The sequence below is a fragment of the Vicugna pacos genome, chromosome 20, assembly GCF_048564905.1.
Source record: "Vicugna pacos chromosome 20, VicPac4, whole genome shotgun sequence".
NCBI classification, from domain to species: Eukaryota; Metazoa; Chordata; class Mammalia; order Artiodactyla; family Camelidae; genus Vicugna; species Vicugna pacos.
Genome location: NC_133006.1, coordinates 10,438,602 through 10,582,780, shown reverse-complemented (window position 1 = coordinate 10,582,780; position 144,179 = coordinate 10,438,602). Strand labels below are relative to the sequence as shown.

General features: G+C 39.1%; 1 pseudogene; it reads left to right on the top strand.

Moving 5' to 3' along the window:
• Positions 1 to 129,835: 129,835 nt before the first annotated feature.
• On the top strand, positions 129,836 to 130,635 carry LOC102537960 (alpha-N-acetylgalactosaminide alpha-2,6-sialyltransferase 6 pseudogene; annotated as a pseudogene).
• Positions 130,636 to 144,179: the final 13,544 nt, after the last annotated feature.

Below are 144,179 nucleotides of genomic sequence, written 5' to 3'. Positions count from 1 at the left end.
TGTGTTTATTTCCTCATCTGTCTCATCTTTCTCTCTGAATGGCAGATCCCCGAGAGCAGGTACAGCATGCCTTGTTTTTCTTTAATTCTGCATAAACTTAGAACAATGAGTGATTCGCTATAATACCCAAAAACGGAAGGAATGACTGGGTGCCTGTGTTCGTTTTCCACAGACTCCTTATATGTTCATTTTTATAATGCTGGCTATTATTCCAACACTTTGTCCACTGAGACAGGTGGGGTTGTCCTCCCTTTTCACTGGGTTGGCGAGAGTGGCGGAGTGTGAGGATAAAGAAGAACCGGTTTCTGGGCTCCTCATCCCACTTACTCCCTCTCCAGGGTTGGTGACTCTCCAATCTAAGGACACAATGGCATTTTAAGTCAGGGTTTCCCACAGGAAGCATCATGCCTTCAAGAGAGGAAAGAAAAAATCACCGTGGCATGCCAGGCAGGATGTCACTTACACTCCATTGGCCACCTCATCAAGGTTCATTTCCATTAAGACTTGTGTCAGTTCAGAAACTGTACGCAGGAGGCTGTGCGTAGCAGCCTACCACTGCTGACTGCCCCGGGGCTAGCCCAGGGCCCCAATCTTGTCACTGGTTTCCCGGAATGCCTCTGTGAGAATTAGTTGCATATGCTGGCCAGTCTCACCATTTGAGACAGGACTGTGGTTTGGTCGTATTTCTATAAATCACTCTCTTACGAAACACTGACCGTCTCTGACATATTTAGATAGGGAAGACGTAAGAACAGGAAGGGAGAGAAAACAGTCACACATAATGATAGGTGGGGGAGAGAGAGGTGGATACAGAAGGGATGGTTGGATGACTTCTGACATTAATAATAGAAAACAAATGTGAGAAGGGTATTGCTTTCAATTTCTGTCCAGTGCTTCCAAAATGTGTCATGAAATGTGTGTAAAAGAGATATTCAGACTCTGTTTTTCAGTAGTGACCCTATTCAACTACCTGCATCAAGTTAAAACAATAGAGAGGGGAAAAAAACTTAACCAGATTAGCACTAGATGAAGGGTAACCGAGGGTGTGGAGGGTGAGGGTGAAGGAGGGCTGTGTCCTTTTCTTTTTGGTTGGTATAAACCTAAGGAGCCATACTAATTAAGAGTATAAGAAAGGTAGTTATTATTTATTATAATAATTATATATTATTATTTATTATATATTATAAATATATGTTTATATATAATTTATATATATATATATTTATACACATATATTTTAAAAGAGGAATGATCTAAAGACTAGTTTGAAAGTGGTTTACCATTCACATGATGTTATATGGGAGTATTAAAAATTTCTCCTTGCAAAAACTCTCTTAGCCATGCTAGTTCACACAGTGGCCCATTTTACGCTATTCATGATGGATTCGTTATCATAAAGACTGCCACCAATGAGTTTCATCTTATCATGGGTCATACATTTTATAAAGAGCAGTGCGTTAACTCAATATGGGTCAGTGGTACCATGCTGTCAATCTGTGACAGGAGAAATAATGACCTAACACAGATAAAGTTTTGATAGAAAACTGAGAGAGAATACGGAGATTCTGCATATATTTGGGTGTCTTACCTAGTTTTCATTTTATTTCTTCTTCTGCCTTCTGCAGTTTTAGGTAGGCTGTGCTGTTCGAGTCAACTACAATTTTGTCCACAGTTTGCACAACATCAAGATATGTTTACCACACCAAACGACTAAATGAAATCCAAAGCTAAGCACCAAAACTGCTGAGATTTTTGGACCCCTCACTTGGGAGACAGGATAAGTGCATTTATTGGGTGTTTAAAGATGAGAGATCCATTTGCATCATGGTATGTAGGAGCACTTTTTCATGTTACCACATAAGCAGGATGGAAAACCACAGGAGCAGAATGAACTGGGTAAGTGTTGTCCGCAGTTGATCTGAATACGAAGAGCCTTCCTTTATTATGAAAAAGCCAACACCAGTGAGGTCCAGGCCACATTTCCCATCACGAAAGCTCCAGGGGGACAGACATTCCTTTCCTCCATTCTCAGACGACTAGGACAGCGGTGTGACTAAACCCAGCCCATTCAGTGTTCCCACCAATTCTCTGAATCTCAGGGTAGTCATGGAGAGGCACTGGGTTTGTCAGGAATTACTGGCAGAGACTTGAGCCACCCAGTAGGATGGCGGTGAGCACAAGGTGTTGGTTCTGCCTTCCTTTCTCTTAGCTCCTGTCAGCTGCCTGTGACGTGTTCTCCAGCTGCCCCACCAATCCTAAGATCTACTTCATGTTAATCCAATAAATACCACTCTGCTTAAGTCAGTCAGACATGGTACTTCTTGCTTGCAGCGAGGTACTTAGATACGTAATTAAAAAATATTTTTTCTCTATAGTTCTGGTAACTATTAAATTCAGGAAGAATTTAATCAGCAGTGTTTATGTTCCAGGAAGTTTTCAGGAGAATATCCACTGCTTTTCCTGCATTGCTCTCTTGACTATTCTTTCTTTCTTTTCTATTGCTTATTCAGAGCAGGGAACGAGCTCCTCTGTAACTCCAGTAAGATGTCCTATCATAATTTACAAGGGCAAAAGGCCAGTGCTTAGTGTAGTCACTTCTGTTGACTGCCTGCTGATGTGATTTTAGTTGTGTCCCAGCTGGACATAAATGCCAACATCTCACATCCGTTACTTTGAATCGCGTTATCGTGTTTTTAAAAGAACCTTCACAAATGTAAATCTTGATGGGAAGAGCTACATCTGAATGAGCAGTAAAAGTTCATGCTATCCTAATTTAGCTAAGCGGGAAAAAAAGGAACCAGTTAAGAAGTCAGTGGAGAAGAACTTAACAAATAAAAACTAAAGTGAGATCTGGAGCATGAGAATACTCAACAGTTTGGCGGTATTTCATGAGGCAATGCATTTTCATGGAAGGAGAGAAGAGAAGGATTTTCTAAATGTTGTTGGAAGATGAGGAAAGTCACTAAAGGGGGTGGCAGACATCTAGGGGTAATGTGGAGGCATTTGGGGGTAGTTAGAATTAAGAGGGAAAGCAAGGCACTGGGCACGTTACCTCGTAAGGACCAACACCTTGTAAGGAATGCTTTGTTCTAGGTGATATTACATTGTTACATCATATATATATATTATATTATATATAATAAGATCCATATTTCCAGACTTCCACACATCAGCCAATTTTTTCAAGGAATCTTTTGTAAAAATATATAATTTTGAGGAGCCTTTCATTGGCTACTTTCTTAAGCTGTGGGGTTTGCTGGTTAATATCATTTATATGTTGTTGAGGCCATAGTTGAGAATTATTTTGACATTCAGATGGTCTTATGTATTAAACAGACCTACATGGAAAAACATCTGCGTCCTTTCTGATCATAAAGATACATCCTCTTTATCCCACTCTGACATGACCCCGTGGCATTTATAATTTTTCAAAATTTCCCTTGACCTGTGAATGATAGACATGAAGATGGTGCCAGTGATACCCTTCGGGTTGGTATGCCAAGGAGTATGGCTCTATGTACAAAATTATTAGCATTTGGAATGGGTCCTGTGTGCATTTAGATACTGCAGTGACACACACACACACGCGAGCGCGCACGCACACACACACACTAACAGGATTGGATGAGCATGTCTGAGATAGATCAGCTTCTCTGTTCTCCACATTCTGCCCAGGGAATGAGAGTGGCTACTTCTGCTCTAGGTGGGAAGGCTACTTTCCAACAGAAGCTGTAAAACTGATGAAAACTGCAAGCTCCAACTTCTTTTTTTCAATTACATGGACGAGTTACTCAGCCCCTGTAGTTGAAAACAGTCACTGTTTATGTTACGACTTTGAAGTGTGATCATTTGAGTTGTGCTTAAAAAACGAACCACAAAAATACAAGGTATAATCATTATTTTCTTGTTTCCAATGAAAACTAATAACTCTGGTATATGCTTCCCTGGGGGAGAAAAACCTATGTGTGATTATGTGTAATTGAAAAAGCAAAAAATAAAGAAAACAAACAAAACATTAGTTCAGTTCCAGCATATGTTGACATTAACAAAACTATTTTTGCTGTATTATTGAAACATTTAATAGTCTGATTAAAAAAACCTCTTTGTGTTTTAATTGCACTAGTGTTTTTATGAAAGATTTCCTCTCCCAAATTCTCTAACATCTTGTAGAGCTGAAATCGATCACACACAGTATCCCAGTTCTGGGAGTTTCGGGTTTGTGTTTCTGTGACTATGAAATTGAGGACAGTATTCTCCATCAATGGAGAGCTTTCTTCACCTCACCCATTGTCACCTTCCCAGACTACTTCCTGTTGCCCTAACATCCTTTAAACTAATTCTCATCACCTAGGCTATTACCTTCAGAGTACCTATCTCAGTCTCCAATTCTGATGACCGTTTTTTTCCTCACTTACTGTCACCACCACAGGAAGCTAAACTTCCCGAGAAAGAGTCATCTCTGCTTTGTTTCGTGCTGTAACTGAGTATTTGGCACACAGTGAGTGTTCAAGAAATACTTATGGGAATTAATACTGTCAGAACTGTTTTCTCCAGCCCAGTGTAGGGTGAGGCACTGAGCTACCATTTTTTTGCAGGCTGAGATCCAACCAGTTTCTGAGTTGACCCAGTGTTTACTGCTAATGTTTTTCTCAACATTGATTAGTCTGAAATTAAGTCTTTCAATCATAAGTTCTATATCCAAGAACTGTGTGGTTAGTGAGTTTCCAGTGGTCCACAGCTCCTCTTCCTCCAGCCCTTCTCCACGGCCCTACCCCTCTCTGGTGGTCTGTATGCTTTCTGCTTTACAGCATCTCAGACGCCCTGATGCAATGGAAGCCTGTCTCTGTGTCACTGGCTGGAGGCCTGAAAATATGGTTAGCCTTGGGAATCCCCTCTCTTTGGAGTCTAGTTCTCATCCTCATTCAATAAAAGGATTTGAAAATCAAATGTCTCAGGGGGAGGATATAGCTCCAGTGAAAGGGCACAAGCTTAGCACGCATGAGGTCCTGGGTTCAAACCCCAGTGCCTCCTCCAAATAGAAATAAACAAATAACCCAAATTATCTGCCCCCATAAAACAAACAAATGAAAACCAAAAGAAACAAATAAAACTTTAAAAAAAAGAAAATCAAATGTCTCTATTTTCCTGCAGTTCTGTCGACAAAGGAATAAAGTTAGGGCCTTTAGACCTTCTAATAAGACATACTTTCTGGACCATAAGTTGAACTGAACAGTGAAACAGATTTTAGGCAAAGAACAAGAAACAATCTTTGGTGACTGTTAAGTGTCAAATCTACTTTTTATTTTGGACAACTTAGGTATGCACTTCCCAGATTCTTAGGGGGTGAAGTCAAGTCATCCCATTAGCCTATCCATGAGTCTGAACATTTGAGTCCCCGAGTGATCTATGATCTAGACTGAGTGCTTCTGGAATAATGGTGAAAAATCTTCACTCAGTTAATACTGTGGACACTTATATGCTAAGCTCACTGGAGAATGTGTGGGTTTTCATTTTAAAAATTATAGAAGTTTGTTTAATATTGATGGGAAGGCTTTTTTTCTCATTCATATTTTCCAATGAAAAGCTGATCAAACATGTGGAGACAAGGAAATCCTTGTGTGTTGTTGGTGGGAATGTAGTTTGGTGCAGTATATGGAAACAGTATATGGAATATTACCCGGCCATGAAAAATGAAATAATGCCATTTGCAGCAACACGGACCTAGAGATTAGCAAGTCAGACAGAGAAAGACAAATATTATATGATACCACTTATGTGTGGAATCTAAAACATGATAAACTTATTTACAAAACAGAAACAGACTCAGGGACATAGAAAAAAATCTTATGGTTACCAAAGGGGAAAGAGGGTAGGGGAAGGATAAATTAGGAGTGTAGGATTTGCAGATACAAACTACTATATACAGAATAGATAAACAACAAGGTTCTACTATACAGCACAGGGAACTATACTCAATATCTTATAATAAACTATAATGGAAAAGGACATGAAAAAGAACACATATATATATATGTGTGTATATATATATATGTACAACCAAATCTCTTTGCTGTACACTAGAAACTAACACAACATTATAAATCAACTATATTATAAATTTAAAAAGTCTCATCAAACATGATTTTCCTAATAAGACATTTATTTACATTTCTTGGTGACAGAAGACAGAAGCCTTTTTTTTTTGGTCTACAATCCTGCTTATTATATCCCCAGATTTTACCACCTATACTCAGAAGCTCTGCACCTAGCTATGTGATGACTAATTGGATGATTCAGAGTGTTAATATTGACACTCTGGATTCCCATCCCCCTCTCCCTCTTGGTTGGCTGGGTGACAGAAGAAAGTGTCCAGGAAAGACAAAGCGTGGTTTACTTGTAGCCCTTCCTCTCTTTCACAATAAGGCAGGTCTCAAGCATCACTGCCCTTTTCCTGTTGAGCCTCGGAAATTTCCCAAATATAGCCATCAAGGTACCTACTTGCCATCAATTGGAACTCTTCTATGGGAGGAAAACTGACTCATTTCTGAAATAGTCTAGATTTTGGCTCACCCTGGACTCTCTGCCATCTAGACGTCCTTATCAGAGAATGAAGTTAACAGGACAGAAAGACGTCATTTAATATATTTTTAATATACTTCTGTGCTTTACTATACCTGTATTAATTCAAGGTAACAAGCCAGAGCACAAAAGGAAGGACTGATTTATTTGAAGTTCTATGTTCTCTTTAATCACTCAGACCAGTTGCTCTATCCATCCCTCCCACGGTGTTTTCATTACAGGATAATGGCTGAGCTCTGCGAAGTGTAGCTTAGGTACCACTTAATTTTCCAGCAAGAATGGGCATAAATACATTAAGGAGCTAAGGGGGCATTGAATCCATTGAAACAAAGATTATTAAGATAGACATAGATCTTTAAAAACTGATTCTTTCATGTAGGCTGAAGTTCAGTGGCAAGAGTCGATTTACCAGAGTTGAATGAACATAGAGCAAAATGACAACAGGTGAACACTCATTAAGAAACAGAATGATGCTGACTATGTAAAGTATGAATGACTGATATACACTTACTGACTCCTCACTGGGTTGCAGATATCGTGCTAGAAGCCAGTAACAGGCTTAGTATATTTTCTTAAAAGCAGGAAAGACAGTGGGAATCTAAATTCACGTGCATTACTACAGACACGCACAGGCACAGACACAAACATAAAGCCCAGAACTTCGTAGATAAAAGGGACTTTCACAGTCCTGTCTTTCTTATGAATCTAAGAATCTTGGAATGATCGGGTCTACGGTCACGCATCTCACTTTTGGCAGAGCAGGGCCGTCTCCCACACTGCCAGCTTTTCGTTCCTAGATTTCTGCAACAGAATTTACCTCATTCAGATTTATTTTCAAAGCCATTTTTGAGGAGCCACTATTTGCTTGGCACTGTCGTGATTGTTTTCAAATATTTACAGCCCAGATATGTGTGTGTGTGTGATATATTTAGGCATACACATATATACTTTATATGTAATACCTATAAACATCAAATTGGATACATGCAGCAGACAGTTGACTGATTTTAAGGAATAAATCTAAGTTGAAGATAGAAAATGGGAACTCAGATCATGTGAAGGAATCTTCCCAAAGACAGATAATCAATAAAGAGATGAAATGAAGTTTAAATCCAAGGTATCTGGTCTGAAGGTTCAGGATCCTTCAAAAGAAAAGCTAAATAATATTACCTGCTGTTTCACCCTAAGGAAGAATTTGAAATAACTAAAATCCTATTTTAAAGTAGACATGTGTGTATGGGCATGCAGAGGGTGTGTATGTGTGTGTGTGTGTGTTTCTAATTGTCTTTCTACAAAGGAATTCTTTGCTCAATACTGGAGAAGACGGCACTGCATGAAGGCGTATGTGAAGGTGCTTAGAAAGGATTGTTCCATTTCAGAGAGAAGAATGTATGTACTGAGACATAAAGAAATCCATGTAAGACACTTTCTGAGTCAGCAGGTTGAATCTTAACACAAGTCTCATTTGTCAAATTGTCTCTTTGAAGAATTTTCAACAAGATGATTCCTGAATACCTACCAGTAATGGGGGAAACATTCTTTCCACTTTATTTCTGGAGAGTTCTTACTAATATCTATTTGTCCGTTCATTCATTTACTTTTTCATTTATTTGACATACTTTTACTGGATATCTATCACACATCAGGTTCCAGGCTAGGAGCTAGAAATGAAGTACCGCCCGAGTCACACGCGGTTCCTGTCTTTACGACTTCCAGCTTTTATCAGTGTATACTAACTTATCCCCAAATACAGCGAGTTAAAAACATAAATATGTCTTATCTCATTTTAATTTACATTTTAGTTTTAGTTTTACTGTAGAATGAATAATTTTAAACAACTACAGGTGGTGCCCGACTTCAGATGGTTCACCTCGGAATTTTCTATATTACGATGCCATGAAAGCAATATGCGCTCAGTAGAAACCACCCTTTAAATTTTGATTTGTTTTGTCTTTTCTCGGGCTAGCCACATGTGATAGATGCTCTCTCGTGGTGCTGGGCAGGGGCAGTGAGCTGCAGCTCCTAGTCGGTCACGTGATCGTGAGGGTGACCCTCTGACGCACTCACAGCCCTTCTGTACCCAGACAACCCCCTGTTTTTCACTCTAACTGCAGCATTTAGGCTAAGTTAAGCTATGCTGTTTGGGTAGGTTAAGTGTATTAAATCCATTTTCCACTTCAGATATTCTCAACTTATGATGGGTTTACTGGGACTAACCCCATTGTAAGCCCAGGAAGATCTGTGAATACTTAAATAAAAACAACTAAGCCAATGATAGGCTGGCATGTTCCCCATCCCTATAAATGCCTGTTAAAATAACTCTGTTTCCCAGAGAAGGCAGAACAGTATTCACACATGGAAGATACACTTTATTACTGTGTAGATTTGATGTTAGCAAATGAAACTAAAAAAAGAAAAAAAAATACAGGAACAAAACACCTTTTCAATAACACACACAGAGTACTGCTTCTGTAAAACAAAATGAGGCCAATACAAGGAGGGAACGGGCTAAGATTAGGGAAGCCTATCAGGGATCTTTTTTAATGTTCCACTTAAAAATTGATATTGCCTTGGCTATTGGATTCTTCTGGGATCTGTTTTCTTGTGAAATGTATGGTACGAGGAGTTATAACGTGACTCTTGTATTGCACGTGGAGATGCATTGCTCCCACTTTGAGAAGGGGTATGTTGCCCAGCTCCTGGGCAGACAGCCTCTGGCTGTCCACTCTTCCAGGGCTTCCTCACCTGCAGAGTGGTGCCTTGCCCGAGGACACAGTCTTCTTTCATTCACAAAGCCGGTGGGGGGTTGTAGAGCGTTGTATGGAGCCCGGCCGTTCGAGGAGCCGGCTCTTTCAGGCATTCCCAGGGATGCTCCAGACCTTCCCACGGGGCTGGCCCAGGCTTCGCTGGGCTTGCACGATAATGTGACTTCTTCTTTGGCCTCATCCCATTTCCCACTTCCCACCCTCCTTTTGTTCCCATATCGGCTATTTTTTTCTCCCACAGATACTATTATCTAATAATTATCCTGCACAAGAACTCCGTCTCACCATCTGCTTCCAGGGAACCCCCACTATAATATTTGGTACCAGGAACGTCCAAAAGGAGAAGGTGATATGGTTTGGTTTTTGCAGCTAAATAACCCACCACTCATCTGTCAGTGAAGATGCCTTTACAGGTGACAGGCAGACTACAGAAAGGCCCCACCTCAAGGCGGTGGCCCTATTGTTACAGTGCTCACTGGTGGTAAATGAGGATGATACACCAGCGGAAGGAACACTCTGGCTGCTGTGACATAGCTGATGCTTAAAAAGCATGGACGATGGGAACACGATTGCTAAGCACCATGGAGACCCCAGAAAAAGAGAGTGAAGAGTCCAAGGAAAAGCTCTGTCATCTGCAGTGGGGAGTAAGACGTATCTGAAAACCAGTGTATACCACGCTATGGGCCCTGGCTGAGATGGTGCATCTGACCATGAGACACCAACTGAACATCCTTCTGAGTTCTCTCAGTGCTGCCAAGCCATACAACTGGGCAGAGCTACTGTCAGTCAAATGAAGTGGTAAATCAGAACGAGCATCAGCATGTGTCACAGGCTGAATTAGATGAATTTGTATGTTGGAGTCACAATCCCCAGTACCTCGTTTGACAATGGAAATATACATAGGTCTTTGAAGAAGTAATTAAGGTGACATGAGATCTTATGGGTGAGCCCTCGTCCAATATGACTGCTGTCCTTATAAGAGGAGATTAAGTTCCAGACACACACAGAGGGGAGACCCTGGGAAGACACCTAGAAAAAAGACAGCCGTCTACAAGCCAGGCCAAGGAGAGAGGACTTCAGAAAAAATCAATCCTGCTGACACCTTGATTTGAGAATATAAACTCCTGTTGTTCAGACCTCACATTCTGTGGTATTTTGTTCAGCTCTAGTAGAGTAATTCCTCATGAACAGAGGGTGTAGTAAAGCTGGGAGCAGAGAGCCCCGACCCACATGGTGTCCACTACTGTTTAATAATGGCCCTCCTTTAACTCACCCCCACATTCATACAAAGGACTCTGTACAATACTTACAGAGGGGGAAAACCTGGACAGTTTTGTTTGCCAAAAAGAAGACTTTCACCTCCCTCTTACCAGAGACTTCATTGTCATTCAGGTAATTTGTGTTTATTTGGAGTCATGTAAAATGTCTGACTCATATTTAGCTACAGAATATGGGGGAGAGAATGGTCTTTATAATCACATGGATCCGGGACCAGATTCACATCTAGACCTCGTCACTTACGACTCTGAGGTTCGACTTCTTTATTTGTAGAATTGAGTTAATAAGAGTAATACTCTCAAGTGATCATAAGAATGAAATGAGATAGTGTATATAAACTGCTTTCCAGATCCACTGGACAATAACCATACTATCATTTTATAAATATGTATTATTTCTGTAAATATATAAATGATCATTATTACTATATATGCACATACATATATAATCACTCACACACACACACACACACACACACGAGAAACATGTTTCCCCTACTTTAAATCCCAGAAATGAATTTTGCATTTCGTGACATAAATTTTATCTGGTGAAATGATGAAATTAGGCCCGTTATCCCAGCCTGTCAAGATCTTTTTGACTCCACATTCTGCCATCTAACAAGCTCACAATTTCTCCCAACTTCACGTCAAATCCAAATTTGATAAATGTGTCATCTTGATTCTCAGGAGAATAAATGATTATTTAGTAAGCAGATCTACGGTCATTTCTTTGTCTGTATATTGCATTTTCCAAATATCAATCATTCAATTTTATCAGCAAAAAGTTACTGTTAATGGAAATTAGAGTTTTGATTCCATAAATACATTTTTTTTGGATTCATGTTATTTCTTTTCTCATTTTTTTACTTTTTAAAAATTAAGAGATTTCTCAACTACTATAGACCAAGTTCCAATTTTAGATGCAGGAACATTTTCAGTGAACTGTGAACATTGTTTTCAGCCATGAGATAGACCAACGTTTGTCATTTTCCTATCCAACCTTAGCTTTTAGTCTACCTTTTAAATGCCAGGTGGCAGAACTATTCTGTGAAAAGAGAAGGTAGTAAAATCAACATTTTTTTTAATGCTTAAACCACCCAGGGGAATTTCCTAGTAACACATAGTTCTATGACCAAATCATTATAGAAAATAAATAGTGACATGGGTCAAAAGATTGTCAAGCAGCTTGAAAGCTACCTAAACAGCCCCTTACATCTCAAGGATTTCTGTGCACCTGGTCCCAGTCCTGTCAATCTGCTAAGTTACTGATGCTTTAGTCTATGAGGTCAGAGTTATGATTTTTTCACACAGTAATGCCAAATAGCCCAGAAAAGTCTGCAGCATTTGCATCATAAAACACTCCCAAAACAGAGCTGATGATTCATGTACAGACAAGAGGGAATAAACGGAACCTGCAATGATTAAATATTGAGATATTTTTGAACCACTATCTACAACACAGCAAAACTCATTTTCAAGTCAGAAAAGTCTTAAGGGTCCAAGCAGGCAGGCGATAGTCATGTTAATAGTGTCTGAAGCCTTAATGAACCAAAATCTCATGTTGCTTCTGTCTTTTATGAAGCATTTGGGTCACAGTTATATTCGCTGGAAACAGCAAAGGAGTTCATCAGTTATAGCACAGAAACCGATGGGGGAAATGCTCTCCATATCTGTGGATTTTATAGTACCGTTATCAGATTTTCCTCCAAAGCTTGTGTAGGTTCAAGGAGGTTATAATTTTGCTTTGCATCAGGGTTTTAACCAAAATTGGAACTACTACTAAAAAAAAAAATTGCACTAAAGATTTTAAACAGTTACTTATTAATCGGAGTAAGTGGATTCTGTCTATGTCAAAAGGGTTTATAAATTCATGTATGGTACTCGATCATTGGCTGTTTATTAATTGTATGTTTTAGGCATAAATTGGAGAAGCCCAAATTAAATCAGCTTGGAAAAAAAGGAAATGTCTTGGCAGGAAACTAGAATGGTTCGGGGAATCAAAAAGTGGTTATCAGTAACTGACCAGTGAGGAAGGATACCCAGTTCCGGCCAAGATGATGTAACCCTCTGCCTGAAATCAAACAATGAAACCTACGTACAGAAAATAACATTTTTCAAGGAAATGGATATCAGGCAAAGAAGGACAATGATTTCTGAGAGATGGGAGACAAATGAGGTAAGCCCAGTGGTCGTTCCAGACAACTCCCTTGACGGGGCTTCTAGGCTGTGGTGCAGGCAAGGGGAGCTGAGACAGAGACAGCAAATTCCCTAAAAGGGAACATAGGCAAAACCCTCTCAGACATAAATCATAGCAATTTTATCCTAGGTCAGTCTCCCAAGGTAATAGAAGTAAAAGCCAAAATAAACCAATGGGACCTAATCAAACTTACATGCGTCTGTACAGCAAAGGTAACCATAAATAAAATGGAAAGACAGCCTACGGACTGGGAGAAAATATTGGCAAATGATGTGATCAACCACGGATTCATTTCTAAAATATACTAACAGCTCATATAACTCAACAACAACAATGACAACAACAACAACAAACAAACAAACAACTCAATGCAGAAAACGGGCAGAAGACCTAAATAGACATTTCTTCAAAAAAGACATACAGATGGCCAATTGGCACATGAAAAAAGGCTCGATATTGCTAATTATTAGAGAAATGCAAATCAAAACTACACTGAGATATCAACTCACACCAGTCAGAACGGCCATCACTGAAAAGTCTACAAATAACAAATGCTGGAGAGCGTGTGGAGGACAGGAAACCCTCCTACACTGCTGATGGGAATGCACACTGGCGCAGCCACTGTGGAAAACAGTATGGCGTTTCCTTAAAAGACTGAAAATACCATGAATGACTGAAAAATTGTGCTGAACACTGGAATTTGACACAACACTGTAAAATGATTATGAATCAATAAAAAATGTAAAAAAAAAGACTGAAAATAGAGTTAATACATCTAGGAAGTGAAATTTTATACATCTTCTTTGAAATATGTATGTTAGTAAAATATGTAAATATCACAATCTAACATGAAATGGTCTCATGAAAGAAACATAGTGCATCAGTCAGGTTTAGCAAGGAGAGCAGACTAACTATGAGTTTATGGAAGAAATGATTGCTGATAGGAATTAGACCTTCCCTAATTGTGGAGGGAGCTGGGAACTAAGGTCTAGAATGGGCTCTGTAGGACCATAGAAAAAGTTACTGTAAAGGCGAAGTACATGGAAAGGAAGTCCACGGGGTCCCTCTGTGCATCTAGCTCTGTGGTGGCTACTGGTGGTAGACCTATTTGTGGTTCCAGTTGCTAAGCAGAACCCGGAGTCAGAGAGAAGACACAGACGCAGAGTGGAGGAAGATGAGAACAAACTGGATCCCATAGGCTTCCTTTGAGCATGTCTACCATTGCACCCAACCGTGCAAAGACCTTCAGAGGATAAAAGACACCACTTCGGTTGAGAAGGCATGTTCTTGTTTTGGCCAGTGCTAACAACACAGGGCCATGCAGGGAGAGAGATCCCGAGAAACACATTTCCCAGCTTCACCAAGTTGGCACGGCACAAACCAACACACATGGCGTGTCTACAGCGCTGATACTTTTTTCCAGATGGTCTTGTTGCAGGAGGGAGTGTTTTATTGGTTCCATAAGTCAGGATGATCATTTGCAAACACTCTAGTGTTACAGCAAACAAATCTCAGTACTTCGTTTGGTAGGGAATTTGGAGTTTTGCTAGACCACCAAAAACAAAAACAAAATAACACAAAACAAAAACCAACGTGGAAATGCTAGGTTCCACTCTTCTTTAATGGCTCAGGGAGCTGATTTGAATTGTTTATGTCTCGAGACCAGGACAGTCACCACTCTTCTATTTTTTGAGCAGACTTGTGCAAAGTCCTATATTAACTGACAAACAACATCAGATTCTAATTTCTGTTATTAAAGTGACACAATGATTCCCAGAAATGGAGATGAGAAGGGCCTCCCCTCATCTGTTCTTCCAGTTGATAGAAGACCTGCTCATGTATAAACTACACATCCGACAATGTACCAATCAAATCTACCAAGCTCTTCCTCCAAGCAATTTATTTTTCTAATAAAGGCACACTTACATGCCTCCTTACAATAAAGGTGTAGCCAGGATCTGCTTTCAAAGCAAGCCATAGTAAACAATAATGAACACACCGAAGCGCCTGTAGTTTTGAAGCCTGGACTATATGGACCAGAGAGACAGGGTCAGGAAAAAAGAGCTGAGCATGTGACAATGATGCTGATCCCTGAGTATGGTTCCTGTTGAGTTCATACCTGGAATTAAGCCCAATGTTAGGTGACTTTGAAAATGTTGATATCCCCATAACATGGAATTTTGGTGAAGCTGGACCTAAGGTTCAGACATGTATGGTTAAGCACCCTCTCTCCTCCACCTCTACTTCTCGACCTTCCAAAGAGTTCCCTTCTGAGCTCTGGGTCTCTTTACCTGGGAGTTTTAAGACACCACATTCTTAATTGGCACGATGGGTTGGGAGTTCCTTGGGAAACTTGATGCCAAACTACAATATTTGTTATTGAGACAGATGGAGACAGGCCTGATACGCTGGGTGAACGGGGAGTTGGGGGATTGGAGGCTTAGAATCAAATATTAAGGAGACACAACACCCACTCCTTAACGAGTAAGGAGTCTCCTAGGCAACGTTGGGCTGATGTAGCAAAAGGTCCTGAATATCAGAGAGCCACATTCCACGTACACTGTGATGTTGTATTTGACAATCTCTTGACCTAACATTATCCTTCCTGAGCCTTTATACACCCAAGAAAGGGGAGAATGTCAAAACTATAATAACCAGGGCTTAAGCAACAAATGGTGTGATGGAGAAATTCTGAAAAGACTTTGGCAAAGAAGAAAAAAAAAGACTAGTTAGTACTGGCCAGAAAAAAAGAGAAAAATGAGGGTCAAGGATATTCAGGAAGAAGAGAGAGGAAGTAACACTTGGGAAGTCAGAGGTCAAGCACAGGTGAGCACCCTTCACAGGAAATATGAATAAAGCATCAGCAGCCCCAGAACTGTAGGACATGATCAACAGAGCTGCAAGTCTGTGTCACAGGCCACACACAAAGACCAGTCCTCAGAGGGGACCAGCAAGTGATGCAGGGACCTAGGATGAGCAGAGAACTGGGTGCCAACAGAGTTGCCCATTAGTAAAAGCAGCCAGATGTATAAGGAAATGTTAAGAGCAACAGACAAGGTCCTCTCCACATTTGTACTGCAGTTTTAGTAACTCTGAGCTTTGGCAAGTTGATTTTGGAACAACAGCTGAGACACCGTAAAAAAACAAAACAAACAAAAAAACTCTGCAGCTGACAAGTACATGAAAAGATGCTCAACACCACTAATCATCAGGGAAGTGCAAATAAAAACCACGATGAGTATCACCTCACCCCCCCTGGAATGGCTATCACCAAAAAGGACAACAAGTAGCCAGGGTCGGCAAGGCTGTGCAGAAAAGGGAACTCTGGTGCACTGTTGGTGGTGATGAGAATTGGTGCAGCCACTATGGAAAACAGCACAGAGATTCTTCAAAAGTGAAAAATAGCACTACTGTGTCATCTAGCGATCCTACTTCTGGGTGTATTTTTGAAAACGATAGATTCAACTATCTCAAAGTGATACCTACACTCTCATATTTATTGCAACATTAGTCACAATAGCCACGATATGGAAACAGCCTAAGTATTCATAAACCAATGAATGGGTAAAGAAAATGTGGTATCTATCCACCTCTCCCTCTCTCTATATGTATATATAATAGATACAGATGTAAATAGTTATTATTCAGCCATAAAGAAGAAAGAAATCCTTCCATTTGCAACATGGCTAGACCTTGAGGACATTTTGCTAAGTGAAATAAATCAAAGACAGACAGACAAATACTGTATGACCTCACTTAAAAGTGGAGTCTAAAAAAGCTGAAGTCACTGAAACAGAAGGAATGTTACCAGAGACTGATGGGTGGAGGAAATGAGATACTGATAAACACGTTAAAACCTTTCAGTTACAACATGAATACGTCCTGGTGATCTAATGCAGAGCATGGTGACTGTAGTGGACAATACTGTATTGTATACTTAAAAATTGCTCTATTCTAAGCTTTAATGTTCTCACCATAACAACAACAAAATGGTAATTAAGGTAAAAGATATGTTAAGTATTCTGGCAAACATTTCCCAATATATTCTTGTATCAGGTCATCGCAATGTATATGCTAAACTTTTACAATGTTAGACGTTCGATTATATCTCAATAAAACTGTAAATAAAAAACCCACAACAACCTTTGCACCACCAACAGCTGTGAATTCAGAAGAAGCACCGATAGTGCTAGACAGTGAACTCCAGTGCTCCTGAAATTAATGTCCTCTGACAGGCTTTTTCTAAAGCCCAGTGGAAATAAAACCAGAAAATAAACACAACCCTAGCTGAATGTGGCAATCATGATCTCTTCATCAACATTATTTAAATACTTCTACCCTGAACACTGCTAAAGCTTTCTCAAAAAACAGAGGTAGACTATGTCAGATGATGTCAGATGTAACGAAAGATATAGTATGAAAGTATCTCTCCAGCCCTAAGTACGAGCATGTGTTGGGCTTTCTAGGAGCCTGTATGCTGGACCAGGTAACTCACACATGAACTTCTACTCTGGGGAAGCTATTCAACCCCTGATGGCAATGATGTGGCCCTAAAAATGGAGAAATAATTTGTAAAATGCTGTGTCAGTCCCATAGGGGGAGACCCAGCACCCTAGCTAAAGCATGCCTACGAAATGCAGAAAAGGTTAGATACATACGATGAAATGGTTAACGGAAAGCCTGTGTGACTGTTCTAGAAGTCGTCCATGAACCCTGGGAGGACGGGGCCTCCTTCACTGTGGCAGATTTATGGGAATATTTAAACAGGAATTAAAAAACAGTGGATGAATTCAGAACCACAAAGGCTAAATTTCCTAAGACCTGTCAGAGGGGAAAAAAAAAAAAAAAACCTGCTCCAGAAAGCCTTAGAGAAAAGTGTCACAGCTCAAAAGAAGTCAGGCTAAGCTCACCCTTAATTAAGTACTCTCATTATTTTTAGAAAGCCAAAAAAAAAAAAAAAAAAAAAAAAAAAGCCAGGGTGGTTGGTGGTATTCCAGCGAGAGAACCTAATTCCAGAAGCAGCGGGGCACAAGCTACATTTGAGAACAGGAAGGAGAAACAAAACAGTGGTGAGAGCACTCTGGACGCTGATGCAACGAAGGCGTCTCATTCTCAGTGTTTAACAGGGACCTTCAAGGAGCATTAAGACAAGCAAGAGCACCTCCCGATTTGGGGGCAGCATGTGTCTGCTGCAATCCTTTGAAAATCAGTGAATCCTACCATTTTTGTTACGGTTGAACCCAGTTTTAGGTTTGAAAGGCTAAAAGGTGTGAAAGCTATAATTAGCCTGAAAACTTGCTTGGAAAACACACTGGATGGTTGACCCCCCCACCCCCACCCCCTTTAGTAAACTCTTGTTTTTAGAATTGGGACGGACTCTGGAGTTACTATATATACTGATCCAGGTGGTGGCCGTGAAAGCAGAACCCAAGATAAAAGGACAAGGCAGGGGGAAGGGCAGTCACTTCCATTTGGAAAACTTCCACTTAGCCATCAGAAAATAAAGTAATAATTAAATGTCCCTGACGCCGGGTCCTGTAAAGGCCAAGGTAGAAGTTTCCCTGAAGAATGGGCGTGGACCAGCTCTTCAAATCCTGATTAGAGACCCGAATTGAGGACACAGATACTGATCCACTCAAAGAAATGAACTGTAACCATCTCAGGTCTGCTTTTAAGTGAAAGATATCTGCCTGTCCATCAGTCACGTGAATTCCCAAAAGACCAGGAGGAACTTTGTAATAACAGCGTTGAACAGGTGGGCGATAAGACAGAAGCAACTTTGGAAGCTGAACAGGCACCACAAAAGAAAAAGCATCCAAGCCACTCTAAGTAGAGGATCTTGATGCTGCTTCTGGCATGCCTGATTGGTACTATTTGACCTATGAAACTAAAATCACCAGCCTTGCAAAAGAACCGGGTATCCCAACGAAAAGACTGTATTTCCCTTTCCCTGTAACTACTTAGAATGGTGCAGAACTTTGCAAACAGCTATAAAGCTTCCACAAGAGAAGAATAAAAGTAAGCATATTGGCTGGGCTGGAGTTAGGACTTAGAGATGCTGGCAGATGGAGCAGGTAACACTCCCCACCCACAGAGTCCTGTGTGTGTGCATATGTTAAGTTCACATACAGAATGAGCCAAGCACACTTAAATGTTACAGAAAGCTCTTAGAAAAATTGAAACACACAAAGATCCTTAAATGTTATGGAAAGTTCAAAGAGCTCCTAAGTGTCCAGAAGGTTTGCATATATTACCAGCCATATTCTCTAATTTACATATGAGCCAAGAGGTCCAGAAAAAAAATGATTTCATTCATTCATTCCATAATTCAGTGAAGTCCCTGCTTGCTTTACTTTATCATCCCCCCAACAACCATCAAATTCACATGTTGAAATCCTAACCTACAATATGACTGTATTTGGAGACAAGGCTTTTAGGAGGTAATTAAAGCTAAGTAAGGTCAAAAGGGTGGGGTCCTAGTCTGATAGGGTTGGTGGCTTTCTAAGAAGAGAAAGAGAGAAACATTCCTTTCCCTCTTTCTCCCTCCTTCTCTCTATCCTCCATGCGCTGAGGAGCCATGTGAGCACACAGTAAGAAGGTGGTGTCTGAAAAACAGGAAGAGAGCCCTCACCAACACCGGACCATGCTGGCACCCATAACACTCCTAGAAGAAAACATAGAGGGGCAAACATCAGTTTAAACAATGATTTTTTTTTTGCATTTGACACCAAAAGCAAAGGCCACAAAAGCAAAAAATAAACAAACAGGATTATGTTAAACGAAAAGGGCTCTGTACAGCAAAAGAAACCATCAACAAAATGAAAAGGTAACTTGCAGAATGGGAGAAAATATTTGCAAGTCATATATTGAATAAAGAGTTAGTATACAAAATACATAAAGAACTCATAAAAATCAACAGCAAGAAAACAAAAGACCCAGTTAAACTCTGGGCAGAAAAACTGAATAAACGTTTTTTCTGAAGAAAACGTACAGATGGCCAGCAGGCACGTGAGAAGATGTTCAACATCTCTAACTGTCTGCAAATCAAACCCATGAGATGTCACCACACACCTGTTAGAATGGCTATTATCAAAAAGACATGATACAACAGGTGTTGAGGGGATGAGGAGAAATGGGACCCCTTGTGCACTATTGGTGGGAATGTAAATCGTTGCAGCAACTATGGAAAACAGTGTGAAGGTTCCTCAAAAAATTAAATATGGAACTACCATATGATCCAGCAATTCCACCTCTGGGTATATGCATATCCAAAGGAAACAAAGTCACCATCTTGGAAAGATATCTATACCCCCATGTTCATTACAGCATTATTTACAATGGCCAAGCTATGGAAACTAAGTGTCCATAGACAAATGAATGGATACAAAAAAAGTGGCATATATAGTCAATGGAACATTATTCAGCCATAAAAAAGAAGGGAATCCTTCCATTTGCAACAGTATAGATGGAATTTGAGAGCACTGTGCTAAGTAACATGCCAGGAGAGAAAGACAAATATTGTATGAGCTCACTTATACGTGGAATCTTAAAAAAAAACTTACAGATATGGAGAACAGTGGGTGGCTGCCAAAGTTGGGCAGAGGAGAACAAAATGGGGGAAGGTGGTCAAAAGTTACAAACTTTCAGATATAAATAACTACAGGGGTTGTAATGTGTAGCACGGTGACTATAATTAACAATACTGTATTGCATATTTGAAAGTTGCTGAGAGAGAGCCTATCTTAAAAATTCTCATCATAAGAAAAAAATGATAACTATGTGAGGTGGTAGAGGTTAACAAAACTTATCGTGGTACTCATTTCACAATATATGTGAGTATCAAATCACTATCTTGCAGATGTGAAATAAATACAATCTTAGGTGTCAATTATATCTCAATAAAACTGGATAAAAATTTAAAACATGTTGCATTTCTTTGTGATTTGAGGGTCTAACCTTCAAGACTTGCTCTTGTATCTTGAGTTGCCAAATTCTAGAATTGACAGTGTAAGAAAGGGCTTTTCTCACTGAGTTTTTTAAATAAGGGGGGAGGACCATGTCTGGTTTTATTGGCATCTATGTAAACCTTTTCCCCTGCCACTATCCTTCAGTGCACCACATCTGCAACAAAAAGTCTGAGTAAATTAACTGCCGTCATTCTCATGACACCTACTCTTAAGGCGTTCTTACTTAGCAATTCTTTCAGTTTAGAATCCTAAGATAGTGAAAGAAAATTCCTCCAAAAAAACACTCCCTTGAAAATTTGTGTAGGATTAAATTTGGGGTGATGGGGGGAGAAATAAAAGAGTGAAAATGACTTTTTCTCAAAAAAGGGCATTTAAAAATAGAATCCACAGGTTAGTCATGGCTTTGGAGGGAGACAGCCATGCCTGATGGCAGGGGAGGAACACTCAAGACTTTCCTGGCCTCTCATTCAAGACTGCGGCCTCGTTAGCCCAAATTCACTGAATGGGACTGGGAGAACGCCCCTCAAAAGAATGAGATACAGTCTTCAATCGAAAGTAACGAGGAACAATGTACATTTACAGAATCCTGACTTTCTAACACGGCTCCTGTCAATGGTGAGGAATTAAGGCAAGAAGCTATTCCCTTCCCCAGGTCTGAACAAACAGGAGGAAAATCAGAAACCCCTCTTGGATGCTGAATTTATCACGTGTTCCAGTGCCGACGCTGGGTTGATGCAGAAGTGGCTGTTCATTTTACATGGAAAGAAAAAAGAGACAGAAGCTATAAATCATGTTTGCACTTGCTCAGGCTTTGTTTCAGTGGTTTCTTGGTGAGTTATACGTGTTTTTACATGACTGTGGGCCATAGGCATTCAAAAGCTCATCATAATTTTCATAGTTCAAGGAGCTGCATTACGAGTCATTTGGGGTTTATTCCACGAGGTAGGTAGCATTTTGAAAATGGTGAAACATTAACTAGTCTGAGGTCCTAGCTAACCTGAGAATTTAGCACTAAAGAAATGTGGTTTTATTTTCTACATAATGCTAGATTTCCAATTGGCAAATGGAAATTTCGACCCCATGATGTCAAATATATGTTAAGTTTTGTTTTCTTATTCCAAAAGTTTTCCTCAAAGTTATGTGACCAGCTAAACTCAGTCTTAACATTTACTAGCTTGGTTGGCTTAAACTTATTAAATAATTGAAGATTCCAAAAGCAATTTGAAACTGTCAAAGAAAAAAAAAATCTACAGTTGCTGTTCCTTCATTTGGGGCCACTTAAGTAAAGATCATGGATAATTTAGAAGACAATTTTTTTGTTTAGAACAATTGAAGTTATTGTGTATGGTGGTGAATTTCACGTGTCAACTTGACTGGGCTATCTATCTGGATGCCCAGATGGCTGGTAGAATATTATTTCAGGATGTGTCTATGAAGGCGTCTCCAGAAGAGATTAGCATTGAATCAATAGACTGAGTAAAGTAGGTTGCCCATCCCAAAGCATTGAGCATCCTCTAATCCACTGAGGGCCTGAAAAGCACAAAAAAGTGGAGAAAGGGTGGACTCACTCTCTGCTTGAAGCTAAAGGATCTATCATTTCCTGCCCTTGGGCAAGCTGCTTCTGGTTCTAGGGATTTGGGACTCAGAACAAGACTTAATACCATTGTCCCCCCAGCCACTCCCCATCCCCGGTCCCTTACTCCCAATTCTCAGGCCTTTGGACTTGGACTAAATCACATCCCAGCTTTTCTGGTTCTCCAGCTTGCAGACAGAAGATTGTGTGACTTCCTGGCTTCCAGAGCCATGGGAGCCAATTCTTATATTAAACCTCCTCTTGTATGAAATCTCTGTATCCTGTTGGTTCCGTTTCTCTGGAGAACCTTGTCGAATACACTGCGCATTGCAGAATTAAAATAGAATCAATTCTGGATGGAAGCTTGGACTCATTCAGAAGATTCACTTCCTTGCCTTTAAAAACGTGCATGTCTAAACACTCACTACACAGAGTGGAAGGGAAGCCTAAGCAGAGAAGATAAACACACTTGGATCACATCAATGATCTATCCAATTAAGTGACATAATTGTCAGAATGTAATCATAAATAATAACTCTGATTCCTCTACCACTGACTTAAGAAGAAGGAAGAAGAGAGGGGTCTTTAATAATGTAACATAGGAATTTTCAAGGTGCGGTACCAAGAGAAATATTTTCAGACCATATGCCAAATAGGATGTAACTTTAAAAGTAGTTTAAAACGCCTCTTCCTTTTATCAAAGCAGTTATTTTGAATGTTGGTTTCAGAGAGGAACAGAGAGCTAGTAATAAGAACATGAAAACAAGTCTGGGTGCCCAAGTTAAACAGAGACAAATAGCTACAATGTTAAACACCAAATACGATTATCAAGTAAAACATGCTGCCCGAACTCAATGGAACACATTTTTTAAAAAAATTAAAAAGTGGAATGGGTATGGGTTAAGTGACTTTTCATGGGCAAAGTAAGTACATGTGCCAAAGTTGATAGCCACAAATGCTTCAAAATGATTAAGGGATAACCCACTACAAAATCACATGGGTCGAACTACTTAAGGAGATTGGCAGGACCTTTGAGAAGATTTCAGACAAAGGGATGTGCGCTCTTAGCCATAATGGCCTGTGGTTATTGCCAGTTCTCACAGACGACCTGGAAGTTAAGGCACTGAAACAGTGGATGAGAAGTGGACACCCCACTCCCACCATCACGTCTCCATAGCGCCCAAGCTCTCTGTCTCCTCCTTGTTTAGCAGGAGGTCCTGTCGCTGACCTGCGAGTCAGAGGCTGCGCAGTCTGGGTACAGGTCTTGACCACATGGTTGCAACTTCTGCTGTGCATCAAAATGTCTTCACTTCCCTGGGGCTGATTAGACAGAACCAGCCAGTGAGATTTCTCCCCGACACTTGCTTGTTCTGTGTCAAGATACTATATGACACTTCTATTTTAGAAACATGCGGAATAATTAAACGCTGTCAAGGAACCATTTTAAAATAGCTTCCTCAAGCAGTTCAGCACCTTAAGGAGTCTTTTGCTCCAGCTCACACAGGATCCCTCTGAACATAATTCTGTCATCTGAGTTCGCTATTTGCAGCTCCAGAGAAGGTATTGTAACTCCATGGCTAAGGCCAAGAATAAGCTGATGCAACTAAGCAGACAAATAAATAATTATATTCATATAATTATGAATGATTTGAAAACCAATGACCCACCACAAAATACATGGAATTTGGGGCCTGCTGAACTGGTCATAATTACATTGTTTAGAATACAACAGGTTTGTATTTAATCTAATTTCTCTTCTTTTATGTTTCCTTTTCTTTGTGCTTTAAGGATATGCAGGCCTTCAAGACTCAGGTAAAATGCATTAGACTCTTAACACAGCTCCCAGTGTGACCTCTCATGCAAGTGTTCACACAGAACACACCATGAAGCCTGTGGACTTACGGTCCATTTGATACGTCTTCCCCTTTTCATACCTCTTGTCCTAGTCATTGAGAGAGAACAAATTCTTCATTGAGGGACATATCCCTCAGTCTTTTTCCTTTTTGCCCTAGGTCCGTCTTTCTCTTTTGCCTAACTTCCAACATGAGTCATTAATCACTCATCCTTAGTCCGTTAGTTATTCTGCCTAAAGGACCTCCTGGGTCTCCAGGGTTGACAAGAAGTAGGAGGAATGACTGTTTTTGATCTAATCTCAAAAAACCAATCAACGTGTTCATACTGTAGAAGGCTATTTTCTCTCCAGTCTCCCTTCTATATAATTTTACTAAAAGAGTATCTATCTACTTTTCCATGTTAAATACATTATAAAATGCCCCCTGTCTTCAATAAGTGCAAGACCCAAAGGCAGAGGAGGAAAAAAAAAATCCCAACTTCTCCTTTGCAACATTTCTGGTTGAAACTTTATAATTAACTATTAAATTTAATTATTTAAGTTTATCTATATCAACTCCACCTTACTGTGGCTACTAAGCTTCCTATTGATTGTTACTTAACACTACTAACATTTTATCTTTCAAAGTATCTTACCAAGAAAAGAAGCCACTAGATAAACTCCTTCTATATTTTTTGAAATGCAAGTAGTAATAATGATGGCCAACTTTTAAAAATCACTTTCCATCATCCACCTCTACGAATAGACTCTTGGCTTTTCCTTTATGATTTTTTCAGTGGATTATTCTCCATCCAGTAGTCCAAGAGAGAAAACTGGGGTTTAGCCTTTTCTCTTCCTTCTCCTGCAAGCTGCCAGTCAATAGTTTCTTGAGATTTGCCAATGTTCCTTCCTAAGTAACTCCTGAATATCCCTCTCTTTTGCAGTCCCCGCTATTTCTATCCTGGGACGAGCCATCATCATGCCTTGTCTGAATTATTTAAATAAGGGGTCGGTTCAGATGACTGGATAAAGAAATTGTGGTACATTTATACAATGGAATACTACCTAGCCATAAAAAAGAATAAGATCATGCCATTTGCAGCAACATGGATGGATCTAGAGATAGTCATTCTAAGACAGAAAGAGAAAGAAAAATACCATATGGTATTACTCATATGTGGAATCTTAAAAAAAAAAAAGAAGAAGAAGAAGAAGAAAAGGACACTCTGAACTCATCTACAAAACAGAAAGAGACTTGCAGACATAGTAAATAATCTTATGGTTACCAGGGAAAGTGGGTGGGAAGGGATAAATTTGAGAGTTTGAGATTTACAAATGTTAGGCACTATATATGAAAATGGATTTTAAAAAAGGTTTCTTCTGTATAGCACAGGAAACTATATTCAATATCTTGTAATAACTTTTAATGAAAAAAATATGAAAACAAATATATGTATGTATATGCATGACTGGGACATTGTGCTGTACACCAGAATCTGACACATTAACTGATTGTACTTCAATTAAGAATCAATGAATGAATGAATGAATGAATACATACATACATACATACATACATACATACATACATAAATAAATAAATAAAATCAGAGGTCAGTTGAGTCCATCAGCTCAAGGAGATTCATTTTAATGCAAGATCCAAAGAATACCCAAGGTGTAAAGAATGAATATACATCAATATATAACTTATTCATAGTTTTAGCTATTTATTCATTTAACAAATGCATTTGAGCACCTACTTTGAACAGACATGGTGCTGGGCACTGGGGACTCAGCAGTGACCAAGAGACAATTTCTTGCCCTCAGGGAGTTGAAATCCTATTTGAGAGAGATCCCAGATACACAAATAAAATGATTACACATTGTGATAAGGGCTAATTAGGAAAGAACCCAATGCAACAGTTGAAAGTGGGGATGAGGAGAAAAGATAGAGATAAGAGTAATGGAAGAGTAGGAAACTAAGGAACAAAACGGCTCCCTGGATGCTAAAGCTGCTTGCTGATTCATTCTGACTTCCACTCCTTGCAACTTGTTTTTGTCTTCTCTCTGACAGACCCACATTTCTGCTTCACTTGCTCAATTGCTTTTGTGCTAAACAGCCCCCACCCAACCTTTCCATTACACTCTCTTCACCCAGAATAACTTATTCTTTAACCCAGAAACTGTAGCCTAAAAAGGTGGTCACAAGCTGAGAGCCTCAGAAGAATGAACAGACTCTCTGGAATTTCTCTGTGACATCAAGTGGATGCATCAAGATTAAGATGAAAACAGCACTCCTGAAAATGCCCTGATTGTTGTCGCCTTTCTGTTCCACTCGGTTTTTCTATAAAACTTCAGGACGCCAACCTAAAGAGGGATTCACAGTGTCTAAAGCATTAGCCCGCTGTGACTCCCCTTTGACTGGCAAAGCAATAAGGCTGTCCTTTTCTAATTCTTCCAAAACTCTGCCTCCGAGTCTCAATTCGGCTTTCAGGGTACAGAGGCTGGTTTTTCAGCAACAGTAATCTTCATAAGCAATTTTGGGAAGTAATATGAATTAAGCACTCCCTTCTTCACTGTAGGTTAAGACCCCTCTAGATCCCTCAGGTCTTATACATCATTTTCCCAGCACATTTTGAGGGAGTTCAATATATTCATGCTCTCTTCTGCATATCCAGCCATATGTACCCCCTGGAACCAAAACACCACTGATGTAGATTGCCTTCCTCCATCACAATCTACATACTGTGTGCCTTAGTTTCATTTTGTTTTGCTTAAAAATAAACCAAATTAATTTAGCATGCCTGCATGCAAGCATCCCCATACCCAAATTTAATTTCATAATTATATTCTAAATTTCAAGGTCAAAGGAGCCCTTAGGTACATGTGAGAATAAAAAATTAACTGCTTCAAAGTATAGGGTTTATATCTGTCCTCAGATAATTATCTATTGACCAACCTTTGATCCAGTGTCATAGAACTGCATGTTTGGGCACTAGCTTTTCTGACTAATAAGCAGTATCTGAAATTCTAAACTCATGGGTTCAAAAATAAGTCATTCAAAGGTTTATTACTGAAAAAAGTAGAGATAAGTTTTTATTATCTGTTGTCCACAGAAGTAAGGGAAGAAAAACTAATGTTATCAACTAAAAAGAGCAATAGTGTACTGAAACCTTTTTACTGTCATCTCTTGCTCAAGTTCAGTGTAGATTTGAATTAAAGTGAAGGGTTTTGGAGATTCAACCATATTAAAGATCAAAATGTTTTTCCAAAATGTAATGTATGGGAGTTTAAGAAAAACCACTCTGAGCACTTCCATTGTAACCCTTCCTTCATGTTAAAGGAAAAGGTAATATTTGACCAACCCAAGTTAAAGGGGCAAACTCAACGTTAGAAGAGCTGGCTGATAGAAGTGAATGCCGCTCCCTTTAATGTCTAAGTGACTCTTTAACACTCAGAGATTTACGTGCTGGGTTTAGAAAGAGAAAGGAAAGAACTTTAAAAGGTGTTAACTTCATCTTGTGCCATGAAAGAGGAGATGTTTAATTAAGCCACTGGTAGTTCTTGGGTGGTTTTCAGTTTAGTTTTATACTTTTGAGATGAAAGGGTACATGCAAAATTATGTACAAAGTCCCTTTTTAGAAACTTTGGAAAGGTCAAGGAGAAAATCGCTGGATTTCAAAAGCTGAACTTTTCAAGGTTTTTCTCTGATTTTTCTGAAACAAGATAGCCTCCTCCTCCTCTTAATAGTTCTTCAAGGCCCTTTTGGTAGCCAAAATCTTTGTTCTTTTTTTTTTTTTTAAGCAGCTTTGTAACAGAAGAACTAAAAATTAATTATGGCTGTGGAACTTTTACACAGAAGAGTTTAAAAAGCACAGACGTAAAGAAGGCAAAAGATGAGGGCCCATTTATCTTATATTGACAGGACTAGCTTCAAACGATGACCTTGAATCATAATCATCCTAATGAGCTCAAAATATTTCACTTTAACAAGTGAAACTATAATCAAATCAGTTTCTGAAAGCTCTGCTAATGAGCATTTCCTTTGATGAGAACATGGTTAACTGTCTTAGTCTGCAGGAGGTGCGCTACAGTGAGGGGCCAGCTCCTGACAACTCATTAGCTGACCTGGGGAGAGAGTCATTTGAATGCTTTTGATAAAAATTTCAAGGCTTTTTTTTAAACTTAAATTACAATTTGTGCACTTTTATAAATAGTCTAATTTTTCGAAGTTGGGGGAAACTAGCAAGAAGACTTCAAAGCTGTGGAACCAAGACTGTTGACCATGTTTGGTCTGTCATCGTCCCCCAGAACCAGGAAGGGGGAGTATGTGGAATCAGCGGCTGGTGACCTGGGGCCAGTCCCTACCTTGTGTTTTGACGGGTTGTGTGGTTACAGGTTGGTCTGGTGTGAAATGCGCTTCACGGAGCTGCATTTTATAGGCTTTAGGACTGAAAACGGGAAGTCACTGCTATTTACTAGCAGTTTGAAGACTGTCTTCTGAAACGACTTTCTCTATCAGAACAAATCCCTCCATTTACCTAAAGCAGCAAAATAGAGCTGAAATGAAAACTGAACGCACAACTGTGGTTTACTTTTATTTTCACTCCTTGTCAAGGATTTCACCCTCCGTTACAAATCTTGATCATTTTAACTGCTGCTCTGCTCTGTTCATCTAGAAATGATCTTGCTCTCTTCTCTGCAGAGCAGACTTGCTGTCAAAGCAGAATACAGAACAGAACAGTTCGGCTGCTTCCAGTGTGACTGGAAGACAGATCTCGGTTGCTTCAGGGAGCCAGCTAACTCCTTGCCCCCTCCCTCCCTCCCAGCGTCCCTTTGCTGTGGAGGGGTGTTCTGCTTTCTTCCTATTTGTCATATTTCCTTCCTGCGTTCGGCAAGGCAAACCACTGAGATGGGTTGTGTCATCGGCACATGAGACATTGTTCGCAACTGTCAAATGTTTAATCCCTTTTTCTCTCTCTTTTTCTTTTTTCCAAAAAAATTTTTTTTTTTATTTTTTGCTCTCACTCTCTCTTCTCCTTGGATGGAGAAACAAAAATATTCCCAATATTTGGGAAGACAAGTTACCGCATGGAGAGGTACGGTAATCGAAAAAGAGAAGAGACTTTATTTTACTTCTCCAAACTATTCTTTGCTTTTTTTCCAAATAGCTTTACGTAAGATGTGCAGCCATAAAAAAGCAAAATATTTACTTTGAGCCCTTTGTGTATGTATGTGTGTGTAAAATATATGCAGTCAGTTCTCATTTTTCATAGGAGTCATGTTCTAGAAAGTCACCTGTGAACACTGTCTTGGTGATTTTGGAGCCATTGCTCCTAGGGAAAAAAACAGGATTACGTTCCTATGAGCCTCAGGTCTCGAGATTTTTATCAACTGATCAAGACATAGCCTTGTTTTATGTGTGTTTCTATTTAAAGACACCTTATTTAATATATTATTGATATCTTAACATTTGAACTCATGGCCATGTTAAAGAAAAAAATTGTTCTGATACTTGTTTAAATGAGGAGGAAGATTTTATTCAAGACTATTGCAGTAAGTGTGCTATAAGAGGGAAGAGACAGGGCTCAACTCTGAATACAACATGGATGAGTGGGGATTTATAGCAAACAGAGGGAGGGGGTCAGTGGATAGAAAATTACTAAGAGGAGACATCAAGGGTAGGGAGATTCTTGCTGAACTAACAGGGTTCTTGCTACAGGCAGGCCAAGGATTTGCACATCAAACTTGGGGAATGAGGAACTGGATCAGACATCAAGGATGATCAGAGATCAAAATGAAAGGATTCTTCCTAAGCTGACGTAGGAGGATCCTTTGCCAAGGCTGCACTGGGCAGAACAAAGACAGAACAAGGGCCAAGGTTGAAGCTTAGTCAAAAGGAGGGCTCCTTTGAGCCCGACAAAAGTGTAGCCAAGGAGAGAGTCTTTGCCAGCCAACAGCACCGTAACTCACGCATAATACGTTTCCATAATTATAATCATTACTACAGACTTAGTAAAGTAAAAATTAATGCAAGACAGCACCAAAGCTTATCTAGCGTACGTGCAGTAGTCCTCCCTTATCCCTGACTTCTCTTTCCATAGTTTCTGTTACCTGCAGTCAACCACAGCTTGAAAATAGTACATGGAAAAATTCCAGAAATAAATAACTCATCGGTTTTAAATTGCGTGCCATTCTAAGCAGCTTGATGAACTCTCATGCTGTCCTGCTCCACCCCATCAGGGATGTGAATCATCCATCTGCCCAGGTTACCCTCCACTGATCCCGCGGGTCACTTAGGAGCCGTCTTGGTTTCCAGATCGACTGACCAGGTAGCTCAGTGCTTATGTTTAAGTAACCCTTATTATACTTCATAATGACCCCCAAATATAAGAGCAGCGATGCTGGCAATTGGGAGATGCCAGAGAGAAACCATAAGGTGCTTCCTTTGAGTGAAAAAGTGAAAGTTCTCGACTTAATAAGGAAAGAAAACAAATCATAAGGTTGCTAAGATCTACTGTCAGAATAAATCTTCTATCTGTGAAACTGTGAAGAAGGAAAAAAAATTTCTCGCTAGTCTTGTTGTCACACCTCAGTCTGCAACAGGGCGCGATAAGTGCTCAGTTAAGACGGGAAAGGCATTACATTTGTACAATAAGATATTTAGAAAGAGAGACCAGATTCCCGTAACTTTTACTACAGTATATTGTGCTAGTTGTTCTACTTACTTACTACTAGTTATAGATTTATTATGAATCATTTACTGTGCCTAACAAGTTAAACTTTATCGTAGGTTAGGCATGTGCAGGAAAAAAACATGGCGTATACGGGGGTTCGATACTACCTGTGGTTTCAAGCATCCACTGGGGGTCTTGGGATGTAAACTCCCTGGATGAGGGGGGGTGACTCTGTCTCCCCAGAAAGGCACAGGACAGCCTTTTTGCACTTAGGAACATCAGCGAGCTCTTAGCACTACCCTTGGGTGCCACTCTAAACAAAGTCATTAACAAAAGGCACAAATATGTGAAAATGCGGCACTTCATAGACTTTCAAAAGGATACTTTATAAATAGTATGAATGCTGGAACCAGACGGCAGAGCACAGAATGAGTGCTTCTGGCAATCCAGTACAAGTGGCTTTTCTTTTGGAAAATAAGCTGCTCAAGTCAGACAGAAGTCATTTCCTTCCAACAGACCCACCACGGCACTTCTGGAATGCTAAGGTCAGCTGCCTAGATGGCTACATCCTAGATCTGTCTCTCTCTCTCTCTTTTTTTTTTTTCCCTATCAACAAGATCTTCTTCTGAGGCTCTAAGCCATAGAAGCTGTTCCCAGTTGGCTCAATAAAACCTGTAATACCCCCAGCTTCTGCTTCATCACACATAAGCAGAGCAGTTTTGCTCTGTGCATTTTTCAAGTTACTCGATTCTCAGCTCCATTCACTCAAGCTAGTTAGAGAAGTCCTCTCCTGTACCGGCTGCTAAAGCAACTTTGTGAAACTATAGAAAAGTCACAGAATTTCATGTCTCTCTCTTTCCCGACCGGATGTGCCCGGGTGTCAGCAATTTACATTTTCCCTCCCAAGGGGAGTATTTATCTAATTTCACTCTGTAGAGGTGAGTGGAAATACTTTCTGTCTACAAGGAAGAGGAAGATGGGACAGGGCTGCTGTCAAGCCTGGGGTCACCTCCTCTGTGTCTTTGTCTGGATCTGCACAACCCCAAACCCAGGCAGGGCAGGGAATTCAGTTTTGCGGGTGAGGAGCAGAGAGGCTGGGCATGCATTCCTTGTCGTGCTGTGTGATGTGTAAAGCCCTGAGGAAACCTCGGGTTTGAAGACTGTGAACTGGGGTCTCTCTTCCAGAGGACGTGGCTAGTCCACTGGTATTTTGTGAAAATTCAACAGAAGGAATTTTTTCTCACCCTAGACATTTTTAATGAATTTCTTCTCCTCTTATTTGAATTTATAAAAAGAAATCCTCTTGTTGTTCATACAACTTTTTTTTCCAAAGGGAGATTTAAATAAATCATTGCTATACTTACTAATCTTACTGTAAATAAATATGCCTTCTCCTAGACGATTAAAACCTCAGTTGTCATTAGGTGTGTACATTGCCATATGAAATAAAATTTTATAGCCAATTTAAATTTTATCATGAAAGTCACTGTGTAGGAAAAATAATACACTTTAGAAAAATTTACTTTTATGACAAGATACCTAGGAATATGTAAATAGTCATTTTACTGAGATATTTTTGGATTGAGACACTGTTCAGCATAAATTATTTATTTACAGCACTTACTTATCTTTTGGGTCTGTATTTTACACACTCTTCCATCACCACATGGCATTGCAGAGGGCCCTGCTCTTCATTTACTGTGTATGTAAGTTTACGTGAAGACTTACCAGTCTCCAAATTAATCTGGGGGATTTCTTGGTTGGTTGTATAAATTATGGGACAAAATACAGAGGCATTACTTAGATCACGTTCCCCACTAAGTGGCATACTGTTTACATTTCAAGTGGCGGCACTCTAAGACTCTCACCTAAAAATCTTAAGTCCATTTTACAACATAACGTTAGCCAACGGGTGCCAAGGTTCCAGATCTTTAGCTTGAAGAGACTCAACTTCTATATACAAAAAACACTTACATTCCTAATTTCTGGTTTTCTGCATTATTGCTTTGATTTTTAGTTTTTAAATTAAATAACATGATTTCTACATCTTTGTTTTTAAGTTTAAAAAAAATATCGTGCTAATGATTGCAGGTAAAAGTCACACGTACTTCTATTACAAAACCTTCAGGCAAGACAAGAGTATATAACAAAGAAACTGAAAATCACCCATACAAAAGTCACTGTTATTAATGTTTTTCGCAACCATTATTTGAGATAACTAACCACTATTACTAGCAATACTGCAATCAATATTCTTACATCTATCTTTACATAATTATATAAAGTGTTTACATGAAATAAAATATTATTATTATCATTCTTATTATTGTTGGCCCAAGAATGTGCATATTTTAAATTTCGATAATTTTGACAGGTGCCTTTTGGAAGTGGTTGTTTCTATGAACAGCTCAACTGAAATGGTACAAGGGTGTAGCCTCCCTATACCCTGGTCAGCACTGGGTGTCCTCAGATATTTTAGTAATCGCCAAGCTGGTAATGAAAGGATGTTGTTTTCTTGCTTTTTAAATTTTCATTTAATTACTGTAAGTGATGGTGGAAAACAGTTTTTCACTGTTGGAAAATTTGGGCAAGATGGCTATGTGACTGAATCCATTGTAGGAGTTTAGTTAAAAGTTTTTGAGTAAATGGGTTTTTGGTCATGTCTTAATTTTAACTCCTGTAGAAATGTTTCAAAAGAAAACAAAATGTTCGGTTTTTATCTTTATACTTCTCCACAGAAAGAGATCTAACATCCTCTAAATTCCCAATCCCAGATCCAGGGTCCAGTCAGCCTTGTCTATGTAGTGTTTATAGTTTGGTAACTTGACAGGCATTTTTTTTGTTGTTCTAAACTTTTTTCTTTTTTTACATTTTATGTACTTTTTAATGATAGGTATATGATTTTCATACCAATAATTCAATCACTAAAATATAAGCTGACAATGAAATAGCCAGGTAGTGAAAATTCAACTTTGATGAAATCTTACTTATAAAAAAAGTCACGAAGAAATATTATTCAGTGAGATGCCTGATTTCTTTCTTTATCACAGGTTTAGCTGAAGAATGGAGAAAAGATGCCCCCGTAGGCATTGTCTTTCCTTCGCAGTTTAATGAAATTCTTTTAGTTTACACATCATTCTTTGGCCACAATCCAGCAGAAACTTCAGGAACAAAAATTAGCCATCACACATAAATTACGCAGAACACAAAGGCTGACAGTAATGGTTGTGCCTTGATGTTCTAACCAAAAACATATCAGTGAAGAGGCACATGATAAGACAGCCTAAGTAAACTGAAATTCATACACTTAAAACACACACACACACACGCACACACACATTCTCATGCACACGCATCATTAATGTAAAATTACCGGCATAAATGTTAAACTGAAAAATAGCAACTCACATTTTTTGTTATGGTTAAAGCTATGATCTTGAAATAAATCTTAAGTTGACTTTTTATGAATGAGGGAATGATAATTATTTCCAACTTTTAAAAACGACTTACAGAATTTCTTTTGGTAAAGTTCTGCTGAATATCCAGAACAATTTTCAATGATTTTTTAAAAATTTCCTTTTATTAAATTTATTTAAAATTAGAATCACCAGTTTTTTATGAGAATGTACATTTTATTTTCTTCATATATTTTGATACCCGGGGAAGGGTAGGTATTATTGAGAAATCAAAGAGAACCATGGTTTCCTTTATGGAATATTAGTTTTAGCTTTTCTTCCATTTTCCACTAGTAAACAAAACCAATATATAATAGAGAAGGAAGACCACTAATATGACAAGTACATATAAACTAAAAGGTGAATATTAGATGAGAAAAAACATTTTCATCATTTATAAGAGAGTTAGAATGCTTAATATTTAAAGAAATTCTATTCAGTGTTTCAAAAACAGAGTAATCCATTAGAAAAATGCATAAAGGACAGGAACAAGGACTCACAAAATAAAAACCACATTAAACGATGTTAACTTCACTATTAATAAAAATCAAAACCAAATGCCCTATTTCATCCATCAGATTGGAAACCATAAAAACAATAACAATAGTGTTAGGTGGAGATATATAAAATTATTGCACTGCTGGTATAAGTCTAACTTTAAAATCTTTGCTGAGATTAATTTCATAAAGTATCTCAAAAGTCTTAAAACAGTCACACCTAGCAGCTCTGTGTCTAATAATTAGGAGTAAAGAAATGAGTGGTGTGTGTATAAAGTTGGTTATCATAGTCAAGCTTATAATCACTGTGGTGTAACATATAAACAGCTAAATATTTATGGGTATTTAGGAAAGAAATGCTAAACCGTTGAAAGAGTAAGATACATCTCATTTTACTGTTATGAAGAGATACATCCAAAATACATGCTCTAGAAACCCATGTATAAGATGGATCCCTTTAGTGTTAAAAAAGGACCTGTATCTTTATGCACGTGTATTCTTTCCTGCCTATATGTCTATGTGATGTTTTCTATGCATACACCTATTCTAGAAAAATAAGCAAGTGTTAGCAATGATCATGACAGTCATGCGGTGGTTAATGGGATGGGGATTCTCGGGGGAAGAGACTTAATTTTCAGTTGATACTGTCCAAAGTGTTTGATAGCTTTGGGTTGAGCACTATTACATTTATGATAAAACCTCCTATGTCAAAAAACACTTTTTATTATAACAAAAAGCAGAAATAATTGCTTGCTTTGCTCCACCCCACATTATTTTCAAGGTACCTCATTCCACTTCTGCAGCCATGACTGTAGGAATATGCCTAATCCTTTACCGTCTAGCCTGTTGGATCTACTTCTCTGTAGAATTAAATCAAATTATCATCTCTCTTCCAGAAAAGAAAGCATTTAACAATGGGAACTTTCACAAGGCCTCATTGGTTTCGTCGCCAGGTTAGATGAGCTCAATTTCTTAAACACTGTGGTTTCCAATCTCTTCAACATTCCAGTCACCCTCCAGGTGTAATCCACCTTCCCAGCAACTCTTAAAACACAGCCTACGGAACTGAATATAATATTCAAGACATGGTCTGAGCGGTTCAGTTTATAGTGAAACTATTACCACCCTTGAACTTGACTCTCTACCTCTATTAATGCAGTTTAAGAATGCATTAACTTTTTAAAGCATCTATTAACACCCTATTGGCTCATATTGAGCTGGTAGTCAAATAAAACCACAGGAATTTTGTCATAAATTTCCTTATCCTGTAAATGTGCAATAAACAAGAGTTTATAATAACTCAGTAAATTTTCATTTTATTAGTTTCAGCCCATAGTTCCTGGAAAGCTCTTTTTTTCAGGCACACAGCTATCATCTAAACTAAAAGCCACCCATTCTAGCTTTGCATTACCTGCAAAAGCCCTAAACATTTCTTCCTTCATCATTCGAACCATAGATCAAACCGCTGAACAAAAGAGAGCCAAGTGGAGAAACCCAGGTCCAGAGAGCTCCGTGGAACTTGGCATCAATCCATTACTAGATACTCTTTGTTCAGTTAGTCATGGGTTAGTGGGTTGCTCACATTCTCCCATCTTGTCCTTAAGAATATTCAGAGAATCATCATGGAATGTGCTGTATCTATATCTATTACATATAGATAATAGTATCTCAGCAACCCTTTCCCAGCAGCATATACAACATACAGTTCGGCACAAAGAACAGAATATAGCCCAACTTGGTCAGTCTTCTAGGAATATACATCCTTGACTCTGTGGACCTGAACTCTCAACTCTTGTTTATTTACCCAACTACAATGAGAACCGTATTGTCTTCTTAATCCTATTTAAATAAATCCATTTTAGTAGTACGTCTCTCACATTCAAAGTTTATGAGAAACAACGGTTTATGTGATGGACAGGGGCATAGAGCAGTTACGCACATATACCCTGGAAGTAAGGCTGCCTGGAACGCAGCTCCACCACTTCATGTTATGTAACCTTGAACGCATTACTCAAAACATGCTGTGCCTCGATTGCCTTATCTATGACATAGTGAGTACAGTATCTCTCTCAAAGGGATTAAATCAGTCTATGTACGTAAAACTCTAAGGAAGTGTCACTACTAACATTCTGACATTTTCAAAGGCAAAATATGGTATTATATTAACTGTAAAGCAATAATTCTGACATGTTGCTATTTTTCTTAAATTATTTTGTTCTGTCCTTACAAAGAATGCATTTATTGCCGCCTCCTAAGACATATATACTTCCACAGTCCAATACGTCTACCCAGTCACTAAAGTAGTCTATAAGTGGTTACTCTCATGATGATGAGGACGATGTTGAAATGATTGTGCGACTGCCCCTGAAAACTCTTATAAGAGAGTTACAAGATCATTGGCTGGTTGATGAGAGGATCTGTCCGGAGCTCTGACCATTCAGGGGTCAGGTGGAAACTCATACCCTCATCTACATAGTTTCCACACTTCCTACCATCCTGGCCTCCGTATCAGTGCTAATGCTACAATTTAGGACTAGAAAATAAGGCAAGGGTCATGTCGCTCCAGCATAGCTGATGGCCTCCCCAATGTACTGTCTCCCCGGGGGAATATCTCAGGACACTCTCTTACCTGGCCAAGCTCCACTGTCTCTGGTCTTTGCTTTAAGTCACCCCACTCCAGACACTTGGCAATTTAATAGTTCTTGCATTTCCAATATTATCTTATTTGGTACGTAAGACTTTGTTTTCTTTTGTCCCTCTCTTAAAATCCTGACAGTCTTTTCACCTCACATCAGAGCCAACACTGGCTTAGCTCAGTTTTGAACATTGCACTCCTTGGGAAGGAGGGCTGAATTTAGACCAGAGTGGGATATGAAAAAGAGGGAAAAATCTCTGACCCTTACAGAGGAGGGAAAGAAGTTGAAGGTAAGAATAGAGGTTATTCCGACAGTGTTAACCATCACTGCATCTACTCATCAAATAATTAGTGAGCAGTAAACACCACAATAGATGGTAGAAACACAAAGGAAATATAATTTAGTGTCCATTCCCAAGGAAATTAAATATAGCAAAAGAGACACCAGCAATTAAAGATATTACAGGGTGATAAGTGCCCTAAAAGCAAAAAGGGTCACTTCACAATTGCAAAAGAAGAATATGGGTAAGTCCTGTCAAGACGATTTCTACTTACAAAAGCAAATGTCTTGATTGTGTGGTGGACAGTCAAGTCAATTAACAGGAATCAGATCTATTCTTTAGTCTGAAGCCCTCATTCTCAGAGTGTGTTCCCTGGGCCAAAAGCATCTGCATCAGGTGGGAATTTATTAGAAATACAAAATCTCAGGCCCCACCCAAATGTACCGAATTAGAACTGGATTGTTAACTAGACACCCCCCCCCCCACCGGTGATTCATGAACTCAGTACAGTTTGACAAGCACTGTTCTAAAGCAACTCTTTTCTCAGAGGAGCAGTGGCTCAGGTCTGCACCTGCTGCAGGAGAGTCAGTAGCTCCTTATGGGTAGGGAAGATGCTCATTCATCTAATGACTAACATGCAGTAGGTACTCAATAAGTGTGTGTTGACTGAATACATGAGTGGATAACTGAAGGAATGAATAAAAGCATTAATGAGTAATAGTTTTTTGAGCATGAAAGAGGAGGTGGAGGAGAGAATAAAGTAATAACAAAAGAAAAGTAACTCAGCATGTTAAGTCAGTCATTTAAAATACTACTTTGGCTACTGTCAATCAAATTGAGAAGAAAACATACAAGCAGAGGGCATTCCGGTGCTAAGTCAATTTGAATTCGGATTTGAGCTTAATTATATTTTTTAGTGCAGGAGAAGTGAAATTTTCAGTAGCATTTTTAAGTTTTATCACCTTCACATTTAACTGATTAAAAACATAAATTTATGCCAGACCAGGGCTTTGTTATTGCTAATTTCCTAGCCACTTAAATCAGCAGCATGGGATGTGAGGTGTCAAAATCGCAGCAAAAACTGAATTTGTCCTAATGCTACATGTCAGCCAGGATACATGCACTAGAAAGCCATAAAATTGCAAAGAGCCACACTGAATTGATACATCCTAAAGGGGGTGGTGGGGGCAGTTAATTCCAGGATGAACCAAAGCATAAGTTTTTATTATTTCACATGCTAACAGAAAGAATGGGAAGAAATGTGAGGCTTTTGGTAATGAAAGAAAATGCTTCCGGAAAAATATAGGGAAACATTTAGAATTAATTGCTTGATTCTAATTAAAAGAATATGACCTTTTAGAGGCAATGTAGTTACTGAAACTCTTGATTTTATTTGCATACATTAGTAGGAACATGACAACTGAATCTCTAGATAAAGGTCATTCTATGTCCCTTAAAGGGACAATCTTTAACTAAAATACAGTTGTGTAACCACCTGTATCATATCACAAATCAGTTAAACCATGCCCCCAGTTTTAGAGCAAAATGAAAATGGCCAGGACACTTGATATGATCAACCTCAAAACCAGAAATCAACCTCAAAGTAGAAACAGGAATAGACTATAAATTAGCAGCAGATATAAATGTATTTCTAGTCTGTCAGCAGCCTAATAGATTACAAATGATCCCCAGTGGCACCTGCATTCTTGAACCTCAGGTATAATGTAAGAGGAATGTCATGTATCTGCAGAGATGGGTGGACTGCAAGATACGGAGGACTGGATTTGTTCTCTGTATCTTTAGCCAACATTCAATGTACAAAAATGACAGAGAGGCAAAGTTCAGCTCACTGTACAAAGACCCTTAAAACAATCTAAACCATCTAAAAGTAAAAGGCTGTCTAATTTAGTTAGACTTGCCTATAGAGGTAGAACTTTTACCCAGAGATCACTGTGATACCCATAAGTGTATCCATCTGTTGACTTCGGACAAAATAAACACTGAGTTTTTTTCCTATTCTTGAATTATCATTACATCTAGAATATAAAACTGAACGTTCCACCCACTTATTCTAGATCAAGGGAGCTGTAGTTTGCCTTCCCTTCCTGGGCCACCTCAAAGGACTGTTCTTATTTATTAAAAATGCATTACTTCTCCATCCTCTGTCTTCACAATTTCTTTTGACTACAGGGCTTGCTAGCATGATAAATACAGGGCCACTGCCTCTCCCTCATCGTGCTCTCCTTCTCTCCTTGTCCTAAGCGCGATTTCAGGCCAGTATCTCATGCTAAGTACAAAGGGGTGAGTTCACGTGATTTGGAAAGCTCAAGAAAGATATTTCATTTTGGGGGTTGGGGGTGCCAAATGCTGGAATATTCTCTAGAAGAATGAGGGGAATAAAGTCCCTTGTAGCCACTAGACTTAAGGACTGAGTAAAGATCTGTGTAACAACAGGCTTTCCAGATGGCTGATTTCTAGTCTTACATAATTCTGTGATTCCTGGATGAGTTGTGTACCTTTATCAACTCCGGAGGCGAAACACGTTCCTATCTTCCCCCTCCCCTTCTTACTTTCTTCCTTCTTTTGAAAGGTGATTGCTGGAAAAATAAGAGAAAAGAAGAAGAGTTTTCTCTCTTTCTCACTTTTATAAAATGTATTTCCAGATAATAAATGTCACTGTTCATCATGAAGTCAATGAGGCAATAGAAGAGAGAGATTTGTAATTACACAGAGTCTCAGCCTTCCCAGGAAATTCGTATCAAGATTCCAGCAGCTTGATCTGCTAATAATACACTTAACGTATAAATGCCATTGACAGCAAACTCTTCCAACATTACCATATTACTGGCATTAAGGTTTTCGTAGCTACTTATATACCATATCTACACTTAGTTTTATGTAACATCTGGTACTTTTGCAATCCAATAGTGATTGTTCAAATACTTGAACCACAAAGGATAGTTATCTAGCTGTACTTTCAATAGGAGAAATCGGACAGCGGTGCATTCTCACTTAGAGGTATATAATGGTGCTCCATCTGACATTAGCAAAAGTGGTTCAGGAACCAATTATCTAAGTTTTTTTTTTTTTTGTATGGTTGACAGCAAACTCAAGCTGGAATTAGAGGAACTCTTACGCAATCATTGCTGATTTCCTATGTCAGTACAAAAAAAGCACTCTGAGAAAAGTTCCATTTCAATTTTAATGTGCCTTGGAGACTAAGACAGTCTACACATAGACTAGCAAAACCTTTGATGCTTACAAACTTAAGTACACAGGCTAAGTTTTAGGACATACAGATGGCATCTATGGTGATGGGTCCCAAAGGAAGCCAACTCTAAATTCAAATTTGCCAGAAAGATAGGGATCCACTGGCAAAATCAATCCATTAATAAGGGCATTGTTTTTAATCCCCAACTCCTTTTTCCTAGCATTAAATAACACTGATGTATATTCCTAAGTTTTTAGTGTCCTTTAGGAGTTGTCAACAAGAGTCAAAAGTAAACGAAAGACAGGAAGTAGAAAAAATTAAGTCAGTATTAACACAAATGCTTCCAAAACAATGTATTCAAATGAGAAAGACACTGAAATCTAAGACAAATGAAGGAAACGGGGGCAGTGAGGAGGTATTCAGCAGAGAAAGTACTCACACTGGTCTTACAGAGCAAATTATCTTACAGATTTATAAAATGTGCTAGTCTGCATTTTCCTCACACTACAGTTTGAGAAACATATTTTTGTAAGTTTTATGATGGCGATGTATAATGGAAGAAAATTCATGGACACTCTTCTTGTACCTGGAGTCAGATAACCCTTGGCTACTTACTCACTATATCACCTTGAGGAAATTATTTAGCCTCTCTGAGCTTCATTTCACTCATTTGCAAAATGAACTGGCAAAACTTAGCTCAGATGATTCTGCTGGAAATTAAATAAAGCAGTATGCATAGTCTTCAAACACAGTGTCTGTCACATTGTAGAAGCTTGAGAAATATCAGTAGCCTCTAATTCTCTCTACTTTACTTTATGTTAATCCTTTATTGTCTGCTAAGAGTTCCAAGATTGGTGGAAAGAAATTATCTCTGTCTGCATTAGGCTTCAAGCCTGGTAGAATTCCTCCTGATGGTGTTACTCCTTTGCTCAAGGAGTTTCTGAGAATATAGATTAAAAAAAACAACAACTATATTTTGCATTAGTTAAGTTGCCGTCAGGGGAGAAGGGATGCAAGGGAAAAAAACTATAAAGGGTGTCCCTTAGGGAGACACAAATTCATTTTTTAGTTGTTGCAATTGGTCATGTTCAATAGCCAGAACTGTTCTTTAACATATGGATAGAGGGAATCAACCAAATACCTGTTAGAAAAAACTCTCTTCTAGAACATTCCTGCTTTCAGTAGCTGCTATGGTTATGCAAGAACACAATTCATGTCAATATTGACCCCCTGCTGTGTTTCCCTTACTGATGGTTGAACAGTTTAAAAGAGAGAGAAGAGTGATCCAAGTGTTTCTTCTTAATTAAAACATAATATTTTAAAAAAATCCATCAGCCATCACAGTGCTTAATTGACATTAATTATTAGTTGACAATCCTTTTAATGGTGGTGGTGGTCAATTTGCAGTCTAATGGTTTCACCACTGAATGGGGCCTTTTGATCACAGAGACACACATATGGTTCATTTTAATATAAACATAAAGTAACTAACCTCTCTGAATAAGCCCAAAAGAGTATGCTTCATATTAGATTTTTTTTTTTGCCAAATTTGGAATAATTTACTAACTAGTATATGCAGAACATGTATAAGATGATGTGATTCAGCTTTTCCAAAGGTTAGGACAGAGAAATTATAAATTATATGATCTCTTCAATAGGCTTTTTGAGGAAATAGACACAACCTGTAGTTTTTTCCCCCAGTAAATCTGAACTTAAAAAATTACTCTTGACTCAATGCCCGAAGTTTTAAAGAGGAGTCTCTAATTTCTGTAATGACATTTATTTCATTGAGAACAAGCTTAATGTGATATAATCAATGAGTTCTCCAAGAAAATGTTCAAATGTCTGAAATTTAGGCAGCTAACTTCCTATGAGGCTGCTGTGCTTTAGATATGTAACATTTATAATCCAACTTGATCAAGAAAGCCAAAATTAGATTTTAATTAGAACTTCGAAGATTCACCATGAACTATAATCACAGATAAAACTAACATCTTCTGTGTAAGATCTTTGGTGACAACTAAATGAGGCTTTAGGCTTTGAGAAATACAGTTCCTTAACTATATTAAAAATATATATATCAGGGTCTGTGATTAGATCCCCTACTATTAAAAAACCTTGCATTTGCAAACCACCATGTAATACTGACAAAATGGCACCATTTAATAAAAAAAGAGATAGAAGTGGCAAGCTGTCTCACTACTGTCATCACAATTGGTTTTCTGTAATATTTTGTGCAATCATTAAAAGCAAGGTAACAGTAATATTTTAGCCATCTCGATACCTAGAAGATTTCTATTACTTTGGCTGGAAACGTTTTCCTTGGATGATTGGTTGACAATATCCAAAGGATAATTTTAGGTCCTGAAGAATTAAACACAGGTCTATTTTTATGAGGTGGGACAGATTGGAAACCGCTCTTTTTGCTTGTTCCAGTGAAATTGGAAATGAAAAGAATGTGTGTCAGATGAGGGACGAGTGTCCTGAAGCCCATCTGAATTATATTTCATGCCCCTCTTTATAGCCTAATGTTCAACTATATCCATTTTCCTGGCAGTATTGCACCCATCAAAAACAAGTTATTGACACTCATATCTCATATATAAATCAAATCAGGCAGACAAAGCAAAGAAGGTGGTTTCAGAGAGACTGGATGATGGAGTCGAATAATGCATTTGTTTTTCACCTCTAGGATACCACTTTAATACTCTCCTGAAACAATGGCACAAAATCATTCCAATTAAATGATCTTAAAATAAGATATAAAGCAAACTCTGGTGATCTCATTCTGTCTGGTGTGTCAAGAGTTGACAGCACAAAATTGAGCAGAAATAGTTTAAATTTAGCAGTCTTCACATATGTGTACAAGGACTGAGAGCAGAAATTGGATTTGCTTCAGTGGAGTCAATTAAGAAAGACTCAACGAGGAAGGGTTGAAGAGCATTGACAGGGCACTGGGAATTCTGTGACTATTGACGCGCACAGGCTTGGATGCAAATTACACAAGGCATTCTGGTTTCTGATGTTAATTTTCTTCAACCAAGAAATCAGGCTAATAGATAAATGATGATTATATTACCAAAAAAATCACGATGACGATGATGATGACGATAAAAGACAAATGGAATAAAGAGACACGTTCGCCAGTGGTGAACTACCAAACGGCCATGTCAGTGTCACTCTTGTTTGCAAGATCTCTGCTCGTAGTTTATTTCACACAGCTCTTCGGCTGGGAATCCAGTCATCGCACCTCATCCCATTTCATGGTGTGGTTCACATAATGTTTGCTCTGCTCTAAAGAGTTGAGAGGCAGCTAAGAAGAAAGCAAAGTTTTCATTTTGTCATACTTACAGCAAATTATTTAGCCTAGTCTTGTTTACTCAGTATGTCACTCACTTTGCCTCCCTTGCCTATCAGCTCTGAGATTTCAAATGCTAGACAGGAGTCATTTGTGTCCTTAGCAAACGTTTGCCATGAAATGAAAAGCAGAGGGAAGTTGTCGTGGGGAGAATACGTTAATCAAAAATAAATCAACACCCAAGTCTGCTGTTTGACACTTATTTCATTAAAACTGCCAGATTAGGAAAGGTCTCCCCAAAAGAAAAATGTAAAACAAATTTGCATTTTAAAGGATTATGGGAATTCCAAATAGCTCTTAATTCTACAGTCTTTGGAAGGAAATAAACGTAAAGTTCAAAGTGAATCAACTTTTGTACTCCTGCCCTGTGGCCTATTTTTCTTGCTTTTTTTCCCCCATAAAGCACATATTTAAAATGAACATATTGGGAAGAATCTTGAAATGCGTTATTTCAGGAAAATATTAAATGCAAAAAATATGAGTAAGTTTGTCTTGCAGTAATTGGTATCTCATTTCTGATTGCAAAATAACATTTTCCAGATTTTGTTTGGCTTTTCTTTCTTTTTTTTTCACACAACTGAAATCCATGCCGTAACCTTATAAAGAAGATGAGTATCACTGCCATGTACTCAGCAAGAAAAAACAAAAAGTAGGAGTTAGTGAAAAAACTAACAGGAAGTTACACAGCTTGGGAACTAGCTGGACAAAATGCAATTAAGAATCTAATAGCTCAGTGGTAGAGCACATGTTTAGCATGCACAAGGTCTGGGTTCAATCCCCAGTATCTTCATTAAAAAAAAAAAAAGCCTATTAAGTGTTAGACTTTGAAGTATTGTTGTAAATATTCAATCTAACAAATTTCCTGTACCCAGAAAAAAATTCGTATTAATCTTATTTGTCTCTGAAATAATATTTTTAGTGTTTAAAATTTAGGCTTTTGTATACACAATTTGGAAAATCATGATTCTTGTATTCATGACTTGGTCTTAAATTTGCACTCTCCAAACCCAACATCTGCTCCAACAGTTAGAAGCCAACTCTCCACAAAACAATGCTGAATCCCTCATGGTTCTAAAACCTTCCATTTTCCATTGAAATGGGACGAACTGGAACTGGAAACCAAAAAGAAAGTCTCTTTTCTCCATCTCTGGGGAACTTCGTGGTCTCTAGCCCCCAGTCCCCTCTGCCAGCTTCAGTATTTTCTCATTCTGCTTCCTAACGTCAGAACAGAACAATGGCCGCTCCGGCTGTGCAATTCAAGTAGCCAATCCGGCTGCTGAGAGCAGGGGCAGCAAACTCAAATAACTCCAGGTATCAGGCAGGTGACAAAGTAGGTGGAGCACAAGGTAGAGACCGTGGCTTTAAATCAGCGCCGGCTGCTTTTCACCTTATGGTAATAGAGGACTCTGTACTGTCAGACTTTCATTTTTCAAGAGAAGCCAGATTCTACTTTTTTGTGTGTGTCAAGTCATCCAATTAAAAAATGCTGGCAATTTTCAAATAACACAGTTCAGACTAAACTGCGTACATCCAGTGAGCCAACAGACATCAGCTGAGAATTAGGAACGTGGAGAAAGAGGCCACTAGGCAGAAGCAGTAGTCATGGAAGCATACAGCTGAGCCCAGACACAAAGGCCCAAAGCAGGGACCAGGGGGCTGGAGAAATACTGGGCTTTCCTCTCTTCCATCATCTTACTTCTTGCTGGAAGCTTTCATTGGCCACACCTAAGAGGACTATCCAGCGAGAGAACCCAGGCGGTAGAAACTGCATGGTTTCCGAGCTCCTATACCATGAACAGAGCAGAGCAGGATAAACAATGGATGTGAAAGAGAAAACTGAGTAACCAGCACATTTCAGTAGCATGCACACCATTACTTCCAGGGCAGTACATCTTTTTATGGATGGATATATAGATGGATGGATGGAAAGAAAGAATATCGGATGGATGGAATAATGGTGGCATGAACTAACTAAGAACTTCACTGCATGCAATCCTTCCGGATTTACATGGCAGCTACCCCTCTTCATAACATATTTTGGATTGGTTCCTCAATCTGTAAAAAGAGAGTAATTTGAGCATCTCCATCATCAGATTTTTTTAAAGATTAAGTTATTTAATACATGTAAAGTTCTTGGACCCATGCTTGATGGATTGTAACTATCTGATAATAATTAGTTATTTTCACTTTTAATAGAGCCAATTTTAATGGAAGGTAAGGACTTCAGAAATAAGGAGAGCTCTACTAGATATGAATTGCTTCTTTCAACCATAGAATTTAAGAGCTAGAAGAACTGAAAAAGAGTGTCTGGTTGAAAATAATTGGGCATCAAGGATAGAGGTTATTTTAAAGTTCCTTGGTTTACTACTTACTATAACCTACTATAAAAATGAGAAAACAGGGGCCCAGGGATGAAAAATAAGGACATTAAACTCAGAAATTAGTTCAGAAAGAGAGAAGATTACAGTCCAAGTCTCTTGACATTGTTCTTCCCCGTACTTTACATATTGAATCACAAAGTTCAAAATAAATGTGATGGTTTCATATTTCGGTGGGAAGGTGGTAGGACTAGATTGTTCTGCTGTCATTTTTGTTACACATTTTTGTTACATTACGTTTCACGGAATCTCTTTCCCCACGTGGGTCTTGCATGAAATTGGCTAAAGGGGAAGCGTGTGAGTCCAGGTGGGCTGGAGTGAAGCTGCGACCATTACTCTGAGGATTTGGGGGTCAGGTGCAAGGACAAACAGGTACATAAATACTGTACGATGCCACCTGATCATCCCTGTCCTCACTTCACATCTGGCTTCCTTCCTAACTTCTGTCCTTGTTGATCAACAGCAACCACGGGTCCATCAGCAGACACTTAGCTCAGATCTCAGGAGGCAGGAGGTGCAAGGAGCCACCAGCGTTCTGTGGGATCTCCCCTGGGTCTCCCCAGTGGTCCCACTCTGGCTGCAAGCTCTGACTTGTGGACACTTGCCAGTGTTCCAGGAGAGCTGGTCAATGACCTTTCTTTAGATCTTTCAGTTTGATTTGTGGACCCTTATGTCTCTAGCCCCTTAAGTGTAGGATCTTATAATAAATCTCTTCTATTATTCTCCTATTGGTTCTGCTTTCATGAGTGAACCCTGACTGACAGCAGGGGAAGGGGGTAATAAAGTAGGACTTCTGATTTCTGGGGTGCAGTTATAAACACAAGGTGATGGTGATAATGTTCATTCTCAAAATGCTCAAAATTTACAAAGTGACTCTTTAGAGTTTCTAATGAATTCCTGTTTTATAAAGAAAAAAAGGCATGTTCAATTCTGAAATAAAGCAGCCTCAATTCAGAGAAACGAAAGCAACTCTACCAAGTCGCCGCTGCCTACGGCTCCCACCCCGGGCTCCTCTGACTCCCCTACAGACAGCCCTCAGATGAATGCTGACACTGTTGTGAAATTCTGCTAATTATACAAGTCACTTTTGAAATATTCATTTGGATTACTTTACAGAGATGGATATTAATGGCTTGCTAGCTTTGAAAAAAACAGAAAGAAAAATTGTCTTTGATCTTAGAGAGTTGGGTCCCATGCTTTGGTAAAGAAAAGTGGACTGGAGAGAAAGATGTCTGAGCACTTCCTACTCACCCAAGTAATTATGGTAAAGTGAGTTTTCTTTGATTTTGGTGGTTAGATTTAAAGATACAGAGCAAGTAGTTGTAATCATCCTTTCAGGAGTCATTCTGAAAACCACATTAAGCTACAAATGTCTAAATCTGACCAACTCAGTATCATTCCATTCTCAAAAGTTAGCTTGAGAAATTCAGAACCATTACAACAAACAAAATTTAAGAAGTCCTTAGGCACTGTAACAGAAAGCACTGAGAAGAAACTAAAGCTATTCACATGTTAAAAGATCGGAGATATTTAGCGATGAATTAGTGAAGACTGGAAGTCTACAGTTATTTAGAACTTTAAAAACACTAATAACATTCTGGTTTTCCAATGCCAACAAGACAGGAAGGAAGGGGGCAGGGCACAGCCATTCAAAGAATGACAACAATTAACACCAGAATGGCAGAAGATTCAACCCCTAGTTGGCCTTGAGGCTCAAAATGGTGGGAGATTTGACTTCTAGTAGACCTTGAGCTTCACTGTAATATATTAGCATGGTGAGGTGCATGCCCACTGGAGCCATGATAGCTCCAAGGCTAACCATGAAAGGTCAAAGAGTGGGAAATGGCCAACTTTCTGGGAATTCCAGCCCCTTCCCCAGGGTAGTCAGAATGGTCCTTCCACTTATTACCATATGAAGCTACCAAGCCCATAAAAACTGGCAACACTGCCCCTCACCATCCTTTTCACTCTTTCATCTTCAGAGACGGCCCACACTCTGCCTGTGCAGTGTGTACCTACTTTTACTTTAACCTGAGCACCTGATCCCCACACCTCGTGGCCTTTCTCTTGCCTTCTGAAACAGCCTATACTCTATGTAGCATGTATCTCTCTAAATAAATCTACTTTTACTCAACTGTGGCTGTCTCTTGAATACTTTCTTGCACAAAGCCAAGGACCCACCCTTGGCAGGGCATGTCCCAGGGGCTCAACCAAGACCTGGGACATGGCCCTCCTGACGCCTCACATCCATTCTTCCTGCATCACCAATACACAAGGGTATCATCACCTTGTGGTGCTTGCTAACAGTGGAGTTTCCTCGGTCCTACTGTCTGGGTATTTTGATTCAGCAGATACATGATATATTAATATTCGTTACCTACTGCTGCATAACAAACTACCCCCAAACTTAGCAGTAAAAAGCAATAAATGTTTATCATCTCACACAATTTCTGAGCTCAGAAATCTAGAAGTGACTTGGCAGGGTGGTTCTGGCTTAGGGTCACTTCTGAGGGTACAGTGAAGCTACCAGCTGGGGTTTTTAATCACTGGAAGAATTGAATGGAGCTGGAAGAGCCATTTCCAAGGTATTTTACTCATGTGGCTGTTGTTAGATGGCCTCGGTTCCCTTTGGTTGTTTTTAGAAAGCTTCAGCTCCTTGCTCTTCCACAGGGTTCTTCTCCTACATGGCAGTGGCTTTTCCCAAAGTGAGTCACCCAAGAGAGAAGCTAAGCGACCAAGATGGAAACCATGGTGTCTTTTACATCCTATTCCCAGAAGTGATTTATCATCACTTTGACTATGCACTATTGAGGACAATCTGTCCTGATAAAATATGGAAAGAACTACACAGAGCATGAATATTAAGAGGCAGGGATCACTGGGGGAGGGGTGTCTCTGAGGCCGCCCTCCACGGGGCAGGACAGTATACTTTATTAAGCACCTATAAGGACTCATCTGCATGTGGTCTGTAGACCACAGTTTGAGAAAAGAATATTCTATAAAGCATGCTAGTCTGTTTTTTTTTAAGTACACAATTTATTCATCCATCCATCCATCCATTCATTCAACAAATATATACCATTTTCTGAGATTGATCTTAGGGAAGGTTGTTTATCCCTGAGATAAGATGTCCTTAAAATCTGGCCAAACCCATCCAGGAAACTCTGTCAAAGGCGTCAACAGACACGGAGGCTAACTGAAACTCCCACTGGGAACTCTAGCATTGTTATCAAGGTAAGCAGCGATTTGGTAACTGCCTGAAATATTGAAGACTCTCAGGCAAGTCTATCTGAGTATTGCAGATGGCAGGGCAGCCGGTCATCAGGAAGTACAGTCACTGATACATGAGCCCTTAAAGAAAAGCAAGGGAAAGAAAGAGACGAAAGAGCTTTGCTCAAGTTATGGCTGCCAGGCAAGCCACAGCTCCCCAACCCATTCCAGTTAGGGACACCCATGCCAGTGAGGAGAAGGAAGCAGCTTTCAAAGTCAGCATGAAAGAGAGACCCAAATTCCAACTGGGGTTTGGAAACTAGTAGACTTGGGAGCTTAAGGCATCAAGGGAAAGACATCTGGCGGCCTCCTACAAGTCTTTAAAGAGCAGAATTTAAGTTCAAGGTTTTGGTACTTCACTTGGGTCAGGTGTGTGCGCTCCCTCACATTAAACATCAGTCAGAGCGATGAAGAGCTCTAGTCTAACAGAAAGACGTAGGGAAGAAGGCATAAACTTTGGCCAAAAGCCATCTACTCAGAAGTCTACCACTTTTCAGCGTAAACAGGCCAATCAGAGAGACAGTCCAGGAGTATGTATTTGGACTGACAAAAACTACATGCTCGTCAGCACCAAGCTGGGGGCAACAAGGACCAATGCCTAATGGTTGTATGACTTTTATTGTAATTTTCAGGCTTCCCACACATCTATGGTAAGCGGGCAACAAGGATGCTGATGACTTTTTCTGACATCCTCAAGCACGACGCCTGAAACACGTCCTGATTAAGCATTCGGAGACATTTAGAACTTCCAGGATTTAGGACACAGGGCTTTCATATCAAAATTAAAAACGTGTGACAGTATTCGGGAAGCCCTGCCGGCAGTGGTTTTGGACAAATCTTCACGTCTCCCCAAGGTAGTTGTTGAGAATTTGGGCACAGAACAATGGGCAGACACCAGGGTTACACGATCAGCAAATAAAAAATCGTGGCACATCTACTTGTAGTTATCCAAAGCCTCTTCCTCAGGAAACCGATACCTGATTTATGACTGACCTAAGCCAAAGAGGGTTAATATGGTATCAAAAGGGAGCAGGAAAATCTACCTTTGTTTCCATGAGTACTAAGGTTTCATTTTGAGAAACCCAGCTGGTGTCAGTGTCCGTTTAGGGAAGGAAAGAAGCTTTGGCTCTAAAATAGAGCACTGGTAGCAGAAAATGTAAGTTTTTTCAAAATACGTAATGGATGACTAAAAATCAAATATTTCCCCAGATCAAGTGTTGCTCATACTGCAAACACACATTGGGCATGTTTAAAATAACCTTCACAATGAGGGACCAGGAAATGATCTATAAACATGCATCACTTCTCAGAGATCTGAATGTGTGTGTTGAAATGACTTAATCTTGACCCACGGTTGGTGTGGATGAAAATGACTCCTTTTATATCAACATCCAATGTCAGAACTGTCACTAGCTGAATGAAGATAAGAGTTAACATACCACGTTGTAAAATTCCACACATGGCAATGTTTCCATTGCTGGGTACCTTCAGCAGACACCAAGCTCATTCATCTGGTTTTCTAAGGTCATTGACTTTTGGTCAGTCTTAACCCCTTGATTTTTCAAGAATGTCTTAACATTTTTGAAATTATGGTGACAAACTGATTTTGAAATTTTTCAAGGTTGTCCCCTACTCCTAGACTTCAGAAAATACTCTCTCTTTTTCCCAATTATCTCTAAAAACAGAAATTCAAAAATATAACAACTTAAAACTGAAAGAATGCTTGTTATAAAGTACACCCATGCTTCTCAGCCTTGAATTCCACTTTTCTCACATTTGGTCATCCATTTGCTGTCTGACCAGCAAGCGTTTTGGAGAACCCAACTTCCCAATGATGATAACTTCATCTTTAGAAAGAATTTACTGACGTAAAATTTGTTTTCCTGAAACTTTCTAACCCTGGTTTTTATCTTAGAAACTGTATATAAGATGAGATTTCTCATGTTTAATGCTAGCAGTCACATTTTCATTGCATCTTCATTGATCCACACCAGACATTTGTAATCTCTTCAATTAATATGTATATTTGAAGTCTTGCTTGGGTCTAGTCGGTCTGCTTCTCATGGACTGCATGTTTCTGTTTTACTCTTTATAACCAAAGGCAGATTTTCTATATGTGGACTGGCCACCATTAATTGGAGAGAAAGTCTTACTTTCTTAATTGAATTAACCAGCCTGAGTTTGTAAGCTTTGCTGACACCACATCAATTGCATAAATGAAGACAATGGTCTTACAAAACACCTAAGTCTACTGTTAAAATGTGCTCTTCCTCACCTGCCTAATGGTTATCTGTTTTATTTTGTTAGTTGCACATGTATGTGTTACCAGTAAATTTTCTATTGTTACACACCTGATACTCAAATCTTTCAAAATATTTTTTTGCCCACAATCTGTCTTTCATTCTGTCAACTATTCTTCCTAATTGTGTGCACTCATAAATGTGATGGATCTCCCTTTTCTGTCTGGGCATTACTGAAATGACTAGGAATTTTGGTGGGCTTTCAGCATCGGTCTCTAATTCTAATACATTTCTCTGATGAACTAAGGTACTAATATTTTGTTGTTGTTGTTCATTTAATCCTCTCAACTATTTGTGTGAGATGGACATTATTCTTTCAGTTTTACAGAAGAGAAAAGAGAATCAGAACAGTGATGCCTCTGCTTAAGGCAGTAACGTGATGAAGCCAGCTCCTACTGGGTCGGGAGTCCACACTTCTTCTCAGCAAATTAAGGACATCATGTTTCTAGCTTGAAACTGGCCGTGGTAGGATGAAATACACCAAGGAAATCATATACCTCAGACTTTTTTTTCCCTGAAAAGTCTGTTGTTAGACATTTAATAGCACATCACTGGTCTGAGGACACAGTCAGTAGGAAGCAGAACCATGTCTTGAACTCATGTCTTGCTTCGTATCTTAGCATGCAGTCTTTCCAATATTTCTTTTTTTTAACATTTTTTATTGATTCATAATCATTTTACAGTGTTGTGTCAAATTCCAGTGTTCAGCACAATTTTTCAGTCATACATGGACACATACACACTCATTGTCACATTTTTTTCTCTGTGAGCTATAGACTATATTTCTGAAATCAGATTTTAATAGCGAGTAAAGGAAAGAGACAATGAATTTTACGGGAAGCTGAATTTGCTGAGGCACGACTGAAAGGGAAAACTTTGAAGTTACAGAGATATTGGAAACCACTGGCTAGGAACCTTACCTATGTCATAGTTTGTTCTTTTTTTTTTAATGAAAACTACCATCTTGATAGTCATTTTTAATTCATTATCAACTATTTATCTTGAAATGTGTTTTTATTTACTTCTTTGTGGCCAGACCTTTTAATAAACTGTATTTTTAATGTTTTAAATTGAAATACAGTCTATTTATAAGGTTGTGTTAATCTGGTATACAACATAGTGGTTCAGTTTTATATATATATATTCTTTTTCACTATAGGTTACCACAAGCCACTGAATAGTTCCCTGTGTTCTACAGTAAGACTCTGTTGTTTATCTATTTTATATATGGTAGTGCGTATCTGCTAATGCCAAACTCCCAATTCTAAACTTCATTGTGTTGGCACACCCTTAAATATATTACCAGGCACTTTTACCCACTGAATTTCAATTTATTTTGTAGAACCAACCCCAAATCTGTACAGTTCTGTTTCTTTGGGGATATTTCAGAATTAAATTACATTTGTCGTCTTCCAAAACGTAGCAAAGATTTTTCCCAGTAGAAAATAAAGTAGAAAGTTCCAAGACTCAATCGGCCTGGTAGGAAAAGCCTTGATGCTGACTCTTATGGACAAGGTGTTCTCCACGGCGTGTCTTAACAGACGTGGAATAGTAGTGGGAGACACTACAAAGAGGTGTTTTACATGCTGAGAAGAAATTCTGACAAGTAAAACTTTTTTTTAAGATAATCATAGCTCTAATTTTCCAACTTGACAACAGAGCATCTACGTTTTGTAAAGCCTGGGGAGAGAGGGACTGAAAAATAAAATGCTTTCTTCTTGTTGTCTTACAAAAAAAAAAAAAGCTATCTTCCAGGGGGAAAAAGGTAGTTCTCACCTTTAAATACCTATCTCCTCCTCCTCCTCCCTCTCGTCTCTCCTGTGCTACGGAGCCATTCTCCATCTGACGGCCAGATGACAATACTGTTTTTTTTACAGCGATGTGCAATCTTTGTTTCCAGTGGAAAGGCCCAGTAGGCATGATTCTGGACTTGTTATTAAAGGCAAACTAATGTCCCCCAAAGATTTTCAAAACACTTCACACCAGAATGTGGCATTTTAAAGCATTCCCATTTCCCATAATTGAATGCAGGCAGCATAACAAGAGGAAGAACATTTCCGCAAACACAGGAGTTAATCAGAATTAGTGTAGTTTATTCTAGAGTCTCCCAGGAATATGTATGGATTTTATGCATAATTCTGTAAAAGATAAGGTTGTACAAACTGTTCAGAACTCAGCTGAAAGACAACTGGCCCAAGAAAGAGAGAGAAACAGGGAAGGCATTTGAAAGGGAACAATGCATCCTATTAATATTCATCCTGTATTTAAATTGAGTCCAATTTTCATCATTGGGAATATGTGCCCTATTGTTATAGTTTCTTGGGATGCTTGATCAAGTCATTAGTAAAACTCTGCCCGAGATCCGCACGAAGTAGAAATAACCCTCTTTTCAAAGTAAGTTCTCAGATACTGAATGCACCCTGCAGATACACTACCAGTAGCGCTTGAGGTTTGTAAATGATGATGATTATGATGGTCTCATAACAACAGCAGGAGATAAGAAGCCTGTTACATCATTGTGTTAATCACAGGGAGAGTCACCTTCTCTAATCATGTAAGTTTGAATTTAATTTATCACGAAGCAATATTTTAAAGTTAGAATTTTTAAAATTGAAATGCAGTAAACATCCAATCTCTTTTTTTTAAAAAATTGAAGTATAGTTGACTTTGAATGAAACCACACTACTTGTAGCAACATGGACAGACCTAGAGATGATCATGCTAAGTGAAGTAAGCCAGACAGAGAAAAATATCATATGGTACCACTTATATGTGGAATCAAAAGAAAAAAAAAGGCACAAATGAACTTATTTAGTAAACATCCAATCTTAACATCAACAACATTACATACAGGTTCACATGACTCCTCTATTTAAAACAGGACTTCTATTTAAAAGGAGCTTTCATTAGAATGGCCCTTCTTTATCAATCCTCTGAATTAAAAGTGCTAGTTTCTGCTTACGTGCCCTCAAATGCAGACATTAGTCCTAGTCTTTATAGGAAAGTTTTATGTTAATGTTTGTTCACATGCCAACCATGTGCCACAAAGCTAAGAACAGAGAAAACAAGTGTAGCATTTTAGAACTGACAAAATTTGGGGTATGATATTGTACAATTTTACATCAAAATAATGTTTCAGATGCTTTTCATCGCATTTCATGTTTTCATATGAACCTGCAACCTACTATTGTTATAAGAAGTTCCTTAGGATGGAGGCTTGGGGCACTGTGAACCAAAACTTCCAACCTAGAACTCTGCTAAAAAGAAGTAATGTGAGCCACATGTTTCTGGGAGAAGTGGGATGAGTGGAGATGGAGGTAAAAATGTTGCTAACAGTTCCCTTCCTATTCCTTCCACCCACTAGCTTTACCCCTGCTTGGTGGCAAAAGCAACAGGGAACTCTGTTTACATCAGTAGGTTGCTAAGAACAATCCAATTTACAAGGCTGTTCTTTGCGAAAAATACTTAAAAGTAAAAAAAGACAGACTCCCAATGTTTACTTAAAAAAACAAAAACAAAACAAAAACACTGACAACTAAGTGTCAGCAAGAAAAACAAGATCTCTAGGATTCCCGAAGTTGTCAAATACACAAGTTTAAATTGACGTATGTTTTAAAAACAAAATTCTGTACTTTTATTTCACCTCAGATGTCGCCCTGCCACACACTACCTCATCCTCGTGGTCCTGCAGAGCTGCCTACTTCAGAGGCTAAATTCTGTCCCGGGAACCACTTCCTTATATAATCTGGAAATTTATAGCATGGGAAGTAGTTTAGAGTCCTGGACTAGACGGATTACAGCCTGAGCTGCTTTCTTCTTGTTGCTGTGTTACATTTCAAAAACCTTATTTCGCTTCTGTTCAAAATTCGAAACAAATCACACATGTATTTTTCATTGTGTTTTTTTTTCCTTCCAGTTTTATTGAGATGTACTTGACATAAAGCACTGTATACGTTTAAGGGATACAGTAGAATGACTTGACTTACATACTCCATGAAATGATGACCATGATGAGTTTAGTGAACCTCCATCATCTCATATAGATACAGAAGTAAAGAAAAGGAAAAAAAATGGTTCCTTGTGATAATTCCTGGGATCTGTTTTCTTAACAACTTTCATAGATAACACACAGCAGAGTGAATTACATTTATCATGTGTCTATTACATCCCTAGCACTTGTTCATCCTCTGCCTGGAAGTTTGTACCTTTTAACTGCCTTCATCTAGTTCCCCATCCCTTCGGAATTCTGCTTCTGGTAATCACAAATCCATTCTCTTTATCAGAGTTTGTTTGTTTTCAGAGTATGATTGACCTACCACACTATGTTAGTTCCTGGTGTACAACACAGTGATTTGATATTTGTGTACATTACAAAATGATCACCATGGTAAGTCAAGTTACCATTTGTCACCATACAAAGATACTACATTATAATTGACTATATTCACAACACTGGGCATTTCACATTGATGACTCATTTATTTTGTAGCTGGAAGTTTGTAACTTCAGTTTTCCTCACCTGTTTCTTGTAACTCCCACCCCCACCCCATCTCCATATTCATCATATTTTGATTCCATGTGGTTTCATTTTAGAAGAGTTGTCATCTTCTCTAAATCAGAAAGTTCAACATATACATGTTCCCTTAATCACAGTGTTATCAAAATGTGTGTAATAGTTGCATAATATTTACAGGTACAGTGTAATGTATGTGCCAATTCCCCGATTTGGGGATAACTTTGTTATTTCCATTTGGGCTTTTACTAATGATATTACATTTTGAGTAGGCATATGTTTTCCTCCAAGGACCAGACATGCTCACAACCCATTCTCAAGAAACAAAACCATGTAGCCCTCTGGCAATGACGCCTGTTTGGAATAGTGTTGGGTACCAGACAAAAGAACCACCAACCTATGGACTGGACTGTAGTGAGGTTTTTGGAAGGAATTTTTTTTTGTTTGGAAGATAAAACAAAGGCAGTTAAGAGTTCAGAGTCTCTTCGTGAAGGCAGAAACCAAAATATCAAAAGAAGGGGGAGGGTATAGCTCAGAGGTAGAGTGCCTGCTTAGCATGCACGAGGTCCTGGGTTCAATCCCCGAGTACCTCCATTAAAAATAAATAAATGAATAAACCTACCCCCCCCCACCAAAAACAGCTAAAACAACATATTAAGAGGAAGCAATGAGCAGAACCTAGGAGCAGCAGTCTTGAGGCTGAGAAAACAGATTCAGGCAAGAGTCCCAACCAGCAGTAAATAGACAGAGCAACTTACCCAAAGCACTAGGCTGAGAGAGGAGACAGCAAAGGGCCCACTGCGAAGGGTGGGGCAAGATGATGCTCTTGGAGGAGTTTCAACAGACCATGCATGATCCCCCACAAGCCTGTCACTCTAAACCACCTGCGTGCCACTCTCACGTAGGCCTGGCTTGGCAGGTGTTTTCTCATTTCCTTACTTACCCTTGTGGCTTTAAAACACACCCAGAACCCCTGGGGATAAACCTGCACCTGTGCCTTATAAAGTCAAAGAGCTTACGTTATATACACAACCAGAAAATAAAACGAGAGTAGATACCCTTGCCACACCTGTGATTATATTCCTAGGATGATTCTGGAACTGGAACCTATTAATCAAAGTACAAGAATACGCCCAAGGCGTTTGCATCATACCACACTGCCCTCCAGAAATAATTTACTGGTGTCAGTGCACGAAGAAAGGATTTTGGCCTCTCCCCATCATCATTCTATATAATTTTTAAAACATTTGTCAATTTAAAAGTCTAAAATAGCGTCTGGTAATATGAATAGAAATTCCTTTGATCATCATAGAGGCTGACCCTTTTTATTGTTTATTGGCTATTTGCATTTCTTTTGCTGTGAAATATGATTTGCTATGGGTCCTGACTCAATGATTACTTATTCTCAACTACGGGTAAGATTCTTTCCCAGTGACAGAATCAACCAGATCATATTTGAAATTTAAAGTGTTTGTTCTCGAGGATTGTCATATACATGATAGGTTTGTTTTCCCCCTTTGCTTTCATCTATACAGTTTTGGGGATAGAGAAAAGCATGAATAAGTCTGTTATCATGGATTTGATCCCCAAGTGAACTAATTAGTGTCTTTATGTTCTACGGCCACTTAATGCACTTATTTTCAGGTCAGTTCATTATAATGGTACCCGGGGAGGGAGTCGGGGTGGTTTAATGCAAATCCTCCTTCACAGATGAAAGAGAAGGAGGAAGGCATTCCTAGTCAGTGTAAAGGTGAGGGTCCTGGCGCCCTGCTTGGTCTCCCCTTCCCTTCCTTCCATATTCGACTCCATGGTGTCTCTGTGAAATCCTAAGTTTTCATGGAGCACCGTGTGAAAACCAGGATGGAATCGCAGTATTTACGAAGGGTAGAGTCGTTTTATATACAAGGATATTTGAGGTTCAGAAATACCAAGTTAGGTAGTTAAAAACCCCTTAATTCCCACTATATTGTTGCTGCTTGGACCAGACAAAATAACATCTAATTAGGGCTTTTTGGGTTTTGTGGGTGTGTGAACTAAAAGGGAGAACCACGTTCACAAAGGGGACTTAGTTCAGAAAAAGGGAAAGTGATATTCACAGTGATCCCCTTGCTCTGCTGTAGTTCGGGTAAGGAGGAGAAAGAGATGATGGTCACTGTCCATCATCAAAACGGCCTAATGTAAGTATGACACACAGCCACTTTCAGATTTGACTCTGTTCACTCATTCCGGGCTCTTTCACATCGTAGGAAAGGAGATCAAGCATTCTCAAAAGAACATCAATTTTCTGTCACGAAAATGCAACTTTATTGACTAAGTCATTTGTTTGGACTGATGGAACAGCTACCTATTTGTGCCCAATAAGCAAAATGATTTCCACTCTTCAGAAATCATGGAGTTTTGAATAGGATGTGATAAGTGACTTTTTAGTAAGCAGGCCAGCCCTAGGCAAAATGACAAAGTGTTGTCTATGCGACAACTCCCTATTCCCTTTTGTTTCTCTCTCTTCTCTCCTCAAGACCCTCCCCATTTTTTTCCTCTTGAGCTTTTGAGGCCCTGCTGTCGTATACAAGCAAGCTCACCTTCAAGGGGCAAGCCCCTTTAAGATACAGACCTTTTCTAACCTCCCCACCTTGTCTAGAATACATTTTTCCCCCTGTGACTCCTTCTCTTGGAAAGATAGGGAATAAGTGTATGTAGCTAGCTAAACTGAAAAACTAAATCCATTTTCTATTAAAGTTCTTTGTAAAAATAACTGTGTCCTCTCACCAAGATATTATTCCTTTCTTCATTCATTCAAATAAACATTTATTGATTACCTTTCATGTTCTAAATGCTACCGAAGTGATGATTACCAAGACAATGCAGTATCTTCCTTCCCAGAGCACGAAGTTGGACAGAGGATGCAGACAAGGAAACAGGTGGTTTCTATATGGAATGACACGTTTAACTGGGGGGAAGTTTAGGTGTTATGGGAACATGCTAAAAATAACAAAGTAACACAGAATTTGAGTATCAGCAAAATCATTCCAGAATAACTGATAGCAAAGAGAGAAGATACAGCATGATGGTTAGGCTGTACCATCCAAGGTTGAAGCCAGACCACCTGAGTTCAAATTCAGCCCCATCACCTGTTTAGTTATGTGACCTCCAACAAGTGCCTTGGTGTCTTTGAGCTTCGTTACCTCTCTGTAAAAGGAAGATAATGGCAGCAAGCACGAAAAATTATAAAACTGTTGTGAAGGTTAAATGAATTGATGCACGCAACTGCTTAGAATACCTGGCATATGGAGGGGTCTCGATAAATGTTAAGCTGCTATTATCAAATTAAGGTCATCAAAATGAGTGGGAGGTGAGCCAAGGAAAATGAGCTGAGAGACCGGAACAAAGACAGCAGTATGTCTCCACTTTAGAAACAGGAAGCAAGATTTGCCACAAGTTAAAGTAGGTTCAGGCTGGTGACTATCTGCTTCTGGCCCTAAGGGAATAATGAGGACTTACCTTCCCAACTTAAACAATTAAATGCTAGGAAAATACATAAAATGATGTTTAGTTATTAGACAGTAGACAGCCCTGGACAGTGATGCTAGGAGAAGGGAAACAAATGAGGGGAGGTCGGCCCTACAAGTGACCCAACTTGTGACTGCCTGGAGAGACCTCCTGGGTCACATAGCTGGTGGGACAAGCAAACTGATCACAGTCTCCCTGAGTTGAGGAGGGAAAATATGGAGTTCTGGGAGGCCATTGTGGCTAGAATTTGCAAAACAGAGTGCTGTAGAGCAGGAAGCTACACACACAGAACTCTCGAACCTTCACTGGGTCCTCTAAGTACTCAACTGCACATGCGCATGAGGGAAGACTGGAGAATGGATCGCCAGACAGAAGCAAGTGAAACAGTCGCTGAACATCACACAGAGAAGGGACCTGTTCCTGCATCCACCAGAGGAGTGGTGAGACCTCCTCACACAGGGCATCATCCGCAGTCCTCAGCAGGGCACTGCCTGGGCGGAGCAGGGCGGAACGAACAATAGACTATAGGCTGTCTTGTCCTTCCTAGCAATGCCTACAAGTGAACTTCAGAAGAATCAAACTTAGCTGCATCCCAGAACAAAGTCTTACAAATTAAAGGCACTAAAAGAAAAAAAAAACCCAGCACCCAGCAATATAAAATTCACATTGTCCTGGCAACCAATCAGAAATTAATAAGCATGCCAAGAAGCAGAAAAAATATGACCCCTAAACAGAGACAACCAGGGAACAGAAACACAAGAGAAATAATACCATTTATAAAAATTAGACAAAGACTTTGAAAGCGCTATTATAAAGGTATGCCATGTGTTCCAGAAAGTAGAGGATTGTCTAAGCATGATGAGGGGAGACATAAAAGTTACTGAATTCCCAGAGATGAAAAATACACTACTTAGATTAAAAAAAAATACAATGGATGAGAATAACCACAGATTAGACACTACAGAAAAAAGAACAAAGTGAACTTGAAGACCCAGTGATAGAAACTATCCAAGATGAAACACAGAGGGAAAAAAAAAAACTAATAGAAAGCAGCTCAGTGTAACACAGCAGAGGCAGAAGTAGCAGTAGGGGCCAGCCAGGGAAGGAAGCCAGTCCATTCGGGAACAAATAGGCCCCATTCACGAACTTGCCGATAACGTGTCAAGCTAAAGGACGTACTTCAATAAAGAATTTTGGTCAGTACGGAGAGTTAAGGGGAAAGGTGTATTTGGGCAGCAAGGTTCCTTTGTGGCCCTTCAAAAATTACCACTTCAAATTCCTACATGCCCATGAAGAGTTCCAAGAATAAGTAAATGGTGCCATACGTACATAATGGAATAACAGCAAATAAAGATGAAAAAAATCTACAGCTACATGCAGCAAAATTGATGAACATACTAACACAATGTGAAGAAAAGAAGCCAGGGACAAAAGAACACAGACTGTATAATTCTATATTGAACAACAAAAAAAGGCAGAATCAATCAGTGGTGTTAAAATGGAGGATGGGGTACCTCTCGAGGTAGTGACATGAAGGGGGCACAGGGGAGACCTATGGGTCCTGGTAATGTTGTGTTGCTTGATCTGAATCACCATTCTAAGGGGAAAGTACAGTTTATAAAAATTCACCGACCTATAGTTTACGATATTTGACTCTTCTGTGTACATGTTACCCCTCAGTAATGTCTTTGAAGCATACCAGTAAGAAGGTGACTATGAGTTGAGTCTAATTAGGTGTGGCTAGGGAAAAAGGGAGGAACAATCAAAGACCAGAGTGTTTAGTCCCACAAGGCAGTGTTAGTCGTGGTGGCTGTGTTGCGTTGCATTGTGTTGTGTTGAGTTGTGTTAGTTTTTTCCTAATTCAAAGCCGTACATTTCAGAAGCATGAGCCGTAGAAATTGCATCCGGGCCTCCCCCTTCAGTCCCTCATGCCCCAGGCCAGGTGGCTCCCCGAGGCACGTTCTCCGGGGCTCTGGTGGGCTCTGTTTTCACTCACTCTGTTGATAAAATTCTCAGAGCCCAAGACACAAAGAAGCTTCAAGTGAATGATAACTTCAGCAAATGCTTCATCTCTTACTCCTTCTTTTCCCATTTTGCTTACAGTCGGGCATATCCTAAAGGTATGTGAACTCTCCTTTACAGAGCATTTACCGTGTGTCATAGAGCATAGTCCCTTGATAGGAGAAAAGAATAACTAACTTATTTATTAGCATTTGAAGGAAACTTTTGACAGTTATTTGAAACTTGATCGTAAATGCTACTGAATTATGACTATTTTTCCTTGTCTTTTTAGCATTAGCTTCATTCTACCAATATGCATTTTTTTAGTTAAATATTGGCACTATAACCATTGAAATATCCCTTCTCATGAAAAGGATACACTTTTTCTTTCTTTACTGTCTGTCTCCTCAGCGTACTCTCCTCCTAGGGTACACGGATAGTTTTTAGAGTCACCCACTATGACTAAGAACCAAAAACATTAACATATCCATAAATACCAGATACAGGTAAGAGGATGATGGTTAAGTGGTTAGCAGATGATACAGGTAGGTGGGTGATGATGGTAGCCTCAATTTATTTACCGAATAAATGGGCACAGGCAGCAGCAACTCTTTGGTCCAGCCAAGAATGTTAAATTTATTTTATTTTATTTCAGAAAAAATGTTCTAAAAGTCTTTTAAAAATAAATCTTGCAACCAAATCCTTATTTTTTTGTTAATGGTTTGGCTTTACCCAAGCTTGTGTAAACATCTCCAGGAAAAGCCTGATTCTGCTCACATGAGCCGATGCTGAACTCCCCAAATGGAACAAAGTTGTCAGAACTCTATCACTGGCTGTATCTTTATGTAGTGTGGAAGCTTCAAACATCCAAATAACTGTGGATCATAAATGTGTACGTATAAAACATTTTTGATTTATGCCCATTAAAAATCATTGTAAAAGGCACAGTGTCACTTTGCTCTGTATTTGGCTGGCCAAGGACATGCCCAGAGGCATCACACAAGACCACATCCCTCTCCAAGTATCTGCTGGCACAGGTTGTGTGAGCTATTAAGGCTTTGTCCAAAAGGCTCCTTTAAGAAGCTCCTCTCCTAGACCGTGCATGGGAGGAGCTTTGAGACTCACAGCCCATCTTCTCCTGCCATACACACATCCTTCAAAGCCCAGCTTCCAGTTCCCTTTTCCTCTTGTGCTGAGAAGCATTCCTTCGCTGAGAGATTTAAGCCCGCAAATAGTGCTCACTCCTCTGAATCCACAGTCCCTTCACATTTTAGAGCTGGGAGAATCCAAGAAGATTAAAAGTTAACAAGATGCCTGTCATAGGGCAGGCATTCGATAAATGATCATTGGATGACGACTCATTGAAGTACCTCACCCAGGCTCCTCATTGCAGAACTGAGGTTAACTGACTTGCTGAAACTCAGGTAAAGATGGATCTTGAAAATCAGATCTCCTGATTCTAAGACTGGTGTTGTTTCAGCTTAGACATGAGTCATTTCTTCTCCTAAACAAGTTTTGCTTTCCTTATTACTGCGGTCATTTATCATATATAGTTTTTTAATTTTTTTTTATTGAAGTGTAGGTGATTTACAACATTAGTTTCAGGTGTACAGCAAAGTGATTCAGTTATACATATACATACATATTTACATCTATTTTCAGATTCTTTTCCACTATAGATTATTACAAGAAACTGAATATAGTTCACTGAGCTATACAGTAGGTCCTTGTAGTTTATCTATTTTATACATAGTAGTGTGTATCTGTTAATCCCAAACACCTAATTTATCCCTCCCTGTCTTTCCACTTTGGTAACCATAATTTGTTTTCTAAGTCCATGAGTCCATTTATGGCTTGTAAATAAAAGTTATATCTTGTTTTAGATTCCACATATAAGTGATATCATATGCTATTTGTCCTTCTGTCTGACTCACTTCACTTAATATTTATCACACGTCTTAAATGTCAGAGTTTGTCATCTCACTTTCTACTCCTGATAGGTTAGAATCTCCTACGTGGTGAAATTCTGTATATCTGTGTTACAATCAGAACATTCATGGCTAGTGTGTGTGTGCGTGCACATGTGCATGCACGCACATGCACGTGCACACGCACACAAAGCTATGGTCACCATGGGCAAAACTGAATTGATAGCAGGGAGCTTTTGAACCTCTCTCCCAAACAAAGATCTTTGTCTGGTGGGAGCCCAGAAAAATCTTCCTCGGGAACCAGGAAGTTTAAGGATTTGTATCCCTTCTCAAGAGGACTAGTCAGAGGCAGAAAATTACCAAAGCTGATATACAATATAAAAATGGGGGAAATGTATTCACCAGGTTGGCCTAACCCCAAATTGCCAAGTTACCTAATGTGAACAAGCCTAGATGATTAATAAGGAAAAAATGGAAGAGGGTACATTTAACTTGGCCAAAAAAATACATAAAATTTTATTGTATGTTCACGCTACCTTGTCTTCAGGCTGGGTAACACCTAATTGGACATTTGGACCCCTCCTTAATGTGCCCTATACTTTATTATATAATGCCCCCTTTTTAATTAACAGCTGTGAAGGGCTTCCCTACACAACAGCTAAATATTTATTTGCTTGGCCCAAAAACTGTCCTGCAAAGAAAAAGACAGGCAATAGCTCCAGAATGTTTCTGGATGCCCAGGATGCCAACTGCATTAAAAACAGAGAATGGCAAGGGTACCACGAGGGTCAGTCCGCTCACACACCATTTAGACTTTCGAGATGAAGGTATTTGGGAAACAGTAAAATCATGTGTAACAGTACTCCAACTTACCTTTTCTTTCTTCCTCGGAAATCAAAACAATAGCAAGTTAAAAGGTTATTTTTTTCAAAAACAACAAATCTTCTAAAAGAGTGTGAGGTTAAAAAGAACATTTTTTCTTTGCCGCCTGGGCAAATGAAATACGTTCCTACCCTCACAGGGCTACATTCCAGACTTCCTGCCTGGGAACATTTGACAACCTGAATACAGACTGGGGCTGAGAATCCGTTTCTTGTCCTCACGAAGAGGGAGGGGTTACATGTCCAGCTGTATTTTGGGGAACTGCACAAATCTGGAAGAACAAAATTCTATACTTCAGGGGCCTTGGTCCTCAAGTTGGTTCACCCTATAAGGTATCTGCTAAATTGTAAGGCTGGGCATGGTTAACATGTTAAAGAACTAAGAAAAGTCTCTAAAAAGCAGGGAAAATTCCTAGAGGACCTCTGTTGAAGTTCTTTCAATTACTTCCGCCTTTTATCCCTAAATTCTTCCTCCTGTAACATGAAAGAGAATCCATTGTCTAGAATCCAAGCTGACTCCTGATGAAGGAGATTTTGTACCAAATCCTACACTGAAGGTCAGAAAATGAACACTAAGTCTCTTTCCATTCCTGCCGTTACATTCTGAATCTTACTCCTGAGACAGAGTTATCTTGACCTGACTTGAAATGTGCTATGAGCAAAAATGCAAAAGAGAAAAATACAATATTATTTAGTCCAAATGTTACCTCCCTCAGCACTTGCACCTTCTTTTCTGATCACTAGATACGATAAGGTTGGAGGAAGTTCCCATTTCAAAGGGAAGGTAAGAACCATTTCCTGTACATCCAAAGTCATCTTCCAAAAATGAACAACATTTGCAAGGTGCAGAAATATGACAATCATGTTATATTAAGGAAGCTTAAATCATTTTCTGGTTTCTACATTGTTTAATGGACTCTCATGAGGACTGAAATATGTTGAGATTAGGAATAAATATTTTCTTCCTCTTGTCTGTCTTCAGGTACGAAACCTTCAAATGGACATTTCCTGAAACTTTCGAACAAATCAAAGGTAAATAAATGAAAAGAGAGATAATAATTGCTGTGTATTATCTGTTGTCTGCTCCTAGAGTGTAAGGATATGAATTATGCAATTGATTGGTTAGTAAATAAATAATCAAGCAGTTTACCTGGCTCTTTGGTGAAAATATTGATATAAATACATGTTTATAAGGAGACAGGATAGTGGGGTGAACTGTCTTTTTGCAGTTTTGACTCTCTGCTCCTATGTCTTCTCTTTCCTCGTTTCGCCTGGTTCTTCCATTCTTTGTTCCCACACTAGCTCGCTTTCACATTCTTTCTCCTGGGAGTTTTTCTCTCGGCTTTTTAGCGACCCAATAAACTTGCGGAAATAAGAGAAAACTGTAACAAGCTTTAGCAGTGCCGGAGGATTATACCGAGTAGTTCCAGCAAAGACCTCGAACACTGCATAATGTGACACGCGGTGTAACGAAGTCCCTGAAGCAAACGGAACGGCCGGTTATACATAAACATAGCCATACCCTCTCCTCTTACCTGTGAGTTACACTGGGTGTTGAAGAACTCCAGGGTGGACTGATGTGGAATACCGGGAGTTCGCCTTGAAGACGTTAATGAATTCTTAGGTGGTACAGAACACCTTCACGCTTGTGTGCACTGAACTGGAGGGCAAAGATGATAGCGTTTGTCCATCAGTGTTTTCCTAAGGTGGCCGCTCAGAGTGCTGCTGAGGTATCCACTACCCCTGTGCCTTCAAGGCAGACAAGTGACAGTTCCTGAAAGTCCCAGGCCTAACAAGCTCCTGGAAGGTACTTGAAACAGAATTCACATACCCACACATACACACAAAACCCTAGCCTTCGAAGTATTTCTTGGGAAAACACCCAGGGCATCAGGAGGGGAGGTGTGAGAGTTGAAAAGGAATGGATACATAATTTTGTACTTATTTCTACAGTACATGGGTCTGATATCTACAAGTTTATGTCCCTTAAAACAGAGCCAAATGCGCAGCCAAGTCAATCAAAACCGGATACTGAGTTGGTAGCAAGTATATAAGGTCTGCTTCATTCCCCTCATTTGTCTAGTCCATGGGTGTGTTTCTAAAACAAGGCACAAAAAATTCACCCATGCTCTAACAAAGAAAAGATCAAAAATGTAATCAGTTGAGCCCTTCAAACATCCCAGTCTTATGTGCCTGGTTTACAGATGATCCAATAAATGGTGCTAGAGTCCATAGGAGGAGATCAGGCAGATCTGAATTCACATCTTGACTCAGCAGTTTACTAGATGAGGACCTCCAGCTTCAGCTTTCTTATTTTGACAATGAGAAACCTATTGTCTAATTTAAAAAGCTGTTGTGAGGAGGGAGGATATAGCTCAAGTGGTAGAGTGCATTCTTAGCATGCAGGAAGTCCTGGGTTCAATCCCCAGTACCTCCTCCAAGAATAAATAGATAAACAAACCTAATTACCCCCCAAAAAAACCCCAAAATAAAAAAAAAAATTAATGAGGAAAAAAAGCCATTTTGAGTCTGAAAGCAACTATATACAAAGTGTCTGGCAACACCATTGGCCCTCAGTAAGAGAGAGGTTATCACTTTAATTTACTTTCTCCTATATGATTAAAAAGATAAACTACTAAACTTATTCTCTAGATTTAAAAATAATTGTCTCACTCGATTCAGAAGGTGCTCAACATGAAAACAAAAAAAATTGTTCAAAATGTACAAAAATAAATTAATGTAATAAAACTGATCATATTATGTGTGTAGGAATAATTTCTGCTCTACAGTTCAAGAGACACCCTCAAAATTTAAACCCAAGTGAAGGCCATATCTATTCAATGATGCTCTGTGGACACTGAGACTACATGGTTTTGCAGCCAAAGGGCTTTTGAACTGAATTTCCAGCCACATTCGACACAGTTAATCCCAGCGGGAAATGCAACTGCAAACTTTGCTCAGCTCAACTTAAGAGTTAAAATGAGTTCTGTGTGGGAGGCAGTGCAGCTTGGAACGTTCACATACAATACAGGATGCATCCTTAATGCAAGGAAAGGGCTCATTGGGAGTATAAGGCATGAAAGCCTGAAATACCAGGGCTGATGCTGGGAGCAAAGAAAGCTTTCCAGGGAGAGTGGAGCTGATTTACTTCTGCAGAAAGACACCGAGGGAAGAGTATGTCCCAATTTGCCCTTGAATTGGGGAGCACATTGATTGCTTGTACACCACGGCTAGCACTTGAATTCATTACCAGTTAGATTTTGGATCACCTTAGGAAGAATCTCTGACAGACTGTAACGACTGGATCAATCATTGTTGCATTAAACCAATATTAATTAAACATCTTCACCTTTTAGTGGGACTTTTTAGATCCTGATTAGCCATGACAGATCATTATTTTCAGCAGAACATGGTCAAGTTCCCGCAACGAGCACCAAGAGGTAATCAGGCACCAGTGTATGCGGGAATTAATAATTATACTAAATTGGCTGTAATGAATAATTTATGCTGTAAATTCTCATGCAATTTGCTATGGTAACACACAAGAAGATATCTGCTGTATTTTAACAAAGCACAAGTTTCCAGGAATAAAATAATGGATGAAATAATAAGGAACCCACTTGAGGAGGAAAAAAGGCTTGGAGACCGATAAAGAGCAATAAGGTAAAAACACGGAACGCTATGGTCATTGCCATTGTTAATTTAACATTCATTATTCATCCAGAGGTGCAAAGCCCTCAAACGAAGCATTTTACAGGTTGCAGAGAATGAATACCTTGTCCTTCAAATGTTACCAGAAAAAAAAAAAGTCAGGCAAAGGCTGTCCCTTATGGCTTGCTTTGGTTTGTTGGCTGTTATCTGGGCAAGTGGAAACACAAACTTTTATTTACTCTAGTCTATCTTAACAGGAAACATAAAATTAAAAAGGAGCTTTAAAAAGGAAAGAAGCATCTGAAGGCAGATTGTTGCCACGTATGGGAACTTAGAAAAACCTGCACTTTGCACATAACGAGTTGCGAGCACATCCAGCAGGTGTGCAGTGAGTCTCTGTACACAGCCCCTTATGAATATTTTCTTGTTAATCCTGAAATCAATCTTATGAAAGTGGTAGATGAGGAAACTTAGGCTCTAAACCATCAGGCACGTTCACTCAGCTAGAAAACTGGTAAAATCATGTTTCCAAGAACAGTTTGCAGGCTGTTCTGTGGCTTTAATGTTTTGGAAAAGTATGCAAGTTCAATCAAAACAGCTATTGCTCATATATGACCATACGGTAGGTAGTCTTGAATTTTTTAAAAATCAGATGATTAAAACCCAGCAATTTAATTTTATTTTTCAGTTTCTTGAATTTTGACTTGATGAGGTTTGATATATGATATGATTGCACATTTGTGATTATTGCTGTTTTAAGTGCACATTCGACTAGCTTCTTTGTAGATGATCCCCCATATTAATCTCTGTATACATTTATATTTGCTGTTTCCTTTGGTGTTTGTTGTCTAATATCCAAGACTAAACCAGAAGAAAAAGAAATAAGTATTTTATCTTAGTGGGGAAAACTCAAACAAACCAATGAGCTCTGCAGATTCAGTTAGTGGAGTCATTCATTACTACCTTACACACAGGCAGGCTGCCGTCTATTTCATGTGAATAACCACATGTACTAGCTGTGTGCCATGCAGTGTGGTTAGCATTTCAGATGCTTTATGCTATCTGATCTGCAGTACAGCCCTGAAAATGTTTAAACTACTTATCTCTCTACTTTAATGGAAATTGGCTCTCAGAAAGATTGAGAAATGTGCCCAGTGTTAACACAGCAGGTTAGTGATGAGGCTAAGTTTAAATTCAGGTCAACCAGTCTTCAGAATTCACAATGTTAATAATTATGCTAACCTTTCCAACCAAAATCGGAAAACCCCACCTTATCTTTGCCGACTTTCTTTACATGATGATGGGATGACTAAGGTCCTCAATTTAGAGTTACATCTGACCCTTGAACAACATGGATTTGAACTGCACAGGTCTACCTTTACAATAAATACGTACTACAGTACAATCTAGGTTGGTTGAATCCACAGATAATAAAACAAAGATACGGAGGGCTGACTATAAGTTACACTTGAATTTTTCACTGCTCACGGTTCAATCCCCCAAACCCTTCATTGTTCAAGAATCAACAGTATATAGTATTTGACAGAGAGTTTGTATCTGATTGCGAGCAATTACATCTCGGAGCTGTTCTCACTCACTTCTGCCCTTGTCAGCATGGGGAGCGGAAGGCAGCATTTAGTACAGTGAAGAAGTTCAGCACAAAGAAAATGAAAAACATGAAAAAGGAGGTTTTTTTAGTGTCCTGGGATAGAGGATGTGATATAGGCCTGAAACAAGGGTAAAGTTTCCTACTAACCTTTGCCCACGCCCCAGTCTTCACCTTGAGCTCATCCTGGAAGACAGCTGGGTGGCAAACCCTATGCACCTTTGCCTGGTAGCTGCCTGGAAGACCCTCACTTTCCTCCCAGCTGACCCTTGCAGTATCTGAATTTCAATGCAACGGTTCAGCCCACTGGTCCAATCAATGTCAAGCTCCCCTAGTTTTACTGATACTCTGGAGGGATAGAAAAGGAAGGTAGAAGTTGTGTAGGAACTTCCTTCTGGGAACATCTCTCTTAAAGGGAAGAGTTAGGTTGTGTTTGTATTTAGAATCTGTTTTCAAATGTTCCTCCTTTTTTTTTTTTTATTAAATGTTCTGCCCATAATTCAGTAGGGTTAACGAAGGACGATGGTGACGACAATGATGGTGATGGTGATGACAATGATGGTGACAGTGACGAATCCTTACGATACAAGTGTCCCGAGAAGACGAAAGTAGCCGGGCAGATTCCAGACGACTAACAGAATCCTAAAGAAGATGCAGCTCCTTATTTTTTTTTAACTCAACTGCATAAATCTGTAGTCTTTTCCCAAATAAAATGTTTTCTCAAGCAGTCGTAGTAAAGTCCATGGAAACAAACAGCAGAAAATAAAACTTTTTCCCCTCTTCAAACATGTTTGACTAGCAGCACTTCGACTTTCAAAGAAGATTAGTGTTACCAATAAATCATTGTCCTCACAGCTGTGGAGCAAGGCAGAACACGGGACTGTCGAGGCATTCATTACGACAATAGATGCCTTAGCAACAGTTTTAACTGTTCTGCAACAGATTGTGCCCTAAAGCAGTGAATACCCTGCACACAGGAGGTTATTTAGCATTTGCTTTTTCTAAGTAAATAAGGAGGCAGACAGACAGATAGATAGACACACAGAGCTTTATCATCATCATTTTATATTGTTTTTAGGTGTGGGAAAAGCAGAGTTTGAAAAGATTAGGTAGCAGGAAGCTCTTAAGATTGACACAGATCCAAAAGCTGTCACAGTTCCCTAACCATTTAGAGAGTTTACCAAACAAAAGGCATGTTGCAGAGATGTGCCAATCTGGGTGTGTGTGTGTGTCTGTGCATGTGTCCGTGTGCGTGTGCGTGCGCGTGTGTGTGTTTTCCCCCTTGAATCTAATCTCTCCTCTGTGTCATGTTCTGACAGTAGACGAATTTTATCCAGCAGACATGCTTCTAGAAATTCTACCCAGAAATGGAGAGAAATGCCGGTGAATTGAAACACTACACAGCCACAGGTGGAACCATTTCAAACGGAAATAAAAAGCCCAAGAAACCATCAAGTTCCATTAGTGGGAGTGGGGGCCACTCCTTTAGAACATCTGAAGAATATGTCCTTCCTGTGTGGTTTTTGCTACATCCCTGAATGCAGTGGGTGGGAAGCCCGCTCTGCTTCCCCCTTCCTAGTCCTCCAGGGCTGACCTGCCTGAGCTAGGGCAACTCCTTCCAGAGCTTTTCCTTGGCACTCTGACAACACTCCTGTGCCCCTCACTGTTACCCAAAGACAGGATGGATACTGTGCATCCGCCACACTCACCTGAGACAAGCTTGTAACTTTCCGAAATCTGACTTTGGTGGGTCTCCTGTCTCCTTGGCTACCGGTTCCATGCCCCAGTGTAAGAAGCATCTCTCCATCTCTCTCCATCCTCTCTCTTACTGTAAGATAAGTTAAAATCCATATGCCCCAGCTCTTCCATGGAGTTGATCATGGTAGCTATAGTACAGGTTTATTGTGAGAATTAAATGATGTAACTTTGAAACAGACAGACAAACAGACCGAGAGCACATGTCACCTCTCATTCTCTCTCTCAGGATACTTTCCTGAGAAAAAATGCTATACGATTCCTTCTAAAATGCTAGGAAATCCTAGCCCAGGCAACAAGAGGCATGCTCCCTTGCATGGATTTTCCTGTTCCTGCCTTTGCCTCTCCTGGATGAGCCCTTTACATAATGAAGTAATTTCTGGAATTTGAATGTGAGCTTAAGTAAAAATAAGGTAATTCACCCCAAGTCTGCTGCATTTCTGACCCAGGTATAGGGAATGGAACAGGCTGGCTCATCAGAGGACTGCTTCAAGTTTCCAGTCCAGCCGTCCTGGGTTCTAGCTTTTTCTTCTCTGTAATGTTCCCACAGGAATCTCAGCCAGTGACCCGTGCTGGACCTTGGGGAATAGCCCATGTTCAGGTGATGCTGCATCCTAGCCACTGGTCTAGATGTCAATCTTTCCATGCTTACTATGTGTCATTTTGGCAGGATGGAGATATCTGCAAGGGGACTGGCTATGGGGTGGGGCACCAGGGAATAACATTCCACGTGAAGAAATAAAAGCTCCGAGGTTGACAGAGATTGAGAAGGAGTCTCAGTGTTCCAAGTCCAGACCCACGGTATCAACAGGAATAGAATTCATTGCTAAGGGCAGACAGGCTTGTGTGGGAGAGCAGACCTGTCAAGACAGTGTTAACCTGCCTCTGCCTTCAGGGGAGAGGACATGTCTGTCTCAGGTGAGTCACAGGATGACAGGGAGCCCGTGGGAGTAATTAGAAACAAGAAAGGACAAGGATGTGAAAATAAAAAAGTAACAAAGGATAGTGGGTGGGGGTGGTAGGAAGGCTGTAAAGGGAGGTAGGGTCTCCGTCTTATATTAGGGGATTCTGGCATATTTCAGAGCCAGGAACACCAACTCTGGGGTACTCAGAGGATGCTGGGGATCTGGGACACCCTAGGAATATGTATCATTTTTAGTTCAACCTAGATTAGGCTCAAGTGGTCCCAAGGGTTCTTGGTCTCCCCCATCAGGGTCAGAGACTCTGACAACACTCCTTAAATCCCAGGACTTGCTGCTTCTAACTCACTTTGACACACAAATGAGCATATATCAGCCTAGAGGTTATTTGCCATTAACATAGGGGATTAGAGACCTTTAAGAAAAAGAAAAGCTAAAATCCAGTTCTATCCAGTGGCTGGATACTATCCCAACTTTAGTTTATTAAAAGTGGAAAACCAGCAAGTTTGAGGAAGAACTTGCAAAATATTCAGAGTAAAAAAATCACTGCCTTCAGTTGCAGTGAATTTTAATAATTGAGACTCATTATGTTTGACCCATAAAGAAGATAACCTTGATGGTTATTTGTTATGTATTCAGTTTTGTCTGCCTTAGCTTAAGCTTAAATATTAATGGAAAAAAGAAAACCTACAAAACCCCTCAAGCTGCACTGTAGGTGTCCAGGGCTTTTTAGCTGGTGGCAATGAATATAATCATCATTTCTGTGCTAATTTTTAAAGACAGCAACAAACATTGAAGCAAATAATTTAAAGAATGCTGGATAGAATATTTGACAATTTGCATATGCAAAACATACAGCTTAGATTCTGAGAGTCTCCTTTCTAGGATAAATGTATTTAAGAATGTGGGAGACGATTAGCAGATACAAACTACTGTATATACAATAGATAAACAACAAGGCCCTACTGTACAGCACAGGGAACTACAGTCCGTATCTTGTAATAACATATAATGAAGGAGATTATGAAAAAGAATATGTGTAAATATATATGTATAACTGAATCACTATGCTGAACAACAGATACTAACAAAACATTGTAAATCAATAAAAAAAATTGTGGGAGATGTAATCTATAAAATATAGGGAGGGATTCCTTGGTTGTGTTAGGAGAGGAAAAAGCATGGCATTAATGGTAACTGGCTACAAGGCTGTTGAGAGCGCTCCTTATTTGGGTTATCACAGTCTGGTTTGCCTTAGTAATAACATTACATAGTGGTTAAGAGTATAGTCTTCATCAACTGATTTTCCAACTTTAGACTTTAACTCCACCACCTGCTAACCATGAGTGTGACTTTGAGCAAGTTAAACTCTATGTGCCACCACTATTACCCGATGGTAGCTACACTGTAGGTTTGTTATGAGAATTAAACAGCATAAATCTGGGCCACATGCTTGGAAGATAATGAACGTTCAACTCTGTTAGCTGTTGTTATCTGGTCATAACAGGGATGGCCAAAGGGCATCTCATTAGACACTACTGGCTCCACAAATAATGGTCGATACTTCTGAAAAAAAAGTTTTTAAATAGAAAATCCTTTTTAAAATTCAAAAGTTACCCCAAACATTTAACAAGCGATTATTAATGCAAATAATCTCAGATTATACTAGGGAATCTGTGATATTAGCAATATCAAGGAGCTTTCAAAAGCATTTGAAGATATGTAATAAATTCTTCAAACATTTACTGAGTACCAGTGAATGGCAAGCAGATATCAATTGATTTGTGGAACTTTTTTACTTAACATTTGTCTCTTCTTGACCCTGCAGCTAAGATCCTTCAAGCTGATCATAGCTTAATAAATAAGCTGACATGTAATTATAATATGAAATGATTAATGCAATGATGGAGCTCTGTAGAAGGCATAGCGATGATATGAAGTGAGGAGTAACAATTTGTTTCATTTTATTGGGTTAGGTAAGGTTTTAGCAGAAAAGTAGAATTTTTGAAACACCCAAGAAATAACCAGATTGATCAAGAAGCAACGTACACAAAGACCTAAGGTAAAAACATCATGGTGGAATGGTAATCCCAGACTAGAATACGTGGGAGCAGTGGGAGAAGAGGGTGGCTCCCCTACCTCCCCCCCTTCCCCCCAGAAGAAGCTGGAAGATCTTTTAAATGCAGTGTAGACCCCAGAGTGTCTGCCCAGGTTACGGAGCTGCAGTCACAAAAGTGAATTTTGGAAAGATTACAAAGAGAACAACATATGCCCATTCAAATTCCAGAGCTGGAAACAACACTGGACTAATGTACGTAATTTCAAAAATTAAAAATGTGCCTAAAGTGACCCATTGAAGGTCACGGGCCAAAAAAAAGGGGCAGGCACTTCAGCTATGGACAGAACCGGGACCTGATCAGCAAGGCAGAAAAGAGTGATGAAACCGAGGAGTAACTTCATGCAGGAACTCTGACTTTGCTTCCTACTTAAGAGAATTATCGTATTTCTCATCCTTTTTCTTCTTGCCACCTGTCCTCCTTCACACCAGTTTTCTAATCTGCCTTTGTATTTTGCCTACATGGCAGAGGTTAGTTATAACATTGATAATATCCTATGTATTGTGGAGAACCACTTCCAATTTTTCCTTCCAGAAGGAAAAAGTCCTCTTTCTTTCCTCCAAATGTATTGAGTGCTTTAACTTCTATTTTTTTTGTCTACTACAGCTAGCTTTATAGACAAAACAAAATAGACAAATATTGAATTAAATTAGCATATTTGTGGCAGATGATGACTGAATTTGGCCATTCAGGATTAATTTCTGCTTCATTTCTGATTCTATTCTATATAATAACTGGCAGGTGACCTGTGTCTGAATGTTCTTCAATGGTTTCATATTCACATCATGGTCAAAACTAAAGTCATTATGTGCCTCCTCACAAGTTATTTATTCTCCTGACTTGGGACTTGGTTTCTGTTAATGGTACCACCATTTTCCCAGTCACCCTAGCTCATAAACTTCAGAATCTTTTTGGACAAGTTTTTTTTCCCCCCTCTGTGTAGCTGTCACATTTCTTCCATAGATTTTATTTGCTCTCTATCTCTATTTCAAACAAAAGACATGAAGCATCCATAAATCTATTTTGGAGAAAGCAAGACAAGAAGGAATAAGAAAAAAATACATAATGCGTAGTTAAGAGCCTGATACACTGTAAGCACTCAAAAATGTTCTTGAAAAACTTAATTGGTTATTCAAAATTTTATTTATTTACTTTCCTGTAAGTATATTTAGAAAAGTCATATTTACATGAAAATATTTTCCTTGCGTTTGCCATTCCACCCAAGAGTTTCAAGTGCCTAGTGGATGGTTCTGTATGAATGCATACATTTGCTGGCAATATTCTGGAAACACCACCTGAAATATCTTAATGATAGAGACAAAGGCACTTTTGTCCTTAAATTATATAAACAACTGCCTCTTTTATCCCTCTTGATTTATACAGTGTAAATTTGAACCCTAGATTCTTCTTTTTGTTGTAGGCACAGGATCAAATTCAGCATTCAGTCTATACTTTCAATATTCAGTTACCTCTCATTAACCCTGGTTGGTCACAGAGCCAGCTCTGTCTTTGTCCTTGGACTCATATTCAAAAAGAAAAAAACAAACAAACAAAAAAACAAAAACAGGAATCTTTGCTGCTCTGGAAGCCAATGAAAGTTGCTTTTTAAGGAGGGAGTAATCAACTTCGTCAAATGCTATTGATAGGTCAAGAGAGATGAGTTCTGAGAACTGACGGCTGAATTTAGCAAGGAAAGGGCCATTTAAGACCTTGACAAGAATCCTTTCAGTGGTGTAGGTAGGGTAGGTAGGGCAAGGGTGGGGAGCAAAGTCTGACTGGAGTAGTTTCAAGGAGAGAAACAGAAACAGGAAGAGTTTTCCCAAAGATTTTGGATATAAAATGGAGCAGAAATGGGTGAACTGTTTTGCTTGTTTTTTTTAGTTTGTTTTTAATTTAAACAAATTGAATAAGAAATACTTCAGGAATTTGAATTTGAGAACTACTTTGGGAATTTGTTAGATTTCCTAATTTTGATATGAACTCTGGTTAAGTAAGAGGAATGTCCCTGTTCCTGGGAAAACGCCCAGAGGAAGAGAGAGATGGAGAGAGAGAAATGGTGATGGTGGTGATGATGGAACAAAATGCAGAATGAATGAATCTGGGTCAGGGTGTGCGGAAGTTCCTCATTCTATTCTTGCAACATTCCAATCAGTTTGAAACTATATCAAAATAACGAATAATAAAAAAGACTGAAAACAAATTATTTAATGGATTTTTTAAAAACGTATAATCTTCCTGTCACAGGAAAAATAGAGTTATTAAAGAATGTAATGCAATTTTTAAATAATTTCATGATCATGTTATGTATTTGGGTGATCTAATTTGGGTGACTTTTTACATGTGAACCAAGAGAAAAAATATTAAAATGTCTAATTAAAAAAGGGAAACTAACAGCAGATTGTAGCTACATTAGAGCTTTGTAAAGATGGGGGAAAAAAATCTTATCCCACAGGTAGACAAAGATGACATTTCATGTAAGAAAGAAAATAGAGTGTGAAACATTATGTTTTATTATAACTGCAAAAAACTTCAGTGACCCCCTGGAAACAGCCCAGTCTCTGGGAAGAACTCTAATTTCGGGGAAATTCCACTTACGGCTTCACCACTGCTTCTCTGGAGGCTCTTGCTTCAGTCACTCAGTTTCTCCACAGGTTAATGTGTTATCCGAGGAGAAAAACTGATAAAGCTCTTCTTCAGAGTTACCCTAGAGGAAGCATTAGAGTATGAATTAGATGGTTTCTTTAAATCATTTCCTGCTCCTAGAGAAAAATCTCCCACAAGAAGACTTGAAGCGTTGAGTGTAAATACGTTTGAAAACACCTGCTGCCACATTTGAAACCACCATATTAATAATAAAAAAAGCAATGCCATCTACATAATGGGTCAATAGCATTTGAGAAGCAGACAAAAAAAAAAAAAGATGAGGAGTGATGCTTTTTAATTCAATTGTGTTGAAAAGTTGATTCACTTCTTCCTGTCTGTCACAGGACAAAAATGTGAAAGGCTGAGAATTACATGCAAAACTGAGAAGAATTGAATCTGAGATGTCTGATTTTGATTTGGCTAGCCCATGCTGCTGTACAAAAATAGCCCTGGGCATTAATCTGTCAGGTCCATTATTATGCCTATTTCTGAAATTTATACATTGGTTTAGGGTAGCCATAGACATTTATTGAGTGCTGATCACCTGCCAAGCTCAGTGCTACACACCTTGGTAGCGATGGTCTCAACCCAGTGGGCTTTCAATCTAATAAGACAGCCAAGGCAATTAAGATACAGACTTAGAGGGAGAAAAATGGCTAATGCATGCAGAGGAGATGGAACAGCTTTCCTTTCCTTTGCTACACCTTGTGGAGCCTACTGTGGCGTCTTTGCTCAAGGAAGCTAAAGAAGTATTTTATAGAGCAAGAGGGTGTGAGGATGGATGTCAGTAGCATGCTCAGATCACCTGTTCACTTCGTATTTTTTGACATTGATGCAAGTAGTAGATTTTCAGATGTTTTACTGGTCCAATTCAATTCCTTGTGCCACTTACTTTCTTATCTTCTTTGTCACCTCATATGTCATTTTTCCCCCTATATACCTAGCATCATTGCCTCCTTTCTCCACCATAATTATTTAATACCTCCCTTTAAAATGCCTTAATAGTCCTTTTCTCTTATTCTGGGTGATGTAGCAACTTCTTTTTCATCAAAAGCACGTATCGAGGCTCGCCATGCACTTGATAATGAACTTAGTGAGTTAAGCAGGTATGGTCCCTGATCCCCAAGTCACATAATATTTAAGCCAAAAAATGCTGAGCCATTCATTCATAGAACGCTTGTACAACCTTCACAATTACCACTGAACAAATGCATTCATTAACTATTATATGCTAGTAAGGGTTGCAGTAAATTCAAAAAAGCTGAAAATAGGGATATAGAAATTACATATTTTTTATAAGGGAGAAGTGATGGTAATTAGATCCTATTCTCCTTAATGGTTAGGACATGCCATGTTATTCTGCAGCATTGGTGCATGAGCATATACATTCTGGTTGCTTGGTATTAAACTTCAGTCTGAAGACTTTCCTCACTAGCTGAAGACTGTTACTAATTTCAAACCAGGTAGATATATATCTCTTTTAGTTCAAAGACAAAGACCTTAACCTTTTATAAATGCATTTCAGTAATCATATTTTTAAAGTCATTATAACCACTGGCATCTATCTACCTATCTATCAATCTATCAATCTATTGATCTATCTCCAAACACCTCAGTCAGCAGGCAGTGCAGGAAAACATAGACTCTGACAAGAGCAATTGCACAGTTCATAAAGTTCCAGACTAATAGGTGAGTTTCCAGGGATTACCACTCATTCTCTGTGGTATTCCAAGTATAAAGCACTGCACTGGACTTTACTATAGACTGTAAAGGAAAAGTTCCTGCCCTCAGGGGACTGACAGTCATATTGGGGGTAGGGGAACCCTAAACACATGAAAAAATAACCTGAAATCTAAATAAATGGTGAATCAATGAGACCAGCCTCTAAATACAATAATAAATAGTGCATGAAAGGTTGTGATGATGTTGGTGCCTTCCAAAGAAATTCAAACTTTGTCCTTTTCTGCTTTAAATGTAATTTAACTTTTGACTACAGAACACAGACTAGGGTTGGTCTTGAAATACACTCACCATTGGTCCATGCACAGCCTACTTCTATTAAATGGACTGAGAAATTAATATTTGATGGGAAAAATTAAAGGTCTTTTTGCAAACCAGTCAAAGAGGGATTGGGGCAAGAGTGATCCAGGGTGAGTTAAAACATACTTTACTGCATCTCCCCTTAAACTACATTTGTTCCTGTTAGACCGTATTACTCCCAAAAGTCCATGGCAATTTCCACAAAGAGCCAAGATAAAGAAATGCATTTACAAGAGAGAGGCAGAGATGGAGAGACAGACAGACACACCCATACACACACATGTTAAACTCTGGATGATCAGTCGTATTGCAGCTCTATATTTATATCTGATGCCAGATCTCTCTTATGGTGCCCTTGTCCTGAATTACGGAACCCAGGACTTTAATTTTATTCTTCTTCAGGTAAAAGATGTCCTTCTTCAACTTAATACTCAGACAGAAAGTGGTGTGGTTTTTACCTCATAAGGATCCACTCAGGGAGAAAGCGTTCTATTATGAGAGGTTAGCATCTCAGGGCTAAAGTGAGATGCATGTTTTGCTGATACTAGTTCAAGGCTGCCATGGCCCCAGGAGGCCTGTCCCACGTGGTGATAATTAACTTTTAATGTAAGCCTGGAGGGCAAAACACTTAAGAGTTATCTAGTTTTCTCCAACAGAATGAATAGGTAAATGCTACCATATGTTTATCAATAGCTGATATACTTAGCTATTATTATAAGAAGCAAAGTCTTGCTTTTCCAGCATGTTTATTCTATTTCTCTCCATCCAATATTACAGAGAATTGGTTGGCCAATCTGTAGAAATGTGTAGTGAGGTCACATAATCTTAGAGATTAGATGGAAAGCCTTAAGTCACGCCTGCTGCCACTCCCATTTCTGTGTTCATTTTTGGCTGCTTTTGCTGATTTATCAAAGAAGTTTGTTTTTTTTTTCCCCCTGGCTCTGGACTCTGTTTTAGAAGCTTTTTTCACACAGCATTTGTAGTAGAAACTTGCACTTGATGCAACATATTTATGCCAGTATTATTTGATAAATTCACTGAGTCCAGGGACCATGGCCTCCTTAACACATTTGTTGCTTTATCCACAAACCACACTTATCTTCTTGAAGGTGCTCAGTAATACTTTTGAACAAATAAGATACAAGAGATGTGAAGAATCACTTTGCCTAATCTAGATAGATACACAGATAAATAGATACATAAGTACATACATAGAAATGCATAAATATTACAATTCAGGAAACTAACCTTCAAATATTAAATAATTTTCCCAAAAAGTTAGAGGTAATTTAGGAATTCAGTCCTCTACTCAACTGAAAAGAGTTCTTTCTAAGATGCCCCTTAACTCAAAATATAAGTACAAATTTCATAAAATTAAATGAGAACATTTCTACTTCACGTACTGATGAAACCCAGAACTATTTGAAAACTGACCATTGTCTGTGTCTTTATTTTCTGTGTCATACATCATGAATATGATTTCGTTTTGTGTATGTGCAGAGGGATAAACAGATATTACCTAGTGACTAAAATCCTTCAGCTTTCCAATATCTATGACCAAACTGCCTGTTAGTAAGTCCTAGGCATCTAACATATGATCCACCTGAGATATTTAGGCAAGTATTATTTTGCATAAATTGTTAGCATATATGAAGCAATCAATTAAATTTAAGCCCATCTGAAACAATCTCCACAGGACAGTGCCTAAGGGACATTGGGGAAAAAGAAAAAATGAGTAGCTGAACTCCCTGTCCGGTTCAACCCTCAGTATGTACCACATCAGTGCTACATGCATGGCAAGTCTAGACACGTAAGTGACAATCAAGGATGCTGCAGCTCTGCGAGGACATCTCAGAGTAGCCAACTGCAACAGTGTTTGTCACACTCAACGCCACTTCTCACAAGCTCCCAAAGGGTCTATGTTTACTCCAAAAGGGATACGTATATCTACCCTTTGCCGGAAGCCAACTACTTTTTACTCATGGGCAAGAACTTTCGTTGAAAGGGCACAGGCACAGCTTTATTTCTCTGACCTTAGAGGATAGAAAAAATTTCTAAAGACTAATCAGATTTCCGGTGGAAATGTTAAAAGTTGTACAGAAAAAACTATTATGCATGACTTCTTGCATAGTAATTTGATAGATGGTTCTCAAGAAATACTTTTATTTTTCCTTCACTAGGATTAGATCAGGAAACACTAGCTAAGTAGTAACTGATGCATAATTTACAATCGTGCGTCTCAGTCCCAAATGTTGATCCTCCCTTTGAGAGACATGAAGTCCAGTAAACCAGGGACCACGTTTTGAGAATGATTACTGCAGCATTAAATGGAATTCATCGTATTATCAGAAGGGTCTAATAGTAGATGAAACACAGAGATTGACAAAGGACAGTAACGCTGCCTTATCTTGGAAACCGAAGTCTAGACTCTTGCAAAGGAGACTCATATTCATACATCACCTGAGTGTTATGCCACATACTCTGTATCTCTCATCATTAAAATGGGGAAAATGGTATCTTCCTCTTAAGCTTGCTCTGAGGATCAACTATAAGTAAGGTTCCTGGTACCCGGCATACACAGATTTCTCACTAAATGCAGCTAACCTTACTATCATAACTGTTCATACAAAACAGTTAACAGGGTAGATCTTCTGAATTGTACGGAGTCAGCAGAAAACCACATTTTATGGTAAAATTTACTTATTAACCACTCTCGCCAAAAGTTTCATTAGTAAGTACATTTCCTTCCAGAATTATTTCTACCAGCAGTAACAATTCGTTTTACTCCACTATGTAGATAGGAGTCACCATGAAGGATGGTTCCATTATTTTATTATAAATGCTATAAAATATCTGATCATTTAGGCTACGGGATATAAAATTGTAAGATCTTTATTCCAGAAATTACTTTTATAGCCACCAACACAGACAACTGTAAGATGAAAATGTAGGTCTAAAAAAAATCAGCCAACAGCCCTTCTTAATTGCAATGATCAATTTTCAGACTTTTTAAGTTGAAACTTGCGAATTTAAAGAGTTCTGCCTATTGAAATGAATGCTCAAGTAAAATTCATGACCTAGGCTGGAACAGTTTTACAACCAATACCACTTGCAAGGTGCTTTATAATCACATTTTTATCAGTGCCTCTTAATAAAAGTTCTATAAAACAGGTCAGTGATACGTTCATAATTTTGCAAATGTGGATGACAACGGACCTGCCTGAGGTGATACTGCATACTGTTAGCAACTTACAGTCCTGAGCGTCCAGACCCTGACATCCTGTTCTCCCACGCCAGCCCATGCCGCCTCACCAGGCTGTAAATTATTGATTTGAAACCAGACTGCTACCTTAATGAGCAGGCAGAGTGTTATAAAACTTTATGGATTTACTGATTCTGACCTAGTTTGTATTAATAATGCCTCACATTTTTATAGCACTTTATCATGTTCAAAGCCATTTTATATAATTTGCTCATTTGGGCCTGACACCTGCACAAGGGAGGGGGGCCAGATTCCCTGATGAGACACTCTGCCCATGATAACCAGTTGCAGAGATAAGACAAGATCTTCATGATTCACTCTTGCCACCTCTCCGCTGCTGCCTCCGGTTTATTCCAAGAACCATTAGGTTGAGTTATGTATAGAAAGATGATTCAGTATCCAGTCAAAGGGAAACCAGTGCTAATATTTCAAATATATTGCATCACTTACCAATTGAGTGAGTTCCTTAAACTCTCTGAAACTTAGTGTACTTGCTGCTAAAATACAGTCTGACAATGCCCATCTCGTAAGGGTGTTAGGAGCACTTAAGATGGTAATAAGTGAATGGCTTAGAATAGTGCCCAGCACATAGTAAGTTGAAGACATGGTCACAAAAGATAAGAAGGTTGATTTGATGGGTGAAGAAATATCAAATTCTACTACATTTGGAAAAGCTCTACAACATGGCGCATTCATATTTGAGTTGAGTTTGGGAATCAAACTCAACTCAAATATAAGAATAAATACGAGTTAAACTATGAGTAAATAAGAATAATAAAATAGTAAAAAATAAACTATGAGTGAAATGAGAATAAGTACTTCATATGGCTTTCATGAGACTAAAGGTTGAATTAGATAAGTAAGTGAAGTGATTGTACCATGCACACTGTGTGGTATTTGCTTATTAAATATATTGCTTTTCTTGTTCTTGCAGATTATGAGGTGAGACACTTGTCAGGGGTCTTGAGTGAACTGGAAACCAGAGAAGCTGTTGCCCCTTGGATAGTACTTAAGAATATGTACACGAAAGGAGAAAACTAGTGGTTTTCACAGTTTTTCTGAAATTAAGTCTTACTTAAGTTATAATTCAGATACCATATAATGCACCCATTTAAGTTTACAATTCAATGCTTTTTATTCGTTCACAGCAACCATCAGTGCAATCTAAATTTGGAATATTTTCATCACCCGTAAAGGAAACTGTACTCGTTAGAATTCCCCATTCTCTTCCCCACTTCCCTCTTCCCTAGTTTTAGGTAACCACCAATCTTACTTTCTGCCTCTGTATAATTGCTTACTATATAAATGTACATAATCATATAAATGTATCCACATAAAATATGTGGTATTTCATGTCTGGCTCCTTTTACTTAACATAATGTTTTCAAGGTTCATATATATCAGCACTTCATTTCTTTTTATCGTCAAAAAAAGAAAATTCATCGCATAGATAGTCCACAAGTTCTTTATCCATTCATTAGTTGATGATATTTAAGTGCTTTCCAATTTTTAAATATTATAAATAACTCTGCTATGATAGGCACATATATGTTTATAATTGTAATGTTTTCCAGATGCATTGACCCTTTTATCCTTATAAAATATCCTTCTTTATCTCTAGTAACTTTTTTTGTTTTAAAATCAATTTTATTTGATACTGTTCGTTATAGACTAAATGTCTGTGTCCCCCCCCAAATTCTTCTATGTTGAAAGGTAATTTCCAATGTAACCCCCAATTTGCAAGTGGGGCCTTTGGGAGATGATCATGTTATGAGGGAGGATCCCTCATGAATGGGATTAGTGCCCTTATTAGAGACTAAGGAAAGCACCCTCATTTCTTTCCTTCGAACGTATGAAGACACAGTGAGAATCAGCCATCTCTGACCCAGAAAAGCGGGCTCTCAGTAGACACTGAATCTGTCAGCAATTTTATCTTTGACTTCCATGGCTCCAGAACTTCAGGGAATAAATTTCTGTTGCTTCTAAGACATCCAGTCTATGGCATTTTGTTACAGCAGCTCAAAGAGACTATTTTGGGGTTCTGTTGATAAGTGCATATATGTTTACAAATGTAATGTTTTCCAAATTAACCGATACTTTTACGCTTATAAAATATCCCTCTTTATTTCTTGTAACTTTTTTTTATAATTAATTTTGTCTGATACTATTATAAGCACTCTAACTCTGTTATGGCTGCTGGCATGTCTTTTCCCATCCTTGTATTTGCATCCTATTTGGGTGGTTTGAATGTAATTGTGTCTCCTGTAGTTTGATCCTGATTTTTTAAATCAATCTTATAACGTCTTTTAATCACATTGGTTTAATCCATTTACAGTTAATATTATTTATATCATTGGATTTACCACTGCCATTTTGCTTTTATTCCTATATATCAGATGTCTAAAAAGACATCAAAATGTTCCTCTGTTCCTCTTTTATGGCTTTCTTTTGGACTATGTGAATATTTGCTGATGTGAAATTATATTTACTTGAGTAATTTTTAACTATATTTATTTTCTGAGTTATTTTCTTAGTGGTTGTTCTAGGGTTTAAAATGGTCATCTACTTATCAGACTAGTTCATATTCATACTAATTTAATTCCAGAGAGATTTAGAAATCTTGCTCCTACACAGCAAAGCTTCTCTTCCCTTTTTAATGCCATTATTGTTATACATATTGTGTTTATATCTGTTAAAAACTCAAAAGTATAAACTTTTATTTTCACTTTATATAACTTTTTTTTTAAGATCAGAAAGAAGAAAGCAGAGCAATAACTTTTCTGTAGAGTCTATTTCACTAATTTTCTTATTTACCCTTTCTAGTCCATTTCTTCTTGTGGATAAATTTTAGTATCATTTCTTCATAATAGAGCTTCAGAGCTTTGCTGCCATATGCTTTCTCTGTAGTGTCATTTTCAAATAGGATACATTTCTATATATTATAGGTCCCATGTTTCATTATATACTTTTAAGGAATTGTTTTTAAGTCAATGAAAAAAACATAAAGAAGCAATCAAATTAATGTCTTCTGTAATTATTACATAATCATTTTTTCCAGTGCTCGTCATTTTTTTGTGTGTGGAATTGCAGAACTATTTGTGTCACTTGTTTTCAACCTAAAGAACTTTAGCATTTATGTAATGTAGGTCGGCTATAAGCAAACTCTCTAAGGTTTTTTTTGAGAATGGATTTGTTTTATAAGGAATGTCTCTGTTCTCCTAGAACAGTCTACTCAAGCAATAGAAATAAAAGCAAGAATAAACAAATGGGACCTAATTAAACTTACAAGCTTCTGCAAAGTAAAGGAAATCATAAGGAAAATAAAAAGACAACCTATGGAATGAGAGAAAATTTCTGCAAATGAAACCGACAAAGGCTTGATCTCCAGAATATACAAACAGCTCATACGCCGTCATAAGAAACAACCAAACAACCCAATCCAAAAATGGGCAGAAGATCTAAACAAGCAATTCTCCAAGGAAGACATACAAATGATCAATAGGCACAAGAAAAAATGCTCAATATCACTAATTATCAGAGAAATGCAAATCAAAACTACAATGAGGTATCACCTCACACCAGTCAGAATGGCCATCATTCAAAAATCCACAAATGACAAATGCTGGAGAGGCTGTGTAGAAAAGGGAACCCTCCTACTCTGCTGGTGAGAATGCAGTTTGGTGCAGCCACTGTGGAAAACAGTGTGGAGATTCCTCAAAAGACTAGGAATAGACTTACCGTATGACCCAGGAATCCCGCTCCTGGGCATATAGCCAGAGGGAATCCTACTTCAGGATGACACCTGCACCCAATGTTCATAGCAGCACTATTTACAATAGCCAAGACATGGAAACAGCCTAAATGTCCATCAACAGATGACTGGATAAAGAAGAGGTGGTATATTTATACAATGGAATACTATTCAGCCATAAAAACCGACAACATAACGCCATTTGCAGCAACATGGATGCTCCTGGAGAATGTCATTCAAAGTGAAGTAAGCCAGAAAGAGAAAGAAAAATACCATATGAGATCGCTCATATGTGGAATCTAAAAAAACAAAAAAACAAAACCCACAAACAAAGCATAAATACAAAACAGAAATAGACTCATAATAGACATAGAATACAAACTTGTGGTTGCCAAAGGGGTGGAGGGTGGGAAGGGATAGACTGGGATTTCAAAATTGTAGACTAGATAAACAAGATTATACTGTATAGCACAGGGAAATACATACAAGATCTTATGGTAGCTCATGGAGAAAAAATGTGACAATGAATATCTGTATGTTTATGTATAACTGAAAGATTGTGCTCTACACTGGAATTTGATACAACATTGTAAAATGATTATAAATCAATAAAAATATTAAAAAAAGAGAATGTCTCATAGTTTGGAAAAATGGTTGATAGTTCCCCATTCCCTGTACCTATGATTTCAGATATGACATACCACTCCCTTCTGGATGCCATTGTTTTTGATGGAAAGTCAGCTGTCTATTATTGGGATTCCCTGATGTATGTGATGTGTCACTTTTCTCTTTTCACTTTCAAGATTTTCTTGTCATCTTTGTCTTCAAATATTTTGTGTGGATCTCTGTGTTTATCCAATTTGGATTTGAGTTGGCTGAGTTTTTTGATATGTATATTAATGAATTTTTTAATCTAATGTGGGAAATCTTCAGCTATAATTTTTTAAAAAATTTTTCTACTCCTTTCTTTCTTCTCCCCTTCTGGTATTCTTACTACACACATGTTGTATGTTTATGGTGTATCACATTTCTCAGAAGTCCTGTACATTTTCTTAATTCCTTCTTTCCCTATATTCTTCACACTGCATGATTCTATTGATCTATATTCAAATTCACTAATTTTTTCTTCTGTGTGCTCATATCAACTTTTGCACCCCTGAGGTGAATTTTTCATTTCAGTTATTGGACATTTCAACTCCAGAACGTACACTTTAAAAAAAATTTCTATCTCAGGAGGTGGGTCTAGCTCAGTGGTAGAGCGCATGCTTATCAGCATGCAGTAAGTCCTGGTTCAAACCCCAGTACATCCATTTAAAAAATAGTTCTATCTCTTTATTGATATTCCCTATTTGATAATACAGCCATCAGACACTCCTATAATTCTTCATAAATTGTGTCCTTTAGTTATTTGAGTATATTTATAACAGCTGCTTTGAAGTCTTTGGTAAATTCAACATTTGGTTTTCTCAAATTTCTATTGCCTGATTTTTCCCCCTCTGACTGGTTCACACTTTCCTGTTTCTTTGCGACATTTTTAGATAATATATTATAGTAACTTTGGATACTCCTTTCCCTCTGGGGCTTGTTTGCTCTGATCCGAAAAAAACCCAAAACCAACCAAACAAACAAAAACTCATTTCTGCTATCTCTTTCTCTGGATCTCTCTGTTCCACTTCTAACTGGCTTACCATTTTGCTTATTCATAGTAGTGTCAAGAAACCACCAGCCTCCTTTATAATAATATTCCCCAGCGTCTGTTCTAATTAAAATCATTCCCCATTGGGAGAGCTACAGATCTCTGTGTTCTTACTGCCTGCCTCTCCCCCCGGGCAGAATCTCCACACCATTGCACCAGAGTTGGAGCAAGGGAGAGCAAGACACTTCATCTAGAAAGATACTGCTGCTTCATTAATGGACTGCTGGGTGGGAATGGTAGGTCCCAGTCTCCTCAGCCTGTTCCTACTAGTAAGGAAACTCTGCCCTATGAACTACCTGGGCAAGGGCAGCCGGGGACCAATATTCTTTACCTCTTCTGCTTGGGGTAGAGCTCTGCCCTACAAGTGGGAGCTATGTTGGGGAAAGGAGGCACAGCCCTCCCGACTGCACCTGTCTGTAACAAAGAGTCTAAAACCTGGAGTTGGGAGAGGAGAGATGATAGATCCCAGTGGACTGAATATTCCAGCATGAAACCATAACCCTAATCTAGAGCTTGAGTCACAGAAATCTGTCATCTCGTCCACACCCACTGAACGCAGAGCTTCTGTCCCACTTGAACTTGGAGTGGAAGGCTATTACATTGAAATCCACATTTAAAGAAACATTTGCCACGCTCTACTAAGAAACGTCTCTGTGTGAGACTTCAGAGGGTCAATGCTGGAAAAATAAATGTAATCCTGTTTTTTACATACATTTCATGGTACGTTGCTCTGGAGCTTTTAAACATGATATATATCAATGGAATAAGTACTTATGCTACCATTTTAACTCTTCATGTTATTATAATTATTTAGAAATATGTGTTTAAGGTAAAAACATATGTGCATATTTGGAAACTTTTCTCTCTCTAGAGAAAAGGAAAGTGATTACAAATTTTTAGTAAAACTACAGTCTAAGTATAAAATGCACATGGTGCTTTCAGTATTAATATATGTAGTTTAAATTTTTTCCTTTTAACTGGAAGGTGATTCAGGCTGAGTTATGATAAAGTTAATTCAGATATTGGGACCCACATAACGGAGGCCGCCCCAGTGGTCAGCCTGCACTTACAAGAAGCATCTCAGCATCAAGGAACCCTAACATACACCAATCACAATCCCTCAACTCAGCTTTAACCAGCTTCCCTTATTCTAGAAAATAGAACCCACTAGCCTTGTAAGGAAATCCCGGAGCTCTTATCCCATCGTGCCCTGTTTTCTCCTTGCCTGTTCTTTACTCTGTAAAACTTGCTCTTGCCCCAGATCCCACGAGAACTCTGTTCCACTGCTGTGAGCCCTGTACTCCCCCAACCCATGGATTGTCTTCCCTTGAGTAAAGGACATCAAACTCATCACTAAATTAGTGTTTAGTGCTGTCATTTGACAGTTAAAATATTCACATCTTGGAAAACCCAATTAGATAACTAACTGGAACTAAGCTCAGTTATTTCAATATTTTCACTATTGAAGAACATTTCTATGAAGGAGTACCAAGTATAGAAACAATACCATAGGAATGTCATGATGATTACAGACATAAGCTCCAGGCTTGAAGACTCAGTACCCTTGACTCAGCCCTCCGTTAAGCCTCTGGACCATCAATTGACATGTCCCTTTGAGTCCTCCTCTCCAGTGTCTGTCCTATATAATTCTTCATCATTTTCTCATAAATCTGCTAATTACATTCCGAGCTGTCTCCTGAAAGATAGTGGAAGAAAGGAGGAAGAGATAAAACCCAAGCCCTAGACTTCAATCTATCCTCACCTTTTGGTCCAGAACAGCCTTTTCTCTATTAATATTCATCATGTATCAGATGATGCATTCCACTTGTATGTCTCTGTTTACACTGTTCAAGAACATTCTCAAACTGATAGTAGAGCTGGTCCTCATTCTATTAACTGGGACTGATTTCTCTCTCTGAACCTCCATAACCCCCTTATTTGAATCATTTGCACATCATGGTAAAATGATGTATTATATAAGGATGCTAGTACACATTTCAGTTCTTCTGAATTATTAGCTCCTGGAAGTGGAGACTATTTTATTAATATCATAATGCCTAACCAAGTGCATTTAACATTTATATACATATATATGAATTTATTCAAGAAGGTGTCAGATAGTGGAGATGGTATTATGATACTTCTGAGAACTTGTAAGTCTGATGAACTTTAATCACTTCACACTAGTCAGGTTGGAAACATCTACATTGAGTCTAGCAATGTTACCACTAACCTAATATTTGCGAATAATCTGAAGGCAAGAATTGTTTTTATTCCTATGGGTATCTATGATACATCATGCAGTTCCTGGCATTAGGTTGGTCTATCAATAACTTAAATTATCAAGTGAACAAAGAAACATTTTTGGCTTATCTTTCTTGAGTTGTGGCTCTAACAAATATGTTCGATAATGGCAAATGCTCATTTTTTGATGACAGCTTTTCCTTTTTTGAAAATAGCCAACAATTGTGAGCCAACTTTGGTGCATAATATCAGTATCAAACTGATTAAAGCAATTTTGGACCATAAGGATAAGAAATAATAGAGTAAAAAGATTGATTTTTTTGCCAAATCTAAAATCTTTTTAAACTGGCATGCCAGGTACAGGATTTCTTTAGTCATGATTTGTATTAATTTGACTAAAAACATATTTAGAAAGAGTCTTTCCCTGTTGCCTATCTTGTATTTTGCTGATTTGCTATTTGACAGCACTGTATAAAGAGTTATTCCTTTGTCTACCGTTTAAAGTTATCTGTCAGTATCTGAAAACAAATTAAGTTATAAGGCAAATACATTTGAATTGCAGTACATATGAAGTTGGGACTAGACGCCATGGTTAACCAGGCTCTGTGAATGCATGGGGTCTGCAAGTAGGAGCTGTGTGTATATGATTCAACTGAAATTGAGAGTATACACCTTTCCTTATAGAAATTTATGTACAATTAGGAAACCCATTATGACAAACTGAAGCATTCACATAGTTCATCATAGTCAATTTTGAGCACATATCCTTCTTTCCTACTCTTTACCAAACAAAATATTGGGCAAATTATTAGAGATCTGCCTGTAAGAGAAGTTGAATTCTAGATTACCTAGGAAAAAAAGCAAGTCCAATGAGTTTTAGAAGGAACAAACATCTAGGGTGATTTATAGACAACCCTGTCTGCAAGGAGGGTGACAGAGTAAGTGTCCTCTCCAATTTACAAGAGTAAGATTTTTCCCTTTCAATTATTTTCTGGTTATGTTATTATAAAATAATAAGAAGAAGCAGAAAAACCAAAATATAACCTTGAGGATATTAGTTTTATTCCAAAAGTACTCCATGTTTCACAATATCATCAAATCATTAGCTCCATGTAGCAGAATGCATACCAAGTTATTTTCTTTGATTCTATGCCACAGTTTTTGATAAAATTCCTTAGACATGGTTGGTATCTAATTTAACCTTTGCAGAACATATCAAATTAAAATAGTGGAGTGAGAGGGATATCTTAATTTGGCAACACTAATATAATAGATGACAGAGTTTCAATGCTGCTTCTCCTTATAGTCCAGCATGCCTAAAGAGGGGTCCACAGAACACCTTAGACCCCTTCCTCAAAAAATGACTCTGCATTCAGATAAACTATGGGATTTATGCATCTCTCTTAGCTGTTTACAGTTTGGGCCCAATATCACAGAAGTATCATAAAATTTAAAAAAAAAATCCCTTTAATTGTTTTACCCAAGCCTCTCCAAAAAAAATTATTTTGATCATGGAAACCCTCTGCAAGAATGCCTATTCATATTTCACATACATTCTGTAGCACCTCGTTCGAGAAAGGCTGTCTTAACCACCCATTTCTGAAATACATGGCTGAGTTATTTAAGCCAGCCCTGTGTCATTTAGAAGAAACTGGAAGGGTGCAAAGAATTTCTGGCTCATGATTTGCAAAGCATAAGCTGGTATCGTCAAAGCCTTCTCCTTCAAGGACTCTGAATGATGGGATATTCTTGGTTTGGCTGCGGGGTGGTGGAAATCACACCACAGATTGCTGCGTTGCATTAAGAGTCTGTCTCTCCTCTTCTACTAGAGTTGAGAAGACTTGTTGGCTTTTTTCCACATTCTGCTCCCATTCACAGATGAGCATTAGAGAGAATTTGGAAATGGAAGGCCTTTATGTCTGCCGTGAACAGGGTCAATTCAGTGTGGCAGCTGTGAGCTGGTGACATAGACTTATATTGACACAACCCACTTTTTTGCTGCAGAATCACAAAGTGAAAGCACCCGGGGCTCTTCTGCCGTTTTCAATAAGATACGAATTTTTCCCTTCCTTGTATTAAGCAGAGATCTGTCATCTTGACTTGTACACTAAATGGTCCATTCTGACTGCCTCGTTTGTGTCCAATCCCAGCCAGAATCCAGGAACATGTGTTAACATTCGGCATGTTTGGGGGCTAGCTGAAGGGCCTGAGGCAAGACTCCCTGATGCCTGCTGGAGGCTAGTCGATAATCATTAGCCCTTCAAGTGGTAGATGCCCAACATAAACTGTATTTATTTATTAAAAAAAAATCTTTACTTTAAGCCACAGGGAAAGGCATTTTAGAGAACGCCGTTTCCCAGCAGTTACTAGATTGTAATAAACGGTAATGAGGGAGCGGGAGGCTGACAGAGGGGGCGCTGTTCTCAGCGGAAAGACCGGGAAGTCACCAAAGTAAATTAATGAGGCTGCGGACAGCAGTACCACCTAGAAACCCTGCCGTTATTTTTTCATAGTCAACTTTCAAAAGTTCATCACCCAGGCCGAATCAAGAGCTCTTTGCAGAGGGGAATCCCCAGTACGGAAAATAATGCATCCAAACTCTTCTATGTACAAAGCACTGAGTTGGATAAATGAACAAATAAAATATAATCACTGACTTGTTATACTTCCACTCTGAAGAGGCAAGCTGAGGACACTGCAATTAATAAGGGGATATACAGAAACAGACAAAATACTGGCTATATCTAAGTTATATAAGGAATCTTTGATATAGCACAACTTTTGATTTCAGTAGTGGGAAGTGAAGAATGCTCATGACAAACAAGAGTTTATGAGATAAGAAATGACATATTTACTTGATTTTTTCACTTCTGTTAAGATATCTCTCTAAATTCTCATACTCAAATCAACACTACACCATCTATGAGACAGGGAAGTCCATCAAATGAGTTCTGGAGCATCAGTGAATTCATTCATCCTTTAATTAAGCAAAAATTTTGCGATTCTCTGCCTTGAATCTGACTCTGTGCCGGGAACATGTCTCCTAATGTAGACATCACTACTTCCAGCCAATAAAGACAATTAGCTATGTGGCTATTGGAGCAATTTTCCCCAAGAGTGGGTAAATATTAGGAATCTTAAATCTAAGTCCATTCATTTATTGACTTCTACTAACATAATTTATGCATAATATTGGAACAATTTTAAACCAGAGAATATAAATTATCCTGTATTTCTCCTGGTCTGTTTTTTTAGGTCCTTATTCAGATAACATTTCCACTTGAAGTTTTGCTTAAAAAGCATTCCTTATAAAACTGAGTTTCTCCTGAGAAGACACCAACTGGAGAGAAACAAGATAAAGGAGATGAAACTAAAAGGTCCAGGTGGGAAGGGTATGGCTCAGTGGTAGAGTGTATGCTTAGCATGCATGAGATCCTGGGTTTAATCCCCAGTAGCTCCATTTAAAAAAAAAAAAATCTTAAAAAAGAATAGAGTCAGGACTGCCATTGGGCTGAAGCCAGGGTAGAGCCAAGCATCACCTGAAATAAAGAGCCTTGAGGAGATCCATAATCCGTCCAAGCAGAGTCCACCCAGAGCATCAACCCACAAGGCAGAAAGATGGACAAGAGCTACAAAATGATACTGAAGTAAGGGTTACCTGAACAAGGGATGGGACCCGAAGGGAAGGGAGCAGGCAGACCTCAGCTGGACTCGCTGAGACTCTGGTATGAAGCTCTCACTTCCTTCTGGCATTGGCACTAGACTAGTAAAACAGCATGCTGTACTGGTAAAATTAAGGACGGCTGTGTCAGAAATAGAGGTGAATTCCAGGCACAGGAGGCACAAAATGTGGATCTGAATATTCCTTCCAATTTCCACTAATTATTGCTCACGCTACTTCTGGCACGTTGCCCTAACTTCTCCCAGCATCCTAGGTTTCTTTACCTGGAAAACAATGCTAATCCACCTTACCTCACTGCCTACGTAGGCAGAAATAAAACAACGTATGTAACTTGCAAAACACAGGGATTAGGATCCGTAAATATGCAGTAAATGATTAGCTGGTGATGTTACTATTATTAATTTGACAATAATAATATCAGAGAGGAGCTGTTATTTCCTCCACACAGTTGTGACAAAGTGAGAAAAGAAATAAATTATTTCTAAAGCCCGTGGTCAAGAGCTAAGTATAACTATGCATTTCACTCCCTGGCATTTTCTTCTCTCGCCCGGGTTGTAAAAATACGTAATGATAGATAGGGCCAGTGCGGCATGGAGATACACACGTATGGAGAATCACAGTAGAAGTGGCCAGAGAGCACAGTGTGTGTTGTATCAGGAAGACGTGGAGACCCCCCTAAGGTCGTGATAATAAAATACCAAACTATCCAGAGTCTACAAGCTCACAATATTTGGGGGTCATTTCAACGTGACTTCCACTGTATTTAAATGACTGATGTTGGTCTCTTATACCTAAATCTGACGTATGAAGGAGAATAATTGAAAAGCATATTAAAACACTGTGCTCTATTTGATTCATTTCAGCTCAGCTTCATCTCTGAGCAGGAATTCTGCTTTTCTGGGCAGGCACGACAGAGCTGACGTTCCAGGTCTTCCCCTTGTACTTCCCCACGTACGTCTTAAAAGGTATTATAATCAGTCATGAATTAGAGTTATTAGACTTCCTTCTTCTTTTTGCATAGATTATGTGCTCAATCAATTTTGATTGAATGATTAATAAAATGAATTAATGAATGGTGGAGTTTGTAGGTAGCAGAATCCATCTCTTATCCTTTTTTATATCATCCCTTATATGGAGTCTGACATTTAAAAAATTGTGAAAATACTCATTTGAATTGCATGGTGATTGAACGGCTGTTGGTTTTACATTCTGGCACTTTAACTTTTATTTGATTTCAAGCTTCCTATAATGAGGTTTCATATTTTCACCACTAGACTTGAGTTCCTCCCCCAAACATATTTGGATCTGTTATGGTCTTTCCTATTTTAGTGACAGATTCCAAGTGTATCAGGCCAGTATAATTAGAAACTCCTCCTTTTATAAACTATTACATAATTTTTAAACCAACCAGTGTTTCTAAATCTGAATGAGGGGCTCTTCTGCAATCCTAAAAAGTGACTTTTCTTCCTTTAACTCTTTAAAACACACCACACACACACACACACTGTACTACCTGAACTATGGAGCAAGAAGCCATAACCTTAAATCGACCTAGGCCAGTTAGACTGCTGATAATATAGATACGTTTTGCTGACATAGTCTCTCATGGACTATTTTAGGGAGAACTAAACTGCAGCACATTTATAATTTAGCATTATTTTCTCAGATTAGAATTGCTTGCCCCGTATGTCAGAATGGGATCGCTAACAGCATGGAGAAGAGCAATCCAAACTTCTCCCGTGGACACCACAGAGATGCCCCACTGGGGACCAACCCAATTGAAAGCTACAGCATCAGTCTGGGAAAAACTCCTTCCCCAAAAGGTTTCCAGAAGTCAGGATGTGGAAAGAGAGGAAACGAATTAAAAAAAAAAAAATCTTGGAATCATGTCAAAACACACAGCCATGGTTCTGTTTAGAGGAATGAGGGGCTCTTATTCTATAATAGAAATTCCCAAACCCACTATGCTAAATAAATTAAAATTCGTTGGGGAGCAATAAAAGTAGAGGCACAAAGGCAAGATTAATATTTAAGAAGCACCGAGATGCCCTTAACAGTATGAGTGTGAGGAGAGAGGTTGAGGGAAAGAGGCAGTGAGTGCCTTCCAGGTGACAGTGTAGGTGTGTCTCTTGGACAAGGATTAGAGGCAAGTGTGTATGCTAGAATTTTCGTTTGAACCATGAAGGTCTAGGACGCTTCTGCAGGGCTTTCAATAGCTCACAGGTGGAACAGAACAGATCTCCAACTTTCCATAGCCTCAAGCTAGGACATTTTCTGACCTCTCTCCAGGGAATGCTTCTTCTACCACCTTTGCTTCTTCCTGACTCGGATTCTTTTTCTTGCTCTGTCACCACTTCCTGACTCTTCAGTTCGACACCCACTGAGATGACTCCAATGTGATAACAGTGACTTAAACAGAAGACACGCTGAAGCAAAGAATTATTCCCCAAATAATGTAAAGATGAGATATTTTCTTCATTGGATTGGGAAAAGATAAAGAAAATACACGGAATTATAATTCTAAGTTGTTGGTGGAAAAAAAGTTTTCTACATAAGATTCTAATACTACGAAATAAGCTTATCCCAGGAATGAATGGCGATTGTCTCAAGAAACAAGTAGTATTTCCAAAGGCAATTCAAGAATCTGCCTAAATAAATAAAATTACAAGTCTATTCAAGGGGAAAACAATAAACAAAACAAACAAACAAACAAAAAAAACCTTTTCACAGCTTTTAATTAGAGCAGAATGAAACCTGGCAGCCTCACCTGGGACACTTCAGAAGAGGAGGTCAGTGCCCTAGGATGAACTCAGGCCCTGACTGACACGTCAGAGAGTGTATCTACTTAATTAAACCCATGGAGGGAAGTCCTCTTTGTGGTTATGTGAGGGAGACTGGGAAGAAAAACAGTAGACAAATGCCTTTTCTCGCTCTGCTTGTGTGAAAGGCTGCTTCAGAGCCACTGCACGCATGACACCCCCACTTCCCCACCCCCAGGCACATACTCCTACTGGGGTCCAGAACTGGAGAGAATCTGGCAGAAGGCATTGCTTGAGTCTGTTTCTGTTACCCTGATACTTGGCTTTTTTTTTTTTTTTAGCAATACTTGTAAAGCATCGGTTTTAGCTTTGGAAGCCCGCAGCCCACCCACTGAGGCAAAGTGTTCTTTTCTTGCCTAAGCATATGCCCGATTCTTGGAGAGGCTGTGAGAAGAGGCGAAAAAGGCTCCACGCTTGGTAAAATAAAGAAGGATTCAATGTTGAAAGACAGAATTTAGGCTTTTGAATACCAAAAGTTTAAAACCTCTCTCTACAGAACACCCAAAGATGGATGCTACTTGGTTACTTCCATTGATTCTGTCCATTTAATTATTTATACATGCATGCAGTTCATTTTACTGTCTACCTACTGAACTTCAAGCATGCAGTGATCTTGGCAATTAAGTGGTGAAGAGAGACAAAGCTCTCGTTCAAATGGATCTTATATTTGTAGAAGGCCTGCCATTGAAAAATCGTGTTTTATATAAGCCTTAAGTTAGAATATCTTAGGTCCTGTGTATAGGCATTCAATCTTTGGAGTCCCGTCCTTTGGGTCCCTCTGATGTGAGAGTTACTGCAAGTGTTAGACTACATTCTTGATGCTGAGGCCACCTGGGCTGTCAGAGGATAAGACTAGAATAAAAATACAGTCTTCCTCTGACCTGGTGAAACTCACCCCACAGGGGCAGGAGGGGTAAAATGGACACCGAACGGTCATGCCCACGTGACCATCTGATCCATCCTTGGCTCTGTATTGTCAGATTGAATCCACTACCCTTGACTCCTAAACACAGAGGGCTGCTAACGCCGCCCTTCCAGAGTTCACATCCCTGCTGAGAGCTTGGACGCCGACGTTTTCTACTCTAGAAGGTGTTTGGAGAACAAGCAGACAAATACAGTGGGAAGATAATCACAGACCCTGAACAGAGTTAAAAGAAGAACACAGATAGGTTAACAGTAGGGACAGCAAAGACAGGGAGTTAGTTTAGGTAAACAGAATGGCCTCTTGGAAAAAGGTGCCATTGAAGCTACCCAGGATGATAGTAAACTGGACACGAGAGCAGTTAGTGAGAAGATCATTCCATCTAGAGGAAACAGCCGTTGAAAAGTACCCACAGCAGGGAAGAATTAACTGGTCCTTGCAACAGGGCGTAGGCAAGTGTAGCAGGGAGCAGAGAACTAAAAGAAGGTGGTATGAGATATGGGCAGAGGACCTAAACAAACATACAAATGAAGACATACAAAGGGCCAATAGGCACATGAAAAAAATGCTCAATATTGCTAGTTATTAAAGAAATGCAAGTCAAAACAACAATGAGGTATCACCTCACACCAGTCAGAATGGCCATCATTAAAATGTCCACAAACAGTAAATGCTGGAGAGGGTGTGGAGAAAAGAAAACCCTCCTACACTGTTAGTGGGAATGTAAATTGGTACAGCCATTATGGAAAGCAGTATGGGGATTCCTTGAAAAACTAAAAACACAGTTACCATATGATCCAGCAGTCCCACTCCTGGGCATATATCTAGAGGGAACTCTAATTTGAAAAGACACATGCACCTCAATGTTCATAGCAGCACTATTTACAATAGGCAAGACATGGAAGCAACCTAAATACCCATCGACAGATGACTGGATAAAGAAGTTGTGATATATTTATACAACAGAATATTACTCAATCATAAAAGAAAAAGATAAAACAATGCCATTTGCAGCAACATGGATGGACCTGGAGAATGTCACACTAAGTGAAGTCAGCCAGAAAGAGAAAGAAAAATACCATATGATATCACTCATAAGTGGAATCTAAAAAAAGTGACAAAAATGAACTTATTTACAAAACAGAAACAGACTCACAGACATAGAGAACAAACTTATGATTACCAGGGAAGGGGAAGGAGGTGTGGAAGGGTAAACTGGGAGTTCGGGGTTTATAGATACTAGCTACTATATATAAAATAGACAAACAACAAGGTCCTACTGTATAGCACAGGGAACTACACTTTGTAATGGCCTATAATGAAAACGAATATATGAAAATATGTATATGAATCACTATGCTGCACACCAGAAATTAACACAACATTGTAAACTAACTATACTTCAACAAAATAAAATTTAAAAAGATGGGGAAATATTAGGCAGGGACCAGATCATGCAAAGCCTTGTACGTTGTACGTTGTGATAACATAAATCATAAGATGTTTTAAGTTTACCTGCCAGGTTCTTATTTATAGCTATTCAAATGGAGAACCATAAATGAAGTTCTAAAGGGTAAAATGAATAAAGCCAAATGCAAATTAGACTTAGAAAAAATTAAGATGTGGGCTAAATATGTAAATGGCAGCCAAGCCACTGATAATTACTCTCCTGAGAACTGCCCTCATTAGGACACAGATGTGAGAAAGGTGAGTGAATCCTCGGAGGATTTTTATTAAGGGAAAAACACAGGTTCATGTTAAGGATCCAACAATTCAATTAGAAATGAGTATAACTAAATCATGTTGGTTTTCTATCAAATTTATTAATTTTTAAGGAGCATGACAGAAACTTAGATAAAATTAAAGTAACTGTGCTCCCAACAATGAGCAGCAGTGTAAAACAGTAAACTGCATTTGGCTTCAGGACATTTTTCCCTCTTCGTGGAATCATCCTTAAAATGGAGTCCATAGGTGGGAGATGGTATTTTCTCTGAAAACCAGCTATCAGATTTAAACGTTTTTCTGATAGACTATTAATTAAAACAAAGAGAGGACTGGAGTGAAATCCAGGAGTCAGCATTTGTTAGAACACAGGCGTTTAAAATGTGCCTACCAAATACAGATGGCCATGGAAAGTTTTGTGAGACAACTGGAAGGTAGTTTGATACCAAAGTTGTGGTGTCAACACTTGGGGCTTGAATTAAGGCAGAAAGGAAGATTCTCAACTAGTGAGAAAGAGGGTGTGTCGTAGTTCGGGTTCTTCATTGGAAAACAGGCAGATAAGCATACACCGATTTCTATCTGTGAATCTTTATTACTCTTTGGGAGAAGAATCCTAGTTTTATGGGATCTCAGATAACACTTAAATGATCCACTCATTAGATCCATACTTGTGGACTAACCACCTTCCAGACGATATGTAACCAACCCTTTAGCGGCACATTCTCTTCTAGTTCACTCTCCTTGTGATCTGCTAGCTGATGGTCAGGGAATGAAGATTAATTTTAACATTTGCCTTAGGCAAACAATTCAGAAGGCGTATCTGCTGTTAAAGGACTAAGTGTCCCTAAACCAATTATGAAATATAAATGATTTCAGGATTATCTCAAATCGAAAACTTTTTACAGCTTTGGAATCAGCACAGGATCTTCTCAACTAAAAATAACTTCTCAAAAGGAAAGCTGGTTTTCTTTTTTTAAAAATTTTATTGGATCACTGTATCTTCAAGATGCCATTGAAGCATTTATAATTAGAAAATACTTAGTTTTATCTGAGTCCCCTCATCAGTACTCAGTAAATACATTCTTACTGATTTTTTTTCCAGCTCTATACAAAATTCCAAGTTATTTTGTTTTGCTTTGTTTTTTCAGGGCATGCATGCACTAAGGCGTTCCAAACTGAGGTTTGTTGGGTACTATTGACTAAAGACAAGTATCAGAGAATTTGGAAGCAGCTGGATCCAGTAAAAACATCCCATTGGTTTATTTACACAAGGAGATCATATTAAAGGCAAAAATCAAAAGATAAACGTCTCTCCAAATTCTGAAGAAAATAATATTTTCCAAATTGAAAGCTTATTAGATCCAGCTCAGTTTATAAACTTAAAATTATCTTTCAGCCATGGAGGAACTAATATTGTATTTGCAATTATGACCCCAAAGTGAGAGTCTGCTCTTCCATGACACTCTATTTATTTCAAAAAAAAAAAGTTTTCAAATAGTTTCAATGTGAAAATGTAAAGCAAATGTAAAGCTGACAATGCTGATTCGTATTGATTTTTCTGATATTAAACTGGGTCAAGCAAGAAACAAAACGTCACTCAGATTCTGTGGAATGGAGAAAAGTTTATTGAATCGGAATGATACCAATGTGCTAACACTGCTTTTATAACTCCTAGTATTTTTGTGGGATTTACTAAATAAAAATAAAGAAGGTCAATAATTTTTGCTTAAAATTTCAGAAGCAAAGATAATTTGTTTCAAGTCAATACATAAGCCTAGTTAACTGACTTTTAATTGAATGAGAAGCTTTAATGATTCAATTTTCATTTAATTAAATGAGAAGCTTTGGTCTAAATAGCCTGCTCTTAAAAAGTCACGGGACAGTTGACTGCTGACTGTCTATACCTTAACATTCTCTTTTGTTCTGCTTTTTCCTCAGTTGATTTTATTCAACCCCCTGACCCTAGCCCCAACATAATCTCAGCCTGCCTAAATTTTGGTCATGATCAGCTGTGATTACATAATATCAAAAACAATCTAAGAGGGTAAGAGGTATGCAGTTTCCCTGTGCAATAGGAAGAGATATTTATAAGCTTCAGATCCAAAGAACTACTCAAATCAAATTCAAACCAGATGTTTGGCACAATAGAATAATAATATTTACCACTTGTTAATTATTCATTCACTTCACACCAAGGCCTTTAATTCATTAACTCTATAATCATTACAAAAACCCCATAAGGTGGCTGCTGTGACTTCTACTTCGTAAATTAGGAAAATGAGACTAATTTGTCAGCCACGGAAAAACATTTATTAGTCACCAAGACATCCAGTTTGTCATTAAATGTAATTTAATGTAATTAAAATTAAAAATTAAAAATTAAATTAAAATTTAAAATTTCAGTTTTCATTTGTCTACTTGCTATATGTTTAGACCTAAGTTTTGGGGTCTACTGAAAAGGTTATATTTTTACAAAGAGTTGTATTTTTTGAAATTTTTTTTTAAAAGATGACTACAGGAAAAAGTGATAAATGAATTATCAGGGGAATCCACTTACGAACGTATGTTTTATCTTTTCCTTTATTTCCTTTCTCTGCTCTCATCCACACACCTAGGTAATTTAGACTTGCTCGGTAGGGATAAACACTTGTGTGTCTTAAGGCGTCTCCTTCCTTTCTGATGTCTCTAATCTTCCTTACAAGTCTACTCCATTGAAATCTGAGCTCTTTTCAGAAAAGAACTACATCAAATCCATGTTTATTTCCCCCATGTCTACCAACATGTCCAACACTTAGTAGATGGTCACTAAGGGTTGGTGCACTCAACTGAGATCATTCATTATTTTAATCCTTCTCTGTGTGTCAGAGGTGGTGTCTCAGAGGGAGTTTCAACAACTAACTCCCCTCTTTCCTACCCAAGGTCTGAACAACATGAAAGATAATATCACCATTGTTACAGATAAGGACTAGGCTGGAGGATGAACATCAGTGTGAGAGCCCAAAGCCCTCATAACTGAATCCCAGAAATAGGCATAAATAACCCCACGGGAGGGGCAAGATTGGGCCCAAGGAGACCTCACACTCCTGCTCCCCCATCTAGGGGACAGAGATTCTAGAGAAACAGTGGATGAGAGAGAAGAAAGATGGGGCTAAGCCACACCTAAGCAGTTATTACTCCCGATGTGGCAAGTCAAGTAATTCTTTTCATCTCCCCAAGGATGGAATAAGTAATGAGCTGGAAAGAAACTTGGAGTTACACTATCAAAGCTTCCTTCACAAGTAAGCCAGAAAGAGAAAGGAAAATACCATATGATATCATTCATATGTGGAATCTAGAAAAGAAAGAAAAAAGAAAAGAAAAAAGAGGACACAAACTCATCTACAAAACAGAAACAGACTCACAAACATAGTTAACAATCTTATGGTTACCGGGGGAAAGGGTGGGAAGAGATAAATTTGGGAGTTTGAGATTTGCAAATGTTAGCCACTATAGGTAAAAACAGATTTTTAAAAAGTTTCTTCTGTGTAGCACAGGGAACTATATTCACTATCTTGTAATAGCCTTTAATGAAAAAAGAATATAATAACAAATCCATGTATGTATATGCATGATTGGGACACTGTGCTGTACACTAGAAATTGACACATTGTAACTGACTATACTTCAATTTAAAAAATAATACTTAATTTTTAAAAAGCTCCCTTGACAGAACAGAAGCACATCAGGAATGGAGAAGTGTTCACAGAGAATAACATACATAGGGCTTTCATCAGTACCCCAAAATTGAGTGTTAGCTTGTAAGTTAACTGATGAATTGCAGGATCTACTGTATCTGCTAAGGTCCATGGGAGGGCTCCCCAGAACCACAGAAAGTTGACCACAGTAAAGTAGCAATAGTTAATATAGAAAGAGCCTTGTGAAAGAGCAGGAAAGGTATCTCCCAGTTTGCATTTAAGGACACACACACACACACACACACACACACACACAATGATGGTACCAAAATTGGCTGCGTGTGGGAGGTGGAGAAAAATCAAAATGATTAAGTCCTTGTCACCACCTCCCTTGGGGTGACTGTAGGAGTTCCCTGGAGAAACTGCCAAAACAGCTGAGCAAGTCTCAGCCGGCTTATGTCAGAAGTAGTTTGGCAGAATTTTGAGAGCTGATCCAGGAGCTTCCTAGCAAGGCCTAAAATCCAGACAGCATGCGCTGTGTGGACAGAAAAACTTGGGAGCTGACTGCACTTTGGCACGGGGACTTGGAGTGCATCATTAGGGAAAGACACATTTTAAAGACAGCATACAGTTATTCTTGCATTTTCAGTGAGCGCCTCAGTACCACACTTTGAAATCTGCATAGGTTTTTTATTTCAGGAACTTCATCGGGCATCAAGGATTATTAAAAACTTCATCAGAAGCTTCTCCATAATAACTAGCATTGACGTATGGTGACTGTTGACCCAGTGTTGAATCTTCAAGTTACTCTTCCAAGGATCTGAACAAACTTAAAAAACAAGAAACAAAACAAAACAAACAAACAAAAACCCCCCAAAGAGTCAGCTGATATAAAAAAAAAAAGATAAGACAGACCCTGAGATGAGAATCAGAAATTCTGGTACTGGTTACCTCATCAACCTCCTGTATAACCCTGGCCAATTTCTGCTTCTCTAAATACCACTGTAAAGAATTAAAGTAAAAAGGACTCTTAGAGATAAACCATTCACATATTCTCATTTTACAGAAGACGTCCCTGAGACCTCAGGGGAAAGTGCTTCCCCAAAGACAGACACGCTGGGGGTTAACGGCATGGATAGAATTAGAATCCAGACTCTCACTCCTACTTTGGTTCTTTCCCGCTAAATAATCTCTGTGGTTCCTTCTAGCTCTAAAATCCTGCAGATTATTGTAACTTTTTTTGGCACTTTTCAGCCCTAAAATATGGCTGGAGCCTAAATTCTTCCTCCCCCTCCCACTCCCTTCATCCATGTGGAGGCAGATGCTCTGAGTGTAGGAATCCTTTACTCTGTACTGAGAAGCGCAGCTTGGTCATTCTGAGATGTACAGTCAGTTCATATGCCCCCAAGAGACGGATAATTCCTCTTATCAGAATAGTTTACAGAGATCTTGAACTGAAGTCTGTTTTCATCTACCTGCCCTCTACCTGTATGCCTCCTGTCCACATAGACCAAAAAGAGAATCGAGTGACCTCGTCTGAGAGGTCCCTGAATGGCTCTCTTTCAAAGAGAAAGGGAAGGACTCCAAGAGAGAAGTTTTTATAAATGTCTGGATTCCCAATGTCTGACTTAGTAACCCACAAATAAATGCTAGTGAATGTACAGAATACCCTTCAAGTCCTTCTAGACTGTCCCTTGAATTCATTATCTGTATTTTATAATCTCTTTTCAAAGCCTGGATGAGTGGATTAACTCCAGTGTGGGTTTACCCATATTGAGAAGAACTGTCAGAATGTGCTGTGACATTCCTGCACAGGGCGTTAACCCCCAACCCTCAATGTCTAGGACTGTTTGTGACAACTGGCCACCCTCTACCCTGGAAGAGAGCAAAGCTATCCCTGAATGAAGCCTTTGATACCCCATCGGTTCATCGCTTCCGACGCAGGTCCACTCCTAAGTACACGTGTCTTTCTCAATAACCATGGCGAAGTCCTGGGAAGATAATTCGGTTCTGGCCCTTGAAAGTACCACCTGAGATATGGGTTAGGAAGGGCCCGGCCATCAGCATGCACTGTTTCACAATTCCGTTATCCTTATGTCGTTTTTTGATGCACAGTAAGAAGCAGCAGGTGCTAGACATGCCCTGTCCCCTCTTCACCTGTGCAAGATGGCCCTGCCTCTTCAAATCTTAGACACCAGCTGCAGACAGGAGGCTGAGTATCCGGCGTGCCTTCCCGCGTCCCCTGTGGGGTCAGGGTTCCCCTCCCCCCTTTCAGTTCAGCTCTCCTTGCTATCTGTGTAACACTTAGCAAAAGCTAACAGATTAAGCCAAGTGCAAAGATAATGAAATATAAATTAGTAGGTTTTCTAGCCTTTATCCACAGCCCTGTCAGAGTGTATTATCTGATAGATAGAGTTCAGAGCAAGTCAGTTAAATTTTCCCTTATCAGAAACTGAGTGTGAAGTGTGGTAATGTTGCTAAGTGCAGAACAAAAATCTCTCTCTTTTGCATCCCTTGACTGCTCCAGGCAACGTTCTTGGAAACCTCTGACTAGGAAGGGAGAGGAGACCCTGAGATAGATACAGTGTGACAAGCCAGGAGGCTTTGCTTCTCTGGTAACCGTCCTATGAACGGCAGTCGCCTGTGGCTGTGACATTACCACACTTTGCTCAAATTCAGAAAGGGAAATTTAACTGACGACTGCTATGAACTGAAGCCACAGCCAGAACCAGATAATACACCCTGACAACACTGTCAGGCAAAAAAGGCTGCGTTCCCATTGATTTCATCGCATTGAGAGACACGCTACCCTGAGCGGTGTGTGTCGGGGGCTATGTCGTGCACGCGGTGGGAATGTCACAGGGGATGCACACAGGTTTAGGCAGAAGCGGGCCCCCGGGAGCAGCCCCTCCGAGCAGCCGGAAACACGCGGCATTTGGCCGAGTGGACGGAGGAGGTGATGCTGTGGACGGTCATCATAACTTGGTTCTCCGTCTGCATCACTGCTACCTGCTGGGGTCATTTGAGAGAGGAAACCAGTTCAAAGAAACCAAGAGTGACACTGAACTTCCCCTTCTGTCTTTTACAGAAAGGTAGCAGATACATGATAAAACACACCGGGAACAGGGAGTGTGGAAACTAAACACTCAGATCATCCCAAAGTAGACTAAATGTTGCACTTCATGCAGGCTGGAGATAGAAAGCTCTCCAGACGTTTCTTACTGATCTAGCTATCTTGCACCAGCACCTTTTCCAGAACAACATTGGAAATGCCCATTCAAATAAATCAAATGTTGCTATTTCACAGGACTAATTGGACCAAATCTAAAAACTTCATACAGTAATGAGAAGACAGAAAGAAGTGGAGAGGTGCATTTTCTAATTTATATTTCAGAAAGTTATAGCGTTACAATTTTTTAAAGTGACGTGTTTTTTTTTTTTAATATTGTACGTGTGTGCCCTGAATGCATCAGAAGGGCAACCAAGGAAGAAAAGCAACAGAACTTTGTCTTCACTTATCATAAACTCAAAAATGAAATTCTAATAATTCCCTGGGACTCGGGCTTAAAAAAAGTATTGTATTAACACTTCCATTAAGAAAGTGTTCAATAAATCTCTAATCCAAGCTTCCTAGGCATTCTTTAATCGTATCTTTTAACTTTAAAATCTTCCAAGGGACTATTCTCAGGATCATTTCTCTCCCATCACTCTGAGCATAACACTTTCCACTTCTGAACTCTTTAATTTATTTGTGTACAGTGAGAGCTCTGGACTTCTGTGGCTCGTATTTTTTAAAAACTCCATCCTACTGACATACAGGTGGTAAGCAAAATCAAGGTGCTAGTCATCCTCATCCCTAATTGGGTTTAATTCTAAAAACAGTGGACTCCTTCAGAAAAAACGATCTGTATGGTAAGTTAATGATTCACTGTTCTCATTGGTATGTGTGTATATACAGATAAAACACACCAAAAAGGCTGCTCATGACTTCCTAAAGGAAGGGTTAAATCATAATCAGAGAGGGTAAGTTCTTCAAAACCCTCAGTATTGACGGCATCAGTATTTATTTAATTAGAATAAAAGGCTAGTAGTGTGAGAATGGAGAGCAAATGGTGAAAGAGAAGGCTCAGATGTGTTTTAAGTCAATTCATAACTTATTCCCCCACCACTGAAGAATGATGTCAATACTGAACAGCATGGCACCCGCCGTGGAACAGGGAGCCAGGCGCATGGGCAGATTTGGGTTCAGGTGGCCCCTCTTCCCTGGGGCCCCACTCCAGAGCCCTCCCACCACATTCTGCCATCCATGAAGACTCCTACCAAGTTGTTCGCTCTTTTGGTATGAAAAACTTACAAATAAGCAAATAAAGCCTACTTATGTTAATGCCAAGATGATCACAATCACTATAAAGATTGTTAACTAAAGATTCTTAGGTTAATATAAAGATCTAATCATTAATGTAAAGAATCAAGACTCACAGCATGGTGAATTACATCATTTATAACACACCCTTCACCTGAAAAGATTTCAGTTTTTTGGTACTAATTTCCATGTTCGATATTAAAGGTGCTACATGTACTTTCTTTTCCTACCGTTGCCTGATAAGATTCCCTTACGCCCCTTTATTCTTAAATTCTGTTTTTATTTTCAATTTGGTGTGTCTTTCGTCAACATTGTAGAGTTGGATCTTTTCTGAACACATTCTCTGTGTCTTCTCTTTTGAATGTTTTCATTACCACTGTATTTGAGCTTACCTTGATACCTTTCACCCTAGGCTTTCCTGTTGCTCTCCCTTAGTTTTCCTGCCAATGGTTATGTTGACAGACTTTTCTTTTTTGTTAGTTTGCATACTACATGGTTGGTTACAACTAGATTTTGAGCAAACATATTAAAATGTTGCCAACATCAAGATAATATCTGTAACCTTTCTTTTCCCTCATCCTCAAGTATGCCCATAGCTGCCGCTGTCTGGTTCAAACACTTTCCCAACACTCTGTGTGTGTGTGTGTGTGTGTGCGCGTGTGCACACGCACGTGGTTATGTACACGTACATAGTTACTTTGGATTAGTAGAGTATATCCTCCAGTTATCTTTGCTGGAAAAGTGTGCAAATGATAAACCTGAATTTATCAGTATCTCCAAATGTATTTTCTACCCTCAAAACTGAAGGCAGTTTTGGCTGGGTATGGGATTCTAGGCTCAAAATATTTTCCCTGCAGAACTTTGGAAATATTGAACCATTTATATTTAGTATCTCTTGTGTCTATTAAGAAATCTTGCTAATCTCACTCAAGTTCCTTTGTAGATTATGTCATTCTTCTCTAAGGGAGTGTTGGTGACTTTTTCCCTCCAAACTTTTAGAACTGAGTGACAGAATTTCTTGTTACAAATTCTGCTTAAAGCATCGGGTCAGATGTTAATCATATTTTTGGAAGTCATTTATAGATTTGCTTAGCACCATGGGATGTGGCATTGAAAAAGATAAACATAGCTCTCCACCCTGGTTAGACTCACAGTTTCCTGCGAGTGACAGACATTAAACTAGGAAAATTTGCAAGCTTGTAAATAACTACGTTTTTAATAAGGGCTACAAAGGAAAGCACAATATGTGGTGTAAAATGGTATCAGCAGGACATGGCAGGGATCAGGAGATAAGCCAGAAACAGCTTCCCCCCACCCCCAAATTATATACAATGTCACACTGGAAACATGAAAGGTAGGTGGGTAGTTAGGTAGGAGGGGGAGGCAGTGAGGAGGTCTGTATCATTTAACCTTGTCCAGTAGGAGTGAAAATAACATTATTAAATCAGAAACTAGAGAAAATCATGATCTTTAAATAAAAACCACCACTTATTCAAGCCATGATTTAGACTACCCTTTCTTTATTTGCTGATATTCCACAAATGGTTTTATGTTATCGCCTTGTCTTTAGAAAGAACCAAAAAGGTTGAAAAATAGATGATCTGGTGTTTTAAAGCAACATAACTGCTAAATCATAACACAGAACAGTTGATTCCATGGACTGTGCTCTATAAAACAATTTCTCAACTTCAAAGGACATTTTGCTACTGCCTTAAGTAAGAGCCTGGGGGACATAAGTGGATTAGAGCCCATTCTCTACTTATAAGACTGGCAAATTTAAGACTATGACTCACTTCTCAACAGAAAAACACTTAAAAAAAAAAAAAAGACCAATGAAGAAAGAGCAGAGAGCAAAAATCTTAGCTATTCTCCAGCCTACAAATGACGGATTAAACAAGAGAATTTTGCTAGAATTTCTTTGATTCTACAGTTTATGTATTTGGGGTTAGGGAGTTAGAATCTAATCTGATATGAAGTTTATCTGTGTTCTTTCTTTCCTGTGCTGTGAAAGCACATTCCTAGAAGAATAATCTCAACATTTCAGAACTAGGACAATGGGGAGTGACTTTATGGGAGTGCAGTTCCAGAATTTCCCAAGCATATCTGTATTTAAGTCAGATTTCACAGTTCCAGTGTGAGGCAGTGCCAACATGTTACACAACAGGAGGTCAGAGAGATGATTATTTCCTTAACCACATCTCTGTATCTTTCTCTACGTGACAGAATCAAACAAGTCACAAACTTGGCTTTCTGCAGCTCACTGCACCTAACCACAAGAGTCACAAGGCAAAACTCAACGTCACAGTGAGGAACAGTCCTGTAATTGTGACATCATCTATTTGTTGTTTCCGGCCTCTATCAGCAACTTTCAGGCTTGTAGAATGCCGCATAATTTTCAAATGTTAAATAATCATAATGATGATGTGTGCCCCCACTGAAAAGCAGTTTTTCCCTCTTCATTTTAATAAGGAGAAAAGTGGTAGGAGCAAACCCTTCAATTTGTTCCATCTGTTATATTCATGTGACTGTGTTTCTTTTTTCTTTTTTCCACAGATCAACAAGATAAATCTAACTGCCTGGCTGCTTAAAAAAAAAAAAAAGAGGATGAAAGGGGCTCCATTGTGAACTGAAGTTTCAGCGGAGATGCCTTATTCTGGCTGATGCTCTGAAATTAGCATGAAACGGCACCAGAGGAAACAGAGGGATTCTTCAGCGTTGTACAAAGGACCCTGTGAACTCTCCAAATGCCTGAGATCTCATTACCGACAGCATTTTTTTTGCCCTCCAAGTTTTCACGTGGTGACCTTACGGCTTCCACTGGAGCTAGGATGCAGATTTCCTCTCCAGCGAAATGGCAGGAACAGAGTGAAAAACCCCGTCTTTAAGAAGGCACGCTGTGCACCACCGACATAATTAGAGGAGCTGCTTGGGAGGAGAGCAGTGGACACCTAATGAGCTAGCAAGGATACGGTGGGAAACGAGAATGCTGGCATGTCGCAGAAGCCCTGTTTGAGTTTTCCTTTAGGTAGGCTAAAAAACAAAATATTAAGCCTGCCGAAGCCCTTCCAGAGTTGGAGGATTAAAAGCTCTACGGAAGCTTATGCCACTGCAGAAGGGGAAGAGAGAGAAGAGAGTGATCTGCCTTCAGTAGCTGTTTCTGATTACTACTCTTTTGACCCGAATTCACTTGGAAAGGCAGCATCAGTGTCAGCATGAAAGAGTCACAGAAAATATTTTTAATGACTTCAGTATAAAACACAGGATTCAGGGCAAGCCATGTGACATATTTTGACTAAAAATTGAGGAAGAGTTTAAAAACAAGCATCTGATCTTAAAAGGGCCCATTACAAGATCAGGGACTCCATTAGTGACTGTATTTTAGAGCCCCCATTAAAATGCATGAAACCTAGAGCAGCTGTATGAGTTTAGACAAGTTGCCAAACTTCTTTGACCTTCCGGCTCCTCATCTGTATAAAGATGATCACAGTACTTCGTATTTCAAAGACATTATCTATGAGAATGAACTGAGAGAATGCATGTAAAACATTTAAATGAGTATTGTTGCATAAAAATGAACCTTAGCTATTTTTGTTGTTGTCAGAGGTGGATAAGGATCTAAACTAAGGCAGTGGTAGCAGCAATGAAGGGAAACTTGATGACATTTGAGAAATATTTAGGCAGTAAAATTAGGAAAATCTGGAAATTCATTGGATGTGCGTCTAACAAAGACAGAAGAATCAAGGATAATTCCCAGAATTTAATACAGACATCTGAGTGGGTGACATGCCATCAACTAAAATGGAGAGTACCAAAAAGAATGAAGGTGAGTGGGGAAGACGATGCAGGCCTTTCGCTGGGAAATCTGAGGTTCCGACTGATTGTTCCAGGGCAGGACAACACCACGCTGGGTCTTAGATGATAAAGAGCCCTTAAAGAAGACAAAATTGGTACCTGAAGCATGTGGAAAATCTGGTGAGTTTACTGAATTGGAGAACAAAGGAGGTGAGAGGGTCAAAGAGAGAATAACTTAATGGTGTCAATACAATAAAAATTTTTTAAAAAGGGGGGAGGAGGAAAAATAATCCGGAGAGAGGATCAACACGCGTGAAAGCCTGGAGGACACGACGGGGCTGAGTGGGGAGGACTCGGGTAAGCTAGAGGAAGTAACGTAGAACAGGACTAAAGATGAAAGCAGAAAACACATAATGAGAGGCCTGTAATATTCTGGACTTAGCTTGAAGGCAGTGGGGGTCGTTAAACACCTTCAGGCAGAGATGTAGTGTAGTCAAATGTGGTCATTTGGATGACAATTTAAAAAAAAAAAAAAAGGTTAGGATAATGGATTAGAAAGAAACAATCCTGGAGTCAGAAAGATCATTTAGGAGGCAATCCCAAGAATCCAGTGGTGGGGACGGTGGGAGGCGGGGTGGATGTTAGCCAGGACAAGGTTTTGGCACTATGGTAGTTTGGCGGAAAGACCCAAGACATTTAGAAAATTAGGGATACAGAGGAAGAAGATGAAAACCCAATTTAGGATCAGGCATCTGAGTAGATGGTAATGAGCACATGAGGAGAGGTAGAGGTTTGTTGAGGATATGAAACGGTTCCATTTTAGATGTGTTGAGATTTTTTTTTAATTCCTTTTAGACATCTGATTGGAGGTATTGGCAGATGTGTATAAAGATCTTTGTCTCTGGAGGGAGAAATGTGTTGAAAATATGGATTGGAAGCCATTAGCTCATTCATACATTACATTTGGAGTCACAGGAGAAGGTGACGAGCAATGTGGAGTAGGGGGGAAAGAAAGTGGCCCAGAAAAGAAGTTGAGGAGCATTAATATCAAGTGCAGAAGAGGAGGGGCCTGAAAAGTAGACTGTGAAGGAAGGACCATTAACATAAGAGGAGAGCCTCAGAAGGTCTTATCACTGTGACACTGGGACGGGGACATTTCTAGCAGAAAGTGACTGGATGGCTAGCAGGATAAAATACTTCAAAGAAGAAAGAGAAGTTGAGTATTCAGGAATATCCACTGGATCGAAAAACAAAGTCATCGGGCCCTTGGGAGTAGAGAACTAATGAAGGGGAAGGATTCTAGCTTGGCCTGTGTTGATCTCGCGTCTTCAGTTCAAGGCTGGGTAGGCAGGCTGATGACACTTTTAGACGGTGACCTCCCTCCAACAAGACATCCATACCTAGGAGGTGGTAAAATGTAGGCTGGGTCTTAAAAGATGAGGAAGGAAGCGATCTAAAGGAGCAACAGTACAAAGTGAAAAGATACCAAGGGAAAGGACAGTGTAGGGAAGCCAGCTAAGCACCTTATGAAGGTTCTGGGAGGTGACTTTTTATGTTTCTACATCGGCATCTCTGTGGACGCTTGCTCCTTGTACATGCATGTGCCTTTTCTCATACTTTTAGCTGATTGGTTGTTTCTACTTGGAATGCCCCTCCCACTTCTCTCCACTTACCTGCATCTTAGTCTTCAAGCTGCAAGAGATACCGTCTCGAATTCTTTTGGTAATAATAGCTTAACATCAAGGTTTACTTATAATATGCCAGCAAAGCTCTACATGCTTTATGTGCATCAACTCATTTAATTCTTAAAAAAGTTATATAAGGTAGTTACTATTACTAGAATGAATATGGAAACTGAGGTACAGGGTCTTTGGCTCCAGACTGTGTTCTTAACCACCACAGATACTGCCCCCTCTAGAAATCATCATTAAGACATTTATTTTCAGCAATTCTACTTGAGCTTTTTTACTGGCTATATATGATGTATTTTGTCTCTTCAACTAAACTGTGAGCTCTATAAAGAAAGAAAATGCAGTGAATGCTCATTGGGTTTTAATTATCCAGCTTCCAATCATTTTCTCCAGGTAGAAATACCCAAAGTTCCCTTTAAGGAATCACTCTATCCCATTTTCCCCACACATTCTCACTGCTGCACGAGATGACCGGGCTCTTACCAATCAGTGCACCACATCTCTTGGAAGCACAGATTGGCGCAGGAGTGAACACTAACTGTCCAATCAGAGTGAGTCCTTGAACTCCTGGGAGGAACTTCCGCAGAGAAACGCTCTTTCCTGCTGGTCTTCAACTTGCAAAGATAGAAGCTTGAAACTCAAATGAACCATAAAAGAACAAAAGACAGAGAGGACTGATCTGAGAGAAGCAAGAAATTATACGAAAAAAAAATTTTTTTTAAATGAAAAAGAAGGGAGAAGGGAAGATAACGAGGGAGAAGGAAAAAAAAAAGAAAAAGGAAAATAAGAATTGGTAAAGGAAAGGAAATTATTTTGAACATTTACAAAAACTCCTGTCACTGAGCTTTCATAGCAGTTATCCCATTCAATATTTATAAAAATCTTGTGAGGCAGCTAACAAATGCAATGTCTAAGGCTCCGTCTCAGATCTAACTCCAAATTTCTGCTTTCTTCACAAATTAATGCAGTTTCTTAAAAGGTATGAATGTTAGTATAACGTCTTAAGCATTTTTTTAATAATCAGTATACAAGATGAATCTGGTTGATAATGATGATGATGATATACTCGCAAACATAGTGTTGTGAAATTTTATTCTGAAAATAAAATATCTAGTTTCATACATTGGAAATACAATAAAGAAAGCTTATGGCTCCAGGGAAAAAGTAAAAATTTTAAAACACCATCTTTAACTCCTAATGATTTTCACCATATTCCACTATCATTTAGATTATCCTCAAAACCTAGTGAATAGATTTTTTTTTATACCAGACAAACAGTAATAAATTCTAATTATATTTCTTTCACCAGTTGTTTAGCTTTAGGGAAGTGAAAATCAGGAGACTCTGAATAAGACAGAATAGGATAAAGGAATCAACAGAAAATAGACAATTTTTAAATTACTCACATCACTGTAGGCTGGTATCATAAAAGTTCTTTTACAGAGCATTAGCCCAACGAATCCATGCTTCTATGTATTATTGCGTTTATATTACCAGGAGACTGGTCAGGGTATACATTATCCTTCCCAGTCTTCTCAAATTTATAGAAAATCATTACATTTTGCAAAGTTTTGTTTTTCTACCATTCGGAAAATATTTAAAGATGGCCCATTAAAATATACTTGTTTCCTTTCAGAGAACCCTATATTTCAAAAGCATGTCTTAATGTAGATTCTCTGGGAATATGTGTCAGGGTCAGGGCTTGGCATCTTCCTGGATGTGTACTCGGACTGGCAAATACAAGCGTGAATGTGGCAAATACAAGAGCAAATCTGAGAGTTTAAGCTCAGTTGCTTTCTCCAAAACTCCACATTTCTAAAAGTAAAGCCAGAAAGTGGAGCATGCACTGTTATAAAGTCCCCCTCTAAAATGGTACTCATTTTATACTTCAACTTCCGACAGCGACAAAAATGACAGTTATGGGCGTGTGCTGATTCTGTCTCTCCGGACCCCCTGTCCGACTGTGTCTGGTTCTAGACGTTTTCTGCTGTGGAAAGCTCACATTACGTGGCCTGAGCAAGCCTAGTCCTTTTTCCTCTCCAGAGCCGAGGTGACTCAGTTCTGACCAATTAAAGTGGCCCAGTCTAACCCAGTAGTCCGAAAAACAGGGAGCCAAACTAAGTCGAGTAAAATCTTCTTTATATTTTTGCAAAGATGGTGGCCCTTTGGCTCACTTGTGAAGAGGACATACGCTGGAGGAAAACAGAGCTTTGAAGAGACCCGCTACAGAGCTCTGTCCAGACAGAGCTGGTTCCAGCTACACCCCAGGACCCTCCAGTTATGTGACCCAGAAATTTGCTCACTGTAACTCATGTGACAGGGGAGCAAAAAAAATTATATCCATGAAAGCAAGATAAGATACTTCACATCCACTAAAACAGCTACAATCAAAAAGACAAAACCGTGTATTGGCAGGAACATGGATAAACTGGATCTCGCCTGCCTTCCTGGTAGGAATGTAAAATGGTGCAGCCACTCTGGAAAACAGTTTGACAGTTTCTTCAAAAGTAAAACAAAAGCTTACCACGTAATCTGGAAATTCTACACTTAGAAAGCTACCAAATAAAAATGAAAACGTATGTCCACTCAAAGACATGGAAGTTCATAGCAACATTATTCATAATAACCCAATGGTACAAATCAAAATGTCCATCAACTGATGAATGGATAAACAAAACAGGATATACCTGTATGATGAAATACTATTCAATGAGAAGAATGAATAAAATATCTATACACAGATGAACCTCAATAACATTGTGCTAAGTAAATGAAGCCAGACACAAAAGACCATGTATTGCCTACTTCTATCTATATGAAATGTCCCCAAAAGGTGAATTTAGAAAAACAGAAAGCAGGTCAGTTGATGACTTGAACTGTGGGTGGGAGCAGTAATTACCTACAAATGGTCATGAGAGAATTTTGGGTGGCGATGGAAATAATTCTAAAACTGGATTGTGACAATGGTTGTGCAATTCTATAAATGATCTAAAAATCACTGAGTTGTACTCTCACAGCAAGTGAATCTTGTGGTGTGTAAATTATACTTCGACAGAGCTGTTAAAAAATCATATTCCTCAATGAGAGCTGAAATCTAGGAAGTTGTTGGTTGAGGTTTCAAGAGAAGGAGAGAAGCCTTGCAAGCCAACAGTGAACTTCAGAGGGGATTTTCCATTTCAAAGACAGGAAGAAGAGGAGCTAATGATGAAAACGCAGAGTAGACCGAGAAGAGAAATAAACTAAGTATGGAGTCAAAAAATCCACGGGAGAAGTTCATTTTAAGAAGAAAGTTCTGTCCAACAACATTAAATACTACAGAGAGATCGAGTAGCATGGGAACCAGAGAATACACATTGGATTTGGCAGTCAGAATCTAATTGGTGAAGTTCAACTCAAGACGCTAGAAAAATAAAGATAAAAGCCAAAAATAATAATTAATTAGAAAAATTAAAATGGAGAGTGATAAATAAATTCAAGAGCTGATTCTTAGAAATGATCAACTTTTTTTTAAAGTAAAACATCCAAGTTTATAATCAAAAGGAATAAAGAAAAAATAGACAACCAACTCAGGGAAATAATAAAAATTTCCTAATTGTTCTAATAAAATGTAAAATTGTTACACTAAATAAAAAATTTTAAATATCAAAGACAGTTAACTTTCCAGAAATAAATAAATAAAATTTCAAAGTTGAGATTTAAAAATAATGAATAGACAGTTACGTAAAAGGGGAAAGCCATTTTTTCAATTGCCTCCAAAAATATGATGGGCCAGGACCATTCGTCCAGAATATTCCACCAAACCCCCACTGGGTGACCTTGAGCCCCTTACGTAACTTCTCCATGCCTCCATTTATTTATCTATAAAGTGAAGATGAACCACCTTGCAATAGGGTTATTGCTAGAATTTAATAAAATGTAATGATCTCTTGAAGTCAGAGAAAAAGCCAGCATTAATACTACTTAGTCATGTGTTTAAAGTCTATGGAAAGGTGCTAGTTTTCCTGTATGTATTAGTGCCTTTGAAATGCTCAGTGGTAGGATTTATAGATCAACATTTGGGTTAGAGTCAATTTTTTTTAATTCGAGAAAAAGTTCTCAAGTTGAAACTTCATATCTCTCCCACTCCTCCTGTTTTATGACATCCCAGCTGTAGAAGATTGCATTTTGTAAGGATCCCTGTGAAGAGTCTTTAAAATAAAAAAATAATATCTTGTAATAACACTTAATGAAAAAGAACAGGAAAATGAATATATATATATATATGCATAAATAACTGGGACCTCGTGCTGTACACCAGAAGTGGACACATTGTAACTGACTATATACTTCAATAAAAAAAAAATGAGAAAAAAAATCTAAAAATCAGCAAAAAGTTTTTTTTAAAAAAATCATATAGTCCACACTGAACAGATAGAATCTGCCACTATTTTTATTATGATTTCTGCATTACTAGTGCATAGAGCAATGATCAAGATCAAGTAATTTTAGTCTGAGAAAGCTATATTCAAAAAGTCTCCACCAATTTGTACTTCTGTAACTTTGTTCAAGTTAGTTATATGTTATGAGCACCGAGTCATGATGGTTGTAGAAAAACCCCAGTGATTCTAATATGTATGAAAAACGTTATACAAAGCCTTTCTTTTATTATTTACTTTAGTTAAATCTATTTTAGGCAAGTATCATCAGTGCCCATGCTGAAAAAGCTTGTAGAAACTGAACAGACAAAAACAAGTTTCAGAGAAAGGGACCAAAATGGTAGTTTAAAATAATGAAGGCTGTTGAATTACTATAAAAATGAAGTTGTATGTGTTACTTTATCAGTGACTTCAAGTAAATGAAGTTTTTCTTTGCTTTTTGTTTATCATTAAAAAAAGAATATTTTTGATGCTTCTAGAGGTTTTCAAAGAAGTAAAGTTTTTTACATGAAAGAAAAACAGATCTGAGTTTGCTTCAGATAAATTGCTTGACAATGACTGATGTAACCCAGGAATGAATTACTAAAGGAATTAAAGAAATTCATCTTAAGCCATCTTCAAGAAGAGACTTGTTGAATTCTGCAACTGGCTGGCTATATTTTTTTGGAAGATGAGGTCAGAATAAAGTCTGCCTAGCTCGAGCATTACTAACTGTGTAACTATCTGCAAGTCACTTAGTTTCTTTGAAATGCAGTTTCTTTCAATGCAGAATGAAGGTAATAATAATACCTTCCTTAGAACATTGTTGTTAGACACATTGATACACACACACATGCATATACATACACTGTACAGTTCCTAGCTCGTAATAGGCATTCAAGAAATGGTACTATGTCATGTTTTGCACCTTCTAAAGTTCTCCAGTGACTATGCAAACATTGTTAGCGTTGTCTGCTTATTTAAAATAAAACAGAAACATAAAAAAACTCTTGAACTTCAAGAGACATGTTCCTGAAAGCCTTTTTATAAAATAATCATTTATAAACTTTATTCCTCAATCCATCATTTACATGAAATAACTTTGCTGTCTGAATAAATCTGAGCAAAAGTTACACCCTAGTAAGTAAAGAAGTATCATGTCTGAAAAGTACTCAAATATTTCAGGGGAAAAAAGAGGTAGGTGTGTCTGTGTGTGTGTGTGTGTAGATAAAGCAAAAGATGGTAAAATGTTTACATTTGGGCAAACTTACTACAGCATATATAGGAATTCTTTGCAATATTTCTGCAAGTGTAAAAAATATCTTTTAAAAATTTAACCTCTCTGTATTATAAAACTAGATATTTCATATTTGGGCTTTCCTTGAAAAATATGTGGCATATGTCTCTGAAATATTAAATAAATCAGGCACAGAAATATTTTGAAATTAGGGTAAGAATATCCAACATTAGCTAAACTATTGTTTTTTGTAGTTGTTGTTGCCAGACACCAGAGGTTCTCTGAAGTGCTGGGGAAATTAACCTTTCACCTCTGTATGTGAGTCCTTGCAAAAACCCTGTAGGTCACCTGCCTTGTGGATCAGAAGCTCTTTGGGTCAAACTCCCTGTGGTGGGATAAAGGATGCAGAGAATGTGCGAAGATAGACTTTTGGTGCATTTCCACAAGCCCTAAAATGTCCTCTGCACGTTTGCTCTTTAGAATCTTGAATGGGAAATGCAAAACACAGCTGGAGATTGAGTCAGAGAAGGCCCACTATCCTGGTGCTTTCTCTTTCCTTTCCGTTCATCTCTTGCCGTCTTTAGCTTGAGCGCAGTCTAAATCCCACCACTCCGCTGAATTGCTGTTTATTCCGTTTGCATGGTTTTAGAGCACCAATTTGCTTCCTTTCCCCTTTCCTCAAAAGCAAACTAAGTTTGAAAATCAAATCAGAATTATTAAGGATTAGGACACGTCGGTGTTATCAAACACAGAAGGGAAGGGGGAGTGGATGAAATTTGACAATATATATAAATAGGAAGGAGTGGGAAATAGCAGAGAAATGAGAAAGACAGATCAATTATGTCCGTCTCATCACATTCATCCCTCTTCCCTATGTTATGTGTCACCTCTAGCAATTAACCACCCTCCAGCGCCAAGACTGCAGGAAGCAGAGGACTTGCTTGGAGACTGAGGCTCTGCCCTGGTTCTCACCTCTCCTTCACAGGCCCACATTTTTAGAAAAACAAAAACCCTCCCCAGCAACCAAAAGTTCACACTGGACTGCTCGTTCCTCCTCCACGCCTGATTTCTAGGCAGATTTTTTTTTTTCCCTCCAGCCTGTGGAAATGTTTTAGCATTAATTTGATCATAGTTTTTTTTTCACACTTCCTTACTAAGGTACTAAAAAAGAGAATTTGCAGAAATTCATGGAGTGCCGTCAGCGACATTTTCACGAGTGTTAAAGAACCGAATATGATGACGGATTTCAGACTTAGTTCATCAACTTACTTAGTTCAGCTGGGTGTTACAGAAGATCAGAGTCCAAGTGTGCGTGTTGAATAAAAAGTTCAAATTCTTAACATGAAGATCCCAAACTCAAACCATGATATTGACCTGTATCCATGTGAATTTCCCTATTTTTTTGCAACTTTCTCTTCAACTCCTAGCCAACAATACTTGTTTGATTGTGGCTCCTTAAGAGGCATATATGTTCACTTTCATGGCTTACAAGACAAATTTTTGTGAACTATAAATAGCATAAATATGTTTACTAGGACCTCTTAGACCAGCACATTTAGATCAACTTAATTTTGTCTGACTTGTGCCCCTTAAAAATCTGTACTCTCATCTCTGGAGAATAAGTCTGAGGGGGAGCTTGCTACATAATTAGAGACCCCTTGAGGTCTCCTGAGGGGCTCAATCTCAGAAGGACATTGTGAGCCATGATCAACTGAGAACATATTAAAAATAAAATGAACAGACTGAATGTAATCAGAGGCTTTCAAAAGAAAAAAAAATTTAAGATCAAAGAATCTTATTCATGCAGGATAACTGTATTAATCAGCTCAGGGTATCATGAAAAAGTAGCAATGACTGGGTGGCTTGAACAACAGAAATTTATTTTCTCTGAGTCCTGGAGGGTGGCAGTCCAAGGTCAGGGTGGCTGGGTTCTGGGGAGGACTCTTTCCTGGCTCTCAGGAAAGGAGAGCTTTCAGGTTTTTCTTTTTTTTTTTTACATTTTTATTGATTCATAATCATTTTACAGTGTTGTGTCAAATTCCAGTGTTCAGTACAATTTTTCAGTCATACATGGACATATACACACTCAGGTTTTTCTTATAATAAGGGCACTAATCCTGTCGTGAAAGCTCCACCCTCATGATCTCATCTCCAAACACTGCTGCATTCAGGGTTAGGACTTCACCATGAGAATTGAGGGAGGACACAATTCAGCCCTTAACAATAACCTAGAATTAACCAGATTCTTGGGAAGGTTCCCTCCAGCTGTCCGCAGCAGGATCCTACAGGTCCTGAGTTTGGTTTTATCTTTCTGAAACATCAGAACATCTGTAACGATAGGCACAGGGCAAAAACCCTGGTACCTATCACAGGGTTGATCCTCAGTCATCATTAAATAAAACCCATCCCCAATAAAACCCACTTGATTGACAAACTCTTAATTTCTCAATCCTGTTATCAATTTGATGAGAATACAGAAAACACAGATTTCAAACATAACTCTTCTGTCACGTTATATAAATCACTTATAATCACCTTCCTGAAGGTATGGACTTGTGGAACCCACAGTTTGAAAAGAAGCAGAAGGGATGTGTGCCAGAATCTTTCCTCCTCTTTGGGGCGGGGGAGGACACTCCACTAGCTTAATCCCAAATCACCAAAGGGATGCCATTCTCTCCTCCCTCTGTGGACCTACATTGCCACTTGGATTTATGGTGACATTGTTTCCTGGGTCTGTAGATTTATGCCTGAGACTAAAGTTGCACAGACGGCCATTTACATTTCTTTAGAAGACTTTGTAACTCTGCAGTTCTAACAACTGCTTTTGAGCAAAGGGAAATTAGGCAACTTTGAAGATCAAAGTCTTGCATTTTGTATTTCTTTCTTACCATTGCTCTACTACGTGTAGCGGACACAGCCTGAAGATACGGCATGATACACCGTATGTGTTTAAGGGTGGGGAATAAAACCAACCTGAAGGAACCGACTGCCACCTTCAATACACCAATTTGTATACAAATATTGACTTTCTTTCTCCTTTTCTTCAAGAGCCAGAAGGTGGCATCTGACTACTTATTTTAATATTGGCGTTTATTTTATTTAAATATATTATGCTTAGATGGACGATTTAAACTTAATTTTAAGCATTAAGTATAGGATTAAGGACAGCAAATTAACCCTCTGGAGGAAAAAAAAATGGTAACAAAGCAAAATATATAGAAAGGCAATAGGCCATTTATCCTCAGATCCACAGATCCGAATTGTCTCCAAATGATTATGACCTAATTATTTTTAGACAGACTTTCACAGTGATTTTGAATTGTTTAACCAGTCATAAGATCCTTAACTTAAAATGAAAAGGTAAGAAAAACATACACTACCTTTTAAATTACTGACTTAGGCTTAAACTTCAGAGATCTAATTAGATCTTAGATGTAGAAATGCAAAGAAATGACCCCTCAACATAGATGGCCCCGTCTCTTTTCTTTTCCCCTTAGACAGCCTACAGTGTTCACTGTGACAATATTATCTATGGCAATATTAGTAAAATTGACAAAGAATGACTAGGAGAACATAGATGAAACATTTTCAAGATGTTGTTCCTCTTTTTATAATTTCATTGCACTTCTATATAGCCATTCATCCACTGAAAAAAGAGTCTGTGACTAGTCTGTACAAGCTCTTGATCTAAGCATGTTGGATGTGAAGGGGAACAAACATGGTCCCTGTCCCCAAGTCACCCACAACCAACCCGGAGGGCTGTCACAAAGAGATAATCGAAATGCCAGGCAGGGAGGGCAAGGACAGATGCGTGAAAATCAATGACAGAAGCTCAGAGCAAGGCATGTCCTGAGGAACACAGTGAGGGCACGTGGGAGAGTCCAGGAAGGATTCCTAGAGAAGGTGCCCTGAACTGACTCTCATAACGTTAGCAGGAACGCCACATAGACGGGAGGCTCGGAAGGTAGAAATGGCTTTCTAGGCAAGGAACAACCCAACTGGAAAAGGGTGTAGATGGCGCTGGCAGGTGCTAAATCTAGGCGTTCCTTATACGCTACATTGAAGGGTTTGATATTTAGCCTGTAAGAGTTAGACTTCTTTGAGGGGTTACACATCAATTCATGACATGGTCAAATTTGGGTTTTAAGAAATCACTCTGGCTGGCAGGATGAAGAGTTAGTCACAGTGGGATAAGACTGGAGGAAGGGGAGATGAGTTAGGAATTTATTGTGTGAGATGAGGGTTCAACCAAAGCCGTGTTATAAGGACAAAGAGAAAGGAACCTATCCCAGGGCTACTTAGGTGGGACAACCGGCAAGATTCTATGATATGCATGGTAGGGTGGGCAAGAAAGGTGGGGTCTGTAGGGACATTCTGATTCCTTGCATGGCTGCTGGATGGGAAGTAATACCATCAAATAAGATAGAGAATACAGCAGGAAGGAAGGAAGGAAAAGTTTAAAGAGGAAACAAATGTGCTCACATTTAGATGTACTGAGATTGAAATATCTATTAAAAAAAGTCCTGGTAGAGAGATCTAGCTAGCAGAGAATGATGTGACTAAATTGTTGAGGTCCATATTAGGGGCATCAATTTGGAAGTCTTTAGTAATAATGAGAATGAGAATGGCCAACATGTCTCGGACAGAATATGACCAGGTAATTAGCGGCTCTAGAAAAATCCTTGATGAGTCCCAACTTTTAAGAGATGACCTTTAAGGGCAGAAGAAGTTCCCAGGACAGATACTGAGAAATTAATATCCATTTTTCAAAATTATCTATGTGATTTAAAAAGAGTGTGTATTGATAGTCCTAGTATCCTGCATTTTCCTTTAAAAAATGACAATGAAGATTGCAGATTTTTAAGTATGTCATAGGGTGTAAACCCCACAAATTGGAACTTTTAGTTATCCTTGGATGTTTCTCTGCCTGAGTTTTTATTTCTAAACATAAATTCTAATGGAGACTTGTTAATACTCTTCTTACAAATAAAGATTTCCTCTTCAAACATTTGCACAATTTTCTCATTTGAAACACTTACTAAAAGAGTTTCTTGAACAGTAGCAATTTAGAATTGGGAGAGTTGGAAGGAGAACTTTGAGAGTTCGGCTGCAATGGAGCAAAACACAACAGGTTTATTACCAGATGAAGAAAAATAATCAGCAAGTTGCTCCCGGCTTTATTAGTCCAGGGTTAGCTGTATATAGAAGACCATATTGCACAATTCTGCACTCAGAGATGAGGTGAACGGTTTTCTTTTGGAAAATCAGTTATACATTTCTAGGACTTATTATTTTTCCACAGTTAAATCTCTGTTCCTGTCCTTGTCATTTCACATCTGGTATCCCAAACCCAGCTCGCACCACCTGTCTTAGCCTTCTCTTCAATCTGTCCAAAATCTTCAAGCTAAAATCATCTTTAAAATCTCTTCTTTAACAGTTGTACTTCCTTCCTTAAGATTATTTTTCAGTGTAATCATTATGTTTTAAATCGACATTTTTTTTTTCTGAGCCCTCAGGGGCATTCTAATAACATCTTCTTAGCCTCAAAAGAAATATTTATACCTAATAACAAATACATATATACATTAATTTTAACAAATGATAATTTATTGTGCTGACAACAATGAAAACAGAAATAGAAATAGTAACATCTCTTATGTGTGTAGTTATTGAAAATTTTCCAAGGCTTTCCACTTTATTAATTTCATTACCTTCTTTCCTTTGATACATGTTATTCTCATTTGAGATGGAAGAAATCGAAACCCAGAATGTTTAGGGGCTTTATCCAAACTCATTCAAGGTCAAAATGAGTATCAGAACCCAGTTTTCTCAACTGTCTATCCAGTGCTTCCTCTACTCAAGTGAAATAGCATCCTTAACACCCCCTGGAATTCATGCCAGTAAGTAAGGGAGCAAACTTCACTGTGTGCCAATAGGACACTTGGCACCGAGCTAAGTTACACAGTAATTTCCCTTAATCTTGTCAACACCCCATCATTTCTTTTTTTTCCAACTGAGGGCCAGGACACAGAATACTACTCATCACATAAGTAATACAGAAATTAGTATAATTTATTTCATAAGTAATAGAGGAATAATTTGAAACTATGTTTTTTCTGATTCCAAAGTCTGAGCTCTTTTCACGGAAGGGCACTGTCTCACACAGTAAAAAATCTTCAAGTCCATCTCCATTTGCTATATTTACACAATAGATATTTATTAAGCGGCAATTATGTTAAATAATATTCCAGACAGGGTGACAGTGCTATAGAAAGAAAAATGCCCTCAGCCCTGACCTTGAGAAGCACCTAACCTGGGAGGGAACACGACAAATAAACACAGCAAAAAAGTACAGATATTCCCTTTAGTAACAACTGGGGAGGGGAAAGGATGAAAGAAGTTTTGTTAAAAAGAATATAGAAGGAAACAGGGGTAAGGGATTAAGAGGTGCAAACTATTTTGTATAAAATCAGCTACAAGGACATACTGTGCAACATGTATAATACTGTAAGTGGAGTATAGCCTTTAAAATTGTGAATCACTATGTTGTACACCTGTAACTTATATAATATTGCACATCAACTGTACTTCAATTAAAAATAAAAATACTTTTAAAAGGAAACATTAATGTAAAAATATAACAGAAAACCATTGCTCAGCAACAAAACTCTCAAGACAGTGATTCTCAAATCTTACTTTGTTATACCCGAATTGTGAAATTCAGTAAATAATGATATCTCACCCGTAGCCTAGTCAGGAAGCATTGTCCTTCAAGGGCTGAAATACGGCGTGTGTGGTACGAACTTTGAAAGTGTACCTGATAAGGTAATTTGCACACATGCCTGTTCAGTAAATGCTCGTTGACACTGGCAGGGAGGAGTGGTGTGCACTTGGAAATGATTACTGAAAGGTTAGATAAGCAGGGAGCTGAATTGTGCTTGGTCTAAAACATCTACTAGCCATCATTCAATCTATAATTAATAATATTATAGAGATCAAATATTATTTTCTATTGCTGTTGAATTACCCCCTTCTTTCTTAGGTACAAGAATTTTACATAAGTAGAATCCCAGGAAAGTTATCCAGTTATTCCCACCAAATTTAATCATCAATAAATGTCTATTAAGGACCAACTATGAGCCAGGCACTTAACGGAAGTTTCCTTGACAAAACAGATAAAATTTTGGAACGACTGACCTCACTGAATACATGTAATATGTCCCTCCTAGTGCTCTGCATGACATTAAATAAAGTCACATTTCTAACAGGTTTAGATGGGTATTTATCGAGTGTGGATTTAAGGAGTCTTATTCTTGGTAAATTCAAAATCCATTTGAAACATACGGGTTCATTATTTCAATCCAAATTCATCTTTTTCAAGTTGAAATGAATTGGTTTTGAAACATGAATTTAGAAAGGCAAAAAGACTAATCAAAGAAGTTCCTAAGACTTCTCGCCCCTGGAGAAACATATGGATGTTATTTAAAATCAATTCAGAAAAAAAGACAGGTTGAAATTCCTTATTTAAATCAAAGCGTGTCTTTGTAGGATTACATACTGCATGATTATTAGAAGATGTGTATCAGATGGAGTTCACTTTAGCAATTGACACAAACTGACTCTGGCTGATGTAAGCAAATAAAAGGAGTTTTTAAAAGATGTCAGGGAGCACTCAGATTTGAATTACTGTGGAGACTGGAGAAGAGAAAGCATCAAGTAGCAACAACATAGCCAGAACTAGAGCCAAAATCCAACCAGAGAGCTACTGCAGAGAGGAACTCTGTCGCTGCTCTGTTGCATCACTAATTCTCAATCCCACATCTCATCCTCCCACATCATTGGCACTGGACGTGGGTGACACCACTTTCGCTTGGCACATCCAAGGAGAAGCTCCTACTGCTCTCCAGCCTGGCCTCACTTGCTTTTGATTTAACGTCCTGGGTGAGCGGTCTGATTGGCAGAGCCTAGATCACCATATATTTCATTCATAAAATGGAATAAGATTCTGATGCTGTATAGAAAGTTATAAAGATAAATATTAACAAGATGATACTAATGTTTGACACTGTGAAAATTGCCCTACATTCTTTGCCCCTTAGAAGAATTTTGCTCAATTCTTCCATTTCTGTTTTCTTTCATAAGTCTGTAATGTGTATCCTTGTGCAGAATTTAAAGTCACATCTCTGTCTCTTACAGCTTGTTTGTATCTGTATTAAATGGGATTGGTTCCTCTGCATTGAACAGAATATCTCCAAAACAGCACTGGTTTAAACAAGTTAAAGTTTTCCTATCTCTTACAAAAGGATTTTGAAAAATCAGCTGCTCAGAATTGTCATGGTGGCTCCTTAATTATAATGAGATCATGACCCTCTTTTTCCGTTGCACCATCAGAGGCATCTCATGGACCAAAATGGCTGCCAGAACTCCAGCACCACATCTGCAGCCCAGCACAGTGTAAAAGTAGAAGGGGCAAAACGCTGTTTGTCTCTTCCCTTGTAAGGAATTCTCGTGGACGTCACATACAAAATTTCTGCTTACATCTCATTGGCCATAACTCAGCCACCTGTTTGTACCTAGCTGCTAAGAGTTAGGAAATAAATCTTCAGTTTGGGCAGCAATGTGCCCAGGATAAAAATTGAGATTCTGACACTACTGAGGAATGGGGCGAGCGGTTAACGGAAAAGAGAGGGTGTAAATAGCATTGTCCCAAGCAATTCCTTTTCACTGCTCTCAGTATTCCCTATGTGGTGTTTTTGTCTCCCAAATAGAACTGGCTGAAGTAAACAAGCATCATCTTCTGGAATGCACACAAGTATTTAAAAGTAGCCTTCTCTGCTACCTACTCATTGTTTGTCTCCGCAGGTAGTATTTCCTGCTCTCCACGAACAATACCTAGATTGTTTTAGGGAATTCTTTCTTCCTTCAGTCTCAGCCATATGGTTTACTATGCTCTACCCTCACTCTGGTCCTAATATTTGAGGAAGTAACTGGTATCTTACTTCATTTGATTAAAAAAAAGAAAGAAAGAAAATTTGGGGGTAGAGGCTTCTGGGGGATAAAATCAGCCAGGTGACAAATAATTTTGGTCTATGTACAGTGTGTCAACAACAGCTCTAAGCACTTAGAAAACAGCAGGGCATTGGTTCAGATGCAGACAATGGAAACTACTGTAGATTGTTTAAGTAGACAGGCATTTAGGTCAGGGTGCTTATAAAATCATGGGGGGAACTGAAGGAGCCAGACCAAGGCTCAGCCGTTAGAAATGATTGCCAAAACACCCTAGAAGTACCGGCCCAACCAGGCAGCTGCTTTCCCGGTTACCAGAAAGCGGGGTAATCAGGAAGCTGCTTGTTCAACTGCTGACTCAAGTCCCACACTGTTTCCTCCCAAATCAAAGCATCAGGAAGCCAGTTGTTGGCCCCATGATCACATCACCTTGACTACAGTCCAAGCCCCGTGCCCTGACTCCCAGCACTCAGGAGACGAAGACTGGATGCTGGAAACTCTAATGACATTGATGCAGAAAAAGCAAACAAACAACACACAGCATCTCCACAACAGTGCTTACCTTCAGAACTAGCTGAAGCAACAGAGTAGGCACTGGCTTCTTTCCCCCTTGTCAGTCTCACATCGATGGCTTGGTGGGCAGAAATAGATCATCTGGAAAGGAGTCCGGAAACTGGTTTAAATGCCCCAGGCTCAAAAATGAAGTAAAGAGTATTACACAGGAGTAAGAATGGAGTTTTTGCATCCAGCGTGCAGGATCTGTCACAAGCAGTCAACAGGGAAGACGAAATCTCTGTCTTCAGTGCTAATAAGTGAAGACCTCGTGTCCTCATAAGGGGCTTCCTCTACACCATGCGAGTGTCAAACCAATCAAACAAGGATGGAGGTGGCTCTACTGCCATGGCAGCCTTCTCAAGCAAACCAAAATCTAAGCCTGTAAATGCCTCAAGGTTCCAAAATCAAAATGCTCAGGACCACACATCACAAGCAGCCCAGTAGACTGTAAGCTACAGCCCATCAATAATTTCCTTCCTTTGTTTCTGCCTTTTCTGAGAGCCCCAGCTCCCGTCTGTCGAGCACTTCTGACCACTCCCAGTCTGGTGCTGCACAAATCAAGTCATTTTTTGCACAAATAAACTGCTAAAATGTCTATGCCTCAGTTTATCCTTCTAACAGAAGCAACCAGAATGGGTTTACATCCTGAAGAGCGTGGTAAGTACAGGTGAGGCGCTAACTTCTCTCAGCCATTTCACTGTCTGGAAGGAAGACAGCCTGAAAATGACACTGACCCCTGACCAAGAGCAGAGCCGAGGGAGTCATAGAAAAATATATAACTGGAGCTCTAATGTAGAATTGGCTAAACTGAAGTAGGGAGGAAGGTAATGAGGACTCCGTCATCTGGAGCTGTGAAAACTGGCAAACTTTGTTACAGGATATGAAAGCTTAAAACAATAGCATTTGGCGTGCCTCCCAGGCCTGGGCCCCAACAGCGAGCAGCGGCGCTAGGACCCGGCGGGCTGGGGCTGCCGCGGGGCCTGTGCGGCCGGAGCAGCGCGGATCCAGGCTCTGGGCTCTGTGTGCCTTGTGATGAGGCTCGGGGCCCGGGGGGACCAGGTGTTCTCCAAGGGGAGGTGAGCAAACTGAGGCTCAGAGACGTCACGCGGCTTGCCCTAGCTCCCTCAGCTGGAGTGACCCCCACATCCCTGCCCCCTGGGTCACCTGCAGGACGCTGGTCCCTGCCCCTCAGCAGACGCCAGAGAGGGATGAGTGGCCACCAACTCCAACAGCGCTAGTGAGGTCCTTCATTACGGCTCCTGTCTGGCCGCATCCGTCAGCCTCAAGATGTGGAGCTGTGCTGGTGGCGACGTCCCAGTTCTCGGCAGCAAGGCGCGGCTCTCCCGGTGCCACCAGGGTGTGACTGTCACCAGCTCCAGCCACCTGCTGCTCACCAAGCTGCTCCCGAGATCCGGCGGGCCGAGTTCGCAGTCCGTGTGAACGAGGCGCGCACCCCCGGCTCCCCAGCCGCCGTGCGCGGCAAGCCCTCCTGCCGCGCGGCGGCCCGTTCCCGTTCCAGTGCCTTCCATGCGCCGCGGGGGCCCCTGGAGTCCGTCAGCCGGACCCCCGAAACTCTGTTCATCATCTGGGGTCCCCCAAACCCGGCAGCCTGGCACGCATTCATCCGATGGGCAGGCCCGGGGTCCCCAACATGGAGGCCGTGTCTCCGGACCGCATGCGCCAACTGGACGACCCCTTCCGGGGCGAGGCCGCCAAGGGCCGGGGGAAGGCCCACTCGGGGAGGCGCGCAGGCTGGTTCTCCACGGTGACTGCGGTGGAGCTGTGTGACCACGGGCACGTCTACGGTCCCCCCACCGCTGCAGCCAGCAGCCCCACCTGCAGGACACGCCCTACTGCTGCTGTGAGCCCACGGGGCCAGACGAGTGTGTCAGCTCCACCCAGAATGATCACAGCCGCAAAGGTAATCATTATCGATTCATCACGGAGAAAGGGCCTTCTCGTCCCGGGCCCAGATGTACGGAATCACCTTCTCCCACCTCTCCTGGACCTAGGCTGCCCTGCCTCCTTGGTTCCCACGGGGACACGGGAGAAGTGGGTCTCTGCCCAGCCGTTCGACCAAGGGCCACCTCCTGGCCAATCAAGGCTGGTCGGAGTGTTTTCTGGCCAATCAGGGCCCTGAAGAGGCTGTATTCTCCAGCCATTCAGGGTCTGGCGGGTATTTCTTGGACAAATCCGGGACTTGGGCTCGGATGTGGTTAATCAAGCGTCAAGGGTATTTCTTGTCCAGTCAGCATAGTCACAGTATTTCTGAGTAATCTGAGGCTGGGGACTGTGTCTCCTCGGTTCCGTCCACTCTACATCAGGCTCTTTATTGCTGGGCCTCAGTGAGGTAGGTTTACGGTGGGTTTACCCCCTGCTCTTCTAGAGCCTGGAAGTGAAGATTGGAGGGCTTCCTGGAGGAGGTTGTGGAGGGATCAGGTGGAGGAGGAGGCGGCCAGCAGTGAGCCATTGCACACTGGGGTGGGCAGTGGGGGCCAGCGACTACCCCAGATTTGGTTTTGTAATGATTTGTAGAGGAATTAAATACAACTCCTCTCCAGAAAATACATACATATATACATACATACATACATACATACTCAAAAAACAAAGCAATAGCTGTTGTAGATCTAGGCTCAGATCGTGTATTTAGTCTGAACCATTAAAAAATTTAGTAGGAAATTTTCAAGATATTAGTGTTTTGGCTGCCTCTTAGAGCCTTTTTTTTTTCTTTTTTGACAGTGTATATTAACTATTTACTATGCACCAGACATTATACTAATTGTTTACTTGTATTAGCTCATTTTGTTGCTGAGTCCAAACTCTTTCTCGCCGCAGGACAGGCCAATAAATCGGAGGAGACGAGGTGTTGGGGCAAGGAATGGCGACTTTATTCCAAAAGCCAGCAGACTGAAAGGATGGTAGATTAATGTCTTGGAGAACCATCCTGCTCTAGGCAGATAACAGGCTCCTTTTGTACAAAAAAATAAGAGAGGGGGAGGGAAAATAAGGGAGTGGGTGTGGTTGATCTTTGTAATTTTCTTGCTGCCGGCATTCTTTGTTCTTGTAGCCATCCCCTTGGGCTAGGTCATGGTGTCCCTGTAAACCCCCAACAAAACAAAGGTTATTCTTTACTACAATTTCACATTCAAAGTACCGACTGCACAGGTACAATCATGATCTCCATTTTACTGATGAGGAAAGTCTTCTATAAGAACCTATAGAAAACAGAATAATCTAGACCGAAAAAGGAACATTCACTCTTCTCAGAGTGAGCCTTTTGGTGTGTTCCAAGCAATTAAAGTTGACTGGAAGTTGTCTTTGCACAGGTAGGAAAAAAAACTTGAATTCTCCAGCCCCATGCTAACATCAGTTGTAGTCAAAATCATGGGGAAGAAATATTACCAGGTGATAAAACTAGGGGCCTGAGACCCCCAGTTTTATCGCAAATCACCTCTCGGGCATCCACTGCATGGAAAGAGGGCCACCCCCTCTCACTGCAGATACAGCTGAGTGACTCTCAAAGCCCCACTCCATCAGCCTGTTGTTCTGAATTGCTCCCTAGAAGAGAACCAGGCAAGAGGCCATTAAACAAACACCTATTTCCGAGAAACAAATGTCTCAGGGCGTGTCATAAACTCAGAAACTGTGATCTAGCAACATCCCTGGTTTTGTTTACTATCCCTTGAAGTTCAATAAAAGTAGTTTATTTAAAGTCTGCTTAAAATTCAATTAAAGTATTAAGGAAATAGTTGGAGGGCAAAACCTTCAACCAATTAACGAGGAATTAAGGATGTTGATGGCTCTGCTCCCAGGGGAATTCTCAGGCCACACGGAGAGAAAAAGTGTGAAGCCCCAAAGGTAAATACCAGCCAAATTCCTTTCCAAGCCTTGATGATGGTTTGATGGCTAGGAAGATACCCCCAGGGGGATGAGAAGCACCAGATAGGCTGACTGAGAACTTATTCGGCTTCCAGATCAAGGCGCCTGTGTAATTCTGGCCCCGCAGTAAACATATGTGTTACAGACCATTGTGATTAATATATATTTTTATTTGTTACCCTCCATTGTACATTTATTTTGTTGTGAGAAGTTAACACTTCCAAGTTAAATTTGGTCTGATCATCACACTCTAGGAAGCCACCTTTGGACAAAGCCAAGAATCTGACTCACTACCCGGAGCAAGAGCCATTAAACTACAGTGTGGCCCAAACCTGTCCCTTCCCCAGTTGCATCTGTAAGATTGTACTGAAACTCAGCCACACCCATTTGTGTATGAGTTGTCTGAACGGCTGCTTTTTCACTGCATTCCAACTGCTAGCAAGGTTGCCACAGAAGACAGTAGGTCTCACAAAGCATAAAGTATTTGAGATCTGAAGCTTTTTTGTTTTTAATTTTAATTTTTTTTTGAGGGGGAGGTAATTCGGTTTTTTATTTACTTATTTTCTTGCTGGAATTACTGGGAATTGAACCCAAGACCTAGTGCATGCTAGGCATGCACTCTACCACAGAGCTATACCCTCCCCTCTAAGATCTGGAACTTAGAAAGATAATAATTTGTCTACCCCTAACCTAGAGATTCCTAGTTTGGGCCCCGTATGCAGCAGGGTGATGGTTTCAGGGGTAGCACAACCACACACACTTTCCATGATTCCCTAGAAGGGCTCACAGGACCCAGAAACAGTTAGACTCAGGCTGACGTTTATTTCAGCTGAAGGACGCAAAGCAGGATCAGCAACGGGGAAAGCAGCCCTTGGTGGAGTCTGCAGGGAACAGGTTTCTAAAGGCCTCCTTCATGGAAGTCCCACAGGATGTGCTGTTCCTCCAATAATGATCTGGAGGACATGCAAAGTGTTTCTGCCCAAGGACACCTACCTAAATCTCAGTCTCCAGGTCTCTCACTAAGGGCCGGTTTCGTAGGTACATTCACCTACGTGGCGGGCCATGATTTCCGCGAATCCAGACCCCCAGTCTGGTGTCCACCGGAAATCACAGTGTCTGCACAAACTGTCTTGACAAGTTGGTATAGCATGATTGGGTGCCTCAGGTGTACAAAAGCCCTTATTAATTAGTAACAGAGGGAACAGGCCAAGGGTCATGTTCCCAGGAATTGGCCAAGGGTCAGTGACAGAGCAGGGTCTCCCGAAGATATGTTTGTGTTGGACAACCAGGCCTGGAGTCTTTCCCACTCAGGGGATGCAGGTGTGGACGGGAGATGGGACAGGTGCATCTTTTTTCTCCTAAACAAAACCTAGACTTCTTTCGAAGACTCAGGTCCGCTGGAAACTATTTGCAGGACAGACTGACCCTCTGTCTCAGAGTTGGGCCCCAACAGCTTACCCCACTCATCTGGTCATAGTGGTTGTTTCAAGGACTGTCATAGGATCAGATTTACAGCAAGAAGAGATAGGACATTTCTGGGTGAGAGAGTTTCCTACTCTCCTATGGAAACTATTTTCTAAAACATGCTCTTTTCCCCCTGTTTTATTTAGGATATAACTGTGTGGCCTGGATGTTTTCTGATCACTGTTGCTACCATTAATACAACTTGCATGCTGTCCAAGCTCTAAAGCAGGTGACAGCAAAACTGTGAGAGATGCAGAGAAAGACAGCTGGAACCTTGAAGACACAGAACCCTAAATCAAACAGCTCCTCTGATGCTGTGTGCTTCTGGGTTTTCTATTAGGTGGGCCAAAACAAAGAAAAAATTCTATTTCTGTTTAAGCCAATCTGAGTTGGGATCTCTGTCACTGACAGTAAACATCCCTGACCAATAAAGTGTCATCATTCCTAGTTTATAAGGGAGAAGACCAAAGCATAGATAAGTTAAATAATTTGACTTTAGTCACAACTACAATGAATGGCAGGACCAGGGTTCAAGAGCATTTCTCTTTGTGCCCGAAACTGATACACTTTTCTCCTAATTCATGCAGCCACTAGAGTTGCTTGTGGAACTCATCCTCCATCTCTCACCAGAATCAGCAATGTGTTTGAGACCCACCATGCAATCAGATGCCATGTGGGAATTATCTGTAGCATCATCGGTTTTATAGCTGTTCTATCCTACAAACTGGGAATATCTGAGCCTTAATGTGAAAACAGAGTGGAGACCAACCTGACCAGTCCTTTGGCTTTGTGTGCTCCTTCTCCTTAGCCACTTTATATGTTACCTTCCATTTTTCCTGAACCATATATGGAGTCAAATAAATTACCTCTCTTATTCCAGGGTTCCTGAAGAACTCCAGATTTTAGGTTCAAATGTTAGATCCAAATAAAAACAGTTAGTTGAGTATAGCTTCTAATAAGAACCATTCCAAATGATTTTACTAGGCTTATCTATAATTAAATTTATTAACTATTCATGCTTATGTATAATCTCAATTATATTCACACAGAAAAAGAAAAAAACTACTACGTATGTCCCCAGAAAGAAAAAGGTGAAGTGTAACTGTGGGGGAAAAATCTTTTCAAATATTCTCATACTGTGAGCCTATTATAAGTGCAAAAAGATTAAAGATATAGTATAAAGGTGTGTATTTAAATTGCTACAAATAACTGTTTAACTGGAGCTGCCTGAGGTACATCAGTAGCCCCTAAATGATCAAAAGCTATTGCTCCAGGCAAGGTCCAAAACCACCTGCTTATATAAAGAACTTTAGATGACAGGACTGATATTATGCATGTATATTGATACTTCTTGAAACAACGATTAAAAAAAAAAACTATCTATCCAAAACTAACAGAAGGCAAACAGATTGGGAGTTAAGTTTGCAATTCTGCTACCAATTCATCCTTTGCCTTGTGTAGAAATGTGATGATTTCTTAGGATGTTTCACAAATCTCTTACCCTGTCCTTGTCACCTACTGGAAAAATAAAATTCAGGGAATATTGAAACTTAAATAAGTGCTCTGTTTCACTCTGTTCGTACTACAACCCCAAGCAAAATTGTGACATAGGATAGGTTAATTTTATTCCCCAGTCCACTGTTAAGTCCTACCTTTGAATGAAAAGGTGTGGTAAGCTAGTTACACTATTATTTTGCATTTTTTATACAACTATAGGAAGAAAAATGTATTACAGCAGACTTATTAATCCACATATGTATAGGTAGATAGTATATAGCTTTTGTTTCAATGATATATTAGTGTATATTTTGTGTTTTATATACATTATATGCAATTAGATATTGCATGTGTGATTTAATATAAATATTATATATTTTATATATCTGTATATATAATTGAAACAAAAGTAATACAAAACAATATTTACCTGTACTTTATGTATTGCACTGAGACTTTTTATTCTGCCCTTTTTCATCTTTGTAAAAAGCAGCTCATAACTTGACTTATTAAATTGATTTCAAAACCTGCTAATGGGTTATGACTCACAAATTAAAAAGCAGTAATTTATAGTAAGGAATAAATACCCATCAATGTCTCAAATTCCTACTTCTGTAATTTATATGTCAGCAGAGGTGAGAACCAGTTGTAAAGACACTTAATAATAGAATATCAGACATCAGTGAGGGCACAAGAATACTTACTTGGAAGTTTTCAACGAATTTGGCAAATTCTTCCACGAAGACAGTTTCTCCTTCTTGCAAAACTCACGGTAGCCTTACAGTCAAGTGTGGCCAGGATGTAGTGGACCACTTTCAATCCTGGTCATAAGCCCTCAGGCACGATCCCCATCCTCCACCCCTCCATGTGAGGCAGATAGCAGAGTGGTCTTAAAAGCCACGAGTTGAAAATGACAAAACCACACGATGGAAGGAGGCTAAGTACCTTCATCCCTGCTCAAAAAAGATCCACTCGTCAATAATGAACACCAGTTTTGGACTTTATATGAAGGAGAAAGAAACTTCTATTGTGCGAAGCCCTGAAAATTTGGGGTTTTGTCTGTTATAGCAGCTAGCATTCCTTTTACTAATACACAAGCTGGCATTTCAGAAAGTACTAAAAATAACCTTCTAACAGGGTAAAATAAAAGCTCTTCAATTTCAAGGGGAGAGACACACTTTGAAGCATTCCCAACATAAGGAGGAAGAAGCACTCATCTCCTGATCAGAAATAAAGCAGACTGTACTCAGGTTCCTTCCTGTGTCAGTGCTCCTGAGTCTGCTGGTCAGTTTTTTCTTTCATGGTCTTTTCACTTCCGCAACCTTGCATCCTCCTATAAGCTCCTCAAAAACCCATCTCCTTAATCCCATGGCTTTCTTCCATATTCCAAATCCAAACTCCTTTGAATGCTTCAGCAACGATAAACACATTCTGACATAAATGAGATGACAAAAGCTAGTGAAGTGGGGAGCAGTGAGACCAGGGGGTCCATTTCCAGCATTAGCTGGAAGCGTGCCCAAATTCAGTGTGTGCTTGTCTAATAGCCCTCTCTCCCCGCTCCCTGCTCCTTTCCAGACCTCATCCCGGGACTCTAGGCAGCCTATTGTATTTTCTTACTTCCTTAGTGAAGAGAGAAGGTTTCCCGCACTTCCTCCATCATTAAAGTGGAGTTCTGTTTTGTTGTTATTGATTTTTTTGTCTTTAGCAAGTTGTAGGGGTTATGAATCCATTTTCCCAATGCCTAACATTTCTTGGAGTGGCCGATCACTGAAAGCTAAAGTCAGCAGGGCAGAGAGACCAAATGTGTAGTAGAAGGGAAAATATTCACTTCATCACTCTAATTCAACCTGCTATGCAGAACCTGGGAAATTACCAAAGCCCCAGATAACAGAATGATTGCTCAAATACTCCCCCAAAAATCCAAGTTAAGTTAGTCATGAGAAAACGCATCCCATAGCTTCGCTGTCCATGGGGATAATTTGTTAGTGAAGAAGAGCGGTGGAACTTTCTTCTCGAGGGTCTCTGTGCAAAGGTATAATTCTGTGGACAGAGTCTGATCCAAATCTTGGCTCCAAACAACATCAGTTGTATACATAACATTGATATCTGACTGAAGGTTTTGGAAACTCAATTCTCTCATAGTTGAAGGCAGGCATTTCCTGGTTAGAATGTTAAAATGACTAGAGTGTGTGCATATTTTTTCCAGCATATAGTAGGTGCTCAATAAATAAATCATATTATTGTTGAAAATATGAAATCATTTTCATACTGCAAATTCCTAGGACTTAAAAGCACAGCAAGTGTGAATTGGGCATATAATATCATAATATTGCATTACATAGGAGTTTTTATTGGCAGAACTAAGTACATTGCATGAGGCAGAGGGCAATTCATATCTAATCCACTTAGTTTAACAGGAAAATTTGCAAAACCTTGAACCTTCAAGGAGTGCAAAGCTATGGTTAATTTAATTTCTACTTAATTCCAGATTAATAGGAAAAATTATTTTGTTTGAACACTTTTCAGAATTTTCCTAAAATATATTAGTTCAATTTTCCATTGAAGAACAGAAGGGACATAGACTATTTCTCTAATGACTGAGGGCTTTTCATGACTCAGGCTCACCAGGGCAAAAATGAAAATAACACAAATTTACAAAATCTGGAACCCTGCTCCTATAGATGCAGGCATTATAGACTTCAGAGAAAATAAATGTTTGACTGAATCTGTACTAATCAAGAACTATGTCCCAGAAACTGGTTTATTTTGAAAAAAAAAAAAAAAAAACAAAAAAAAAACCCCCAAAACTTTCATGTGAGTTTGTGGTGTTCTGATTTCTTTCCTTTTTTGTCTTTGAATTATTTCAAATATTCATAAGATGCCCATGTATCCACCATCTGGATTAAAAATGTTAATATTTTTCCATATTTGATTTAAACTTTTTTTAGGAAATAAAATATCACAGGGTGAGTTGAAGCAGCTTCTCTCTCCTTAGATGTAATTAATAATTGGAAGCTCATGTCTCTCCCTCTAAACTATGTCTTTGTATTTCGCCACCTGTATAGGTAACCATGAATCATATTTTATCTGTTTGTTTCTTATGATTTTTGATTCATTTAGACAGATATAATTTACCTTTAAATTTAACTCTTTCTCTTTTCTATGATTTTCTCTTTTCTTTGCTTATTTTCCCCCCTTCCTGCCTTTCATTAGATTAATCAAATTTCTTTATTCTCTTCTTTTCCCTCTATTGATTTGGAAAATATATTTAGTGTTTCTATTCTTAAGTGGTTGCCCTGAAAATTTAACAGGCATAACTGATTTGAAGTTAGCCAGCATCACTACCAAGGTCCTGTCTTCTCTATCTGTTTTTCTTTTTATGGGAGTACATTTTGAGTGCTTATTTCATTGAGATTCAGTACACGGTAAATTTTCTTCGTTTTTGTCTGGTATATCTTTATGTTACTTCTTGCCTAAATGACAAATTTGTAAGGTTAGAATTTACATACTAACAACTAACAGTTGTTTTCTCTCCGTATTTTAAATATACTATTCCTTTGTGTTCTGTCCATTTTAGTTTAAAGGAGAGAAATTTGCATTTTATCTAAAATTTTTGTTCGTAAGTATCGACTGAAATAAAATCACCCAACGTCAGAGTTGTGGGTTAAGTTCTATTTGGGGCAAACAAGGACAATAGCCCAGGAGACAGCATCCCAGAAAGCTCTGAGAAACTGTTCTAAAGAGGCAAGGGGGAGAAATCATATTATATGTGATTCCAGTGAAGGGGGATACACGCAGTCAAGCACACACTTAGGTAGAGGTTTGCTGCCAGTCACGAGGAGCAGATGTCACCGTTAATGATTTTAGTGCTTTTCTAGATATGAGGAGATGCAAGAATTGAGGTCATAAAATCTTCTCCTGAAAATGTCTATTTGAAGGGCTGTTGAGCCAGTTTTCCCAGAGCACAGAGCGCCTTGTTCCTGATATCCGCCCTGAACTCCTTTCAGGGAGGATTGGAGGTCAGTGGCTGCAGCAGCTCATGATTTAATCCAAGCAGAGGTAGGTGGCAAGTGCCAACATGATCCAGTCCTTGTAGAGGCAGATGGCAAGTGCCAATTTCAGTTAGCATAAGTCATCTTTTCTTTCTGTCGATGCTTACAATTTCCTGTTGTCTTCGGTGGTTTTCAAATTTCCAGTGATGCATGCGGTAGTCTTTAAACACATTACTTTGGATTTGATGTGCTTCTTTATCCTGGGACTCTTGACTTTCAACAGTTCATGAAAATTCTCAGATATTATCTCTGAGTTTTGACTTTTCTCCATCTTCCATGCTCATCTTCTAGAAAACCTAATAGACAGATGTTGGAATTTATTATTTTATCCACTGTGGCTTAATCTCTTCTTGCATTTTTACCTTTATAGCACTTTTTTGCTACGATCCCAAAGACTTATTTAAATCTGTCTTTTATATCACCCATAGATCCTTTGAAATAATCTAGTAATCTATTTAACTTGCATATCACATTTCCAGATTTTTTTCCTTTTCAGATCTGCTAGTTTTCTGTCTATCGTGTTTTATTTCATTATAGTTTCTGCATAGGGGTTATGTGTTCTTTATATGTTTTATCATTTAAAACACATAATTTATGCTTATCTTTCCTATTTTTCTATTGTTTCAAGTCCTTAGCCTTGAGAAAATACAACTCCTGTTTAATATGTTCATTTTGTCTTTCTCCTATGGAACGTTTCCTAATATATGTGATAATTTTGTGTGTGTGAGATAATCTGCAATAAATTTTGTTTTCTTTCATTTTGGCTGCTGTTGTTATTGTTGTGGGGTGGGAATTTACTGCTTGCTCTGATTGGTCAAAGTGTCCCCTACCGAGACGAGATGTTCCGCGTTTACTTTCACCAAAGGTCCAGGAGCATCTCAGTTAGAAAGGCAGTTTTTATGTTAATTTCTCAACTTGGATTTTGAGAAAGCTTTGCATTGTTCATGCTTTTGGTTCTCTCACTTTCTTTCTTTTGTTTTTTTCCTTGTGGGAGATTTTTTTCCAATCAGAATTCCAAGCAGAAACAAGCTTGAGAGAGGTAGATTTGTCTCGTCCTGTTTTGCAGAGCATTTTCAAATTTGTTGAGTTTGGTTCCATCTCTGGACCTTGCATGAGCCCTGGGCCATATCACCTACTCCTGCAAGGTCTTCAGTGGTCCAGCCTCTAGCCTTGAGGTTTTGTGTTGTTATTTTTTTCCCCCTTGGTAAACAGGAATTTCCCTTCTCTGATTTTAAATTTACAGGGAAACTAATGTTTTGTTTGTATTTTATACACCATTGCTATGTGTTTGTAATTGAAAGTGGCTTTATATGAATTTAGGCTACCATGATGCTAAAAAAAAAGTTTGACTTCTTTTTCCAGTTATTAAAGAATCATTAAAATTTTGGCTAATCAATAAAAGTTTCTGGAAAATTACACACAACTTGGAATTTTATTCTGATAAGTAAATAGAGATGGAACTAGATCTACTAACTGAAATATTGAAATCTATGAGTTAACTAACCATATAGGAAAAAAACGATAAATTGGACTTAACATTTTAAATTACCCTTTATCCAAAGACACTGTTAGCAACATAGCAAACCATAAGCTGGGAGATACTCAATGCATATTTCTGATGAGCAACTTGTATTCAGAATATATAAAGACCCCTTACAAATAATTAACTTATAAAATCACAATGGAAGTGGGCAAAAGACGAGAACAGATACTTCACGAAAGGGTATATAGGAATGGTTATTAAGAACATGGAAAGAACTCAACACCATTATTCCTCAGAAAAATGAAAATCAAATCCACACTTAGATACCACTTCATACCTACAAGATAGGCTAAAATGTTTTTAAACGGACATCCAGTACCACCAAATGTTAGTGACGATATAGAGTAATAGAAACTCTCCAGACCTTTGGGTGAGGGTGTAAGTGTTATAACCACTTTGGAAATAGTTTGGTGGTTTCTTATAAATTGTCTTATCTACAATATGACCCAACCATTCCACTCTGAACTATTTACCCAAGAGATATGGAAGCATATCCGCCCAAAGATCGGCACAAGAATGTTCCTGACAGCTGTATTTCTAATATTAAAAATATGCAAACAACCCAAGTGTCCACTGGATAAACCAGTTGGGTTATTTTATACAATGGAATGCGAATACTTACACTAACATGCATGAATCAAAAATATGTTGAATGAAAGAAAACAAACGCGAAAGAGTTTATATAAATCATATGAAGTTCAAAAACAGGCAGAACTAATTTGCAATGATAGAAAACACAACAGAGGTTGCCTCTGTATGTGGGTTTGGGGTCGGGGCTGGAAGGGAGCATGAGGGAACTTACTGGAGTAATGGAAATACTCGGTACTAAACTGGGTTCATTACTACCAAGTATGTCAGTGTAACCTATATGTTGTTTAAATTTAACAATAACGTTAAAAGGGGAAAGAGGAGTGGGGAAAATTATCAGGGTGACAAATTCCAAGAGTTATATTCACAGAGTGAACAAGTTGGATCTGATGGGTAAACTCCAGTATCCAGGATTCACTGTCCAATGGTATAGGCATTCCTATCTTTCTAAATCTACTTATTCCAGCCTATGAACCTGAATATTTTCCTTCTGTCTCTCACAATTTTGACCTACAGCATTCTTGATCTTGGCTTAACAACACTGCAGCCCTCTTGACATTGACATCTGACAAGTTCTGTCCCTGTCATTTCATGCTTTGATCACTATGGGAAAAGATCTGATGAAGGCTGCAGCTGTGAGCTCTAGTTCTGGTTTGACAACCAATGGATGTGTGATTGGTCTTTGTCTTGGTTTTTCTTATTTGTGAAAGATACACAGGAAAATTGTCTCTAAATTCCATTTCTAATCTTCCCAAAGTTAGGGGTGTCATGCTTGGTGGGCAATTCAAACAATCAATAGATTCATTTCCCCTAGAGATATTTATGTGCCTCTAGTGAATGAGTGGCAGTGTCCAACTTCTGCATGCAGTTTTGGAATGGCAAGGCAAGTTCTTTACTTTAAAATCCCTCTTTTAATTACCCCTCCCAAAAACAGACATTAAATATCTTTTCATTGATTTTGGTGGTTGATTGAACCTAAAAATGCTGTTTTTTCAAAGAAAGTTTCAATGTGATTGTCTACCCTGCTAAATTAAATTTGCTCCATAAAAACTGACCTTTTTTCTCACCTCCACATCAATTCCAAAAAGTCATTCTGTTGATTCTATTCACAAAAGATACATTTGAGTCCATCATCACAGCTGCACCCTCCAGATCCAAGGCATCAGGGCCTAGTGGGTCTCCTGCCATCATTTCCCAACTGACCTCCCTTCTCCCACCTTTGGCTGCATAGATAACATTCTGCATAGAGCAGGAAACATGAACTTGTAAATATGTCATCTTGCCATGTGAAATATCTCCCGACTTCCCGTTGTCCTTAGAAAAGAAATGGAAGGTCTGCATGAACTGGCCACTAACCATCCAGCCAGCCTCCTCTGGCCTCACTGACTAATCCTTTTTCAATTCCAAGGACGAAACACCTCCAACTCTGACCTTTTGCGGAGGGGATGGGACTCACAGCTCTGGCCAAGGAAATCATCTTCAAAAATCCTCCCCTTCATTCTTCAATGACCCAGTCCTTTTCATACCATCCATGATAGATACATAAGATTCATCAAGGATTTGAGACCACCTGCATGGAAGGTGTCTCAAAACTCCCTTTGATACAACACATACTACTTTAGAGTCTAAACTAAAGCTTTCACTTCATTGTCTTATATTACTACTAAACCTCTTTATTCATCAAGTTTTTCACTTGAAAATGAAAGTAATAGTTTCTGCCCTTTGGAATTATCACAGCGTTTAAATGTGTGTGTATTTGTGTGTGTGTGTACATCAGACAGTGCCTAGCACAAAGTAAGCGCTCACTGATGAATATGTGATCTGGGAATATAGTGACATCTCACCCCCGTTTACATTTTTCAGTTACTCTCGGAGCTAAACTCAGTCCTTCTCTCCTCAGTCACGTCCAAGCGAAGCCGATCACTCAGCGTACCCAACGGAAAGGAAAGAAGATAGGCTAATAAGAGATAATAAATAAATTTTCAAAGCAGACGGTTTAGATGACTTTAATTTTCTTTTTTTTTCATTTTTCTATTTTTTAAAAAATAAGTTTCAAAAATTACTCCTAAAATTGGTATATGCATTCTCTCTTCTCTTTGGTCTGCTAATTAGCTTCAGGTTGTTGGCTTTGTTTTGCTTTGGTTTTTCTTTTATCGGAGTATTAAAGAAACCCTGAAACATTGTTGCCTTTTGAGAAAAACTAGCTCTCTCTCTTACCTCTACATCTATGCACCGACTGCCATCCCTCCAAAAAAAAAAAAAAATCAACAATTATTTTGCCCAGTTCTCAAAGCAATTGTGAATTCACACAAATTTATCCCATGATCACTCCTAGTATAACACTGAAAATGTATCCAGTGCTGAATTAATGCCTTCAGTCAATATTTATTGTTTATTTATCAATAAACTACTTGGTCCTCAAGGGACCAGTACTCACACCTTTGTTGTCTCAGACTCGCGCTGTTCCTGGTACCACAAAGCACACAATGTCGGTCTGCTGAATGGGTACTCAATAAAGTCTAGATTGAAA